General features: G+C 37.6%; 1 protein-coding gene across 1 annotated transcript; it reads right to left on the bottom strand.

The window, feature by feature from the left end:
* Window positions 1–36,573: 36,573 nt before the first annotated feature.
* NXPH2 (neurexophilin 2) lies at window positions 36,574–121,404 on the bottom strand. The gene is made up of 3 exons (XM_045849861.1): window positions 121,348–121,404; window positions 116,254–116,286; window positions 36,574–37,609 (listed from the first exon to the last, which is right to left on the bottom strand). Exons 1-3 carry the CDS (start codon window positions 121,402–121,404, stop codon window positions 36,866–36,868), a joined length of 834 nt encoding a protein of 277 aa, XP_045705817.1. The 3' UTR covers window positions 36,574–36,865.
* Window positions 121,405–144,179: the final 22,775 nt, after the last annotated feature.

Below are 144,179 nucleotides of genomic sequence, written 5' to 3'. Positions count from 1 at the left end.
ATATAACCTATCAAAACTTCTAGGATGCAGCTAAAAGAGTAATAAGAGGAAAGGTTATATTATTACAGGCTTATCTTAAGAAACAAGAAAAATCTCAAGTAAACAACCTAACATTACATCTTAAAGAACTAGAAAAAGAAGAATAAAAGCAGTCCAAAGTCAACAGAAGCATGGAAATAATAAAAATTGGAGCAGAATTGAGTGAAACAGAGAACAAAAAGACTACACAAAAATTAATGCAACAAAGGTTCTCTGGTTCTATGAAAAGATTAATAAAATTTACAAACTCCTGGCTATACCCACTAAAGAAAAAAGAGAAAAGACTCAAATAAGCAAAATTAGAAATAAAAGAGAAGTTGCCATAGATACTACAGAAATACAAAGGATCATACTAGAACACTATGAAAGACTATATGCACCAAATTTAATGACTGAGAAGAAAAAGATAACTTCCTAAAAACATATAACCTTGCTAGAATGAATCATGAAAAATTTGAATATCTAAATAGACCAATCAACAGTGAGGAAATTGAAACAGCCATCTAAAACCTCCCCCAAAATAAAAGTCCAAAACCAGATGACTTCACTAGTGAGTTCTACCAAACACTCAAAGAAGATTTGCTACCTATTCTCAAACTCTTCCAAAAAATTGAAGAAGAGGCAATACTTCCTAACAGCTTTTATGAGGCCAACATAACCCTGATACCAAAACCTGACCAGGATAACACACATATACACAATAAAACTACAGATCAATTTCTCTGATGAATACAGATGCAAAAATCCTAGAAGAAATACTAGCAAATTGAATACCATACATCAAAAAGTACAACATCATGATCAAGGGGGGTTCATTCCAGGAGCATAAGCATAGTTCAACATATACAAATTGATCAATGTAATACACCATATTAATAAAACAAAAGATGAAAATCATATGGTCTTATCAATAGATATAGAAAAATCACTTGATAAGATACAATATACATTTATGACTAAAACATACAATATGATGGATATAGAAGGAAAGTACCTCAGCATAATAAAGGACATACATATATAACAAACTCTAAGCCAGTATTACACTCAATGGTGAAAAACTGAGTTTTTCCTCTAAGAGCAAGAAAAGACAAGGATCCCCACTCATACTACTTTTATTCAATATAGTATATATTTTTTAAAGATTTTATCCATTTTTGACAGAGGGAAAGGGAGAGTGAAGGAGAGAGAGAGAAACATCAGTGTGTAGTTGCCTCTTGTACACCCCCTACTGCAGACCCAGCCCACATCCAGGCATGTGCCCTGACCGGGAATTGAACCAGTGACCCCTTGGTTCATAGGCAGGCACTCAGTCCACTGAGCCATACCAGCCAGGGCATTATTCAACATGGTATTGGAAGTCCTAGCCAGAGTAATCAGGTAAGAGAAAGAAATAAAAGGAATCTAGATTGGGAAGGAAGAAGTAAAAGTGTCACTTTTTGCAGATGCCATGATTCTTTACATAGAAAACCTTAAAGACTCAACCAAAAGACAAAATTTGTATGATACAAAATCAGTGTGCAAAAATCCACTGCTTTCATATATACTAACAATGATATTTCAGAAAAAGTATTGAAAATAATTCCTTTTGCAATTGTGATGAAAAGAATAATGTATCTATGAATAAAGTTAACAAATGATGTGAAGGAACTATATACTGAAAACTACAAAGCATTATTAAAAGTGATTGGAAAAGGGACAATAAAATGTAAAGATATTCTGTGTTCATGGATTGGAAGGATTAACATTGTTAAAATGTCCATATTAACCAAAGCAATATACAGATTTAATGCAATCCCCATCAAAATCACAATGACATTTTTTAAAGAAATAGAAGAAAAATATCATTTGATTTACACGGAACCACAAAAGACCCTGAATAGTCAAATCAATCCTGAGAAAAAAAGAATGAAGCTGGAGGTATCATAGTATCTGATTTCAAATTATACTATAGAACTATCATGATCAAAACAGCATGATATTCACAGAAAAGCAGACACACAGACCAAAGGAACAGAAGTGAGAGCCCAGAAATAAAACTACATGTATATGGGTAAATAATTTTTGACAAAGAAGCCAAAAACATACAATGGAAAAAAGAAAGCCTCTTTAATAATCGGTGCTGTGAAAATAGGAAAGCCACAAAAAAAAATAAAACTAGAGTATAGTTTGTTCCCATGTGCAAAAAATAATTCAAAATGTATCAAAGACCAAATATAAGATCTGAAACAATAAATTAAATAGAACAAAACAGAGATACTAAGCTAATGGACCTTGATCTTAGAGAAAATTTTATAAATTTGATCCCAAAGGCAAGGGAAGAAGAGGCAAGAATAAATGAGTGGGACTATATCAAACTAAAGAGCTTCTATACACCAAAAGAAACTGCCAACAAAACAAAAAGGCAACCAACAAAATGGGAGGAGATATTTGAAAACAACATTTCTGACAAGGAGTTAATATTCCAAATATATAAAGAACTCATACAACTCAACACCAAACAAAAAACAGTTAAAAAATGGGCAGAGGACCTAAAAGACATTTATATGTCTTCCCAAGAAGACATACAAATGGTCAATAAATATATGAAGAGATGCTGAACTTTGCTAGCCATTAGGGAAATGCAGATTAAAACTACAATGAGATATCACTTCATACCTGTTACAATGGCTGTTATCAACAAGATAGGTAATAACAAGTGTTGGAGAGGCTGTGGAGAAAGAGTAATCCTCATTTACTATTTGTGAGAATGTACAGCCACTATGGAAAATACTATGATTCCTCAAAAAACTAAGAATAGTGTGCCATATAACCCAGCAATCCCTCTTCTGGGTATCTACTGAAAAATTTCAAAACATTTATTTGAAAAGATATATGCACCTTTATATTTATTGCAGCATTAGTCTCAGTGGCCAAGACATGGAAACAACCAAAGTGTTCTACAATGAAGGATTGTATAAAGAAGATGTGGCATATGGAATACCATACCACTCAGCCATAAAAAAGATGAAATACAGCCATTTATGGCAATATGGATGGACCTTGAGAACATCATACTAAATGAAATAAGTCAGTTGGAAAAAGCTAAGAACCATATGATTTCACACATATGTAGGATACAAAACTGAAACTCATAGACAGAAAATAGTATGGTGGTTACCAGAGGGAAGCAGTTAGGGGGTAATAAATGGTAAAGGAGACCAAATATATGGTGATGGAAGATGATTTGACTGTGGGCAGTTGGCACACAAGGCAATACAAATCATGTATCATAGAAATGTACACTTGAAACCTATATAATCTTATTAACCAATGTAATCCAAATAAATTTTTTAAAATTAAAAAAATTGTTGAACAGAAATTGAGAAGTCAAATAATAGGTACAGAAAAAAATGAAATTTTATTCATATTTCTACTACAATGATGAATCTACTATTCATTCAATCTTTCATTCATCTAATAATTATTGAGTGCATACCACCTGCCAGGCAAACAGCAAGGGACCAGCTGGAAAAGTTAATCACATTGGAGCTTCATGCCTGCAAGTGGGGAAGAGCGGTAAAGAGAAAAAATAAAAATGACAGTAAAATTCTATAGATTGTGGATGATGATGTGTATTGCAGACAGAAAAAAAGAAGAGCCTGAAAGGAGGATATAGTGAGAGTGGGGATAGGTACTTAAAATAGGGTGGTTAGAGGAGGCATTACTTGATACACAGACATTTGAGCTGGGACCTCATGGAGGTAAGGAAGGTTGCCATGTGGCTTTCTTGAAAAGAAGCTGTCCACAGCAGGAGCAAGAGGGCAAATGCCCTAAGGAAGCAACATGCCTGTTATGCTTGCAGAGTAGATGGAGGTGAGCATACCTGCAGTGTCATGAGCAATGGAGTGGAGTGCAACTGAAGGAAAAAATATGAAAGAAGAAATAGGGGAGGCAGCCAAGAGGGGTGATTGTAGGGATTGGCTTTTTCTCTGAATGAGAGGTAGATCTTAGAAAATTATGAAAAAAGGAGTAGTATGATTTGAATTATATTTTAAATGATCACATTGCTAGCTACTGAAGAATAAATTGTAAGAGGCCTGGGTAGGTGGAGGTGAACCAGTTAAGAGGTAATAATCCAGATCAGAGGCACTGTGGTTTAGAATAGGGTGATACAGTTGAAGTGACAGCTTCAACAGGACTTGCATTTGGATTGCATGTGAAATATAACACAAAGGACAGGCTAGTATGGCTCCAAGGTTTTGGGGCTGAGCAACTGGAAACATGATGGAGCCTGTGGGGAGAAAGAAACTCTAAGTAGAAGATTAGGAGACTGAGTTTAGACCTGTTAAGGTTATAAGCAAATTCTAGCCAAAATGGAGGCATAAGTAGATACACTTTACTCCTGTGCACAACCAAAAGGAAGAAAACAAACAAACAAAAACAACCAGAACTGCCAGGAAATTGAACTGTATGGGAAGTCTGCCAACCAAGAAGTTAAAGAAGAAACATTCATCCAGACTGGTAGGAGGAGTGGAGATGGGCAGCCAGGGAGGAGAGGAGTGCAGCAGGTGACAGCTGGTGGACTAGGTGGTCCCACATTCATATGTGGATAAACTGAGAGGAACCACTGGGGAGCAAGATAGAGTGTGTAATACAGGGTTCCTGTGTGGGGAAATAAAGCCTCAAAAGCTCTTTTGTAAAAACCTGTAGGGGATGCAGCAGCGGGAGAAACTCCCAGTCTTGTAGGAGAGTCCACTGGAGGAACCCACAGAGTCCTAGAATGTACACAAACCTACTCACCCAGAAATCAGCACCAAAAGGGCCCAATTTTCTTGTGGGTAGTGGGGGAAGTGACAAAGTGAGGCAAGAGCCCAACAAGGAGCATTGTTCCCTCTTAGATCCCTGCCCCACATACAGCACCACAATACAGTGATGTGGGTTGTCCCACCCTGGTGAATACCTAAGGCTCTGTCCCTTAAAACATAACAGGTGTGACAAGACAAAGAAATAGGGCCCAAGTGAAAGAACAGATCAAAGCTTCAAAAAGAAAACTAAGTAATGAAGAGATAGCCAACCTATCAAATTCAGAGTTCAGAACATTGGTAATCAAGATGCTCACAGAAACGGTTGAGTATAGCTGCAAAATAGAGGAAAAAGTGAAGGCTATGCAAAGTGAAATTAACAAAAATATACAGGGAACCAGTACTGAAGGGATGGAAACTGGGATTCAGATGAACAACTTGGAACAGAAAGAAGAAATATACATTCAACCAGAATAGAATGAAGAACAAGATTTGAAAAAAATGAGGAGAGGCTTAAGAGTCTCTGGGACAACTTTAAACATTACAACACGTGATTCATAGGGGTGCCAGAAGGAGAGGAGAAAGAACAAGAAATTGAAAGCTTATTTGAAAAAATAATGAAAGAAAACTTCCCCAGTCTGGCAAAGAACACACTTATAAGTTCAGGAAGCTCAGAGAGTCACAAAGAAGTTGAACCTAAAGAGGAACACACCAAGACACATGATAATTCCATTAGCCAAGATTAAGGAGGAGAGAATCTTAAAAGCAGCAAGAGAAAAGGAGACAGTTGCCTACAAAGGAGTTCCCATAAGGCTATCAGCTGATTTCTCAGAAGAAACCTTATAGGCAAGAAGGGGCTGTAAAGAAGTATTCCAAGTCATGGAAGGCAAGGATCTACATCCAAGATTACTTTATTCAGCAAAGCTATCATTTAGAATGGAAGGGCAGATAAAGTACTTCCCAGATAAAGTCAAGTTCAAAGAGTTCATCATCCATCACCAAGCCCTTTTTATATGAAATGTTGAAAGGACTTATCTAAGAAAAAGATGATCAAAACTATGAACAGTAAAATTACAACAAACTCACAACTATCAACAATTGAACCTAAAATAAAAACAAAAAGAAATTAAGCAACCAGCGAGGACAGGAAAAGAATCACAGAAACGGAGATCATAGAAAAATACTTATCAGCAGAAAGGGTTAGTGGGGAAAATGGGGGAAGTTACAGGGAATAAGAAGCATAATTGGCTGGTACAAAATAGACAGGTATGGGAAATGGAGAAGCCAAAGAACATAATATGTACAACCCATGGATATGAACTGAGAATGGGGGAAAATGCTGGAGGGATGGGGGTTGCAGGGCAGAGGGAAATAAAAGGGAGAAGAGAAATGGGACAACTGGAATAGCATAATCAATACATTATACAAAAATTTTTTTAAAAAGACTAAAATTGCCTTTGGCATCCATGTGGAGATGGTGAATAGACAATAGAATATATGGGTCTGGAGTTCAGGTGAGAGGCTTCTTGTGTTTTAGCCTTGGATGTTGTTCTAGATATTTGGGGTGGCCACGGGCCTCAGAAGGGTAAAATGCTGCTGAATGTGATGGGCTCAAAGGCTTTCAGTCTTAAAAACTATAGAATGATACTTGGCTCTAGGGTCCTAGAGGAAAAGGCTTTCTTTATTTTAATGAATAGAATATTGAAAAATAACATAAAAATGATTTTACCTAATTAAAAATGTCTCTATAAATATGGTTTCAATATTTAGCATTTCTTTTTTTAATGAAGGAAATGTGAGATTGTACAAACATGGTTCTGGTGAGTAAGGTTTAGAAAAGCTTACTTTACTTAATGCTTAATAAGCTCATTTCTCCCTTATTTACAAGTCCAGGTTATTTGTTCATTCTTATTGAGTTCTTGTAATGGTCCCTCACACTGACTAACATACCTCAAAGGGGACTATTTTCTCCCTGTGCTGGTTAGTCTCCATCTGCTGCTGCCCCCTTTCCCCAATCCATCCTCCACCCTTCTTTGCCCTTTGTGTCATGGGAATCTGATCTCCACAGTCATACCATCTGGTCTCCATTGCTCTTTGGCTTATTGTTTAGGTTGGTTAGTGGAAGGCACCAGTAGGTTATAAGAAGATCTGCAGTAGTTACAAAAACTCACTGGGCTTGTAACACTGTTTCCTTCCCATCCCCTTCAGGCCTAACTGCAGTAGGGATTTGCAACTGATGTCTTCTCTGGGTGCCTCAACATCCTTGAGTATTTCCTCTACTCCCGCAATGCCTTTGAAAGTAGTCTGATAATTAAATTTACTTTAAAATACTTTTTCAGGTTTGTTTTCTGTTTCCTGCTGGGATACTGACTGATAGATAAATCACCTAAACTTTTATAGAACCATTTTGAAAGGTGAACTTCAATAATTCTGTAATTATGGCTCCTGAATAGATGTTCCTAGAGTGTAGTCCTCACTCATTTTCAATTGAATTAAACAAATGTTATTGAACACATCAGAGATTAGGAACTGTGCTAAGTGCTAGGAAAGAACAGTGAATAAGAAGAATAAAGAAAAGGTCATGGTCTGAGCAAGCTGACAGTCTAGTCAAAAGGACACCACTTGCTTATACATAGTACATACCCATTATTTATCATTGCATCCACATTGTGTCTTGTCCTTGTATTATGTACCTAAGGTTGTACTTCAAGGTAACATCTATTAAGAAGCACATGATCCCTAGACACAGTTATTCTGCCATAGACCCTGTTATTACCACCTCATAAGAAAATTAAGTAAAAATAATATTCAATAATTGGTAGTTTTATTAAGCCATGATTGAATTAAGATACTAAAATGCATCATGGAACCCTCCATGTGAATACTCAGACAGGAAGTGCATAATAGTCAGCTGGGAAGGTTTGGGGATGAAAGAGTTAAAATTTCTAATGGGGTAACAGCAGGATGTGTTTTAAAATGTTTTCTCCTTTACTCATTTCTTACACACTTATATCATTTGTGAGTGAGTTAATTGTATCTTACCTGCTTTCCTTCCATCTCTCACTACAGTGGACAGAAAAATCACCATTCTTTTATTTGCAGCTGATAGGATTTTGTTATATTGTTAGAAAAGACCTGAACAAACAACTCCTTCCTGATTTTTGCCATAAACAAAGGTAACAGCTATTCCTTAACTATCTGGTTGGTCAAAAAGTTTTTTTTTTTTCATTTTGGTTGCATTTTGACCTTTTACAATGTGACTGGTAAGGAGTGCAGTAGAGACATGAGAGGGCTGGCTGGGCATCCACAGGCAGCAGCTGAAGCACCAGAGGAATGTGTAAGCAGCCAGTTGGATCCCCCTGAGAAGTGGGGGTCTAAACCCTAAGCTGGGATTTCTCAGCCTAGAGCACCAGAGCCCAAAAAGTACTCAGATGACATCCACTGTGAAAAGTGGCAGGGTTGCTTCTGCCAGAGACTGATGACTGTAGATGCAAAGAGTCATTTATAGGGGCAATGCATAAATTTTCACTTGTAGCCACTTACCCTAGGCTCTGAGGGTCAAGGCTGAAAGGACTAGAGATGCTTGAGGAGAGAATAGGGTCAGAGGCACTGGGGAGAGAACTGAAAGAGTAGCTGCCGGGATCCTGGTGCTGAGTCATCCACCACACTGCAGTAGCCATCCTGCTCAGGTAGTCCACTTCCCTCTGAGCAGCAGCAGCCTGAGAGCAAACAATAGCCTGAACCCAGGAAGAACCCTGCCCCAACCAGTGGTGTTTAATCCCAACTGCTGAGTGCAGAATTACTAGGTTAACAACTGAGGGAGTCAGCCACAGACAGTACCTTCCTGAAAGTCTCAAACAGGTACCTGAGGCCAGGCTGGGGTACCATCTGACATCACCAGAAGTGGACCCAGAGAGAAAAAATAGGTAGCATCCAAATACTAGATGCTACCAAGATGAAATCCACTGTGGTCTTCTCCATGATTTGTGACATTTCCTTTCCTGCATAGGTTTTTAACATTCATTTCTTGTCCTTCATGTTTGTGCAGATTTTATACTGTAGTGTATTTCAATTCACATATTTTGCCCCTCCTTCTCTTACTCCATTTTACCTTATTCTTTCCTCTTATTATTCTTGTTTTAAATTTTGTCTTCTCTCTTGCTATAACTTGTTTCCATTCTGTACTCTTACTATTTCTCCTTCATCCACCCTCTCAAAATCAACTTTCTTGTCAATGGTCATCTCACATTCTTTTTCTTGCTCTAAAAACACTTGCATCTTCTCTCCACACTTAGCAATCTTTGTTCGTTGGTTGTGGATAGTGTAGCTGTTGCCTTTTTTCAATTTTATCTCTAGACATTCACTAATTTTTTTACTTCAAATCATAAATTTTGCTGTTCCCCTCTCTTATACTTTTAAGTCTCAAATTTTAATTTTGCCCCATCTTAGCCTGTTTATTTCTTTTTTTACCTCTTTTCACCCTGCTGTTTTTTCTTTTCTTTTTTTTTCTTTTTCTTCCCATCTCAAATTTTAACTTTTTCCTGTCTTAGCTTGGTTTTCATTCCTCACTCTTAGTATTCCCTCTCCCTCTATTATCTCAAAATCACTTCCCTTTCCCCTAGATGTCTCTTAAACTTTTCTTTTTCCCTCTCCCCTCCCTCCCTCCCTCCCTTCCTCCCTCTCTTTCTTTCTTTCTTTCTTTCTTTCTTTCTTTCTTTCTTTCTTTCTTTCTTTCCTTTTCTTTCCATTCCACCTATATTAATTTTAGCCCATTTGTTTTTGATAGAGCTGTGGTGGAGCTTTATCTCCACTTTAGTTCCTATTTTTATTATTATTTATTTACTTCTTTACCCTTTTTCTTTCTCTCCCACTTTACTTTATTTTTTTAATTTATGTTTAAACCTAATACTATATGCTTCTCTTCCTACTCTATTCTACCTTATTCATTCCCCTTTTTTACTTATGATGGCAATTTTACTTCTTCTCTTTGCATTGCTGTGATTCCTTACTCTTATTAGTGCTCTTCCTTCTACCCTCCCAAAATCATTTTCTTTCAGTAGGTCATTTCATATTATTATAATAGTCTTAATCTCTTTACACCCTTAATAATATGGTTCATTTGGTTTAGATAGTGGGATTGGGGGGGGGAGTTATTACTGCATGTGTGGGTTTGTTTTCTGGGCTTCATGGTTTTGTTCTAGAAACACCTACATGACAGCATACAAGACATGGTGGGTGGAGTGACCTTCAGTCAACCAGCTGGAGGGAAGGACCCACCAAAGAATGACCCAGCAATAATCAAAACTCAACTACATCCAGTGAGCCAACATAAACAGCATAAAGGTTATCCCCAAAGCATCAAGTTCAGGAGATCAAGGAGTCTGCACCACTGAATCACACGGGTCTCCTACCACAGAGGTTCACACCACAAAGGCAGGGAGTCAAAACAGAACAATTTAAGAAGCAGAAGTAAAAAGATGAGTCTCCCCAAAAATGGGAAGACAGAGAAATAACTCTAAACTGGAAGGAAAGGAGGAATCCTCAGAAAGAGTGCTAAATAGAAGAGAGGCAAGTAAGCTATCAGATATTGAGTTTAAAACAATTGTTATAAAGAAGATTAATGAACTCAGTGAGAATTACAAAAAACTACAGGGAAGCTACAAGGAACTTACTGAGAACTACCTCAGCATGAAAAAGGACATAGAAACTATCAACAAGTCAGGACGAAATGAAAAATACAATTTCTGAATTGAAGAGCACAGTAGAAGGAATCAGAAGCAGGCTAGATGAAGCAGAGGACCGAATCAGTAAGCTGGGGGACAAAGTAGAACAAAACTTCCAGAAAGAGTAAGAAAAGGAAAAAAAAGACTCAAAAAGAACAAAGAGGGGTTCAGGGAACTGTAGGACAACATATAATATAATATTATCCATATAATAGGGATAGCAGAAGGAGAAGAAAAGGAACAAGGAATAGAAAACCTATTCGGAAAATGTAATTATGGAAAAGTTCCCTAAATGGTGAGAGAAAATGTCACATAAGTCCAGAAAGCACAGAGGGTCCCAATCAAGATGAACCCAAAGAGGATCACTCCAAGACACATCATAATTAAAATGGCAAAACTCCAAGACAGAGAGAATCTTAAAGGAAGCAAGAGAGAAATTGGAAATAGCATACAAAGGAGCTCTGACAAGGCTAGCAGCTGACTTCTCAAGAGAAATACTACAAGCCAGAGGGGAATGACAAGAAATATTTCAATTAATAAAAATCAAAGGACTGCAACCAAGATTACTCTACCCACAAAGGTTCTCATTTAAAACAGAAGGTGAAATACAGAGTACCCCAGACTAAAGACAGCTAAAAGAATATACCTCAACCAAACCAGCACTGCTAGATATGCTAAAGGGTCTGCTTTAGGAAGATGGTGAAACAGAGTGAAAGAGACAGGAACACGAGTACAAAGGAGGAAAATGGTAATAAATAAGTACTTATCAATAATAAACTTCAATGTAAATGGATTAAAGGCTCCAATCAAAAGACACAGGATACCTGGATGGATAAGAAGACATGACCCTAAAAATATGCTGCCTACAACAGACTCACCTCTGAACAAAAGACCTACACAGGCTGAAAGTGAAGGTATGGAAAAAATATTACAAGCAAATAGACAAGAAAAAATATGGGTAGCAATACTTATATCAAACAAAATATACTTCAAAACAGAAACCATAAAAAGACACACAGAAAGACACTTCATAATACTCAAGGGAAGAATCTATCACAAAGACAAAAACATTATAAACACGTATGCACTCAACATAGGAGCACCCAAATATATAAGGAAAACCTTGGAGGACTTCAAGAAAGATATAGACAGTGACACAGTTATAGTGGGGGATTTTAACACCCCACTCTGAACAATGGATAGATCTTCCAAACAAAATATTAACAAGGATATTGTGGCAATGAACAATTCACTAGATCAAATGGACTTAACTGATATACACAGAACTTTTCATTCCAAAGAAGCAAAATATACACTCTTTTCAAATCCACATGGAATATTTTCAAAGATAGACCACATGATAAGACACAAAACAAGCCTCAAAAAATTCAAGAAAATTGAAATCATATCAAGCTTTTTCTCCAACTACAAGGGCCTGAAACTAGAAATCAACATCAAGGGCGAAGCTCAAACGCTTTCAGATTCATGGAGTCTGAGTAGCATGCTATTAAACAATGAATGCGATAATAATGAGGTCAGCATCACTAGCCATCAGAGAGATGCAAATTAAAACCACAATGAGTTACCACATGGCACCAGTCAGAATGGCCATCATAAACAAATCAACAACCAAGAAGTGCTGGCAAGGATGTGGAGGAAAATGGAACCCTAGTGCACTGTTGGTGGAAATGCAGACTGGTGCAGCCACTGTGGAAAACAGTATGGATTTACTTCAAAAACTAAAAATGGACCTGACTTTCAACCTGACAGTTCCACTGCTGGGATTATACCCTAGGAGTCCTGATACACCAATTCAAAAGAACCTGTGCCTCAATTGTTCATGGCAGCAATTTTTACAATATCCAAGTGCTGGAAACAGCCTAAGTATGCATCAGTAAATGAGTGGATCAAAAACTGTGGTACATTTACACAATGGAATAGTATGCAGCAGAAAGAAAGAAGAAACTCCTACCTTTCACGACAGAGTGGATGGAACTGGAGAGCATTATGCTAAGTGAAATAAGCCAGGTGGTGAAAGACAACTACCATATGATCTCACTTATAAGTGGAGCCTTAATCAACAAAACAAACATGCAAGCAAAATAGAACCAGAGAGGTGGAAATAAAGAACAAACTGACCAGAGGGGTGGGAAGAGAGAGATAATGGGGAAAGAAGGGGAAGGATTGAATCAAGGAACCTGCTCAGTGGACAAAGACAAAAGCAGGGAGGATTGAATATGGGAGGTGGGGGTGGTTAGGGCAACAGAGAGTAATGGGGGAAAATGTGGCCACTGTAACTGAACAACAATACAAAATTTTAAAAAATAAAATTAAAATATACAGCTTCTGAATAGTTAAATCAGGAAGTGAACTGATGGTTAAGAGAGAATGTTTTAGCTAGAAAACTTTAAGAAAAATACTATATTTTTTTATAGTGCAACAAATAATATAAAGATTTAAATGAGAATATTAAACAGAAAAATAGAGATTATATTTTATTAGAATTATAACCTTTGTAAAATTGCCTAGTGCACTTGAATTTGTAACATTAGACTAGATAAACTTGAAGATGGTACATGGTGAATGGTGTCAGACAGGTTCCCTCACCAAGATGTCTGGGCAACTAAGATCAGCAGTGTTCCTATAGCCTTGAGACAGGGTCTAGTAAACCATATTCCCATAGTCTTGAGTGGGCCCACATGCACAGAATCACACTTTGTTATACAATGTTTTGGCACCCTGCTGGCTTTGTGTACACTTGTTATATAAGGGACTTGGGGCTTCCTGGTGTGGGACATGCAGTTTTCAGCATGTGTGGATCACCCCACCTGTGAATAAAGGCATGTGAGGCCTTCCCATGGCTCTCTGTATTTTCTTCCATCTGCTCAGATCCCAAGTGAACCTCCCTGGCCTTGAAAGACTGAAAGACAGACAGTATCTAATTTTTAGTGATACATTTCAATTATCATTCAGACTGAATCATTTAAATAAAAGCCTAATTGGGGGACTCTATATATCTCTGAACTTTACAACAAACAAAAGTTTCAGGATCATGTAAAACAAAATCCATCACATATCTGATAAAGGATTAATATCCAGAATACACAGAGAACTCCTAAAACACAAAAAAGCAAAATAAATAAACATTCTAATTAAAAAACAGGCAAAGGACTTGAATAGACATTTCTTCAAAGAGATACAGATGGACATTAAGCACCTGAAAAGATCTTCAACACCATACTCATTAGGGAAATGCAGTCAAAACCACAGTGAGATTCCACTTCACACCCATGAAGATGACTATTATTATTTTTTTAGGCAAGTACTGGAGAGCATATGGAGAAATTGGAATTCTTATGCTCATCTGATGGGAATGTGAAATGGTGTAGCCACTAACAGAGATAGTATGGAAATTCCTCAAAGAATTGAAGAGAGGATTACCACATGACGCAGCAATTCCACTTCCTGAACTGAAAAGAATTGAAAACAGCGACAGGACACATGTTCACAATAGCCAACAGCTGGGAACAACTGAGTGTCTGTCTACAGGTGGATGGATAAACAACATGGAACTTATACATATACACAGTGAAATATCACCCAGCCTTAAACAGGAAGGAAACTGAAACATGCTATAATATGAATGAATCTGTAAAACATTATGCTAAGTGAAAAAAGCCAGTAAGAAAAGACAAATGCTGTTTGATTAATCACAGATACATGACAGACCTAGAGTAGCTGGAGACAGAGGGTAGAGTGCCAGTTGCCAGGAGCTGGAGGTGGGGTAGGGTGTTGATACCCAGTGAGTACAGAGTTTCAGTCTTGCAAGATGAAGAGAGTTCTGGAGACAGATGGTAGTGACAGTGGCACAACAATGAGAATATATTTAATGTCATCAAACCATACACCTGGTTAAAATGGTAAATTTTACTACAATTTAAAAAATAAATGATAACCAATGATAATTAGAGTGACAATTATAACACATTGTCCAAACTGGGACACTTTGGGGAGTGGGGATAAATTTGATGGTCCTGGGGAGACTGGGTGTCCCCAAAACATTCTGCTCCTACCTCAGAGAAAAACATCCATTGGCCCCAGTAGAAAACTTGCTCTGGCTGATGTTTGGCAGAGTAACTGTGGCAGAAATCTCATAATTAACAGGGCCAAGAAATAATAATCTCTGTTACAAAAACTCAAACTTTTAAAATTTGGCTGGTAGACTTTTGAAATAAAATTTTGGATACATTTCAGATTCACAGTTTAATCTCAGAAGTCCATTCTTCTCTGGGACACTCACCTTTGGTTTGTTTCCCAGCTCAGCCGTCCATATATGCCTGTGGGACACACCTTTACCTCCCTGCCTCACCCTCTTCCATCTCAAAGCCATCCATCCTTTAAGGGAGGTCCCCCCAAATATCCTCTTATCTGTTCAGCCTCCCCTGATCCACCAGGTGGAAATTCTCTACTTCCAAACTTTGATGGTGCTTTACTTGATATGAGGCTAACATGAGAGAAAACTTACACTATTGAATGAATGCTATTGACTTCTGTTCAGCTGCCAAGCCTAAAAACTAACCATAACTAAAATCATCCACCAGCACAAGGAAAATTATCTTCTACCTCCCCTTGTAAGCTCCGTGTTTGGTGCCTTGGTTTTTCTAGGAGTTTGTGGGAGGCTTGATGCAGAGGGATAAAGAAAAAATGTGATTTGATTCTTGACCATTGTGAAAACTGGAGTTCCTCTGAGTCTCTTTCATGTACAGAGAGTGGTCATTCTCACCCTTGCTGCTCTCAGACTCTGTCACACTGGGGTCCTCAGGCCCAAGGTTTGGTCCCTATGCTGCTAAGATCCTAAACAACAGGTGCTGGCTGCAAATTTTCCCTGGTGGCTCTAGTCCTGGGAGGGTGATTCCCCACTGACATGGTTTTCTTAGAAGGCCTGGACGCCCCAGGTCTGGGCCAGGTCACCCTCATCACACAAATAACGTAGCTTTAAAAAGTCCTACAGGTCACCTGTCTCAAGTATTTCACATCCCTCCCCCAAGTTAATATCACCTGTTTTTCTGTACTCTCACATACATTGTGAGTGGGCTATATGCTGGAAAAGTCTGTTTCTTTGAGGTTTTTTGTTTGTTTCTTTGTTCGGTAGTTCATTTTGCAAACATTCAGCTCACCTCATGCTTAGTGTACACAAGAATTCCTCTCTTACAGCTGTGAGCCCCTGGATTGCCAACTTATTGGTAAAGAAACACGGGCTCACCTGATTTACAGGAGAATGGAAGCCTTAGGTGGCTTCATGAGACCAAAGGGCAACATCAGGGCAGATGATGGGACATCTCAGGCTTGTGACCCAAAGGGTATACTTTGACCAGTTCCAACACACTAGGGTGGTTATAATCAAACACACAGAAAATAAGTGTTGGCAAATATCAGGGGCTTATTGGTGGTCTGGCTGGAGGCTATGTGACAAGGAGACAATATTTATGATGATTTCTCTCAGCTTCCATGTAAAGGATAGAAGTAGCGATTCTTGAGTCCAAACTGAGCTGGATCTCTTTTGCCAAAAAATGTTGCCCTAGTTTTCCTTTGGTCTCCCTAGTCTCCTAAGTTTATTGACACATTGCAAACACGTGTTAACAAATTAATCACAAATTTAATAAAGTTTAAATAGGTTTCCTTGAATAAGATGGCCCTGGTTTTAGTTTGGGCTTTATGACTTAACATTACATGAAAATATAATATATAATAATTAGCAACTGCCTGTTTTGTGGATTCTAGGTAAAAATGGAAGCCATTGAAAAAAGTCTTGCCCTGGTTGATTCAGAAAGCGCAATCATGTGACATAGGTCTCATCTAGAAGAACATTAATGTTAATTTCTCAAAATCTATACACTAAGCATCATAGATGCTGTTTGATAAACAAATAGAATAGAGAAAATGTACCAAGGAAAGCAAGATGTGTGAATTCTCTAAAATTTGGTTTGTCATCCTCATACTGATGGTTGGGTGGGTCGTGTAAAAGCTCAGGCCAGGGCCTTCTGAGCTGCTGCTTGAGGAAGTAAAGCTGTCAGGATGGGCTTCAGACAGAATCAATTTTCTTTACAAAAGACCATTTAATACCGTTTATTCATTATAAAACACATTAAGAACAACAATCAAAATTATCTTTCTGTAACCAGGTTACAAAAAATGATTGAACTGGCCCCGTATACCCTGGCCTTCTGCCCATGCTTCTGTGAGATGGTTTTAACAACTATTTTCTATCACTTGGAGGAAACATGAGGGGAGGCTGACTGGTACTGGGAGCCTGGAGTGAGGAGGAGAGTCAGGGAAGGTTGCTGGCCCTCTTTAAGCTTTATTCTACCAGCTCTGGACAAAATGGAAGTCTCTGGGGCCCCTAGCAGCAGGGCTCTGGGCCCTCACACCACTGCTCTCTCTCCTCGGTCCTGGGGTAGCCTGGAACTCTCCATGAGGTCTCCTGACCTTGCCTCCTTTTCATTTCCCTCAGGGAAATGAAGAACATCCTTCTGGGTGGGAAGAAATAAAGCCTCCAAGTCCAATCACGTGTTTGTGAGAATGTTAACTCTAGCTGCACCTCTTCCCGGTCTTTGTTAAACAACAGCTTCTATTGTTGGCAGAAGGGCCTGGCCTTTCTGAGAGCTGATAAAATGTTGCCCCCGAGCACTTGGGAAGGAAAGTTGGCTACAGCATAGCTCCCACCTCCCCCCACCTACCCACTTGAAGGTCGGATGCATCTTTTGAGAGGGCAAGTTGGCAAATGGAGTTTGAGGGGACTAGCCAACTATGAACCTGCCCTACAAGCTTCCCTAGGTTTCTGCATTGCCCTGCAGCCCTGGGACCTGGGCTGAGCCTCTGAGAACCCAGTCTTTACTTTGCCCTGGGCTGGGGCCTGAGGGGTTCTGGGGAAAAGGCTCTGAAGGTCCAAAGGAGCTGGGTCATGGGTTTCTTTTGTAGACAAGGCTCAGCTCTGTCCTTGGTCCATTCTGTCTGAGATGCTGGTGTCTAGGGGAGACTCAGTTCATGGACAGAAGGCAGGGCCTCAGGAGTGGGGTTATTTGGAGTCCCAGATGTTTCTCAGAGGAGTTTCCAAACCTAAAAGCCTGGGTGTGGTCCAGGAAGGTGTTCATAGAATTTGTCCACCTCTGTGGTCTCAAAAGGATGGTGTGTATCCTTCTGGCTGCCTGGCCCTCTCCCTCAGGCTGCAGGAGTCTGGACCTCATACTGCTGGCTCCATAGGCATTCATAGCGGTGTCTCCTAGCCACAGAGCAGGAGACCCAAGGGCTTGTTGACTCCACAGCACAAGTGTTTCTGGGTCTCTGGCAGTAACACAAGCCCAAATGTGCCCATTTATCCCATCAAGAATGGTGGGGGCAGGGGGTCCAGGTGTGCAGAGCAGTATGTGGTCTCACGTGGACCAAGGTGTCCCATATCTGATTTGAAGGACTGCTGTGTATGTTGAGGAAAAATGGACAGGAGGAATTTGGGGGCCAGAAGTCAGGTACAGGAGTAGGAGAAGTGGTCTTTCTTCTGGAAGCAGGATCAGGCCATGACTCTTCCCCTGACTCGCCAGCACTCAGGCTGCAGCTAGGAGGCAGCCCCAGAGCAAGCCAGTTTCCCCATTCTTGAGTCCTGCCATGCTGGTCCTGGGGATGCTGGAGCCTCCAGCAGAGGGTTCTTACTTGACTTTTGGCCTGTGCCTGGACCAGGGCCCTCCAAAGGCTCCACTTGGGGTGGGATGTACCCACTTCCCCCAGGAGATGGACAGAGAAGGGAAGGGGGCTAATCTCTCAGGAAGGGTCCTGTGTAGGTGGTCATCAAACTCTGCCTGGCTACCCATCTGCTTTTGGCATTAGAAAGCAGATCCCGAGGTTGGGGTCCTGGCAGGTTTCATTTACCTGATGATCTTTTGGAAACTGGAGGCCACGGGCAGGAGGGGTCTGATTCTTGTGGCCTGCAAACGCTGTGCTTGGTGAGGGGGCGCCAGTCGAAGGGTGTGCCTTCTGTGCATGACTTCACCAGGCTTGCACGTGGTGATCAAAACTGAGTAGGCTACAGGGGCCAAAAGAAAGCATCATTCTGGACCCTGAACATAGCAGGCTGTGGTCAGGATAGCCAGCCTAAGTGGGCCCTCTTTGACAGGCAGGCAGCCTGTGTGGTTTCTGAGTGTCCAGCATTCCCCCTTCCCACATAAGTCAGCACTCCCAAGACTCACCTTCCTGGGGCCATGGGGGAAACTTGCCAATTTTTGGCCATCTACCCTCAAGCGACTTGGGTCAGCTGGGCGAACAGAAGAGTTGAGATGTGGGTTCGCCAAGTTCACGGCTCTCCTTGCTTGTGTCAGAGATGGGAAATGGGAGTAGCCCTGGCTGTCCTGGGCCCTGCAGGGAAAGGAGGGAGGTGTAGTGTGGGGGTCCACCGAGGTATCAGAGGGGCCCCTCCAGACAGCCTTCACTTCCAGGTGCAACATTCCGCCATACCCCCAAGAAGCCTACGGCTGGCCCCAGGGAGGCTGCAAGAACATGGCCCTGACCTAGCAACACTGAGGGGCAGCTCAACTGTAGAACTGAGTAACTGCCCTCTGAGTGCCCAGGACCAGAGTGAATAGGGTGCTCTGCCCCAGTGGAGTCCCTGACCTCCAGCCTCCAGGCCCTAATACCTTACAGCAGGGCTTCACCTCTCTTCCCACTGCCACAGTCTCCCCACCCCCAACCCAGACAGTACTTGTTCTGCTAGAGGGACCTGTCACTCTCTCCCAGGGAGGCTGGTTTGGGGAGTGGGGTATACACTAGGCACAGAGCACCATTGCTCCTCCACCAACGCTCAGGAGGGGCATCTACCCCGTTATACGGGATAGACACTCACATACCTGAGAACTCACTATGGAGATGGTGGGGGATGGAGGTTTCATGGATTTCAGGGGGTCCCACCAAGATTACCTGTGGCCACTTCCCAGCATGTTCTGCTCCCTGTGCACAGCAGGTGTTTGGCACCTGAATCTTTGAGCAATCCCATGTAGCAGGGACTCCTGGCCCCTGGGACAGTTTGCAGCATGGCTCAAGGGAGGGGAGATGGTGGTGGGAAGTGGCAACTCGGCAGGAGGTGAGGAAAGGCTAGTGAACCCTCTTCCCAGGGAGCCAAAGGCCAGAAAAAGACTAAGGGGGATTCGGGAAGAGAGGACACTGACTAGCAGTGTCGGAGACCACTTGGGCAAGGGGGAGGGAAGCACAGGAATGGGCACTGACAGGGCAGGGGATGCAGGGGACCCAAAGGACCTGTGGAGACTGCTGGACTTCTGGCCTGCCAGGAAAGAAGAGGGCTTGCTGACCACAGATGGGGACTTGGTTTGGTGAGGTGGGGTGGCAGGGGCAGGGACAAGCCTAGGCCCAGAAGTGGTATCCTGTGGAGGGCAGGGGGAGAGGGTAACAAGTAAGAGTGAAGAGGCAAAGGAAAGAGAAGTGGGAAAGTGTGGTCTTGGACTAGGAGCAAAAGAGACACGTTTCTTCTTCATTGCTGCCAATGCAGAGAATGAGACTCTGACCCAAACGTGGGGTTCTAGAATCTCAGGTGTCTGCCTCTGTTCCCTCAGGGTGTGTCTTTGTGACCTGAGAGTAGAGAATTGTAGGCAGAGTGACCTGGAGGGCCCTCCTGCCGCACAAGTGTGTGCAGTGTAGGGATCAGTAAACCGAGGTTTTGATGGAGACTGTCAAAGGCACTGCTTGGGTCAGAACCAGAGCATGTCCTTCCTACAGCCTGAGTCACCTGGGCTGAGGCTGCATCCAGGCCCACTTGCTGCCCAGGAGGCTGTCTGAGAGCCAGGCTGGCAGGTGCTCTGGAGTGGTCCTCACTTCCTTGGCACATCCACCCTTTCCCAGTAGCCCCTCCATAGGGAGGTCAAGGGACTCAGCTGGTCCCTGAACTTTGGTGCCTGGAAGATGCCTGGGCTGAGGAATCTCCTGGAATGAACAGGAACAACTTTCTGGAGTATTGCTCTAGAAGCAAAAGCCCAGAGAGCTGAGTCCTCCCAGGACTATATGCTAGGACACAGTGAGCCAGGTACAGACCCTAAGCCTGTCCCTATCCTCCCCAATTCCCTGCCCTGGCCCAGGAGAAGGACCAGTAACTACAGTCAGGGGAGAAATCCATCTGTGTGGTCACTTGTCACTCAAGCAGAAACATACCCCATTCTCTGGATCTCCGGAAGGACTTTGATACTTCTGAGGACAATGGTGGAAATTTCCTAGCACTGGACCCCAGCCTCAGGAAACCTGACATGGAAAGGAGCAAACCCACACCCTCCCACATGGGACTGAATGAATTTTCCTAGGACTCCATGAGCCCAACAATTGGGGCTAAGGGATCTGGGGGACTGGAGTCTTAATGGACTCACCTCACAAATCCAGTGACCCTTTGTCTAGGTTCTGCTCTGTCCCCAAGCAAATGCCCTAGAAATTCTGCACCCCATCAAGTCACCAAGGGCTGCTGTCCTGTCACAGCTCCTCCCTCATGTTTGTTTCTTCTGATGTGGCCACCTACATTGGCCCCAGTGCTCTATCCCAGCCCCTCTCGGGGCCTGGAGGCCCCATCTGTTACTCCACCAGTTCTTCACTGTCCTGCCTTCCCCCTGCATGTCATCATTACAATCGCTCCTTTGCAGACACCTCAGTGAGGGAGCTGTGGGGAGGGATGGCAGAGCTCCAGGCACTACATGGCCACTAGAAAGCCAGAGGGGCCCAGTGCTGCCCCTGCCCAAGTGGAGGGTGGGATGTTGTGCTCAGCTCCCCAGAGAGTCCAATGGTTCAGCCTGGGGTGGGAACTATGGGCTGACCCCTGCACACCTGGTGGCAGTGGGAAACCATGAGAGACTTCATCAAGTCAGTCCTGGGGTTCAGGAAAGAGACAGTTAGGTTCTACATCAGGAAACATGGAATGATCCCTGGGCTTGGAGGGGGGAGCAAGCAGGTCAGTATCCAAGCAGAGAGGACTGTGGATGGGTTAGCATAGCCCATGGAGCTGATGACCAAGGCCCTGGCAGACTAGGGTTTCTCAGTGGTGTTGGATATTGATTGGAGTGGACCAAAGCAGCCTCTGAGGCCTGTGTCTGACCCTGCCCAACACCCTACAAAGCCGTACCTGCCACATTTGTGTGCTCCTGGGGAAAGAGGATGAGACTCCTGATTTAACCAAGACTTAAGTGTCCTCAAAACAAAAATCAAACCCTGAAAAATATGAAGAAGCCTTAGGCCCATCACACCTGAGTTTAAGAACTGAGGTAGATAGTGCCTTCGGCAGTGAATAAAGACATCAGCTCAGCCACAGGCACTGGCTGCCAGGTGACAAAGGAAGATATCCAAACAGATAATAATATGATGCCCCTGTATCCTCCTCCCAGAATGAGGATTGTCACTGTGCTGCTGGAATCTCCTTTCTTCTGCCACCAGCCAGGACTCAGGGGAATTTGCTCATGGAACATTGTCCCACCATGTATCAACTACCAGGAAGAGTGGGGGACACACTGCACTACAGACAGCCATATTCTTCCTGGGGGGCTGCTGTGGGGGCAGGTAGCTATGCTGAGGCTGATTACATGCCACAAACCTCAGGCCGGGTACTTCCCTCTCACAGCAGAGCAGCTGGCACCTCAGGGTGACCAGCACTGGGCAAGTCCTGCCAATGTCACTTGCTGAATCTCACCCCACTACCATCACCATAGGTTGGAGCCACTGCAGCCACCTCTTGTGGGGTTCACTGAGGTGATCTCTTCAGTTCCTAGTGGGTTAGCCTCTAGTCTTGCTCCTCTGTTCCTCTACTGAAGACCTTTCAGAGCCTCTGCATGTTCACTCATCAAGGTCCACACTCCTCAGCAGGCAGGTGAGGCTCTTGACCTGGCTGCTGCTTCTGCAGCAGCCTCACTCCTGGAGAAAAAAAATTTTAAAAAGGTAATTTTTCCATAAAATAAGACACATTTTTTATTTTCACCAATAACTTTATTTATTTGGATATTTTGAATGTGTCAACTATCTCCCACGTGGTATAACATGATTGTTCCTAATTGATGTCTCAGTTTGATCACTATCAAGTTCAACTGGTCTGCCCAACCATGGAGCATTGTCAAGTGAGAAATCTCCAACACAAAACTTCACAAGCCACTTTTGACATGTTTGATTAGTCACAGCGCCTTTTCCATATATGACACAAATCTTTTTTTGCATTTCAATTGCATTTTTACTTGAAATAATAAAACATAACATGATGAAAATGTTGCGTACTGCTTCCATCTTCAATATTAAAATGGCTTCACAAAAATTCACCAATTTTAATAAGTTATTTTTAAACGCAGGTTGATATGACAGCTGTCACAACACAATTTAACAAAATTGTTTCAAATGAAGTTCAAGACGACTATGCTCTACTAGAGTCATCTTAAGGAAAAAACAAACAAACAAACTTTTTGACCAACTCAATAAAGTATTTATTTTGGTAAATGTCCTTAATAAATGAGAATGCTTTGTTGAACAATTTATGTATTTTTGTTGTCAGACCTTTTGGAAGTAGTTTGTTTTGTGGCATACATCAGAAAATAGCCTCGCTAAAAGCTGGGCCATTGGTAGGAGCTTTATGGAAGTTTGTTTGGGGAAGAATAGCTGTCATGTTTTCTCTTTCTTAGAATGATTTTCAGGTTTAAACTATTATAGCTATGCTTTATGGAATAAAATGTTGAGGCTCCCATAGCTCACTCCTTTATATGCTGTAATGAATTAAAAATAACCTCTGTTAACTATTGTTAACTTGCCCTTGAGAGACTTGTTTCTAAAGGATTTTCTTTCTTGTCATCCTTTTATGTAATTGCACCAAATTCTATTGCATAGATGTACCTCAGTTGTTTTTAACCAGTGTCCTATCTGAAAACTTTAGTTGCTTTAAATATTTCCATATTAATAATGATGCTCCAGTGAATATTCTTGGCATTCAAACTCTGTGCTCATCTAGGACTAGCTCCTTAGTACTGCAATAGTGGGGTCAATGAATAAGCAAAACTGAAAGGCTTTTAAAGATATTGCCTTTGAGGAAGGGAGACTATGAAAAAAGTTTGCTTTCTGGCATACATTTTTTCTTGATATAAAAAATGACCCTTCATAACCATGCAAAATTGGTTTTGACCTCCTGGTACCTTGAGCTCACATGATCCAATGATTTGTGTTGAAGGAGACAGATTTTTATTAACAGGGCTCCAAACTTGGAGGTCTTGAGAGCATTCCTGCTCTGAGCCCTTCTCTCCCATGAGACCTAGAACTTACCTTGCTCCCCAAAAGGCTACAGACCAAAACCATGCCCAGAAGTTCCTCATATCCTTATCTGTCCTTAAGCCGGTCATGCAAACAGATCTCCATTTTCTTCAGAATGTGCCCCTGTCAGTTTCAGAGTCACCATCTTGCAGCATCTCTCTCCTTCAGCATCTGGTGTTCGCTGCTCTCAGTCTCCATATAGCAGTCCCAGAACAGTGTACCGTGTTACACTGGATCATGGTGTCCCAGATGTTGGGGCTCAGGGAGACACATGTCTCACTGTGGGACCCTGACTCCCTGAGTTGGCTTCTATCCACCCACGATCTAAGCCCCTGGTGGGCCTGGCATTTCCTGAGCCCATGAGCGAGTGAGAGACAGAGTGAGAGTGAGGCTTTCTGCCATTAAGTCCCGCTTCCTTTAAAAACACCCAAAACAAATAACCCTGCCTCCCTCTACCAAGCCAAGGCAGTTTCAGAATATGCCAGTCAAAGGTACCATTCTTCAGAAAAGCAGTAGTCTGCAGCTCAGCATTCCTGGTCACCAGTTCTAAGCATCTCTCACATCTTTGTGTGCTCTGGCCTGAGTACTTCTTCCAGCATCTGTTTCTCTACTCTGGAGCTGCCTTACTTCAGCCACTAGCTCAACTTCCTATCTGCAGGCAGGTTCCCTGCAGCTTGGCCAGCTCTGCCACTGTCTTCTATAGGTAGACCTCCAGACAGACCTCCCAATCTTATGGCAGACCTTCTGATCTTGTGGCAGACTTCTCTGCAGAGCTCCATGCAGAGCTCATGGCAGACTTTCAGACCTCCAGGCAGACCTCCTTCCTTGTTTCTTGGCCTGTTCCAATTTTAAACGCTTGGCTCAGAGATTATGGAATGGCCAAACTCCGCCTCTTCCTATGGTGTGTTAGTGTCTGCCATTTTTGCCGGTTCCCTGGTGTCTTGGACCCTCTTTTGACTACCATCTTTAGTGAGGGCAAGGGTTCCTAGCCATGCACATGCATCCAGAGTGGGCATCCACCCTTGCAGTTCACACAGTCTCCTTGTGAACTCCCCCTCACCCCCAGGCTATGTCACAAGTCACTCTGCCAGTGCACATTCTCAGTCACATACACTGTAGCTTCTGCAGTTCCTCCTTTCAGGAAGGCACAATCTATTTATGTGCCTTTGTTATGCAATGTGCCTTTGTTATGCAATGTGCCCTAAATGCTGTACTTTCTGATTTTTGGGTCCCCTCTCCACCTTGTGTCTTTTTAAGGACTTAGGGGTTCCCCTATTTTCAGGGGACCCATGCTCTCTACCCCATTATACTTTTACAAACATTGTCTAATTTTAGGTGAAAAATAGTGTATCAATTTATGTTAATTTGGTTAATGACATAACCATAATGAGAATGAAAACTGTGTTCACATATTAGCCATTTATCTTCCTAACCTTTATCCCACCCTCTCTTGAACCAACTTTCTTCCTTCCTCCCTCCCTTTCTCCTTCCCTCCTTCCTTCCTTCCTTCCTTCCTTCCTTCCTTCCTTCCTTCCTTCCTTCCTTCCTTCCTTCCTTCCTATTGCATGTTTATGCTCATGGCAGACACTGTAAATGGCTTTCATAATGTCCATTCTCTTTTTCTTTTTTAGTGAAACAATTTCAATTTTATTCAGGGCCATCATCTGCTAAATTGAATTACAACAATATTAACATCATGACTGTATTTCTCAGCTTATCTTGCAGCTGGGGTTGGCCATATGTAGCAGCAGTTCTAGCTAATGAGACATACACAGAAGCCTCTGGAACAGACTTTGGGGAAAACACTTTAAAATGGGGTAGATAAGCCAGCTTGTCTGTTTTGGTTCTTGCCCTGTTCCTTCCTCTTGCTCCTGCCTTATTTAAGACTGCATTGTCGCAGGCACTTTTGCTGTGAGGTGAGGAGATGAAAGCCACATGCAGGAGGAGTCTGGTCCCTGTGGCAAAATTACATCGTACAGCCCCAGACAGTTTACCTATAGATTTATTTTACTGGAAAACAATAAAACCTCTATGTCTTCAGCTGTTATAAGTTGGTGCTTAGTAGGTGCAGCTGATACAATGTTCTCTGTTCATATTTAATTGTGAAGACCATATTTTGATTATTGATCTAAAAGAGGTCTTTAGATTTAAAAGGTACAAACACCCTACTTAACAACTACTGCCAAATATGTTTCAGTTTCTCATTTCTTTACTTTTTATCTTTTTTGTGTGGTCAGTTTCCATATTTAAAAATTCAAATATTAAATTTATCAGTCTTCTGTTTTATGGTTTCTGCCTTAGTGTCATAGTTGGAAAACCATCTCTGGTATAATAATTATTCATTTACATTTTTACTTAAAATATGGTTTCTTTTTTAATGTTAATAAACTAGGATAGCATATCTGCTATTTTCCTCTTCCAGTTCATGACAGACATTGCTAATTAATTGCGACACTCCTTCTTAGTGAGCAGCCAAATATACTACAAGTGCTTTTTCAGCACCATCTTCTGGACCTCCACTACCAACCAATATAGTTTCATGTAGCATAAAAGTCATTTGCCATCCCTGATTTATAGTATTTTGTATTTTAAAAAATTTGATTCCTATAAGCCTCCTTAAATAATTTCTTGGACAAGGTAGAATATAAGTAAATAAATAGATAGACTAATTTATTGGTACCTTTAATAATATTGGCCAAGCACCACTGAAGTAATACAACCTGCTATTACTATTTCACATACTAGAAAAGAAGCTGAAAAGAGACTTAAAATATTGTGTAGCTTTAAATCTAAAAAGAAGCCAATACAATTCAAATTATGATAGCCTTCAAATGAAAAAAAATCAATAATCTATCTAATGGAATCAACAACAAATACTTAGATAGACATGTTTTATTTTGACATCTTCCTTCCACAATATAGGCTCATGTTCAGTTATTCTAAGTGTTTGTGGAGGAGTCTGGGTCCCTGGGGTATTCAGAACCAGGCCATTTGAAAGGGAGGACTTATGGGGAGATGAGCATCTCTGCACAATAGCTCAGAAATTGGAAGTAGTAATCAACAAATTAGAAACAGCAAGTACAAATCTTTAGGGAGCAAAAAGTTCTTCACCAGATTTGAGGAAATAAAAGTAATTGGAACATCATCAGTGGTCCCTAAATTATTGAGAGCATGGCATTTGGGAATCATGGAGATTTTTCTTTGACTTTAAACTTGGCCCATCCATTCCCTCTAGTCTCCCTCTTGTAACCTGCCCGCTTCTTACTTAACATACAGCAGGCTGATATCTATTGTGATTTCTTCTCTTGCTTTCTCCTTAGAAAGCAAACAAAGGGGCACTGCAGTTATAGATGCACATAAAATTTAAAGGAAATATTTTTTAAAATATGCATTCTATAGTTACTTTTAAGGTTTAATGTATGTGATTGGGTCCTGAAAGGAAGTGCCTAGACAACATCTAAAAGCTTCCCTCTAGCTGGTGTCTGACACTGAAGATGAGTGGCTGGCTGCTCTGATGTTATTGATGGTGATACCACAACATAAAGTAGGAAGAAATAAATGGGACTTGGCTTCATTGGTTTAATCTCTAGAAGAAGCATGGAGCTAAGAAGAAAGGTTGTGGGAGGGGATCAATAGTTGACGAATGAAAAGAGCCTCAGTCAGTTGGAAAGGGCATTTATTTTCCTGTGACGTAGCAGAATAAATCATTATAGTATCCCACAACTCAGGGTTGTCTTTTGCAAAATAACAGACTCTGTTTTTCTTTACCTAAAATCTTTGAGTGCTATAGTACAATTTTTTTTCTACACTGTGTGTAATCTGGAAAATAGAAACACAACTATCTAAATTGATGCTAGAAGAAAATCACATCTATCATCATTGCCAGTCTTGACTGAGTATTTAGGTAACCTATGAATTATGTGGAACAATGCTAGGTACCAGGGAATCTATATAATAAAATGTGATTTTTCTTCCTATCAAGTATTTTCCCTTCAATAAAGTAGCTTATTGCCTACAAGCAACATATGTTCTCTCTGTTCTTTTCTATTGAGAAATTTATCTCAAATCATTATGTTTTTCTCACTAATTCTTTGTATAATTCAAATTTATCTTCACATTAGGAGGCCTCTTGGTTGCATGTAAGATAAATCGATTTGAACTATTTTTGGAGTGATTCTACATCTGCCCTTCCCACTCTCCATCCATTCACTGCTGTTTCGGCTAGTGGCTGGTGTCTGCCACTATATTGCTCTATGCTCTGGGAGGCTGAGCTCTGTGGACTCATTGTCTTGGATCATCTTATTGATTGACTTGTGCTTGGGTATGGCAATGGGAGGTGCCATCAGATGTGAATGAGGGCAAGGGAAGAGAAGTCTGGGTATTCAGAGGAAAACCTCTGCTCTTTTCTGAACATCAGCTATGTTCCCTTGCCTACAGCTCCCATAAGCTCAGCAGCCCTTTCTGCACTGCTCCAGCTCTTACTGGCTCTCCATATATTATTCCTTCCTTTATTTCTTAAGCCACAAGTAGTAGTGGCTTCCACTGTTGCTCATCTCTGGGTACCTCACGGTGTTCAGCTTTTATTGTAGCAACATACAACCCCAAAGTTTCAGTAGCCTAAAACAACAGACTTTTTTTTTGCACTTGTTATATAAGGGCTAGGTGTCAGCTGTAGCTCAAATCCCAAGTGTATTCTCATTCCTGATTCCAGGCTGAAAGAATATGATATTTTCATGACAGAATGCAGAAATTCAAGGGAGTCCAATCTAAATCCCACAATTACATGTAAACCATCTGCTTAGATAAGACAAAGGTCAAGTCTGTTCATGTCCAAGTGGCCAAAGCATGTAACACGGCCAAGCCTTAAGTCAAACAGGTGAGGACATGTACTTCTCCCAAAGGATTCTCAGACTCTCTGGGTGACCTTTAATACTGCTAGACCTCAGACTGATACTGTTACCTATATAAACCAAACAAAACATTTATTACAATGATAGATAGAGCAGTCTCACTGAATCCAAAGGCAGGGATTGCAGCCAGCCTCCAGAATGAACCAGATCGAGAGACTTGAGTATTTTCAGGACTTTCTATTTAAAATTTTTTTTATTGTTTACACTATTGCAATTGTCCCCATCTTTACCACCTTTGCCTACACTCCTTTCTGTTTGTGTACCTGTTTCTCTTTCTGGAGACAGCTTCATTTTCTTCTTTTTACTTACATGTCAGTAAACATTGTGGTCAACAGTCCCTAAGTATAATATTCCATGAGGAATTGTTATTTGAGCCAACTCTAAATTCTCCAAGAAATCTACAAACTGGCCCAGCGTGCAAGAGATTCTCATTCCCAGTGCTATTGAAAGAATCTGATGGGCAAGGTCATGTTGTACAAAACAGCTGCTGGGATCCAGCAAAGTCATGGCACTGATTATGCCAAAGTAAAATTAACAGGAGAACAAAGGGTTGGCAAGACCACCTGCTAGGTGTCCATTACATCTAGACATTATTTTTTTGTCATTGTTTTTTCTACATGATCATATTTTGTTAAATGGCATTTACTAGATAAATAAAATTACTTTGTTTAGTGAAATATCTATTCTCTACTTAAAAGAAAAACAGGTTTTATAATACAAAGTTGTCTCTTGTTTTTTTGGTAAGTCTTATATTTTTTAATGCAAGATAGTAACTCTGAATTTTTACCTTCCCCAAAAATACAGAAAGAAAGATTACATCTTAAGTAGACATCTCTCTGAAGACACCTGAGAAGTCCAACATCCTTTATAGTGGTATATATGACTTTGAGCCTAGTAATAAGGACATTTTCACTGATACCAGGTAATTTTGGAGGGGGAAATTCATAGAAAAACAATGAAGTGCAATGAAAACAATGAAATTTTAAAGGAAAACAATGAAGCAATCATGTACAATGACTTTCATATGTCTGCACTGTATAAAATTATTGTTAGCAAAAAATAATAAAAAGAGTATTGTATTTTAAAGTTTTCATCATCCCTTACTACTTAGAATCAATGTAATATTTATTTTCACCTCAATACCACTATGAACCAGGTATTATAATTCTATTTTGCAGATGAGAAAACCTAAGATCAAGGTCAGACAAATATTAAAGGGTAGATTCAAGACATAAATCCAGGTTGGACTAACTCCAAAGTATAGATGTTGCTGATTTATAAAGTATCCAGGATGGTATCAGATCCATAGTAGACATCAATTAAAATTAGCTTCCTTTCCCTGTGAAGACTTTCTTACCTCTATAATATTATGATTTGAATCATTCTTTCAATATGTAAGTGGAGTGGGAATATGACAATGATAGTTTCCATTTGGTACACTAGATGCCACAGGGGTTCTGAGAGTGAGAGTGAGTTAGCTTCCCAAACTCGATGGAGAGCAGATTCTGAGCCAGATCCTTTCAATTAAGATATATAATTTCTGCTTTGGCCCACCAAATTCTGCAAAATTATTTGCTTTTCAGGGATTAGAATAATTCTGCTAATCTCTATTTGTCATAGAGCATGTGACAAAAGGAGAGAAGGCAGAAGGTGAACCATTGCTCAGGTAATCCCGTGGGTATTCTAGGTTTTGAGTTCCTATTGAGCCACATACTGTTTCTCACATGATTTACTTAGAAAATGTTCTTAGTGTCTTTTAATTCCATTCAAACTTTTTAAATATATAAGATATAAAGATATATTTACTAAATTACCATATGGTGCATAATTGCAACTACATGAAATGTATGTGTGTATATATATATTTATGAATGTATACACACATTCATATATGTGGATAAAGATGGAAAGAAAAATATAAGAATACATATGTTTAATTTATTAGTGATGGTGTTATGGGTAGTATTTTTAATTTTTGACATTATAAAGTAACTTATTTAATTTAAAAAGGAAACAATAATCAACTAGTGCATCATAATGTTTCAACTAACCAGAATACATGTGAATGTAAGTATCCTGGAAAACTAAGGAAGAAGTTTTCAATCATTTAAAACACTTCAAAATATATTAATTTATCTGTACCAGGATACAAAGGAAGATTTTACTCTAGTTTTTCTCTGGAAAGGGACACAGAGTGGCTATGGAATAGTGGTGGGTGGGAGGGCTACCACATTGGTACTTGTGGAATTATGATGCCACTTAAGTGCATTACTAACAAAAAAAAAATAAAGATAGAAAAGGAAACATGTTTCTCACCTGTGTTTGCAGGTGAAGTAGAATTAATATAATTCTTAATTTGCTGTTTTGTTGTCTTTTAAGAATTCTCCACCTCTATTTTATGTGGTTTATTTCTAAAGCAAATGTTTTTAAGTAAATGACTCTCTATGATACCTTCTAATGCAAGTTACCATCATGTACATATTATTTAATGGCAATAGCTTTATCTAGGTATCATGGGACATTCAAAAAAGTATAAAACGTGATCTCTAGCTTTGATGAACTTACTTTTTTATGATAGAATGCATGAAACACTACAAAAAGTGAGGCAAGCTAAAAGTTGTATATACAAAATTATTACTGCAATGGCCTGAATTAACTGAAAGAAATAATTCAAATAGATGGGCGAACGTAGAGAGGGAAGACTTGATGCAATGTTTGTGTTAGTTAGGTCATACTGAGGTGCAGAAACAAATCCATCCCAGTAATTCAGTGACTGAAAGAATATGTTTATTTCTCATATAGCAGTCCAGAGTGGGCTTTGCTTAGCAGAGTGGCTCTCTTTCATGGTCAGAAAGACACTAGAATGGGCTTTGCCTCCTTCACTGTGCAGCATCTCAGGTCCCTCAGGGCATCACTCAGAGACCACGAAAGGGGAAGAGCACAGAGAGCATGAGGGCACTTTTATAAGAGTCTATAAATATGGGTCTCTATATATGAGTTCTGATAGCGTACATATCCTCTCTCCTGTTTCATTACTGAAGCTCAGTAACAAGGCCACATCTCACCACATGAGATAGGGTATGCAACCTAGTTAGCTGGCCACATAATTGACCTTTCCATTGCAATGGAAGAAGGAAGATCTATTCTAGTAGATAGATGACAGTTTCTATCACAAATAGGGAACATCAGTGATTTGGAAGAACAAAGAAGGGAAAGAATGGCTTGACCCAGCAGGAAGAACAGTAAGAATCACCAAGCTGTTAAACCTCATCAAGCCTCTTTTATCTGATAAACAAAACTTATTCTAGATAATTTCTAAAATGTTTTCCAGTATTTAAGGTTCTGTGGTTCTATGAGCTCACATTCAATTGGCATTGGATTCAGATGGGGCAGTATGTTTGTGTTGAAAATGGTGCAAGATAACCCATTATGTGGGTAGAGTGGAGTCTTAAAGAGTCACTGTATTGCACTGGAGATTTTTTAGAAATCAGGTGGCAGATATTGAACAAGTACCTCCTACATAGCAGACACTTTGCTAGGTGCTGTGGAGGGCACAAAGAAATTAATCTATTTTTTTTGAGAATAGATTATGCACTACCTATGGGGAAGCTGAGTTGGATGAAGAACAGAGAGAAGACTGGAAATGAAGGATGGGATGTGTTTCCATGGCTAGAGACTTCACAGTATTGGGTAGGAGATGCAGGTGAAAATGAAATTACTTTTTAAAAAAATTTCTTTGTTTTTTTAACTACTTTATTGTTGTTCAATTACAGTTGTCTGCATTTCCTCCCTACCACTGCCCCCCAACCCTAGTGAATCCCACCTCCCTCCCTTGCTTCCACCCTCCCCCTTGGTTTTGTCCATATGTCCTTTATACTAGTTCCTGAAAACCCTTCCCCCCACTGTCCCCTTGAAATTACTCATGAATATCATCTATACAATTTGTATAAAGAACAAACCTCTTAACACGAGTTTGTTTCTCTGTGATTTGTCTCTTGCAATTGAAGATACTAAATTTCTATTCATTGAAAGTTCTGATTAATTAACTGGGTGTTAACTAGAGTTTTATTGCAAATAAAAATGCATAACTCTGCCTTCAATTTTATAGACCAATTAATTAATTTAAGATTCTTTATGAAGTAGAATTAGACCTTTGGGGAATTAAGACATTTCACACAATTTACCTTTTTCTATGAAAATACATTATTAGGTGTTTTAATCACTTGAAAATTCTGCCAAATGTAGGATTCAACTGTTAATTTTTAGTCATTCATATCTCTAATACCCAGGACTCTTATCTTGAATATAATGGGTCTATCCTGACTTTATTTTTTAGTTTTAGATTTTAAGAATTTTGTGTTTTTAGAGAAATTACAGTCCTGAAGATTTTGGAAAGAGAGCATTTCCAGTCACTTTCATCTTTAGTTTTGGCTTCTGGAGTATGTCTTGATTTGAACTCACTGCAGTTATTTTTGTTTTGTCTTGAATATCTGCTTTAATTTGGCTATTTTATATGACATAATACCTGGGACTAGGAGTCAGGAGACCTGCATTTCATTTGGGTGTGTCACTTATTGCTGGGCATGTCCTTTACTCTGATGGGGCCACAGTTTTATTTGTCTGTCAAAGGAAGGGGTTGAACTAAAAGACACTGCAGGCTGCACTCTCATTGCAATATTACTCTTCCATACAGGTTGATCACTTTTCTTTATGTGGTTCACAATCTTTTAGTTTAAGTTTGTTTTTAAAAGGGTCCATTCCTTTAACTTTTATTTTAGAGTGTTGTCAGAAGTCCACATAACTTAGTGTGGTTTGTATGATGTAGATTCTTAATTTCTACAGCACTTTCACTAAATCAGACTTTCTAGGGTAGTGTTTCTCAGTTTTTAATGTTTATACAAGTCACACAGGGATTTTATTAAAATGCAAATTACAATACAGTGTGTTCTGGGGTAGAACCTGAGATTCTACATTTCTAACAAGCTTACATTACAGGTCATATTGGTGATCTGAGTACCACATTTTGAATAGCCATAATGGCAGCCCCAACCCAGCAGAACCATCTCTTGAGTGGGGACAGATTTAGCCCAATGTGGCATGTTTAAAATGGAGCAATCATGCTTAAAATGTAGCATGCAGGCATCTGGGTCATATGAAGTAAAGAAGAAAAATAAAGACTGTTATAAAATAAAGACTGTAATGTAATATGTGTCAGGTGCTCTTAGGAATGTCTGCATCAGAGAACCACACTCATTGCTGTTGTTATTCTAGATCATGAGAATATGTTGAAATTCCAAGTACAACAAAGTAAGAGGAAAGTTGTTTCTTTTATACAGCTGCTTTGCCACATGCTGTCCACAGGATCTTTCTCTTATTTCTCTTCTCTAGATTTGACAGTGTCTGTGGCTGGTGTGATCACATTGTACTTAGTCATAGTAATATGGTCTCTTTTCTCATTTGTGTGGTGATTGGTAAAAAGACTGTTTCTGCTGAGGGGTGAAAAGGTCCTCAAATGAGTTTTCTGTTTAGTAAATAGCAGGCCTTGAGGGACTCTGAAAAGATGCCTGGCATCTCCCTGAAGATTACATTTCTGCCTCTGTTGCTTTTATTGTTGTTTTAAGTTTCAAAAAGATTTTATTGAGGTATATTGACATATGACATTATATTCATATCAAGTATTTAATACATTAATTTAATTTTCATTTTAAAGGATCTGTTCTTTATAATTTGAACAATTGGTGATTTAGTGTAAGATTGCCTTACATGAATATCCTTTGCCTTCATGGCAGTACTCAAAGGCAATAATGGCTTTGTAGAAATGTGTACATTTGCATGTTTAAACGGAATCTGATTTATATTGTGCCAAGCACCATTACTGACAATTATGTAGGCTTTGAAATGGAGTTGTGACAAAAATTATATGTGGCATATGTTCTACTCCCATTTAAAAGTATGCTTAGGGAAACTTTCCTCTTTTTTAAAGCCTTGCTAAAATCTAAAACTCATGTAAACTGATTTAGTGTTTTTTCTTTGCATCGATATAATGATTTTATCACTCAACTTTTGAATATCAGATGGCTTTAAATCTCATTTCATGTTATAATAATAATAATCATAAAGGCAACTCACACTATGGAGTTCTTACTACATGTCAGGCTGTGTGCCAAGTGCTTTATATAAATTATCCTTTTACTCTACTTTATAATCTCCATAGCTGAGCTGCTCTGTTTAATACGTACATATGGAGAATCTTAATGCTCAGTTGGTATTGCATACACACACATACATACACAATAAACACTTGTGAGGAAAAAAAACCCCCAGAACAATCTTTTAAAAAGTACCCTGAAGTCATGTGACAGATTTAGTAAATTATTTTTATTTACAAAGAAATGTGTACACATACTTTCTCTGTACACAGAAAATTCTAAGTATATATACATTTATGGTTCCCACATATTTTACAACAAACTGTATTTTAATTTTGCTTGTAGATGAAAATAAAAAAATCTCAAAATATTTCACTCCAACCACAAAATTGCAAAAGCCTCTGAGGAACTCAGAGCAAAAACTTCAAGCATGTACTACCACACACTAAGCCTAGTACAATTTTTACAAAAGACAAAAATCAAACACTGAGTGGACAGCAGGAAAAGGAAAGGGATGGAGATGCAAAACAGAGAATAGAGCTGTTGGCTTTTTCAGTGATGTGGCATTTTTGTTAGTTGAGACTGGTTTTCCTCTAGTCTTCAATTTAATGTTTTACTTTAACTTATATTTTACACATAAGAAAGGGGGGAATATTAACATACAAAAGTTAACATGTAAAAAATGTTACCATTCTATGAGTATTAACAAGTTCTAGAAACCCTTTTACTGGTCACTCAGACTCATTCTGTGCTTGCTGTGAGATCGCCCAGTTCTACAAATCAGGATGACTGCCCACCCCCTTAGGGAATGTGGGAAGACATGACTGCGAAGAAATATTAATTTGTAAATAATTTCAAAAGCCTGGTGAGTCAGGTATCTTGGTTATTAGCACTTAATGGTAATTGCTAGTGTTCAAATATATTCTTTATTTCCACATTGAATTTGACTCTTCACTCAAATAATTAACAATGCAAGGAGAACTTAACCTGGAAGGCTAGACATAATGAATCCATAATTCTGGAATTTCTTCCCTCCACTTCAAATTTTTCTCCCCCCTCTTAGCCTAGGAAACAATAATTTCTCTCCATTTTGGAGTTGTTCCACACATGTATATAAAAATCGTCCTCCCAAATAAATAGAATGAGGGTATAGGTTATGGGGAGAATATAGAGTTATGACACTTTGACAATCCCTCACAGCACTGAATTTGGCAAAAGAATCTAAAAACATCATGCTCTTAATTATTGTTGAATTTGTTTATATCCAGATTTGCTTTCCCAATACACCAATATTACTCCTCAGATGAGACTTATAAGGGCGGTGACCAACATAGGGCTTAGTGTTTAAATCATATCTGCTGAACTTGAACTCAGATAATGATGTGTTTAGTTCTACTGTGGCACTGAAACTTCACACACAAGTTTTGAAACAAATTTTACCCCTTCATCTCTCATATCAGTAACAGCACAAATGTGGGGAGAACGATAGCAATAAAAAAGAACTTGAAATGAAATTCATCAAAGAGAATTTTTTCAGTTACTTTACTGAATCTGCTATTTTTAGGGTAAGCTTCCAAAACATATTTCAAGGCAGGCTCATTTCAAGAGCAGTGTTTATCACATGCATAATTCAATTCTTCCTTGTTACAAGTTGCTTCCACTGATGCTTCTTTTAGAGAAACAACATTCTGAGAACTTAGCCATCCTACATGAAAGTGGTAGCTTCATAAACAGTTTGATTCTTTACATTAAGGTACTTATGATCAAAACAAACACACTTTACATTTAGAGGTTTCTTTTACTTTTCTTTTTTTAAATTCATAAACCTATTAAGGAACTAGGGTTCACTGCCAGAAACAAAAGGGACCCTTTACCATGAACAGTTGGGCTTTGCTGTTGGTCATTCTATTTAAATATACATTGGTCCCTCATTTCTATCACTGTGGAAAGATTCAGCCAGAAGATAAGTAAGGAGTCTCACTATGGTAGTTATAGTCAGGACAGACCTTTTGCACAAGTTTATAATCAACACTGTAAAAGGCAATGTAAATGCAAATGACTTTGAAGGGCTTGGAGCACAACCAAGACACATGACTTTGAGTCTGCTCCTGGTAGCAGATCTTCGATGGGTCAAAGTTGCACAAGGCAGTCTTCTTCGCCCGATCTGTTTTTTCATACTCAATGCGACAATTGAAAGATTTGGATTCCTTGGTTTCCAAGGAAGACTGTGGGGAAACTTCAAATTCCACCACTTTGGAGGGGGGTACCAAACTTACTGAAACATTGCCCAGGCCTGTGGAATTATGTCGGAAATAAACACTAAAGGTTCCATTTCCATGGTCGACAATTTTCCCTGTGATCAGGAGGTTGAGTTTAACAGTTTTAATGTTGGAATGAAAGTCACCCCATCCAAACATTTTCTTAAATTTTCCCGTTTTTACTATGGGCCTCCGCTTAGTTCTTGCCAATGGCTCCTGAACCTCCGTGATGTTGGCAAGCCAGTCCCAGAAGTCTTCCATGCTTTCCGCATAGGCCACGTGTCCAGGCTTTGGGACTGGAGACTGTTTAACAAACAGGCGCAGAGGATTGATGATCCTTGAGTGAACCACATTCCCAACCAGTGTCCCTGGAGCATCTTTGTCTTCCCAATCCAGCCCCTCTGTGGCATGTGCCACCTTTTTACTGTCACAAAATAACTGTGTGAAAAGAACAAAGAAATCAATTTTAGGTTAGTCTTTGAGCATACGTATACTATAAAGCCAAAACACAAGAGAAATTCTTGCAATAAAATTTTTATTCTTGATAAATAGCATTTTACGCAGCTGGCTCAGCAGTGGAATGAGAAGAGCATTTAATTCAAGCAGTGTGAATCTGAAGGTACAAAATTTAAAATGATGAGATTAAGAAGGAAGTGTTTCATTTTAATGGGTTGATGTAATTTTAGTCTTTGTTTCCTAATCTTTATAATTCTATCTTTCCAGATGGGGTAAGAAGTATATTTTGGCCTCTTATTTGATAAAAACATTAAAGTTGTGATATACTCTCTTTTAGGTAGAAGACAAATCCAGAATGCTGAAAGTTTGTTTCATGGATCTACCATCTGAATATAAAATACTAATGTCTTAAATGTATTTAGAAATATTAAGGATATTATTATATTCAAGTGCTTATGTTATATAATTTCATAGCTTTTGATATAATTCCATTTCAAATTCTGTAACAAAAAAGAGCATGACTAATAATAGAAAGTTCTACACAAGTTTTAGTTGAAATAATATAATTTCAAATTTAGTTACCTTTATAGAAACAAATAGATTAGAAATGCATAATTTGAATTAATAGCCTGTATATAATGCAATGAATTTTATTACAAATGAATTCTACTTTGAAAGATAGAATTGCTAAGAAAGAGTTATGTGCATGTGGTTTATAGATTCCACGGTATTTTGTTTTAAATCATACCCACTAAAACATAGTACTTTATGTGCATTTGATTTTTCTTTTTATTTTTTATAGTAGTGTAAAAGTCCTCATCATTTCTAAAAATCATTTAGTTAAGTCAATATGGATTCTGAGACACAGACTTGTACTATATGAAACTGTTGCCTGGACTGAATATTTATAAATGAGTTATAAAGTCTGGAAAATAGAAGTTTCTAGTGGAAACAAGATAGCCTCTTATCTTTAATGGAACAAACCATGCTGGTAATGATTCTTGGGAAAACTGTCAGCGTGATGGAAAGGATGAGGAAGAAGTGAAGCCGTGTTTATGTACTGTTTCCACAGCTCCTTCAAACTTGGCAAAGCACCTAGTGAACTAGTGTCAGATTATTACAAAAATTATTGCTTTCAATCCAATTTTGAAAAAAATAAGACATAGCCTGAATTATATTTATTGTATTCAACTACATGGTAGAGTTTAATAACACAAGGGTATCTTTTTTATGTTCATAAAAGCTTAGTAGTTCAAATTCTAATAGAGCTTAGAAAAAAAGTATATTCACTTATACCTTGTCCCCAAGATCCTTAAGAGTAGGAATCCAAGGACTTAAATGTATGTGTGAGTTTTCTTGTAATTTGCATTGGGAGAAGGAGTTTGGCCCCTTTGATTAATTTCCTGAAGACTTTTCTTCCTCATGTACAGTATTTTCTATGGTTTTGTTCTCTTCACTTAAATTACTGAGGTTAGGCAAAAGGGCAAATTGATATGATGTACATTCTTACTATTTTGAGAACTTAAATCCATACTACCTCTTCTTAGGGACTTACACATCCTGAGTTGATACTTTTTTCTCTCTCCAGGTGTGAAAGGCTAGCATATTCACTAGGAAATGAGGGATCTGTCTCAAAACATTTGGGTATTTTTGATAAGTGTAACCAGCTTTCTGATTTTGAATGGTGTTTGTTACGACGTGCACAAACCCCATTCAAATCAATTGGTAATAAATAGCCTGTTCAGTTAGTGCTGGCTCCAGTTATGACTTGTGTCTCCTGAGAACTGATACAGCCTGGTCCAAATGATGTGTCCTGGCCTATCTCCAGTGAGAGATCCAAGGGCACACAGGCAGATAATGCCCTTGATGATCAAGGTCCACTTTCTCTTTTCTGTGATTATGATTCTTATTGCACAGAGTCTATTATCTATTTTTCACCTGTTTCCAGTATTCCATGAGCTCTGCCTTGCTTGCTCAATGGTGACACACATACCTCCTACTTGCTGAGAATTATTTGTATACAAGAGCTTTTCCTTGACCTCCTGGTCTCTACAACCCTATTTGGCACAACTTCCTAACCTCTTCCCTCACTCCTGCCTTCATTTCTCTTTCATAGGGTAAATCCTTTCTGACATTAAAATAAAAATCCTCACTCACAGATACTTTAATTGATTTTAGAGAGAGAAGAAATGGGGGGAGAGAGAGAAAAAAGAGAGAAAGAGATGGGGAGAGAGAGAGAAAAATATCACAGTGAGAGAGAAACATCAATCAGTTGCCTCCCATACATGACTGGACTGGGGATCAAACTCTCAACCTAAGCATGTACTCTGACCAGGAATCGAACCTGTGACCTTTAGGTGCATGGGATGGCACTCCAACTAATGGAGCCACACTGGCCAGGGTGCTTTTTGCCATTTTCTCCTTTTAGCTTGTTTAAACAACAACAACAGCAATAACAACAGCAACAACAACAGCAGCAGCAGCAACAACAACAACACACTCATGTCTTACCTTTATATAGATTCTGCGAATTAAATATTTTTTCATTCACAAGTATAACAAAAATTCTTGCTATAAGGAGCAACATGCTCTTTTTTTTTCTTAAAATGTTTGTTTTAGTTTACACATTTTCCTGCATTTTTTTTTTGCCTGGATCGTTTTTTTTTTTAATTTTCTTTATTTATTTAGAAAATTGCCGGATTTTCTCCTTACTTTTCTGTTATTGAAAAATCTATAAACATTGAACCCATCATTCAAGAACAAGTCAATTTCCAATCATGAATTTTACTGGTATTGGTGCATTTTGGAAAACATGACAAATCCCATTAGGAGACAGGCATTATGAGATTCTACTATTATCTCTAGGACTTTGGTGGTGGTTCTGAAATTATTTTATAATAACAAAAACAACAGCCACTTACTGAAACTTTTTAAAAAATTTGATGATTTTTTTGTACTAACTGGTGTTGTAACAACTTGACCCAAACATATGTTACTTATCCAAAGAAATATGAGTGTAAAAAAAATCTAAGTTTATCAAACAGCTAAATTACATGTGATTATTTCCTTTTAGAAGAGCTCCTTAACTCTTCAGAAGAGTCCCCATATAAGAATTTAAAGTGAAATTTGATCTCTAAAAAATAAATTCTAACACAATACTTTTTAGGTTCAAACCTGCTGAAAAAGCCCTTGATTTTAAGATTTGCCAAATAAAAATAATGAAATTTAATTGATTGCACACATCTATAATTGTGTTCTGTTCAGTGAAAACACTCACTGACAGTTTCTTAGATGAGAAGTATATGTATATATTTTTTTATTGGCCCAAGACATTTCTCACTTGCGTCAACAACAAACATTAAATAAGTTGAGAAAAAACTGTACATAACTTCGTCTATTCATAATTTTAAAATACATGGACAGTCCTCACAAATGTTGATTTCCATATCTAGAGCCAAATATGAGAAAACTATCAGATAATGATGTATAATAAAAAGCATAAATATATTCCTAGTTGTCTTTAAAAGCTGACTATTGCACCTACTCTACCAACTTCCTCTGCCATTGGTATAACTTGTTCAGCCTTCCCCCTGGAATATTTTCTGAAAATGTGTGCATCACTATTGAGAGGTTAACCTCTCCTTTGGTTGTATGTGCTAAGACCCAAAGGCTCATGCTTACTGGGGTTGGATGAGTCACAATCTGCCCCCCTACACACCCACACACTCCCAGTATATAAGTGGCATAGTAGAAAAAGCATATGACTCAAGTGCTTGAGAACTAATCACCCCTCACTTAAGTGTTTGACATGAACCCTAGTATTTTTCACAAATATGTAATTTGCTGATTGATTGTAAGTACTAACCAAAACTGAGTGGGAATACTAAACCCAATCTCTGGCAAAAGGCATCCAATGATTGATGGTCCTCACATGGTCCAATGGATAGTCCCATGTCTCCTGTTTAAAAATTGTATTTTTTTTTCAATTTTTTTCTTCAGGGTCTTAAAATTATCCATGACCTTCCACTTATTTTGTATCTTTTTCAATTTATTTCTTTAATGTCCTATAATTTTTCAAGTACAGGTCTTTTACATCCTTGGTTAGCCTTATTCCTAGGTATTGTATTCTTTTTGTAGCAATTGTGGATTGGATTGTTTTCTGAATTTCCCTTTCTGTTAGTTCATTTTTGGCATACAAAAATGCCACTGATTCTAAGATATTAATATTGTATCCTGCTACATTGCTGAATTCATTTATGAGTTCTAATAGTTTTTGGGTGGAATCTTTGAGATTCTATCTGCAAATAATGATGGTTTTATTCTTCCTTTTTAGTTTGGATTCCTTTTATTTCTTCTTCTTGTCTCATTGCTATGACTAGGATTTCCAGTACTATGTTGGATAAGAGAGGTGAAAGCAGACATCATTGTTCCTGATCATAAGGGGAATGTCTGTAGTTTTTGCCCATTGCATATGATGCTGGCAGTGGGTGTGTCATATATGATCACATATGTTCCCTGTAATCCCATTTTGCTGAGAGTTTTTTTTTTATCACAAATAGGTGTTGGATTTTATCAAACACATTCTCTGCATCTATTGATATGATTATGTGTTTTATATTTTTCAATTTGTTTATATGGGGAGTTGCAGTTATTGATTTGCAAATGTTGTACCAACCTTGCATTTCCAGAATAAATCCTACTTGATCATGTTTTATGATCTTTTTAATGCATTGCTATATTCAGTGTGCTAATATTTTTTTTGAGGATTTTAGTATCTATGTTCATCAAGGATTTTGGCCTATAATTTTTTTCTTTGTAGTGTCTTTGTTTGCTTTTGAAATTAGGATAATGCTGGCCTCATGAGTTTGGGAGCCTTCTCTCTACCCAAAGCAATCTATAGATTCAATGCAATTGCTATCAAAGTTCCAATGATATATTTCACAGAACTCTAACAAATATTTTGAAAATGTATGTGGAATCACAAAAGACCTCATATAGCACAGCCATCCTGAGAAAGAAGAACACAGCTGTAGGACTCACACTACCTAATATCAAACTATACCAAAAAGCCATAGTAATTAAAACAGTATGGTAGTGGTATAAAACACACACACATAGATCAATTGAATAGAATACAGAGCCCCCAAATTAACTCATATCTGTATAGTCAATTAATATTTGACAGAGGAAGCCCATACCTCTGTCAATGGGCTAAAGATAATTTATTCAATAAATAATGTTGGGAAAATTGGACAGATATGGGAAGAAAAATGAAACCAGACCACCTTCTTACATCACACACAAGAATAAATTCAAAACAGATCAAAGACTTAAATGTTAGACCCAAAAGCATAAAAATCCTGGAAGAAAACATAGGCAGTGAAATCGGGGACCTTGCTGTAGCAATTTTTTACTGGATATATATCTCCCCTGGCAAGGGAAACAAAAGAGAAAATAAACAGCTGAGTTTTTCTCCAAGAAAGGAAATGAACAAAATAAAAATTCAACCCACAGATCATATTTGCTAATACATCTGATGAGAGGTTAATATCCAAAATTTATAAAGAACTTACAAAACTTAACACCAAAAAAGCAAACCACCCAATTAAAAAATGGGCAAAGGACCTGAATAGACACTTCTTCAAAGAGGACATACAGATGATCAATAGACATTTACAAAAATAATCAACATCACTAATCATCAGAGAAATGCAAATTAAAACCACAAGGAAATATCACCTCACATGTGTCAGAATGGCTATCATCAATAAATTAACAAACAACAAATACTGGCGAGGATGTGGAGAAAGGCGAACGCTTTTATACTGTTGTTGGTAATGCAGACTGATGCAGCCACTGTGAAAAACAGTACGGGGATACCTCAAAAACTTAAAAATGGATCCACCTTTTGACTCTGTGATCCCACTTCTGAGAGTATATCTGAAGTAACCCAAAGCACTAATTTGAAAGAACATAAGCACCCTCACATTCATTGCAGTCTTATTTACAATCACCAAGATATGGAAGCAGCCCATGTGTCCATCAGTAGATGAGTAGATAAAACAACTAAGGGATATTTACACAATGGAATACTACTCAGCCATAAAAAGAAGAAAATTTTACCCTCTGCAACAGTATGGATGGACCTGGAGAGCATTATGCTAAGTGAAATAAGCCAGTCAGAAAAAGATAAATACCATGTGATTTCAATAATATGTGGAATCTAATATACAAACTGAACTAACAAGGAAAATGGGGACTCACAGATGGGCAGCAGGATGACAGCTGGGTGGTGGGGAGGTTAGGGGGTAGAGGGATTGATCAAAAAGGAAAAAAGACTCATAGAAAACAGTGTGGTGATTGCTGTGGGGAGGGGGGTATAATGGGACTAAATGGTAATGGAAGAAATACATAAAGATTAAATAAAAAAAAGAAAAAGTGTTATGAATCCTCAGGCCTCCAGGAAACTGATCATAGTTAATCAAAAAATTGATTCAGTGCCATGTGATACATTTACAACGGAGTAGAAATCAACCTTCTCAACCTCAGGACATCTATTAAATGTTTCCTCATATTTCCAGTCTCATTGGCATCTGACTTGTACCCAGATCACAGGCTCAGGAGAGCTCTCTTGGCCAACAAAAAGTGTTTGTGAATTTTTTATTCCAACCTACCAAATTAGTCAGCAAAGGAAGCTGAAAGTATTCCATGTCTGGCAGGTGCCCTTATTCTTTATCAGACAATTTCTATGCTATAACCTGATGTCCTGGGAGAGGGCTGTAGGTGGTAACATCCTGTTACATGTTTTCTATGAAACACATGCCTGTATCCCACTGGTTAGTTGTGTACCTGCTAAAGCTGTCTATGCTAATATCAGTATCACTGATATCTTTGTCCCATCATATTACAAAAATAATAAAAAAATATTTAACCATAAAATATTTAAGCACAAAATGGAGTTTTAAAAAAGGAGGAAAAGAGGTATTGCTGTGCTTTATCTGTTTGAACATTCCCTGATTTCAACACATTTATCAAAGCTTAAGTAATTTATGTCTTGGCAGGGTGTATCAATTTTACAAAGCACACACATTAGCTAGATACAATGATATCATATTAGCTTTTTCTGCATCTACAGAGGAGCTCAAAAAGATTAATAAAAGCTCAAGCTTTCATCAATTAAATGAAGAAGGTGGGAGAAAGGGAGTAGAGGAAGAAGACTGTATTTCACTTCAGTTCTTTTGTTTTACAGGGAGAAAAGAGGAAAGGTTCAAATCATTCATCATAACAAGCTAGAGTTGAATTTCACTGATAATTAAATGCACTTTTTCCCCAAGAGGCAGAGAAGCTGCAATAAATTCTATAGTGGCATATGTGAGAACAGTCATGAATTATAATAATTTATAAACTAAAATGCATGTTCCTCTGCAAATCCTATACTAGAATGTCTTTTTTCAACCATATCTGTTATATATTTTTCTTTTCTTTTTAAAAAATATTTTATTGATTATGCTATCATAGTTGTCCCAAATTTTGCCTTTATCTCCCTCTACTCAGCCTCACACTTCCTCAGGCAGTCCACGCACCATTGTCCGTGTCCATGGATCATGAATATATGTTCTTTGGCTACTCAAATTCTATACTGTACATCTCCATGACTATTTTGTAACTACGAGTTTGACTTCTTAATCCCTTCACCTTTTTCACACATCCCCTAACCCTCTCCCATTTGGCAACCATCAAAATGTTCTCTGTATCTATGATTTTGGTTCTGTTCTGTTTACTTATTTTGTTTTTTACAATCAGCTGTTGATAGATATACATTTATTGCCATTTTATCATTTATAGTTTTCTTCTTCTTCTTCACCCTGTGGAGGTCGTGGTAAAAAAAAAATTACAGCTTAGGTCAAGTGTATCTAAGTGATACATTCATTACTAGTATGTGTTGAAATGAGAAAAAAATTTTAAAACACTTCAAATTTGCATTTATTATATATATAATAAAATACATGTTTTTTATTTTTAGTTACAAGCTAAAAATTATTAAACAAATAAATATAAAAACAATAAACATTTTTTCTTTTCATATAATGGTCATGTATATTGCTAAAAATACAACCAAAAATGTTTTAACTTTAATTAAGCAGAATCTTCATAGTTGCCTTTGCAAACATTTGTAACCATCATCACAAACAATATTGCTAATGCTCAAGGCAATACTTTTCACAAAACTTGCAAAAATGTTTTGGTAACTCAAGTAGCATTCACTGAAGTTCTTCAACATCTCTTGTATTATTGAATTGATATATTTTTCCAGGCACTTTCAATGCCAAATGAAAGAAAAAAACACCACAACACTGACTTCAAAGTTCATAGGGGGGAAAAAACTACACAAATACTGATTTTGGAGTTTGCAGTATCTGTCAGATACAATTTATTGTTGAGTATCACACACCCTTTCAAAATGTATTATAACCAAACTGACGGCTTAAATGTTATGGTTTAACATTAGTCACTTACAAACGCAGAGCTAGTCATGACCCTGAACATATGCACCCATTATATATAACAATATTTAAGAAAAGAGTTTGTATCTCTCAGATTAGCTGCGACCTCTGCAGGGTTAAAGAAGACCCTTTAACATTTCATATAATACTAGTTTGGTGGTGATGATCTCCTTTAGCTTTTTCTTATCTGGGAAGCTCTTTATCTGTCTTTTGATTCTAAATGATAGCTTTGCTGGGTCAAGTAATCTTCACTATATGTCCTTCCTTTCATTACTCTAAATATTTTGTGCCAATCCCTTCTAGCCTGCAAAATTTCTTTTGTGAAATCAGCTGACAGTTTTATGGGAGCTCTCTTGTAGGTAACTAGCTGCTTTTCTCTTGTGGCTTTTAAGATTCTCTTTTTGTCTTTAACGTTTGGCATTTTAATTATGATGTGTCTTGGTGTGGGTTTCTATGGATTCATTTTCTTTGGGACTTTCTGCACTTCATAGACTTGTATGTCTATTTCCTTCACCAAGTTAGGGAAGCTTTTTGTCATTAATTTTTTCAAATAAGGCTTCCAATTTCTTGCTCTCTCTATTCTCCTCTGGCACCACCATGATGTGAATGTTGGTATGCTTGAAGTTGTCCCAGAGGCTCCTTACACTATCACCACTTTTTTGGATTCTTTTTTCTTCTTGCTGTTCTGGTTGGTTGTTTTTTACTTCATTATATTCAAAATTGCTAATTTGATTCTTGGTTTTATCTGCTGTACTGTTAATTCCCTGTAAATTGCTTTTTATTTCAATTAGTAATTTTTTTTACTGATAGGATCTATTTTTTGTGCTTCTGAGGTTCTCACTAAGTTCCTTGAGCAAAGTTATAACCAGTGTTTTGAACTCTGCATCTAGTAGATTGCTAGTCTCCATTTTGTTTAGCTCTTCTTCTTGAGTTTTATTCTGTTCTTTCATTTGGACCATGTTTCTTTGCTTCCACATTTTGGCAACCTTCCTGTGATTGTTTCTATGTATTAGGTAGAACTGGTATGTTTCACAGACTTTGTACAGTGGCCTACTGTACTAGTTGTCCTGTAGGGTCCAGTGTCACAGCTTCTCCTATTACCCAAGCTGGGTATTCAATGTGTATCCACTTTGTGGGATGTATACACCCTCTTGTAGTGCTGAGCCTTTATTGCTGTTGGCACATCCAAGGTCAGCCACCACCTGTGTTCTCTCTGGAGTCACACATCATAAGCTACAAAGCGATTGATAGCTTTGTACTACTACTACTTGTGCTGGGCTTGGAGGTGCCCAGGTGAGGCTATGAACCAAGGCTAGCTGCTGCTAGTGCCAGGCCTGGGGCAACTTACCATGAGTACAGGGCTCACTGAAGCCAGACGCTGCTTATTTGAGAGAATGTAAGGAAATCAGATGCAAGGGCCAAGACAAGTCATTCACATGGAAAAGCCATTGAAAACAGCTTGGGTGGACTAAAAGTTGTATGGGGTAGGGCATCAGGTGGCAGGGTAATACCAGGGTGAGACAGTGTGAACCATGTTGATGGAGTCTCAAATAAGGTGCCTGCCTGCCAGCTCTGTGGCTCTGTGGGGGAAGTGCTCAGAAAAGGAAAGGTGGCCTTTGCTAGCACTACTCTCTGAAAGAAACCTGACCCGCCTGCTCTCATCCTGATGCTGAACAATTTAGTTCCTCCCTGTATGTCTTTGATGCCTTTCTTATTTAAAATAGATTTTATTGATTATGCAATTATAGTTGTTCCATTTTTCCCACTTTACTTCCCTCTACCCTGCACACCCCATCCCAACCCACATTCCCCTGCTTTAATCCATGTCCATGGGTCATACATATAAGTTATTTGGCTTCTGCATTTCGTATACTATTCTTAACCTCCCCATTTATTTTCTACCTACCATCTATGCTACCTATTCTCTGTACATTTTCCCCTTCTCTCCCCCTCCCACTGCCCCACTGATAACCCTCTATGTGATCTCCATTTCTGTGATTCTGTTCCTGTTCTAGTTGTTTGCTTAGTTTGTTTTTGTTTTCATTTTTTTTAGGTTCAGTTGTTAATAACTGTGAGTTTGTTATCATTTTACTGTTCACATTTTTTATCTTCTTTTTCTTAGATAAGCCCCTTTAACATTTCATATAATAAGGGCTTGATAATGATGAACTCCTTTAACTTGATCTTACCTGGGAAGCACTTTATCTGCCCTTCTATTCTAAATGAAAGCTTTGCTGGATAGAGCAATCTTGGATGTAGGTCCTTGCCTTTCATGACTTGGAATACTTCTTTCCAGCCCCTTCTTGCCTGTAAGGTCTCTTTTGAGAAATCAGCTGATAATGTTATGGGAATAACATTATTAAGAACTATAACAACTGTAATGTTATGGGAAGTTTTAGCTCTTACAGAAAAGCTATGTAGTACAAAGGGTTACTGTATACCCTAAGCCCAGTTTCCTTGATATACTGTTGTTAACAGAAGTCCATACTTTACTTAAATTTCTTTAATTTTTCCTTATTATCCTTTACCTGCTCCGGAATCTCATCTGGGATCTCACATTACATGTGGTCCTCATGAATCCTAAGGCTTGTCTTGGCTGCAGTAGTTTCTTATTCTCCCCTTTTTGATGACCTTGAAAGTGTTAAGGAGTGCTAGTTACAGATCTTGTAGCATGCCCTTCAATTTGAGTTGGTCTGATGTTTTTCTCTTGATTTGAATGGAGTTACAGGTTTTGGGAGGAAGAACACAAAAGTGTCATTTTTATCACTTCTTCTCAATGGAATGCTAGCAATATGACATCACTGTTGATAATCGTGTTAAAACTTCTGGTTTAGGTAGAGAAGATTCTTTTTTAAAAATTTTGTTTCCAGATATACTACTAAGCTGTACTTTTTTTGTTATCGTAAGCTTAGTTTAATGTACATTTTATTCAGTGGCATTTATTTTATTTTATTTATTTTTTTTCCTTTTTAAAAATTGTTTAATTGTTGTTCAAGCACAGTTGTTCCCATTTTCCTGCCACCACTTTCCCTTGCCAAACCCACTGCCACCTCCCACCCTCCATCCTTCCCCACTTTGGCTTTGTCCATGGGTCCTTTATACATGTTCCTTGATGACCCTTCCCTTTCTTTCCCCTAATAACTCCCTCTAACCTTCCCCATGGTTACTGTCAGTTTGTTCTTTATTTTAGTGCCTCTGGTTATATTTTGCTTGCTTCTCTGTTTTGTTGATTAGATTGCACTACAGGTGAGGTCATATGGTATTTTTCTTTCATCATCTGGCTTATTTCACTTTTCATAATGCTCTCCAGTTCCCTCCATGGTGTTGTGAAGTCTTAGGAGCACCTTCTTTCTTTCTGCTGCATAGTATTCCATTATGTAAATAGAATACCACAGTTTTTTTATCCACTCATTTACTGATGGGCACTTAGGTTGCTTCCAGCTCTTGGCTATTGTAAATTGTGCTGCTATGAACATTGGGGTGCATAGGTTCTTTTGAATTGGTGTTTCAGTGTTCTTAGGCCATAATCCCAGTTTGGAATTGCAGGATCAAAAGGCAATTTGATTTTTAGTTTTTTGAGGAAATTCCATACTGTTTTCCACAGTGGCTGCACCAGTCTACATTTCCACCAGCAATATACTAGGGTTCCCTTTTCTCTACAACCTCAGACAGAACTTATTGTTTGTTGATTTGTTTATGATCATCATTCTAACTGGTGTGAAGTGGTATCTCATTGTGGTTTTAATCTGCATTTCTCTGATGGCTAGTGATGTGGAGCATCCTCTCATATATCTCTGGGCCCTCAGTATGTCCTTTCAGAAATGTCTGTTCAGGTCCTTTGCCCATTTTTCACTTGGATTATTTGTCTTCCTGGAGTGGAGTCATGTGAGTTCTTTATGTATTTTTCATTTTTGTCTGAGAATGTTTTCTGAATTGACACAGGCTCTATTCTTGTCAAGTCTCTTGTGTTAATTCTTTTCTAGAAGCTAGTATGTCTAAATCTCACTATGCTTGGGAATCATGGAACTTCCATGAATATTTTTTCATTGAAGTTTCAGTACTTTCACCACAATTTCAGAGGGTAAAAAACAAATACACTGGAAGAGGGCAATATGTAGCTTCCAGCCAGGAACTATATATCAATTTTTTTTAAATGTCCATACAGTTAATCTATAGACATTTGTAGTTGTCTGCAGTGTGATTTTGATTTCCCTCCATTAGAATGACTTTCTAAGAATTTATACATCATTATATATTTTTAAATAAAACAGCATTCTGAATATTAGTTTAAAATATGAATAAGGGATGATTTTTTATTGTAGTGTTCACATATTTTAGTAATTTGCTTTTAAACTAGAAGAAGATGAGACAAAGAAAAAGTCCTTTCAACAGAAAATCTTCAACCCTTGAAATGTTTATTGATTTATATTTAGCTGTTTCATTTGAAAAATGTAAATAATGAAGGTCATAATTGTGAGAAAAACTTACTTTAAATAATTTCTTTAAAATATAGTTTAGGATGGTTCAGGTTCTGTGACTCTTGTTCAGATCCTGGTACATGTTTGTGGTCATTGAGTGTTATTGTTTTTTCAAGTCATCAAGCACATTTTGCTTTGTGATATGGGTCCAGGCATCAGGGATTTCACTTCTATATGCAAATGTATTCTGATAAATTTTTTCTAGGTTTGATCTGAAGTGACAGACAAACCATTTCCAGTATGGCTGGGTGGCTGTGTCTGGTATGATGCTCCATGTGGCATGTTCCTTTCCTGCCTCTCGATAGTTCTTATATGGGATTTTATGATTGTCGCTCAAAACAAGTAAACAATCACTTGCAACCAAACTAGTACAAGTATCAATGCAAAAATGATTTGTTTCAAACCAGTGACATCCTCTGACAACTTGAAGACAGTGGAAGGGAACACTGTGATATCCATCATGTGAAGGGATTATGTTTGTACAAAATGCTTTACAGAGGGGACACTGTTTCCAGCAGCCACAGAGTTGTTCAGAGACCAATTTCTGGACTTCAGGAACCATTTCTTCTACAGGCTTAGTCAAACACTCTTTTTCTACTTTGTTCATTGCAGGATCCAAAGCTTCACTCATGGCTTCTTTGAGAAATTCAAAATCTTTTATCTCCTGGTGTTCCCATGAAAAGACTTGATAAGCATTGAACATCAGTGGCATTTATCTTAGTATTAGTTATTAAAAGTCAGGAACCCCTCAATGATTTCAATTTATAACTCTTTACCATATCACTGAATGATCTCAAATAACTTCTTTTTATTTGTTATTTAGAAAATCACACACTACCTATAATTTTTTTCTGGCAATATTACATGTGATAAATGTGTCACCATCAATATTACTATTACTGTTATTTTATTTTTATTTAATATTAATATAAAAGTAATAAATAAATAAGTGAGTAGAGCAATGAATCTGCATCTAATTTTGTATTAAATTTGAACATTCCTCCAACCTTTTCTTTTCACTATTTTACTGTTGACAAAACTAGGCACAGAGAGGGCATGTGTCTTGTGCAGGATGATGGGGCTGTGACACTCAGATTTCCATTCCAGTGTTCATTCCAGTAAATCAATTCCCTAATGTTTTCTGACTGTATTAGATCCAAATGTCCCTTGTCTCAGTTTTGGAGCCAGTCCATTGTACTTAATTCTGCATATCCTGTGAGTCAATATTAACCTTAGATAGGCCTTTCTTTGAAGGTCAACCTATTTACTAAGGGGAATGGAGCTAATGAAAAAAAAAATCTCACAAATGAGTGTTCTACAGTCACAGCACTCTGGGTACTGCAGGACCATGAATGCTACTTGGCTTCCCTTGGGATCTGGGATAGTGAGAACTTTGACATAATTATGATAAAGCCCTTTACTATACCTTCATTTTTGTGGTAGCTTTGTGTTTTCCCTGTGGTTGTATGGGGGCTGGGTCCTAAACTGTGGGGGAGAGGGTAGAGGAGATTGGGAAGACGAGAGCTTTCTTTACAGCCAGTGGTTAATAGAAAAGAAATTAACAGCACTTAAAGCTTTGAGTTTCTGAGGTACAAATTTCATTCAGTATAAACAATACCATTGCCAGTCCAGGTAGGTCCATCCTATACCAGTCCTAATAGGTGCCATTTTTCTTACTGGAACAAATGCCAGTGGAACAGATATCACCACTAGCTTTCCTGTCCACTCTTTAGTGTTTAACAATTTTTTTTTATTGTTCAATTATAGTTAAACATTTTCCCCCCACTCTTTCTTTCCCTACCCACCTCTACCTCCCACCTCACAAATTTCATTCCTCCCTCCAATCCCTTTGGCTTTGTCCGTGGATCCTTTATACATGTTCCTCGACAACCCTTCACCTTCTTTCCTTTATTATCACCCTCCTTCCTCCCCTCTGGTTACTCTCAGTTTGTTCTTTTTTTTTTCTTTAAAGATTTTATTTATTTATTTTCAGAGAGAGGAGAAGTGAAGGAGAAAGAGAGGGAGAGAAAAATCAGTGTGTGGTCACATCTCATGTGTCCCCTACTAGCTACCTGGCCCACAACCTAGGAATGTGCCCTGACTGGGAATCGAATCAGAAGTCTTTGGTTCACAGCCCACACTCAATCCACTGAGCTACACCAGCCAGGGCTGTTTTTTTTTCCCATGTCTCTGGTCTTTTTTGCTTACTTGTTTGTTTTGTTGATTAGATTCCACTCATAGGTGAGATTACATGGTATATGTCTTTTACCTCCTGGCTTATTTCACTTAGTGTAATGCTCTTCAGTTTAATCCATGCTGTAGAGAAGGGTAGGAGTTCCTTTCTTTCTGCTGTGTAGTAGTCCATTGTGTAAATTTACCATGCTTTTTTTTTTTTATCCACTCATTTACTGATGGGCACTTAGGCTGTTTCCAGCACTTGACTATTGTAAATTGCACTGCTATGAACATTGAGGTGCATAAGTTCTTTGAATTAGTGTTTCAGGATTCTTAGGGTATAGTCCCAGTAGTGTAAATGCCTGGTGAAAAGGCAGCTCCACTTTTATTTTTTTGAGGAAATTGCACACTGTTTTCCACAGTGGCTGCACCAGTCTGCATTCCCCCGAACAGCGTTCGAGGGTTCCCTTTTCTTCACAACCTCACCAGCACTTGTTGTTTCTTGATTTGTTTACCATGGCCATTCTGCCCAGTGTGAAGTGATATCTTACTGTAGTTTTAATTTGCATCTCTTTGATGGCTAGTGATGCTGAACATCCTTTCATATGCCTCTGGGCCCTCTGTATGTCCTCCTTGGAGAAGTGTCTGTTCAGGTCCTTTGATTATTTTTTAATTGAGTTGTTTGTCTTCTTGGTGTGGAATCATATGAGTTCTTGATATATTTTGGAGATCAAACCCTTGTCCAAGGAATCATTTGCAAATATATTTTCCCATACAGTTGGTTCCCTGTTCATTTTGCTGATATTTTCTTCAGCTGTGCAGAAGCTTTGTATTTTGATGAAGTCCCATTTGTTTATTTCCTTTATGTCCCTTGCTCTAGGGGACATATCAGTGAAAATATTGCTTCATAACATATCTGAAATATTCCTGCCCATGTTCTCCTCTAGGACTCTTATGGTACCATGACTTATATTTAAGTCTTTTATCCACTTTGAGTTTATTTTTGTGTATGTTGTAAGTTGGTGGTCGAGTTTCATTTTTTTGCACGTAACTTTCCAGGTCTCCCAACACCATTTGTTGAAGAGGCTACTTTTATGCTTCTTCTCTCCTTGTCAAATATCAATTGTCCACAGAGTCATGGGTTATTTCTGGGCTCTCTATCCTGTTCCATTGATCAATGTGTCTGTTCTTATGCCAGTACCAGACTGTTTTGATTGCAATGGCCTTGTAATATAGTTTGATATCAGGTATTGTGATCCCTTCTACTTTATTCTTCTTTCTCAAAATTTCTATGGATAATTTGGAATTGTTTATGGTTCTATATATATTTTGAAGTGTTTTTTTCCTATATCTGTGAAATATGTAATTGGTATTTTAATAGGGATTGAATTGAATCTATAAATTGCTTTGGGCAGTATGGACATTTTGATGATGTTAAGTCTTCCAATTCATGGACATGGTATATGCTTCCATTTACTTGTATCTTCCTTAAATTCTTCTTTCAGTGTTGTGTAATTTTCTGAGTACACGTCTTTTACCTCCTTGGTTAGGTTTATTCCTAGGTACTTTATTTTTCTTGCTGCCATAACAAGTGGGATTTTTTTCCTGGATTTCTGTTTCTGATATTTCATTGTTGGTGTACAAAAATGCCTTTGATTTCTGAATATTGACTTTGTATCCCACTGTTTAGCCAAATTCCCTCATTAGGTTGAGATATTTTTTGGTGGAGTCTATTGGGTTTTCTACCATATCATACTACAATGTTATTTCTGTATACTACCATGTCATCTGCAAACTGAGGAAACAGTTTTACTTCTTCCTTTTGAATTTAGATGCTTTTTATTTCTTTTTCTTGTCTGGTCGCTATGACTAGAACTGCCAATACTATGTTGAATAGAAGTGGTGAAAGTGGACATGCTAAGAGAGAATACTCTCAAACTCTTTTATGAAGCCAGCATCATCCTAATCCCCAAACCAGATAAAGACACAACAAAGAAAGAAAACTATAGGCCAGTTATCACTGATGAACATAGATGCTACAATCCTCAACAAAATATTGGGAAATCCAATCCAGGAATACATTAAAAAGATCATACATCATGATCAAGTGGGATTCATCCCAGGGATGCAAGGATGGCACGATGAATAAACATAATACATCATATAAACAAAAGGAAAGACACAAATTACATGATCATATCAAGAGATGTCGAAGAAGCTTTTGATAAGGTACAGCACCCATTTATGATAAAAACACTCAGCAAGGTGAGAGTGGAGGGAGCATTCCTCAACATGATAAAGGCCATATATGGGAAACTTACAGCCAATATTATACTCAATGCCAGAAAACTAAAAGCTTTCCCACTAAGATCAGGAACAAGACTAATGTTTAATAATTCTAACTGACATGTTTACTTAACACTTATTGGCTTTTCACTCTCACGGCACCTGGGGAGTAGGAGAGGCTTCAGCTTCCTCAGTCAGCTCTGCACTTCAAGCTCACTGCCACTAAATATAGCTTTCCTGGTTTTAACACATCTCATTTAAGAAAGTGGGAGACTTAGTCCTGGCCGGTGTGGATCAATTGGTTGCAGCATCACCCTGTGAACCAAAAGGCTTCAGGTTCAATTCTCAGTCAGGGTACATGCTTAGGTTGCAGTTTGGTCCCAGCTGGGAAATGCACGAGAGGCAACAGATTGATGGTTCTCTCTCACATTGATATATCTCCCCCTCTCTCTCCCTCCCTCCCTTCCTCTTTCTCTAAATCAGTGAGCATGTCCTTGGGTGAGGATTAAAACACAGAAGAAAGTAGGAGCCCTAAAACAGTCCCACAAAAATGTGATTTTAATTTACAAAAGTAAGTTTATTGCTTCACTGACTTTAGCCTATATCTGCAATCATATTAATGTTACTGTACTCTCATAATCACATTTTCAAATTGTTCAACTGGGAGAAAAAGTAGAAGTCTGTATTCTAGAAAAGAACCTGCTGGCACAACTTCCAGTGGCCGAATTTACCCAATCAGAGAAACTGTGCCAAAAATAAAGGAATGAATCAAAGAAGCAGGGGCAATGAACTCATAACAGGTGCAAACAGAAGCAGGAGAGAACAAAGGGTGAAAAGAGTAGGGAATTGATTTACTGGAAGGAACACCGGAATGGAAATCTGACTGTTACGGTCCCATCATTCTGCACAAGTGACGTACTCTCGCTGTGCCTAGTTTTCTCAACAGTAAAATAGTAAAAAAAGAAAAAAAGGTGCAAGAATGTTCAGGCTTAACACAAAAACTGATGTAGATTCGTTGCTCTACTCATTCATTTTTGTTATTTATTTATACTTTTTTTCTAAGGAATTACATTGTATTATTTTTTTACATTACCTTTTAGTTCCCTTATACTCACCTCCCCCAACAATTGACACATTGTGTCCATGTCCACAAGTCCTTTTTCCTTTTTGCTCAAACCCCCTACCCTCTTATCTCCTTCCCCCTGCTTTCATCCTGCTCTTCATCTATAAGTCTATCCCCATTTTCCCTGCTCAGATTGTTCATTAGATTCCACATATGAGTGAAATCATATGGTAAATTTCTTTCTCTGACTGGCTTATTTCACTTAGCATAATGTTCTCCAGGTCCATCCATACTGTTGCAAAGGGTAAAATTTTCTTCTTTTTTTATGGCCAAGTAGAATTCCAATGGGTAAATGTTCCACAGTTGTTTTATTCACTTACCTATTGATAGACACTTGGGCTGCATCCATATCTTGGTGATTGTAAATAACACTACAATGAGCATAGGAGTGTTTATGTTTTTTCCAATAAAAGTGTTTTGGGTTACTTCAGATATATTCTCAGAAGTGGGAGCACTGGGTCAAAAAGCAGATCCATTTTTGATTTTTTGAGGTATCTCCATACTGCTTTCTGCAGTGCTTATACAAGTCTGCATTCCCACCAACAGTGCAAAAGGGTTTCCCTTTCTCCACATACTTGCAAGCACTTGTTTGTTGATTTATTGATAATAGTCATTCTGACAGATGTGAGATGGCATTCCATTGTGGTTTTAATTTGCATTTCTCTGATGATTAGGATATTGAGCTTCTTTTCATGTCTACTGGCCATCTGTATGTCCTCTTTGGAGAAGTGTCTATTTAAGTCCTTTGTCCACTTTCTAATTAGGTTGTTTGTTTGATGTTGAGTTTTGTAAGTAGTTCGTAAATTTTGGATATTAATCGCTTATCAGATGTATTGGCCAATATGACTCCCATTCTGCAGGTTCTCTTTTTTTATTTTGTTGATAATTTCCTTTGCTGTGCAAAAAATGTTTGGTTTATTTTTTCTTTTGTTGCCGTTACCAGGGGAGATATATCCAATAAAAAATTGCTATGAACAATGTCCAAGATTTTGCTGTCTATGTTTTCTTCTAGGATTTTTATAATTTTGGGTCTAACATTTAAGTCTTTGATCCCTTTTGAATTTATTTCTGTATGTGGTGTAAGAAGGTGGTCTAGTTTCATTTTTCTTAACATATCTGTCCAATTTTCCTACCACCATTTATTGAATAAACTATCTTTAGTCCATTATATGTGTTTGTTTCCTCTCTTGAATATTGGCTATAAAGGTGTGAGTTTATTTCTGGGCTCTCTATTCTGTTCAATTGATCTATACATTTTTTATGCCACTACCATGAATCTTCAATTCAATATGCTTCAATTTCAATAGCTGTTTTGATTACTATGGCCTTACAGTATAGTTTGGTATTATATTTTGGTAGCATGATTCCTCCAAATCTGTTCTACTTTCTCTGGATTGCTGTTACTTTGTGGGGCCTTTTGTGGTTCCCCATAAATTTTTGAAATATTTGTTCTAATTCTGTTAAATACATCATTAGAATCTTGATACAAATTGCATTGAATCTATAGATTGCTTTGGGTGATATGGACATTTTAACGATGTTAATTCTTCCTATGCATGATCACAGTATGTGCTTCCACTTATTTGGATCTTCTTCAATTTATTTCTTCAGTGTCTTATAAATTCCCAACTACAGGTCTTATACATCATTGGTTAGATTTATCTCTAGGTATTGTATTCTTTTTGGAGCTATTATGAATGGGATTGTATTCTTGATTTCCTTTTCTGTTAGCTCACTATTGGCATATAAAGATGCAACTTATATCTGGATATTAATTTTGTATCCTGTTACTTTGCTGAATTCATTTATTGGTTCTAGTAGATTCTTAGTGGAATCTTGGTGCTCTGTATATACAGAATCATGCCATCTGTGAATGAAAAGTTTTACTACTTCCTTTCCAATTTGGATACCTTTTATTTCTTCTTGTCTGATTGCTATGGCTAGGACATTCAATACTATGTTGAGTAAGAGAAGTGAAAGCAGACATCCCTTTCTTATTTCAGATCTTCAGGGGAAAATGTATTGTTTTTGACCATTGAATATGATGTTGGCCTTGAGTTTGTCATACATGGCCTATATTATGTTTTGGTATGTTCCCTCTATTCCCCTTTTGTTAAGCGTTTTGATCATAAATGGGTGCTGGGTTTTATCAAAGGCTTTTTCTGCATCTATTTATATGATCACGTGGTGCTTTTTTAAATATATTTTATTGATTATGCTATTACAGTTGTCCCATTTCCCCCCTTCACTCTCCTCCACCTGTACACCCTCTCTCACCCACTTCTCCCCCTTTAGTTCATGTCTATGTGTCATGATTATAAGTTCTTCAGCTTCTACATTTCTTATACTATTCTTACCCTCCCCCTGTCTATTTCCTACCTACAATCTATGTTACTTATTCTCTGTACCTTTCCCCTCTCTCCTCCTCCCACTGCCCTGTTGCTAACCCTCCATGTGATCTCCATTTCTGTGGTTCTGTTCCTGTTTTAGTTGTTTGCTTAGTTTCCTTTGGTTCTGCTTTAGGTGTGGTTGTTAATAATTGTGAGTTTGCTGTCCTTTTACTATACATGGTTTTTTTTTAATATTCTTTTCTTAGACAAGTCCCTTTAACATTTCATACAATAAGGGCTTGATAATGATGAACTCCTTTAACTTGACCTTATCTGAGAAGCACTTTATCTGCCCTTCCATTCTAAATGAAAGCTTTGCTGGATAGAGCAATCTGGGATATAGGTCCTTGCCTTTCATGACTTGGAATACTTCTTTCCAGCCCCTTCTTGCCTGTAAAGTCTCTTTTGAGAAATCAGCTGACAGTCTGATGGGAACTCCTTTGTAGGTTACTGTCCCCTTATCTCTTGCTGCTTCTAGGATTCTCTCCTTCATTTTTACCTTGGATAATGTAATGATGATGTGCCTTTGTGTGTTCCTTCTTGGGTCCAACTTCTTTGGGACACTCTGAGCTTCCTGGACTTCCTGGAAGTCTATTTCCTTTGCCAGATTGGGGAAGTTCTCCTTTATTATTTGTTCAAATAACTTTTCCACTTGTTGTTCTTCCTCTTCTCCTTCTGGTACCCCTATAATTCGGATGTTGGAGTGTTTAAAGATGTCCTGGAGGTTCCTAAGCTTCTACTCATTTTTTTGAATTCTTATTTCTCCATTCTTTCCTGTTTGGTTCTTTTTTTCTTCCTTCTGGTCCACTCTATTGTTTTGAGTCCCAGTTTCCTTCCCATCACTATTGGTTCTCTGTGCATTTTCCTTCATTTCTTTTATGGTAACCTACATTTTTTTTCATCTAATTTGTGACCAAAATCAACCAATTCTGTGAGCTTCCTGATTACCAGTGTTTTGAACTGTGCATCTGATAGGTTAGCTATCTCTTGTTCACTCAAAAGGATTAGTTCTGGGACACTGATTTGTTCTTCTGTTTGAGCCATTTTTTGGGGGGAGGGGGAGGTCTGGTCGCTCCTGTTACGGTGAGGGGCAGAGCCTTATGTGTGCACCAGGGCTGGGCACTCCAGTCGCTAGATTGTGATGTTTTATGTGAGGGTGGGGTCGAGAGGGAACAATGGCGGTAGTTTCCTTCTCCGTGGGACCTCAGTCCCTTCCCTGGGATCCTTGGTTGCGCGCTCTGCCCTCCTCCACAATCGCCACCTCACTAGGTCTGCCAGCTGCCGCTTGCGTATTCAGGGTCCACCCGCTGCGATCTTGCGCGTCCCAGATGCCTTACGCACTCCCGGTTGCCTTCTGTGCCCAATTCTCCCTGTTCTCCGTGCCTCGACCTGCACGCGGCTGCTTGTCTCTGCCCCTCCTACCGGTCTGGATAAACGGGTCTATTTCAACTTCTTGGCTGTCTGACTTCCATTCAGATAAATTTTCTATCAGTTCTGGGTGTTATTCTGCCTCTAAATTGTTGTTCCAATCTTGGTTGTGAGTGGAGGTAGGTGCATCCACCTATGCCTCCATCTTGCCAGAAGTCTCGATCATGTGGTTTTTATTCTTCATGTTTTATATGATGTATCACATTTAATGTTTTGCAAGTGTTGTACCAACCTTGCATTCCTGGAGTAAATCCCACTTGATCATGCTGTATGATCTTTTGATGCATCTCATTTGGTATGTGAATATTTTGTTGAGGGTTTTAACATCTCTGTTCATCAGGGATATTGGCCTGCAATTTTCTTTCTTTGCAGTGTCTTTATCTGGTTTTGAAGTTAGAATAATGCTGGTCTCATAAAATGAGTTTGGGAGCCTTCCTTCCTCTTGAATTTCAAGAAATAGCTTGAGAAGCGGAGGTGTTAGTTCTTGGAATATTTGTTAAAATTCCCCTGTGAAACCAGCTGGTCCAGAGCTTTTGTTTGTTTGGGTTTTTGTTTTTGTTTTTGTTTTTGTTTTTGTTTTAGGTACTGCTTCAACTTCATTATGTGTGATCTTCCTATTCACATTCTTCTTAATTTACTTTTGGAAGATTGTATGTTTCTAGGATTTTATCCATTTCTTTCAGGTTGTCCAGTTTGTTGGCATATAGTTGTTCATAATATTTTCTTACGATCCTTTGTATTTCTTTGGTGTCAATTGTTACTTCTCCTGTTTCATTTCTGATTTTATTTATTTTGTCCTTTCTCTTTTTCTAGATGAGTCTGGTTAAAGGTTTGTCAATGTTATCTTTTCAAAGTATGAGCTCTTAGATTTATTGATCTTTTGTATTGTTTTTGTTTTTAGACTTTATTTCTGGTCTGCTCTTTATTATTTCTTTTCTTTTATTTACTTGGGGTTTGTTTGTTGTTCTTTTGCAAGTTTATTTAAATGTGAAGTTAGATTGTTTATTTGAGTTTTTTCTTTTCTTTTCATTTTTGATAGGACTGTAATACTATGAATTTCCCTCTTAGTATTGCTTTCCCAGTGTCCCACAGATTTTGGATTGTTGTGTTTTCATTTTCATTTGTTTCAAGGTATGTTTTGATTTCTTCCTTGATCTCATCATTGACCCATTCATTATTTAATAACATTATTTAGCTTCTATGTCTTTGCATGTTTTCCAGTGTTCTTTTTGTGCTTGATTTCTAGTTTCATAGCATTATGGTCAAAGAAAATGCTTATATGATTTCAAACTTCTTAAATTTATTGAGAGTTATTTTATGTCCTCACATGTAGCCTATTCTAGGAAATGTTCCATGTGCACTTGAAAAGTATGTATATTCTGCTGTTTTGAGGTAAAATGCTGTGAAGATACCAACTAAATTAATCTGGTCTAGAGTGTTATTTAAGGTTTCTGTCTCCTTGTTGATTTTCTGCCTAGGAGATCTATCCACTGAGGTCAATGATGTGTTAAAATCCCTGACTGTGACTGTATTTCTGTAGATCTCTCCCTTTATGTCTATCAAGATTTGTTTTACATATTCAGGTGCTCCTGTGTTGGGTGTGTAAATGTTTACTAGGTTTATATCCTCTTGTTGGATTGTTCCCTTTATCATGATGTAGTGTCCTTTTTGTTTCACTATAACCATTGTTTCTAAATGTATTTTGTTGGATATAAGTACAGCTACCCCAGCTTTTTCTCTTTTACATTTATATAAAATATCTTTTTCCATCCCTTTGCTTTTACTGTGTGTATCTTTCTATCTGAGACAGGTCTCTTGGAGACAGCATATATATGGGTCTTATTTTCTTACACATTACCTACCTTATGTCTTTTTGTTGGTGCATTTACGCCATTTACATTTATGATGATTATGATAGATATGTATGTAGTGCCATTTTAGTGTTAGAATGTTTTCCTCTTTTTTTTCTTTCTATTCTTTTTCTCCTCCCCCTCCTCCTCCTCTTCCCCCTTCTCCTTCTCTTCCTTAAAGCTAGACCTTTAACATTTGTTGCAGTACTGGTTTGGTGTTAGCAAACTCTTTTAGCTTTTTCTGGTCTGGAAAGCTCCTTATTTTTCCTTTGATGATAAATGATAGCCTTGCTGGGTTAAGTAGTCTTGGTTGTAGGTTCTTGCTTTTCATCACCTTGAACATTTCATGCCCCAACCTTCTGGCCTGAAATGTTTCTGATGAGTAATCAGATGACAGTCTATTTTGTGTTCCCTTGTAGGTAACTACCTGGTTTTGTCTTGTGGCTTTTAGGGTTCTCTCTTTGTCTTTAAGCCATGTCATTTTAATTATGATGTGCCTTGGTGTAGGTCTCTTTGGTTCCAACTTGTTTGGGAAACTCTGAGCTTCCTGGATTTGTATGTTTTTTTCCTTAACCAGATTGGGGAAGTTTTTGGTTATTATATCTTCATATAGGTTCTCAATCCCTTGCTTGCTTTTTCTGCTTCTGGTATCACTGTGATGCAGATGTTGCTATGCTATATGTTGTCCAAAATGTTTCTTAAGTTTTCATTTTTTGTATTTTTTTTTGATGCTCTACCTGGGTGTTTTTTTTTTTTCCTATCCTGTCTTCAAAATCACTGATGTGATCCTCTGCTTCATCTATCCTACTGTTTATTCCTTCCAGTGTATTATTGATTTCAGATATCACATTCTTTATTTCTGACTGGTCCTTTTTTATGGTTTCTGCATCTTTTTTTCATGCTGTTGAGTATCCTTATAATCATTACTTTGAACTTTCTATCTGATAAATTGCTTGCCTCCATTTCATCCAGTCGTTCTTTTGGAGAATTCTGTTTTTCTTTCACTTAGTACCATGTTTTTGTCTTCCCATTTTGGATGCTTTGTATTTTCTGCCTTAGTTGCTAAACTAATCAGTCATTAAACTGATCAGATGTTAAACTAATCAAGGTGTAATCAGCAGCCTACCTTGAGCTCCACAGGGTGTGTGAGAGTAATACCTGTGGGGTAGGGCTCTAGCTTCCTCTCTCAGGCTGATGTCACTTGAAGGGAAGTGCTTTGCCTGAGAAACATGGCCTCTGCAGTATGGAGAATGACTCAACTCAGGGATCCTGACAACTGTTCCTTCAGTTTTCTGCCTAGAGCCACAAACTCCAGGCTCTCCTTAAGAGTCTCTAGTCCACTCTGTCCTTCCTCTGACAGAATCCATGGTAAGTGGTTGCAAACAAAATTTTGTACATTGGCCCTTTAAAAGTCTCTCTGAGTCTCCAGCCGTCTCTCCCTGACAGACAGAAACCCTGCTGCTTTTCACAGCTGGATGTTATCTGGGCTCCTTTCTGGCTCTACTGCTGTAGGTTTGGGAGCCCAGCTTGGGGTTTAGATTTACATTTCTCAGGGGGAACCCCTCGGCCACTACAATGTCTTTCTGGATCTTCAGCTGCCTCTTGTGAGAACCCAGCCAGCCCTTTTGCATCTCTATACTCCCTGCCAGTCATGTTGTAGTGAAGTGGTTTCTTCTGTCTGTCCTTGGTTTTAAGGCTTCTCTCCAATTAGTGTTCAGTTGGTTATTTAGGATGATTGCTCTACAGTTTAGCTGTAATTTCAGATTGATCCTAGGAGGTTAGTATTGCTTCCATGTACTCGTCTGCCATCTTGGATCTCTTCACTCAATCATTTTGAATGCTATGGCCACATAGTACACATGCTCACTCTGTTGTGTCTACCACCCCCACTGACTAGTACAGTGAAGTCATCATTGTTCACACATGTGCGGACATTCTCCTTGGCTGCCTAGTAACATTGATGTCATGCAAACCATTCTTGTTATATTAACAATGGCTGGACTTTTTCTAGACAGACCTTCATATATATAAAACTTTTTTTTTCACTATAACAGTAAGCAGGGAGCCTTAGTCCTAAACAGCAGAAGCAACAGTGTGGGGACTGAACACAGTTGAATAATTAATATCTCTATTCTGATAAGAGAAATAAAATCCAAGATTTACTAGTTGATAATAAATGAATTCATTACAAGAAAATGAATCGATCTTGGTGTTTATATTCATTTTTCTCCTTCCAAATTGTTTATCAATTTGTTTATAATTACTAATGGGAGTGTGAAACATTATACGACAATAGTTATATTTCTCCTAGAGAAAGGCTTTTTTTTCTTTTCTTTTTTTCAGCTTTATTGAGATTAATGGACAAATAAAATTGTGATATACAGGGTGGGGCAAAAACAAATGTACAGTTGCGAGTATGCAAAACACAGAGTGTATTCTTGTATATGATTTATTACTTACTGTATTATTTTCCATATGAACAACTGTAAACCTACTTTTGCCACACCCTGTATTTGCAGTGCACAATGTGATGATCTTATATACATTCACATTGTGAAAGGATTGCCACCATCAGGTTAATTAACACATCTCTCACCTCACATAGTTCTTTTTTTACTTTTTCTGAGAACTGTTTAGGAAGGGTTCTTAGAAAATTTCAGTTACACAAACTGTTACCAACTATACTCCATGCTATACAGTAAATCCTCAGCACTTACTTATTTTATAACTGAAAGTGCATGTCCACTTCTTTAACTTGGCTCCAAAGTTCAGTTAGAACTTAATCCTGACCTGGGGGTTCAGTGGTCAGAGGTGACCACCTTAGCAGGCATCTGCCACCCTTAAATTTCCTAAGAGCTGTTGAAAATTTAAAATATCTAATCTTGGGTTCTGGGACAGTTAGACCTTTGTCATAATTATGGTATAACCTTTTTCTTTAATTCTATATAATTAATGCAATATATATATTAATGCTCTAGGTAGTAAACTAAGTATGCTCTGAATAAATAACAATATTCTGGCCCTGACCAGTGTGACTGACTTGGTTGGGCATCCTCCCACAAAGCTCAATGTCACCAGTTCAATTCCCTGTCAGGGTATGTGCCTGCATTGCAGGTTCAGTCCCTAGTCAGGGGGCAAAAGCAACTGATTGATGTTTCTCTCTCTCATCAGTGGTTCTTCCTCTTCCTCACTTCTCCTCTCTCTAAAAATAAATACAATCTTTAAAAAATATGAAGTAATATAGATTTGTCTTTATAGGTATGTTAAAATATGCTGATAGACAACAACTGGTAATGATGGTGATTTTTGTAAGAACTGATGAATTTTGTAAATGAAAGGTAAAACAAAACAACATAAAATTTTTGTGTAATCATAGCATTGAAGAGGCAGCTATACTTCAAGAGGATATTTTCAGTATTTACAGTGATTATAACATATTTACAGCCTATCAGGTTCATCATGAAACACTTGCCGTAATACATACTGTAAAGAATGCATAGATGGAATAGATCACCTATCATTAACAAGGAAAGCAATGCCCTTAATTATTTTACAATATATCAAAATATATTGTCTTCTATTCATCAAAAAAAATCACTTTCCAGTATCAGGTTAAAGGGACTGAATGCTCCAAACTTGCAGGTTTGTACTAGGCTGGGAGAGCAGGCTTTTCCCTGACAGCAGGGCTGGCATATGCTAGAAGAGATCAATTGATACAGATTTGTACAAATATTTTTTTAAAGGCAGTTGGCTTGCCCCTCTAGGATATCTTGGAAGCATTTATTAATGTTCTTTCAGAGTGGCAATCATTGCTAGGTGCCAGTTTGGAAGAATAACTGGGCTGTTTAACAGATCTGTTTACAATGTTGTTCATCATGGAATCTATATAACTAGCCATTAATTATTTCACTGGGAGTATTAGTTTAAGCCAAGAACCTCTAAAGTGACCTCTGCTATACAATCTAGAGGTGGATTGCAGATCTCATTATAGCTGAAGAATTAGAGAACCAATAATGAAAAGTGGTCTAAAGCCTAATTTTTTGCACATATATAGCTTATATAATTGGATTGACTTAACAATTTTGTCTTGTACCCTGTAGTTAAAACTCAAATGACAACCTGCTCAGCAGGAAAACAAAACAAAACAAAGCAAAACAAAACAAAACACAAAACACTGCCATGATCAAACTCAGCATCCTATTAAGTTGTTTGCTTGTAAACAAATCTTGGAATGCATTTTCTCTGGGTAGAAATTTTATAGAATATCATCTATGTGGACAAAACAGGAACATACATTTACTGGACAACATACAACATTGTATTGATGATTAGTGGTATGGCTTGCCCTAGACTCATATTTCTGGGGCTCCATTACAGAACTGTCACAGCAAATTAAAAGAAGAATGGCCTTAAAGAATGACAGACTCAAACATATGTCAATGTATTAATTGTACCTATTAATATTTTGTGGCATAATGTGGCATTGTTTCAAAACTCATTTTGCAAGTTGAAAAACAAATGATTGCTTAGGAAAATAAAGCTAAACAGCGGACATCCTTTCTGCTGAGAGTAGCAAATTTATTTACTTTCCAGATATCTTTTAATAGCTACTCTTTACAATATTCTAAATTGATACAGGAAACATAAATGTGAAGACAGAAGTCTTAGCAGTGAGAGCCAAAAGCTAGATTGCAGTGCATGGCAGTGGTTTTATTGCTAAGGTTAAATGGGGCAATTCTTATTTTATCTTGATGACAGTAATCTGGAAAATCAATGACACAACCTCTGCAAAAATAGTACTTGCACACACACACACACACACACACACACACACCTTGACACACAGAAATATCATGTGTATAAACACATGTGCATGCACATACCATAATTTCTGTAAAGATTTAAGGGGAATGGTGTGAAAGAAACCTCAAATTTTGTTTTGTGTTAGTGAACTGAATAAAAGTGGCTGTTTGACAATTATGAATAGGCTAGACACAAATATTAAAGGTGCCTTGTAGTAGGGGACTGCTATACTATCACAATATCATAAATGTTATGATATGGCCATTCTTTCCAAGTAAAACAGGGTCAGACTGCAGTCTCATTTAATGCAAGTTTTGAAAGCCAAACAAAGTATTCTTTTGATAATGAAATAGATAGTAATAGTCCCTTTTTGATAAGTGGCACTGTTTTCACCCATGTGTCTTTATGAACACCACTCAACTTTTCAATAAGTAAGAAGAGTTTCACATGATAGAACACATCAATACTTCAGAAATATAATGGCCTACGAGAGACAATGGAAGCCTGTGTCTTGGCATCTAAAACTTGACATTTAAAAAAGAAAAGTTGCAACAGAGGGAAAAGGAGTAAAATGAGGGTTTATAGATGCCAGATGTTTTTTTCTATTTGAGTTTAGGCAGAATCTCAGTGCAGAATGAGGAAGCACAATGTGGGGGAGGCACCAGGGCAGCAGGGTAGGGGACATGGTTTAGAAGAAGTACACATGTGTATAGCTTTGTATTTTACCATCAAATCCATTTGATAGCTCAATTTTCAGGTACGACTAATCTAGCAATTACCATATACTGCCTGCGATGGTTATTTTTAGGTATCAACTTAGCTCTGTTTTACAAATAGGTGTTGTTGAAAAGATATTGTAGATGTGGTTAACATCTACAATCAGTTGAAATGTTTTTTTGTTCAAAATGACAGTCATCTATTGGTTACATTCTTAAACCAAGCATGCCATTTATTAATTTAAAATAATTTTTCAAACTGTTTTGGATACGTACTATATTTCACTTAAATGTAAACAGTTATAATCTACTAGGGTTTTTTACAGGATCCTACATAGATGTGCTGCTTTACTATGATCCAACATGAATGTTTTGTAACAATAGTGATGGTTTCCATACTATAAAATACCTATATAATAAAAAGTACAAATACATACTGTTTGTGTATATGGAACTGATAATTGTGCTAAAATTATTTTTGTAATAATCATTCCTGACATGTTTAATGAGAATTACAGCATATTCATAAATAATTTCAGTTGATCCTTACACCTACTTTGAGAGTGGGTAGGGCAGGAAATAGCCTTAGATAGCTTAAGAGGTTTGTCCAAGGTCCAAGTTTTGAGAAGCAGCAATAAATCTAGAAGTCAGGTCTTTTGTATCAAGTCCCTGCTCTTTCCATACTAACAGTCTAATGGACATGATATAAAAAAAATCTTCAATCAATACAATATAAATAACATAACACATTTGCCTTATAAATAAATTTTTCTCATTCCAAAATGAAAAGCTTATTCTAGAAAATGAATCTAAGAAAACTGAGGAAAATTCAAGGGATAACAACTGTTCATATTTTAATATTTATTCTATTTTCTTCCTATGTAGTATAAATAACATATTGTACATATTATCTTTAGTTATTTATAAAGAAAATATATAATATTCAGTTGCATAATAGCTTAAATAATTTATAAAAAATCTTGCTACTACTGAATAAAATCTAGATTCAAATCAGGGTCTGTTTCCTGTAACTCCCTAAGCACCTCCCTAAATCTTGAAAGGACACTCAACTATTTCATCATTTGGACTTTGTCACCAAAATCCAAATCAAAAGGATCTTGGATCCCTTCTGGTAGTAGCAAGACCCCTGTGCTCTGGATAGGCTGGGGAAGTAGCCCCACCTTCGTAGCCCAAGGAGGTCTGGGTAGCCTTGGTCTTTGCCTCTAGAGCTCTGTCTTCAGAGTCATTATTTATTTTGTCTCTCTGTGCTTTCCCTTCCCCTCCAGGCTGGCAACATTTCTGGTATAAAATTCTAAACCCTGTCAATATCCTGTGTGATTCCCAAGGGTCCAGGCCATCAACAAGAGTACCCTCCACACATCTTTTCTAGATAATGGCATCTCTATTTTTGGCTTATGTTGAGATAGTTGATTGGATCCATGTGTCATACACCTGGATATCTTTAGCAAAAGTTGTCTCCTTTTGCAAAAGAAAGTTGTCTTTCTTTTGCTAAACACAAAAAGTTGTCTTTCTTTAGCAAAAGAAAACTCCTTTGGTGGTTTTCCTCCAGATAAGCAGTTTGACTCTAAGTAAAGGAGATTACTTTTAAACTTGTGGGTGGGACTTGTCCATTCAGTTAAAGGGTTTTAAAAGCAAAATTGAAGTTTCCCTAATGAAGAAATTCTGCCTCAAGACTATAGCAATGACTCCTGCTGGATAGTTTCCTGAGTCAGCCTGGGGATGTCACCCTTGCCAGTCCCCACATTTGTAGGAGGTAATTTCTTGAAACACAGCTCTTTGCCTATCTATCTACCTATCTATCTATCATCTACCTACCTACTTACCCACTTAGCTATCCCTTGGGTCTGTATCTCTTGAGAACTCTGATAACACTCCTTTTGATTTAATAATTATGTTCACGTGGGAATATTTTATTTTCATGACTCAATTATGCCCCTTGCTTTCTTAGATTATCCATAGAACCTAGAATAGGGATACTTGATAATGACTTAATCACAGGTTAAGATTTAGATTGTCACATTATTTATTATTATTATTTCTTTTTTTATTTGACTCTTCCTTTTGTAAACTCCTTGGTGGCAGCTACTGTGTCTTGCTTCCCTGTATGTCTCCAGCACTTGTCACAGTGCTTGGTTCACAATCAGTACCCAACAGAAACTGCACACATTAAATATGACTGGCACTGTGTCACATCCTAGACCTTTCATAACTTTTTACTTCCTTAGGCTTTACTCTTAGACCACTTTGAGAAATGTTTTACATCTTAAATAAAATGTTGTTGACAAAGAAGTCAATTGGGAAAAATAGTGAGATAAGGAATGAGAAGTTACACTTTAGGAGAATGGAACTGAATAATATACTAACAATTTGATAGGAGAATAATAAAACCTCAATGAAAACATATAAAAATAATATTAAAAAGATGGTATAATTAGTAAGAGAATTAATTTACAGAGTGTTACAAACATGATTAAATTCTATTTTTCTCAAGGGGTAATCATTCCTATGACTTTATCTACTATGTGTAAGCTGATATTAACTCACAACCCTGCACCTTTACCCTAGACTTTATTTGGAGTTCAAGGTCTATACATCCAGCTTTCTAACAGACAATTTCACTTAAATTGAACCATGAGAGTACACAATACCAGTTTTGTACTTTGTAAAACATAGTATGATTCCTCCATGGTAGTATAAGTAGCAGTTAAAAATGAGAACAAATTTTTTTAAAAACTGGGTGGCTGAGAAGGAAGGCTGTTTGTTCTAAGTTAACTGACTGAAACACTTCCTCATACAATCTCCACTGCACTTCTGTTTGTACAACCCCATGAAATTGCTGACAACTGTCACTGCTAGCTATACACACTGGGATCTCTCTTTCAGTCATCTGATTCTTGGCTAACATGGGTTCTGGCTTCCTTCTTGGTGTCTGAAATCATTTGCAAACAAGTTCAAAATCGGTCTCTTCTGTCTCTCCAGCAATCTCCTAGTAGCATTCCCTCTGTGCTCTTCCCACCCCCATACTTCTCTTCACACCTGGTACAGAAGTCCTAGGAAAGGTCAAACAGGACTGTCCTGTGATTAGGAGATGATTCAGAACCACAGGCAGTGAGTGGCCAGGCTCTGTCTTACAAGCATTTTCTATTAAGCCACACACATTAGGCACCTGGCCCAGTGAATTTTCCAAGACCTGGTTGTGAGACTTTAAATCACTTCCTGTTACCTAGAGCAGTGTTTTCACACTGAGCAACAAAACCTTTTTCTCCTTAAAATAAGCTTTTGTAGAACCTCAATATCTATCTCTAAAAGAGATAACAATGTCATTTATTAATGCACAGTTACATATGAGTTCAAATGTGTAACAGTGCTTATAGTCTATATGAATGAGAGCAATAAGAATCTTAAACATGAAACTTCAAATTAGAAGTAATAAATGATTGTTACAGTCACATCAGCCTCCAAATAGCTCTTGGAAGCATCTCCTCCATAAAGCATAAAGATGCTGTCAAAGAAGCATCTCCTCTTTGACAATCTGATGGACTTGGCCACTCCCCACATTTTGAACTCCAATCATTGTACTATAATAACACTGACCTGGTTAGTCTCCCTTCATGAGCCTAAATTCCATAAAGATAGGAATATTTTCTTATTCTCTGCTATATTTCCAAGCCCAGCACAATGTTTAAAATTAAGTAAACATGTTTAGTAAACATATGTTGCTGAAAAAGTGTGGCCCTCTCCATAAGTTCTAATATCATTTCAGTATTAACTGAGCAACCTGATTAAATTTTCTCCTGAGATTTTAAGTATTGTAAAGTCATCCCTGGCCTATACCCAAATCATTATAAAATATTTTAAAAATCATTGGGGATCAAATTCATGAGGTTTAAGTGACTAGTTTTTGCAGGGAGCCTGGAGAAAGAGTCATGCTTAGAAAGGAATAATCAATTCCTGATGGGGTCTGGGCCAGCCTGGTCCTTGGGGACTCATGCAGACTCCCAGCCTCTAAGGTCCAGAAGAGAAGGGCTTGGGGGCTTGGTTGAGATCAGATCCAGGAAGAATCTGTAGAAGGGATGCTGTGGCTTATCTTATTTAAACAGGGAATGGGAGAGAAAGATTACTGTGAAGAGTATTCTCAGGTGTCCAGGGAAGAATGATCATATTATCCACTGAATTACCAAAAAGAGAGTGCGCTTTTCCCAGGGTTTCCATGTCAAAGTGAAGGACTAAGAAAGGAGTTATTCAGTAAGTTACAGTGTTGTGGGGAGAGCTGAGTTTTTCAGACTGAAAATGTGGACCTCTAAATCACAAGTGAATGCTCCATTTCATACTGAACTGTACTTGGCTTTTGTAGACATGTTTAACAATCTATTAAATAAGCCACAATACACAGTAACCAATGGAAACATCCTCAGTGTGTTACTGGGGCAAAGGAGCAATCAGTGATTCACTAGGTCTTTATGTACAAATAAGTGTTAAGAATGAATCAACCTGTTAATTAACTGGTTTACTTTGGTGCTTATTGAGCAACAGTCCCTCACTCAGGACTTGCAGGGAATGGATGGTGCTTTAAGTGGTGGCAAAGGGAAGAAGCAGTCAGAAAGCAAAGTCATCCAGAGACTGAGAAACTTGAAATAAAGACTTATCCTCAATAATGTCCATCCCTCATGCAATAATAGGGTCATTAGTGCTTATTTCCTTTCTGATTTGCCTCCTAGAAACATACTCTCCTCTTTTATCACCTAATCTTTCCTGTCTAGTGTCTCCATCAACCAGTAACTCAGCTTAGAACCTTGAGTAATTCTTGAGCCCCCCACCTTGTTTCCACCCTCCCAAATCTAATTTATCACTAATTCCTATATTCTATCACCAAATCTATTTTAAATACACTTCTTCATCTCCATTGTGTCCCCCATCAACAATGTAGTCTCTCTCCTAGACACCTTCAGAACCTCTTGTATATACCCTTGGTTTTTCAGTTGCTCTCCACACAGCATCCAGAGTGGCCATTATAGAACCACACACGTCCCTCCACTGGTTCAGTTTGTCAGTGCTTTCCCTTGCACTGAAAATCAAATTCAGACTCCTCAAGTGGTAAACAAGTTTCTTCTGGACATGGCTCCTCTGCATTTCCAATGTGTATTCTACTTACTCCTATGCAGCACTTTCTGTGACTTATTTATTTATTTATTTATCCTCAGTATATGCTTATTTTAGAGAGAGGGTAAGGGAGGAAGAGTGAGAGGGAGAGAAACATTGATTGGTTGCCTTGTACATGCCCCAACCAGAGACTGAGTCCACAACCTAGGCATGTGCTCTGACCAAGAATCAAATTTGTGACCTTTTGATTTATGGAACATGAATATGAGAGAGAAACATTGATTGGTTGTCTCCTGTACCTGCCCTGAGTAAGAATAGAACCCTATGTATTTTCCCTGAAGGGTGATCAAACCTGCAAGCTTTTGGTGCACAAGACAATGCTCCAACCAGCTAAACCACTCTGTCAGGGCACTCATGGTTCTTATAAGACACGTTAACACTCTGCCTCATTTTGCTTCTTCCTACTAGACTACAAGTTACTTTGAATCTTCCATAATGCCTATTCCACACATATTTTAGGTGTACCTCTGTGTTTCAGCATGGGGTTGGGCAATAAGGTGCAGTGGTGAATAAAACAGTCACAGCTCCCACTTTATGGAGTATAATGTGGAGTGGAGTGGACTGACACAATTTGTAAATGAACTCATTTACAAAATAAATACAAACTGTGGGGAGTGCAGAGAGGAAAACCAATAGGAGATGCACCAGACAATAGGGTGGGTCACTTTAGACTGTTTGGCATAAGGAGCTGGCATTTAAGCTCCTGTGAAGAGAATTAGCCAGAGCTCATGATAGAGGTGATGCAGGAGTGCTGCGGGCAAAGAGGCAGGTGTGAAAGTCCCCATGGACAGATAGAGCTCAATGAATTTCAAGAATTATGTGAAGGTAGTTAGCAGGAAGGGAAAGGGCACAAGGTGACACTGGAGAAGTAGAAAGGGGTAGGATCGTTTGGGTAATAAGATGAGCGTCTCACTTGTAGCAAGTGTTCAATAAATATTTGTTATGTTTTCATAAGGTGAATTACACCAACTGCAGAAGTATACAAGTTAAGCAATTGAGGCCCTGAAAATTAAGAAAAATATCTAGAACTGAGATCTCCACATTCCCAGGTGAATGCTTTTTCTAGTATCTCTATAGACTGTTAATCACAAATGAAAATATGGAAGCAGAGTTGAAATGTGATCACTCAGCATCAGAAGGTGACAGTGCCAGTTTCTGTCATGCACAGGTTGTCATGTATTAATTGACAGTCTTTTATCAGAATATGTGACAGCTATGGATAATTTTCCTGGCTTTACCTTTATTCTAAAAGCAAATACTGCTCTCATCTAGATGCTCCCTCTTCCCCAGACTCCTTTTGGTCTAATTACCCGCTATGTTCTTGAAACCAGGGAAGCTTTTCTTCCCTATTGTGACAGTTGTATCTCTCTAATCTATTCACTCCTGGAACTCAAGCAACTTGGTAGGAAGTTGAATTACTCTACTGGAGAGACCACGTATAGAGGCTCTGAAATTATAAGGAATGGAGAAGGAACCCAGGTGAGTCCAAATTTCTGGACTTTTCAAGGCCCCTGGTGTGTGAATAAAGCCTCTTGGACCTTTCAGACCATTTGAGCTGCCAGGTGAGAACCTGAAAGTGATCCCAGCACATGCCACTTGGAGCAGGAGAATCACTCAGCTAAGCCCTGGCCAAATTTTGGATCCACATTATGAAATGCAATAAAATAGCTTTCATATGGAAAGTTTTTTAAAAATAATTTTTCCCTTTATTATTATTTTAAAAATATGAAGTAGAGAATATATTTATGAACAATTTCCTTACTTATTCTTTTAGCTGGATATTAAATAAGTATTCCTCCGTGATTTGTGATATTCTTTGTAGATATAGCAAAAATAACTTTTCTTGGGTTTCTACTTATTACAAAGGTAAAACATGTTATTACTTATTCAGATAAGAAAATCATCAAAATCATGCATAGTTCCACCACTCAGAGACTTACAATTTCATAAATGTTTGCATAAAATTCCATTTTATGGATGATTCTTTTATTCAAGCATTTCCTTACTGTTGGATGTTTAACCTTATTATACTGATGGACTTAAATTTTAAAAATTTTAACTTTTTATTATAGAAATTTTAACATAAGCACAAAAAAGAAAGTATAATGTAATGAATTTCCATGTATCCATCATGCACCTTCAACAATGATATTACATTCTGTCAACTCCTTATGATAATTCTTAAAGTTAAAGTGATAAAACTTCTTAATCAACTCTGAGTTAAATTTTGTGTACAGTGATAAATAGCAGTATAGCAGTAAGTTTCATTCTGTGCATGTGGCTTTCCAATTTTATAAGTACCATTTATTGAAGAGACTTTATTTTCTCCACTGTATGTTTTTGGCCTTTGTCAAAAATTATCTGTCCATATACCTGTGGGTTTATTTTTGGGCTCTTAATTCCATTTCATTGTTCTGTTTTTCTGCCAACACCATGCTGTTTTGAGAATTGTCACTGTATAGTATAATTTGAAGTCAGGGAGTATGATATCTCCACCTTTGTTTTTTTCCCTCAGGATTGCTGTGGTTCTGCACAAATATGATGACTTTTCATTCTAGGGTATTTTGTGGTTCTGCACAAATACAATGACTTTTCATTCTGTTTCTCTAAAAAATGTTATTGGGATTTTGATGGAGATTGCATTAAATGTATATACTGATTTGGGTAATAATGGCCATTAACTTAATTTAAATTATTTAAAACTTTTATGATAGAACATTATTATGGGAAGTGAGTACAAGATAATATACTTTGTATGCTTTAGGGTGGAGCCTCCAAATTGAAGATTAGGGCTAACACAAGTTTTTACATGGCCCTGACACTTAGTTCTCATGGCTTCAGGTTCACAGGTTCACCAATACTTCTTGTTCAGTCTTGAGGGTAGTTTTTCATGCAGTCATTACTTGAAACAGGGAGAGCATGTGTAACTCTGTGAGTCAATAGAGTAGTAGTCACAATGTGCAGGTGATAAAGAGATAATCAAAACACTGTCCTGTAGATGAGATTATCTGTGTCTAGACTAATCTGTAGTCTTAGCCTGGATTGTTCAGCCCTGAGTCTTTCTGATTTATAGATCCCATGCAAAACCCTAGTGTCTGCCTAAACTGTTTCTAGGATTTCACAGTTCTTGTTGAGGCATGTTCTTCTTTTTCTACACTATAAAATTTTTATTTTTATATTCAGAATTAGCCAGCTGCACTCAGTTTAGATGATCCAGTTTTGTTGGCAACATCCAAAGTATCGAATATAGGCCTTCTCTCCATCACACCTGATCAGGGTGTTGACCTTGGACACATCAATGTCATAGAGCTCCTTGGCACAGCCTTTTTGACATGATGCTTGTTGGCCTTGATATCCACAACGATTACAACTGTCTTTTTTTTTTTCACAGCTAACTCAGTAGTCAGGGGGAACTTGATGATGACATAGTGGTCAAGCTTATTTCTCCTGGGGATGCTTTTCCAAGGATACTTAGGCTGCATTTGGAGCCACAGTGTCTTTGGCTGACAGAAGGTAGGTGACATACAGATCTTTTCTGTGGCTGTGGACACCTTTCAGCACCACTTTCTTTGCCTTCAAATCCTTTGCTTTGGCTTCAGCTTTGGGAGTGGCAGGTGCTTCTGCCTTCACTTTTGGCACTGTATTAGAGAAAAGCAAGGCAGGTCCTTGAAAAGTCCTGACCTAATCCCTGGGATCCCCTGAACAATCATCTGACTCCAAACTGCTGCTGTAACTTCTACAAAATTCTAAGGTTGAGTTCATGCCACCAAGGAGCCAATGCTAGCTCCTCATCAGCCACTGGAGAGCTTTGGTCAACTTAATATATTTAAATGATATTCTAGATATTTGTAAGAGAAGCTGTAATAAATACCCTCCGGTGCTACATTACCATCTCTCTGTTTTGCTTCACCTAAGAATCTCCAAATGTCTTCAGTCTTAACAGGGCACTATTTTGTCCTGAAGGAAATTCTTAAAGGTTAATTCTGAATGAACACCCAAGAGAAGAAAATAATAGAGCATGCACTGTTGTGCTAGGCCAACAGAAAACAGGTGAAATCCTTGTTGGTTTTTATTTATTTAAAATAAAATATATATCACTTTTATACCTAGTTTATTTGACATTTAGATATATCTCACTTATCTTGAAATGACCTATTAAAAAGTAGGTGCCTCAGAATACTGGGAGATTTGTAATATTTATAAAAAAATTCATCAGTAGCAGAGGATATCAGAGGAAAAAACACTTAGAAGAGGTCTGGTTTCTTAAGTTAGTTGTCAAAACCTCAAAAAAGCCTTTTTCAAATAAAATTTTTTTTTCTTGTTATACAGTACATGTAACTGGATATTCTATTTTTGAAATAAGTTTCAAACCAGGAATTAATGATTAGTATCATTTAATATCTTGCCTGACTCTTCCAAATTCTATCCTCTTTTAGTGTCTTTGTTTGATTTGCTTTTGTGATTTGCCTCATGAATGTCCTTATGCTTCTCATGCTTTGTCTCTCAACACAGCTAAAACACTTAGGAGTGGCCATCTGTTCTGGCCACCATAGTCAATTAAAAGATGGCTAAAAAATAGAGATGCTGATCACCACTTTTGCACCAACTATGTACCTGTAGAAGAGAATTCAGTGTTATATAAGTATAGGAGTTTATTAGTAGCCTTTGATCAGGTTAAAAATGTAAGGACTATGTCTGTGAATATTTTAGGTAAAGACCAACTCAGGTGCTCTGGTACCATCTAAATCATCATTAGGAATTACTTTATGAGACAATTGATGAGAATCAGAAACAGGATATTCAAAACTCACAAGCCCTACCACCTAGCTTTAGTATGTATACCTCTGAAGGATCTTCTATTTTGGATGTTATTGAGACAGGCTAAGCTCTTCTTAAATGGATGTAATGCTCTTCAGTTATGTTTAAGCCTCTCCTAGACAAGTTGAAAGTTTCTCTTCAGGAACACCAAAGAGCTCTGCTCTGTGCCTGTGTCAGTCGATAGCAGCCCATAGCAGGAACCTGGAAAACAAAAAATATCTGCTCTGCATCTAGGTGAAGGACCCAGCCCTGTATAAGCCAGACCCTGGCAGCAATTTGGGGAGCCATACTGTCTTCAGTGTGTCCTCCCTTGGTGCATCAAGCTCCCTCCCATTCTTCTTTCCCTCTGCCTTGTTTTTGGTAAACCTCTTCTTTTAAATCTGTTTTGCCTCCTCTCTTGATTTCTACTTTGTGGGGGCAGCAAGAACCCCTCTGCCTGGTGATAGCATGTGGTTACCATATAAATTTATTGACTCTTAATTGTGGCCAATTCTTGATGTCTTTTTAATCAAAATTTTGATTTTCTCTAAACAGTGAATATGGGAACTGTTTTGGTATATCTGAAGGGCTGTCCAACCTAAGCCAGCTGATTTGTAGTGATTTTTCCCTAGGTCTAAATGTGGAGACAAGAGGTAGGCTGACTACAAGTTGGTAAAAGGAAGGGATTTCTAATCGTAACGACTGCCCATCAATAGAACAGCCTGCTCCTATGATAGTGCTATGGGTTGAATTGTGTCATCCCCACAAAAATATGTTGAAGTCATAATCAACTCCCCCCAACACCTGGGACCTGTGAATGTGACCTTATTTGGAACAGGATCTTTGCAGATATAACCAAGTTAATATGAGGTCATCAGGGTGGGCCCTAATTGAATATGACTAGGGTCTTCATAAGAAGAGAAGAAATGCACACAGATAAGACACCATGTGAAGAAAGAGACACAGTGACACAATATCTGAACTGGACTTATGCTGCCACCAGCCAAAGAACTCTTGGAACTAGCAGAAGCTGAGAGGCAAGGAAACATCCTCCCTTAGAGGTTTCTCAGGGAGCATGCTCTTCCTGACACCTTGATTTTATACTTGTAACCCATATTAAAATGTTTTCTAATATATTTTATTGATTATGTTATTACAGTTGTCCCATTTTTTCTCTCCTTTATTCCCCTCTGCCCTGTACCCCTCTCTGGCCAGCATTCCCCTACCTTAGTTCATGTCCATGGGTCATACATATATGTTCTTTGGCTTCTCCATTTCCCATACTATTCTTAACCTCCCCCTGTCTATTTTGTACCTACCATTTATGCTTCTTATTTCCTGTAGCTTTTCTCCAATTCTTCCCCCTTCCCCTCCCCTCTGATAACCCTCCATGTGATCTTCATTTCTGTGAATCTCTTCCTGTTCGACTTATTTGCTTAGTTCATTTTTTTTAGGGTTGGTTGTTGATAGTTGTGAGTTTGTTGTCATTTTACAGTTAATAGTTTTAACCTTCTTTTTCTTAGATAAGTCCCTTTAACATTTCATATAATAAGGGTTTGTTAATGATGAACTCCTTTAACTTGATCTTATCTGGGCAGCACTTTACCTGCCCTTCCATTCTAAATGATAGCTTTGTTGGATAGAATAATCTTAGATGTAGGTCTTTGCCTTTCCTGACTTTGAATAGCTCTTCCTAATCCCTTCCTACCTACAAGGTTTCTTTTGAGAAATCAGCTGAGAGCCTTATAGGCACTCCTTTGTAGGAAACTGTCTCCTTTTCTCTTGCTGCTTTTAAGATTCTCTCCTTATCTTTAATCTTGGCTAATGTAATTATGATGTGTTTTGGTGTGTACTTCTTTGGGTACAACTTATTTGGGACTCTCTGAGCTTCCTGGAATTCCTGGAAATCTATTTCCTTTGCCAGATTGGGGAAGTTCTCCTTCATTATGTTTTCAAATAAATTTTCAATTTCTTCTTCTTCCTTTTCTCCTTCTGGCACCCCTATGATTAGGATGTTGGAATGTTTAAAGTTGTCCCGGAGGTTCCTAAGCCTCTCCTCATTTTTTTTCAATTCTTGTTTCTTCATTCTGTTCTGGTTGAATACTTATTTCTTCCTTCTGGTCCAAACCACCAATTTGAGTCTTTGTTTCCTTCCTGTCACTGTTGGTTCCCTGTACATTTTCATTTATTTCACTTTCTACACCATTCACTTTTTTCTGTACTTTGAGCCATCCTCAACCATTTCTGTGAGCACCCTGATTACCAGTGTTTTGAATTGTGCATCTGTTAAGTTGGCTATCTCTTCGTTACTTAGTTATGTTTTTCTGGAGATTTGATCTATTCTTTCATTTTGGCCCTATATTTTTTTGTCTTGACTCACCTGTTATGTAGTAAGGGGTGGAGCCTTAGGTATTTGCCAGGGTGGGGCAACCCAGTGCCTGCATTGTGGCACTGTATGTGGGGGAGTGGTCCAGGAGGGAACAATGCCATGCCACTTGCTCAGCTCTCTGCTGACTTTCAGTCCCTTTCTCTGCTACCCACAAGCAAACTGGGCCCTTCTGGTGCCAATTCCTGGGTGGGAGAGTTTGTGTACATTCCAAGACCCTGTGGGTCTCTCCAACAAACTCTCTTGTGAGGCTGGGAGTTCCTCTTGCCACTGCAACTCCCACAAGTTTTTACAGCCAGAGGTTTTGAAGCTTTATTTCCCCATGCTGTAACCCTGGGTTGCATGGTCTATCTTGCTCCCTAGTTGTTCCTCCTGGTTTATCTGCATGCAAATATGGGACCACCTGCTCCACCAGCCACTGCCTTACCATGAGTCCTCTCCACCCTGGCTGCATGTCTCTACCCCTCCTGGCAGTCTGGATGAATGTTTCTTCTTTAACTCCTTGGTTGTCAGGCTTCCATAGAGTTTGATTTTCTGGCATTTCTGGTTGTTTTTTGTTTTTAAATTTGTTGTCCTTCTTTTGGTTGTGCAAGGAGGCAAAGTATATCTCCCTATGCCTCAATATTAGCCAGAAGTCTCCCTCCCATACAAAAATTAACAATCTTATAATATGATTTGGAAAGTGATACTGTTCATGTTAGCAACATAAAGTTTAACATATATAGAATTGACCTTAACAACAAATGTATAGGACTTCTATGAATGAATTTACATATATCTACCAAGAGAAACAAAGGAAATATACACTAAATGGAGACATACCATGTGCTTGACTGAGAAAAATGGATAGTGTGAAGATATCACTTCTGTCCAAATAAATGTATGTATTTCATGTAATTTTATCTAAAAATCCTAATGGGATTTTTTTGAAGAATACAAAAAAGTCATTTTAAAGTCCAGTTGGAAATACAATAATAAATACTAAACCTCTTCATATTTGAAACCTGACTAATGAAATTAAAATGCTATCATGCACTGATAAACTATTTGGAATAAATATGGTAAAAATAGAAAGCTCCATATCTTTATCATATAGAGAGATTTTACATATGAAGTAGCCTTTTCAACAAATAGTGCTGAAATATCTGTATATACAGGTAGAAAAAAATGGAACTCTTACACCATACATGATAATTGGATCTAATGGATCTTAGACGTAAGTATACAAGTTAAAACTATAAGACTTCTAGAAAAAAAAAGTAAATAATCTTCAAGACCTTGGTATACAAAGGTTTCTTTGATTGGATATCAAAAATGGAAACCATAAAAGAATAAAATTGTATGTCATCAGAATTAACAATGTCTGGTCTTTGAAAGATTCTGTAAGAAAATGTAAGACAAGTCACAGATTGTGAAAACACATTCACAATACATTTATCTTACAAAGGGTTTGTATCCAGAGCATAGTAAAGCAGTCATTCAACTCAATAATAAGACATACAATCCAATTTTTGAAAATCAGAAAAACAGTTAAGCAAAAGAAGATGTATTTTACAAAAGATATGCAAATGGCCAATTTACTCATTATAAAATGTTCCATCACATTAGTCATATCCTGAACATTAAAATAAAATCTGCCTGAGACAGCACTACATACCCACTACAGTGGTTAAAATGAAAAAGGATGATGTACCAAATGGCAGCAGAGATGTGGATTAACTAAAACTTTTATACATTTCTGGTGGGAAAGTAAAAAGTAAAGGGCCATTTTGGAAACCAGTCTGTCAGTTTCATATTAAGTTATAGATAGACCTACACTAAGACCCAGCAATTTTACTCCTCAGTATTTATCCATAAGAAATAAGAATATATGTCCAAAGACTCTTACACAAATATTTATAGTAGCTTTATTCATAACAGCTCCAAGCTAAAAATAATATGAGTGTTCAAATAATGGAAAACCAAATATGGATAATTAAATAATGGACAACCAAATAGAAAATAAAAACAATAAAACTATTAAGTAATAACGCAGTTCTCTATAGAGCCATTTAAGTGAATAATTTCATACAATGGAATACTACTCAGCATGAAAGGGAACAAACTACTGACTGAGAAAATAAGAGTAAGAGTAAAAAATAAGAGTAAATATATAAGAGTAAAAAAAATAAGAGTAAAAAAATAAGAGTAAATATATACTATATGAGTCTATTGAGATGAAATTTTAGAACAGGCAAAACTAATCTATAGGCAGATCAATGGTTTCCTTTGACCAAGGGTTGTTTTTGTCAACAAAGGGACTTCAGAGAAGTTTTCAAGGCAATGGAAAAGTTATATACCTTGCTTGTGGTGGTGGCTACACATGCATACACTGGTCAAAACTCTTGAAACTGTATTCTTCAAATAATTTAATTCTATTATATGCATATTATATCTCCTAAAAGTTGCTTAAAATTTTTAAAAAAATATGATGCACGCAATTTAGGTATCAGCATGTTAATTATAGCATTCATAATGACCAAAAAATATAGTATATCCATTTAATGAAAGCATTAAATGTATCTTATATGGGGATTCATTAAATAATGTAAATAAAAGACATTTAGTAATATGTTAAGTGAGGAAAAGTGATACATTTTTGTAAAAAAACAGTTTGTATAAATGTTAAAAATTATTGGTGGGACATATGCCACAACATTAACTGGCTGTCTCAAGATAATGGGTCCTTAGTTGAATAGTTTCTTCTTTGCACTTACCTCTATTTCATTTTCTACATTAAGCCTACATTACTTTGATAATTTAAAAATGCATATATTGAAGAAAAGTAAAAATAATAAACTGATGAAGTAATTCTCTTTAGAGAAAATATAAATGGAATACTTCATACAATAAAAAGTCCAACCTTATTACTAACCAAACAAGTACAAATTAAAGAACATATATTTTTGTGGCTGACATATTAGGAAACATAAAATGCATAAAAATAATTTTTTTTCAGAAAGAGAGTATCTACTTCTGAAAAGGACATTTCTTCCACTTTATTATGGCAATATAAATTATTAGAGCATTTCTGGAAAGCAATTTATAATATGCACAAAAAGCCTTAAATTATCGATTCCCTTTGATATAATTTCAACTCTGAAGTACTAGACCTTAAATTTTTTTCAAAATACCAACAGTGATGTATGTACAATGACGTTCATTACAGTGTTATTTATACCATAATAAACTGCAAACAACTAAAATCCCTAAACATCTGAGAAAATTGTTAAATGATTTTGACACATTTACTTAAAAGCTTATTAACTATGATTTAGTAATAATATGGGTTTTAATAACATGGAGAATGCTTAGTTTTCTAATAGTGGGTTACAATAGCTATGAAATTATATATAAGGTATTATTTCAAATGTGCTATATTAAAAATGAATTTTTAAAAAGAAAAATATCCTAAATAACTCATGAACTAACAGCAGAAAGTTCACTGATCATTTGTCTATTTTTAATGCATTTCTATATTTCAAAAATAGTTAACAGTAAGCGGGAATAATTGAATAACTACTCCCAAATAAAATTCTTGAACTAAAATATGACTGTACCACTGTTAATGCATTCAGGCAATTTATATCAAAGTAGAATCACTTAATCTTCTAGTGTCTGGTGAAAAGAATTTTAGGAATCAAACTACTTCAATTCCTGGGCAGTACACAATAAGGTAATTAACACACTTTTATATGATGCGTAGCATAATATCTGGGACATGATTGTTAATGACTATGCAGTACAATAAACAGAAATGAAAAAAATATTGAAAATGTATATGATGGGTATATATATAAACATATATGATACAAAGAAATCTCCCAAATTAATCAACAATTAGTAACAAAATTTCATCTATAAGTAGAGAAAATTGAAATGGATGAGAACCCATTTTGCAGTTGTTAATAAAGTACACATTTAACTTTGTAGACAAAAGTGTCTTCTTAAATGCATGGGGCTGCCCTATAGCCCTGGGAGAAAAGAGCAGTGGAAGGTGCTTTCCCTTATCCAATCGTGGCCCAGGGTGGAGCTTCAAAACAGAGAAAGTAATGAAGCAATACATCCTGGGTTACAGTGGATACCTTGTGAATAGCCCATGAAAAAGAATCATCATCAGTAGAGAGGGCAAGACAGCCCCCTCTTTTTTAGAACAGCATCAAGCTCCTGGGATGAGAGGTGGCCTTAGAATCTCAGATGGGGTGAAAGTGACAATAGATATTACTGTGCCCACATTTTGAGAAGCAGAGATGCTTTTCTTCAGGGAACAGACTGAGTCAGAACTTTGAGTGAGCAAGTATCCTACCAGATCCCAGCCAACCTCTTGCTGGAGTGCAAGACACCAGTTTTGTAAATATGTTCATTTATTTTTTGTTAATAGCTACTTTGAATCTAAAATATATTAAGATATAAATTGAGGCTAGTGTGCTAATATATTGTAGGTCTTCTCAATGCACAGTCTATGTAATAATGCAACACTGTTTCATTTATGTGTTGGATATGTCTTTGTACTAGCCTGTGCCATTTCAGAATATCACTGAATTCTGTTTTCTCTATTTCCCAGTAAGCCATGTAAGGCAAATGGTAATAACCTCATTTGGAGGATGAGCAATCAGGGCACAAACAGTTTAAGCAACTAATCCAAGTTTCCCAAGCAAGTGAGCCTTGGAAAATAAACAGGGCCTAGCTCCTTTTATTGCCCCTACAGGGATGTTTCTAATAGTCCATTTTAATCCAGCATCAAACCATTCTTAAGATTATCTATGGCTTTCTTTTAATTGAGTAGGTGGTATAACAACCAAGCCCTTAGCAAAATACATATTTAGCACTATAAACATTTTAAAAGTAAACCTTAACAATTTTACCTACTAACATCTGGTTTCTAACATTTCTATTTTGTTAAAACAGTTTATGATATTGCTAACAATTACTGCTAGGTATCAAGTCATATAAATATTTAATGATGCCATTCATTTCTGAAAGGGAAAAGAGAACCTTGATATTAGGTTCAAATGGATGAGGAATTTATTTTCCTATATTTTGCACTGATACTTAATACTTAAAAAATTTTCAATTGATTTTAGAGAGAGAGCAAGGAAGTGGGGAGGGCAGAGAGAGAGAGAGGGAGAGAGAGACGGGAAGAGAGAAATTTGTTGTTCCACTTATTTATACATTCGTTGGTTGATTCTTGTACGTGCCCTGACTTGAGATCAAAACCAGACTTTAGTGTATCTGGGAGACACGTTAACCAACTGAGCTACCTGGCCAGGGCTTGCACTGATATTTCATTTGAGGTTCTTGGATTGAAGCCTCAGCTTTATGATTGTTTAAAATTTGACATTGCTCATGTTAAAAAAGAAACAACAGGCCCAAAATAGTCACTTATTCTAAGCTCTACATCAGCAAGCCAAGGCTCAATTTCAGTTTCAGCCTCTCCAAAGGAATGTGGCCTTTACCCAGTCAATGTGGAATTATCTGCTCAGCACTAGTGAGGTAATCTGCCTGACATACCCTTAATCTTCCCCAAAAGAAGATGACCTTGCCTGAAACAATCCACTCTTTGCTGTAAACTTCTTTATTCTGCCCTCTTCTGTCTATAAAAGCCTCCATTTTGTATGGCTCCTTGGAGCTCCTTTCTATTTGCTAAGAAGGTATGCTGTTCAATTCATGAATCTTTAAATAAAGCCAATCAGATCTTCAAATTTACTCAGTGGAATTTTTTTTATCATTCTTCTGGCATTTCTGTTCACCTTTAAATATGGACTTTTCCCTGCCTTGTGCAGCACATAAAAACTGGAACATTCAACTCTATCAGTCCAGCACCTGCTGACCATCCATCTGTTGGACATCTCAGTTAATGTCCTCCCTCCTGCTTGCTTCTTGAATACCTGGGAGATTTCATTTACATTGCAAAAACCAGTTCATTAAAATACTAATTTTAAACGGTGATTATCTGTTGGTTCATGTCAATGGTTGAACCACAGTGGCGCTGATATCTTTTAACTGCAAGGGAATTTCACATCTGTTCTTATTCCCTGGAGCCTCACTCAAGAGTTACCTTGCACTGGAAAGGAGGTAATTTGAGAGAGATGTAGAGAACTGTATTTTAGGAAGGGCAACAAAGACAGGCAGGAAGAATTGTAAATATGGTAAATAGGCTCAATTGTAAAACTATTCACGATAATATCTTCTGCGGGGGAGCAAGAGCAATCAAATAGAAAGTATGGCAGTTGGGAGGAATTGAATGGGACAACAGCTAATCTAATTCTGGAGAATTTGCAATCTGATGACTCAAGTCAGTGGGAAATGGGTGGGCAGGCTATTCCTTGTTTTAGAATAAAGGTCAATGATATCCTTAGTCTGGAAGAATATCAACCAGCCTAGGGAATGCCTGGCAGCGGCAGAACTGAGTACGACTCTCAGATTTAAGGTGTAAATGTATGACGAAGGGAAAAATTACCGGCAAACTAAGGAAAGTAGAAAGAGTTTTAAAAAGTGGGATAGGAGTAAAAATATGGATACAAAAGAGGAAGATAGCAAGAGAAAATAAAAACAAGTCCTGGAGAGGAGCCACAGTATTTTTTGAGCTCCAACTAACTCTATGAGTCACTAAAGGAGGGAGGTTTAAGGAAGAGCACTCATTGATAGCTTATTTTGTGTTTGATGGCTACGGTTTTAGGGTTAGATGGAGGGGTATTATCTGCATAGTACAGATGAGGAAATTAAGGCTTGGACATATCAGAATATGGGTTTGAGACCCTGGTTGTATAACTTTAAATTCTATGTCTTTCCCATTATGTGATGCTGCTTTTCAATATTTCAGAGAGTACACAGATGACTGACATGAATCCACACCTCAAAGAGCTCATGGTCTACAGTATGCATCGTACAGTAGTGTCATCCATATGCTATGGAAACTCTCCTTCAACTGGGGGCGTAGGCCCACTTACAGAATCTGTCTTAGGGCATTTGAGGAGATTTACCAGATAACATTCCATTTCTATGTGAGTGCCGTACACAGGCATACAAAGCTAGTTATTGTAGGGAGCAAGTCCTGCAGGCTGCCCAGGAGAGGACAGGAGAGGTGGAGGGGCATGGTTGTTACTCTGGTTTAGGGTAAACCATGGTTTAGGGTTAGTGTGGAGGAATGTTGGGAGAATCCTCTCCAATATCGAGGCTACTTTAACATTTGCTAGAGACTGTTTATCTATTAATATAGTCCAGATTCAGGTCCTGACTTGAGTAAAATTAAAGGCCATCAAAGTTGGCCTATGATGTTATATTACCTCATGGCTCTCACCCATAGCTCCTGGTGAATGATAGAAGACTTAAATTTTTTCTTGAGTTACCTTCCTACTCCACCCCACTCCACTCTCAAATAACCTAAAGAAAGCTTAGTAACAATGAGGCTGGAGGAGCAGACGACTTCTTTGATTGAGAATATTAAGTGCTTCAAATACCAAGTAAAATGCTCTTGCTTCTGTCTGCATGTGAAAAGTAAGATTCCAGGTATTAGGAACAAAGCAAGTGAAAGATATTTAAGCCTTTAAGCAGACAACTAATAGCTTTAACAATAGCCAACCAAAGGGAAGATAGGGAAATTTAGGAGGGCAAAGGAAACTCTCTTCTGTTCTGAATATAGAAGGAGACAAAGTGATGTGAGCTCAATTAAACTTAATGAAAACTAAACCAAGGAATGTTCTATTGACAAACTAATCTGGAAATTATTTAAGAAAAAAATGTTAGCTCTTCTTTATATATGCTGGAGGATGGGCTGTGTTCTCTCCCCTGTGTTAAATGACAACTATTTAAACCAGAAACTTAAAGTCTGTTTTACATTTATATCTCCAGGACTCAGAGACTGGGTTGTTAATAGTTTAGCTAATTGAGTAAAACCTAATGCTTCAAATCTTGAAGTAGGAAAATAAAAATTCAAGATTTCTTATAGATAAGGGATGCATAATATTTAATGCTTCAGAGATCATTAGTAAAAGAAAATATTACAACCATACATACCCTCTGAGAGTCTAACTAATGAGCATCGCCCAGCTGCTGTTGAAAAATCAGCAGTAGCATCAGTACCAATTTCAAGACAAAGCACAGCTGACAGATGTTTGAAGGGATAAATCAGGCTTTACAAGGATTAAAATAATGAGTCCCCAGTGCCTTTCAAAGGTAGAGGTGCCACAGTAAATTACTTCCAGTCACTTGAGTCAACTAAAAGATGTGTCCTGGGGGTCTTTACCTAGCAGCCCAGTAGGTATATAAAACCTAGCTTAGGTTCTAACCACACCTCTGTTTTAGTGGGGTCTCAAGGATTCTACTTCAGTTATGATGTTTGGAACATGATGTGATTAAATGTGAACTGGGCCAATAGAGTGAAACACAAATGACAGTGATTGCTTATATTCATTGGAAACGATACTTAGCATGATGATAGTTATTTAAAAAAAAGGAGGGCAACAACCTCTTAATTGAGAAACATGTACTAATTAGGAATCTATTATGTGTCTATTACTATTTATCATTTATCAAGGTGGGTCAGGGGGACTTAAAATATATATATATATATATTTATACTTATAAAACATATTCACATTATATATATATATTAGACTTTATATATAAATATATATATATTTAATATATATATTATATATATATATAAAGTCTAATATATATATATATATTAGACTTTATTCCAAGCTTATGGAACTCTTGGGGGCTACAGACCTCTAACACTGCCCTGGATATGACTTTATTAACTTACTTATTAAATTGCATTGTAATGGTTTGAATGCATCCCACCTACATTCCCCTTGCCCATATCTGATGTAAAGCTATTGAGGTCAAAACCTGGATCTGTGTCACCTTGTGTCCCTCAGAGTCTTAGATAATGCCTATGATACAGCAAGTTTGATAAAGGCCTGGCATCCTCCTATGTGTCATAGTGTGGTTCATTTTATGGTCAACCTGACTGGGCAAGGGAAGCTTAGATATTTGGTCAAACATTATTCTGGGTGTTTCTGTGACAGTGTTTTTGGATGAGGTTAGCATTTGTCAGTAGACTAAGTATGTTGTTGAACAAGGCTAGCATTTAAATCTTAGACTGAGTAAAGCAGATTTCACTCCCTCATGTGAAGGGGCCTCATCCAATCAGTTGAAAGCCTGAATGGAACAAAAAGGCTGACTTTCCCCTTAGTAAGTGACAGTTCTTCTTGCCTACACCCTTTGAACTGAAACGTCAGCTTTTTTCCTGCTTTTGAACTTGAACTGAGATTGGGTCTTGAGCCTGCTGACTCACCCAGCGGATCTTGGGCCTTGCCAGCATCCATAATCATGTGGACCAGTTCTTTATAATAAATGGTCCTGACTAAAAAAAAAAGTCTTCCATTAATTAAAATGTAAAATACAAGTAGCTATGTAAGAAATTACATGTCAGGCAATGACTGACAAACAACCCAGCCTCTCTAAGGCTGTGGCTCATTACTCTGCGTTTGTATCAGAATCAGAGCTTCTTAAAGTATGATCCACAAACTGTCACTAGTCCAAGATAAATGCTTCTGTATTTAGAAACTTTTATAGCAATCTGAGGCTGCAGCAACATCTAGACAACAATGGCAATGACTGGTCATTTACACAGATGATTTGAGAAACACTGACATAGAAAGCTGGTACCACCTCAGATCAAATATAACAGAATGAGGGAGATGTGGAGCCTGAGCATTTCCTGGGTACTATGCTCTTCAGGGCATTCTAATGTGGCAATAGCAAACAAATCTAACAACTAATTCAGCACAGGTACTAACCAGTCAGAATGGAAGCTGGTTAGCACCCACCAATCAGAACAGATGCAGACTGTAAATAGTACTACAATTATCAATACCCACTGAAGATCAGCCTTTCATGTTAGAGGGTCCAGATGTGATAAATCACTTCATGAAGAAGTTTGAGTTAATTTGGATAAGTGCAGCCACATGTGAAGGCAAGGTATTTTTTCTGTTCACATTAATGCACTTTAAAGGGACTCTAAATTGGAAATTTATAGGTACACACTGACCATGAAGTAAAGTAAAACACTATAAAGAATGGAGCAAAGATATACTGGGGCTCAAATTATATTCCTCAAAATGTGACAACTATCTAAAATTAAAGACTACTTATAATGCAGCTACTGTGTCTGGTCTCAGTATAATGCAGCTTTTGTGTAGGAAAACAAAGGAATACCTATGTTACTGGATTTCTGGGCTCTGAGAGCTATGACTATACCAACTGGATTTTATTCAACATGGTAGGTAGGACCCAGAACCACATTTTTCAAAGTAAGCACTATTAAGCATTATCAACCTTATATATTTCTTTTAAGATTTGTCTTTTTAAATTCATAGCAAATTCATTCAACAAATCTTCATGTAGTAGAGATGCGAAATAATCCTCCTTCATAAATATTAGTGTTAATAATATTAGTAAAACTTGTTTCTTTGTTTTACTCCCTGACTTGAGATATGGCATTCTCATATTGAAAGAGAATAAGAATACATATATAATGTATGTATTATATATATATATATATATAATTCTAGTTAGATTTCAGACAGTTTGAGACAATACTAATTCTTTTAAAGAAAAAAATGTATTTTTTCAAGTTAAGATGAAGCAATGACATTTAGAACTGCCCTTATTTTGGCAGTCAAAAATCGCAAAGAGTATCTTCTGCTTATTCCTTCTTAGTAGGTTTTCCTCAATTACTGATTTCCCTTATAATTATAGAAGTTATTATTATCTAATTGAAGTCTTCACAATATCCTGAATTTGTACCATCAATGCCAAGAGAGCCTATGTCATCTTTAAATTCTTTATTAAAATTCATGTTGGTATGAGCTGCAATTTGTCTTCTTATAACGTTATTCAATGGTATATGTTCTCTATGTCTCTCTCTCTCTCTCGTCCTAGACAATCCTCCACATAATAAATCTTCTGCTAGTGGAGGGTATTCATATAATTGAATCAACCACTTTTTCCACTAAATGCCTGTACTTGCTTCAATCATAAGCCACCTTTCAGTTCCCATAACTATTCTGGTAACTGCACTCTCATTACAGTCCTGTTTCACAGTATACTTACTGCTGACTGCTGTCTGCTAGTGGGCTCTTCTCTAGAACCCACCAACTTCTCCTGAGTTGTATGTGAGACAGCTGTCTGTCCCCATCCTGTTTCTGCCAGTTATATTGGCCATTTTCATTATATAATTTAATAAAATATTACATAAGTTGATGAAATGAGTGAAATAGGGCATTATTTATATGAAAATTAAATGGAATGGTTAGAGAAATTTGTTGCAGATAAGTCATAAATATTGTTGTTGAAATAAATAAGAGCAAAGATATTGTAAAAGAAAAAAGCTAAAAATTCTATAAAGATTTGGATTGGTTGGAAGATACTTGATGTAGTTGCTCCATTAAAAAAAAAAGAAGCTAGAAATCTTAGATGAGTCATTAAAGTTAGGGTTTATTTAAATAAGAAATTAAAAACTCAACTCAGGGGACTCATAATCTGAGGAAATAGTATTTTAAGTACTGTTATAACCAATCAGAACATACACCTAGCCAATGAGAATGGAGGCAGTCACAACCACAGGTAAGGCAATATCGGTATATTCTGACAGAAAGTCAGCTCCACCCTCAAAGAAAAAGGCTTCTCACAAAAAAATTAGTGAACAAATGAACATTCATAATTCAAGTTAAAGAAGTGTAGTGTACTTTTGATATTTTTATACTAAATCACTCCTAAAGAGATTCTACCTCCTAATGGGCTGGAGATGTGATCTGAAAAATAGTCATCTAAACCCAGAGGGCATTTGCTTGACATCTATCTGGGTATATTGCCTGCAAATGCTTTATGCTATCATTTTTCTTGTATTAAATACTATAGTCTATTAATATCATCTAGGGTTCCATATGCATTCTGGGAAGCTTATGCACATTGGGACAGCTTTCACCATATTGGTGGCTCACAACTTCAGTTTCTTTCAACTAAAATTTTTCCATATCTGATAACCATACATCCTTTATCCTCAGGTGGTGGTGTTCTTTTTGTATCCAAGTTCCAGACCTTAAAAATATCCCTTTTAACTTTCTTCCTTGTAGATTTGGCCTATCATTCTGGCCTGCTGAGACCCTTTTGAATGCTGTCAGGCAACATATCCCCCCTATCTCTCTGAGCCTCATGTCATCGGCTAATTTGATAAGACTTGTGTCTGCCTTTTTAAAATCTGACCTTGTCAGAAGACTCCCTGGGCAGCCAAACTGATTACTGTACGTACTTTCTCCATTTCTTCTTCACTGGAATGATTTGTGATTGCAGTCACAACTCTGGCTATCCCAAGATGCCCAGCTGTCTTCTGGCAGAGCCTCATGCATGGTGCTGTGCCTGTCTTGTCCACAATTGCATTTAGCCTAACACACAGGACATTTAATAAGTGTATTTAAATTGGAGAATTTCATTCTTTTTCCGGCACAGGATGACAAGAAAAAACAAACTAAATAAAACAGCTGCTCTTTTCCCTGGTCATACTCATACACACAAACAACTGTGCAACTATCACCAGAACCATGAATCCAAACTTGGGATAAGAATGAACACCGAAGAATTGAGATGTTTTAGAAAGTATCTCAATGTACAATTGAAGCAGCACTATTCCTTACACCAGAATTTGAATATTGCAAAAGACCATATTGATTGCCTAAATCTAAAAATAATTTTATTAATGGAGGCAGATGTAATACAATTTAATATGCAAATTAATGCTGCATTTACTAAAAAAATATTAAATTACCCCTTTAATAATTTGACTGGAAATTACTAACAAAATATGAGACAATTTTTCCCTCTTCACAAACTTATTAAAAATTCTTGAAAGACAATAAATGTCTTTTAGTTATGAATATTCTACACAGCAGTCTAGAAATTAGCCCAAAATAAGGTGAAGTGTAGTGCTTATTATTCTTTGAATGTTGCTCTAAATAAAGGAGACAAGCTGTAGAAAAGTTAACTATTGTGAACAGGAAAACATGCAGTGAAGTAGTGGGACTCCTACCTTTCCTTGGTTCAAAAGCTGGAGAACATTTATCAAATCAAGACTGAAAACAGGTCTGGCTGAAGTAACAAAAAACTGATTCATTCTCTACATGTTGGCAAAATATACTCTCTGCTCACAAACCTAGGCTGCGTCCACACACACAAACCAATTTGAAACAAAAATAAGTGAGTGTTTAAGTTTAGAACAATTATGACAGCAAAAGTTGTGCTCTCTGGCATTCTACCAAAACAAAAGCTGCAGAAAGCAGAACCCCTGATATTCTCCTGGTCCCATGTATATTCTAGCAGCAGGGACTGCCAGTGGAGCTAATCCCAATTGCTGATGAAGCTATTTAGACCCCACAGGACTGACTTGGAGTCACTGGGGGCTGCTGGGATGTGGGCTGGCAGTTCCAGTTATGGTGGATGTGGTCGCACAGTGGTCCCGCCTACCCTCTCAGGGCTATAGGAGCTGCTGTGGGGCCCAGCATTGCTGAGGAGAGAGGGAGGGCTCTCAGAAACTCATAGGCTCAAACTGCATTTTATCTCTTACTCCTAACCTTATAAGCAGTATTTGCAGCTCCTCTTTCTTAAAAATATTTTTAAATTGTGTTGAAATATAAATAACAAAATTTACTATTTCAATAATTTTTAAGTGTACTATTCAACAGCGTTAAGTAAGTTCATGTTGTGAAAACATCACTACCCTCTTTTTCCAAAACTCTTTCATTACCCCAGATGAAAACTCTATAACCATTAAGCAGTAACTCCCCATTCACCCCAAGGCCCCGGTAACCTACTTTCTGGCTCTATGAATTTTATACACAGAGTGGGGCAAAAGTAGTCTACAGTTGTATGTGAAACACAGCCTTTATTCTTGTATTATTATTTGTTAATTTTTATATTATTTCCCATATAAACAATTGTAAACCTGCTTTTGCCCCACCCTATATTTTATAAATCAAATAAATAAATAGTTAATAGAAGTAGGCAAGATGTTTTATTTAAGTGTGGTCATACAATATTCATCCATTTGTTACTGGCCTATTTTACTTAGCATAATGTTGTCAAGATTTATTCCCTTTTATGGCTGAATGACATTCAACTGTATATATGTACCATATTTGGTTTATCCATTCATCTATTGATGGACAGTGGGGTTATTTACACCTTCATGTGTTGTGAATATATTCTTCATGAATATTAGTGCACAAGCATGTTTGAATGCCTGTTTTCAATTCTTTTCCATTTTCTTTTTTTCCCATAACTAGAAGTGGAATTGCTGGATCATATGTTTACCTTTCTGAGAAACCACCAAACTTTTCCACAGCAAATGCATCATTTCTACATTCCCACCAGCAATATACAAGAGTTCCAAATATGCAGCTTATCTTAACACGAAAGCAGTGTGGTTAGTCCTACCGAGGGTTACTGTGAAGTTACCTACATCATAACTCCAGCAGATTCTGAGATAAATTTCACTGTAATCAATTACAGTTTACCAGCCCCAGACCTACAGTTCCTCGCTGGAGTTCCCCTTACTAAGACCTCTTTTACTATGTGTCAAGCTGATTACTTTCACTAACATGTAGCTTCATTCATTCACTCACTCTCTGTCTTCCTCTTGGTTAAAGCTGTCTAATCTACCTCTGACTCTAACTCATCTAAATCACCAGGCCTGACATGAAGCAAGCAGCATGTCCATAGCTACAGTTCCAAATACCTACTGGGAGAGTTCCAGAGAGAGAGAGAGGGACTCTATCTCCCAAAAGGATCAGGGGCTGTACCTGGGTTGGGCGGAGGCTAGCCACAGCTGTGACCATGACAGACTTTTGGCTTTTTGGAGAGGTAGTGTGCACAGAAAACCAGACAGAGACTTGGTACTGCAGTGGGTGTGTCACAATGAGACTTATTAACAGGTGAGCTGAAGCATTCTGGGCAGGGATTCCATGCACAGTTGCCCTGCCAGCAAAAGGGCAAGTTTGAAAGTGTGGTTTGCTCCCACTCAATACAGCTGGGCAGAGAGATGAGAAAGTTGCACAGTAAGGGGATTTCTGGGCGGAAGCTTGGGGAATCTAGCAGGCTTGGGGCTGTGCAGAGCAGAGAGTTTGGAATGTGTCTGCTGTGAAGGCAGTGTGTTGGGGACTGGACAGGCAAGAGTTGAGTACCTGAGATTGTTTACAGATAGGCAAAGCCCTCTTCCTTGGCAGAGTTCAAACCTCTGGGAAGCGAAGGATGTGCCCAGCCCCCACCTCCTACAGAATTGCAAGCCCTGCATCTGCAACCAATGGGGAAGCTCTGCAAAACAGGCAGGACAGGCTCAGGATTACTATGTGTTAAGCTGATTACACACCCTGCAGGGTACATATGTGCAGGAGAAAGACAGGAAGAGAAACTCCAAAAGGGTCCATTTTGTACTTCTCTCAGGGAGAAAAATACACTGGTTCCTGTGCCCTACTCCACTGAGGCCAGCAAGGCAATTACAATCTGTAATTGGTGCAGCAAAGGGGAATCAGGGCCCTGTCCATCCTTGGCTCATAGACAGAGCTGCCATCAGCACTAAGCAGGAAAGAGCTGACTCTTTTCCATAGATTGGCCACTCTCTTGAAATGGACAGCTAGTTCATCAGAAACTATACATTATTGGAAATAAGCTGGGATAGATAAAGATGGGTAGTGCAGGGACGTAGGGAACACCCCACAATTTTCCCAGAAGACCTCCCAGGGGAGACCCAAGCATACCACTCTCCCAATCTCAATAGAAATCCCCTCTAAAGGCAGATGAAGGTGATAAATGCAGTCCTGCCAGAAGTTGGATGACCTATCCATGGAGCTGATATAAAGCCATAGGCAGATCCAAAAGGAGAAGACAGAAGGAAAACATCAAACTCTGCTGAGATGAATTCCACCATGTTCTTTTTCAAAATTTACATTATTTTTTCCTTTTGCATAACCTTTTAACATTTCCTCTTTCTTCAATTGTATTCCAACTAATTCACTATTTTTTGTCTTTTATTTTAAACATATTTTTAAATATTTTTATATTTTTAGTCTTATTTTTATTTCAGATCTCACATTATACCTTTCCCTTACCCTACTCCATTTTTTTCTTCTTTCTGTCCTTTCTTATTTTCATTTTAAATTTTATTTTCCCCTTTATATGCCTTGTTCCCAAACCTTACTTTTACCATTTCTCTTCCCTCTATCCTCTCAAAATCATTTTATTTCCTTTAGACAGCTCACATTTTTTCCTTTTCTTATACTATTTTATTTTCTTTCCACCTTTGTTAATCAGTGCTTGTTTGGTGTGGATATTGCAGTTGTTGGTGTTTTCTTCAATTTTATTTCTATTTGTTCATTTTTTAAAATTTTAAATCTCATGGGTTACTCTCATCCTGTCTTACTACATTTTGTCTTCATCCTTTCCTTGCTTATTTGAGTTTGGAATTTTATTTTCTCCTTTCCTTAGCCTAGATTCTGTTCCCTAGTCTTATTATTTCTATTCCTTTATCATCTCAAAATCATTTTTTTTACTGTAGATATCTTATATTCTCTTTTCTCTTTCTTATAATATTCTTATTCTCTTTCTACCTTTATTAATCTTTGCTCATCTGTCCTTGTTATTGACCCTGTTGAAGTTTTTCTTCAATTTTGTTATTGGTTCACTATTTTTAAATTTTATTTCATACCTCATATTACACTCTTCCCTTTCTTATCCCATTTTGCTATTATCCTTCCTTTTGTTTATTTATGTTTTAAATTTTATTTTCTCCCTTTATTCACCTTATTTCTATTTCCCATTCTTATTATTTCTTCTCCTTCTTCCCTCTCAAAATCATTTTTCTCTCCTTTAGTCTTCTCATATTCTTTTTTTCTATCTTATAATATTCATAATCTCTTTCCACCTTTATTAATCTTTGCTCATTTGCTATTGGTATTGCTGATGTGATGGTGGTGGGGTATTTTGCAGACATGGGTTTGGTTTTCTGGGTAGTTTTGCTTTGTTCTGCCACTACCTGTACAACAGCATACAGGACATGGAAGGGGCTGTAACTCAGTCAGTCAGCCAAAGGGGAGAATGCACCAATGAATGAGTCATCAAAATCAAAGCCTAAGTACAACAAGAGAGCCCACATGAACTAAGCAAAGGGCTTCCTTAGAGCATAGAGCTCATGAGATCAATGAGACTGCACACTTAGTCCCACAGAACTCCCCCAGAAGACCACCCAATGAAAACAAGGGCAAAAAGAGTCACCTAAAATAGAAAGACAAAGAAACAAACCTTAATTAAAAGGAAAGAAGGAATCCCCAGGCAAAGAGCTAGATGAAAGTGAGGCAAGCAATCTATCAGACATAGAGTTAAAAATAATGATTATAAGAATGCTCAAGGAACTTAATGGGAACTACAAGGAACTTTATGGGAGCTACAAAGGACATAGTGGAAACTATAGTGGCATGAAAAAGGACATAGAAACTATGAATAAGAACTAGGAGGACATAAAGAATACACTAGAAGGGATTAAAAGAAGCCTAGATGAAACAGAAAACCAATTATCAAAGTGGAAGATAAGGTAGAGAAAAACACCCAATCAGAGCAACAAAATGAAAAAAGATTCAAAAAGATCAAGGATAGTTTCAGGGATTTTCAGGATAACATGATATGTAACAACATTCGAATCATAGGATTACCAGAGGAAAAGAAAAGAAGCAAGGTATAGAAAATCTGTTCAAAAAAGTAACGACAGAAAACTTTCCTAACCTGGTGAGGGGAAAAATCCGTGCAAGTTCAGGAAGCACAGAGGGTCCCAATCACAGTGAACACAAAGAGGTTCACTCCAAGATGCATCATAATTAAAAGGACAAAATTTAAAGACACAGTGAGAATCTTAAAGGCAATAAGAGAGAAACAGCTAGTAATACACAATGGAGCTCTGATAAGGCTATCAGCTGATTTCACAAGAGAAACACTACAAGCCAGAATGGACTAGCATAAAATATTTCAAGTAATGAAAAGCAAGGACCTGCAACCCAGACTACTCTATCCAGCAAGGCTCTCATTTAAATGGAAGGTGAAATAAAGAGCTTCGCAGACAAAAGAAAGGCTAAAAGAGGACATCTTCTCCAAGTCAAAACTGTAAGAATGCAAAAGGAACTGCTTTAAGAAGAAGAAATATATATAGAGAGAGGAACGCAGTTCAAAGGAAAAAAAGGGAAATGAACAAATATCTACCAATAAATAACCTTAAATGTAAATGGATTAAGTGCTCCAATCAAAAGGCATAGAGTAACTGAGTGAGTAAGAAAACACAATCCACTCTATCACAGGTGGCAAAAACAAGGCCTGAGGGCCAAATCCATCCCTCTGTCTTGTTTTATCTGGCCTGGCACCTTGTTTCTACCTGGCTGCAGTGCCAAGCTCCTTGCCTCTAGCTAAGCAGTAGTTACACTTATACAGTCCTAAAATTACATTTGGCCCTTTGAAGGCAACTGCAAGGCTGATGTGGCCCCCGGTGAAAATGCGTTTGACACCCTTGCATCATATGCTGTCTACAAGAGACCCACTTCAGAACAAAAGATCAACAGACTGAAAGTGAAGGGATGAGAAAACTATTCCAAGCAAATCAACATGAAAAAAAAAAAAACCGGGATAGCAATACTTATATCAGACAAAATAAACTTCAAAACAAAGGCCATAACAAGAGACAAAGAAGGTTACTACATAATACTTAAGAAAGAGTTCCAACAAGAGGATATAACCCTTGTGAACATAAATGCACCCAACAAAGGAGCACCTAAAGACATAAGGAAAATCTTGGAAGACTTTAAGAAGATCGACAGCAATACAGTCATCATAAGGGATTTTAACATCCTACTGTCAACGATAGATTGATCTTCCAAACAAAGAATTCCAAGCAGACAATATTCTGTTTGTTGTCCTCAACAACGAATATTGTAGCATTGAACAAAACCTTAGATCAAATTGACTTAATTCATATTTATAGAACATTTCAGCCCAAAGAAGCAAAGTATACATTCTTTTCAATACACATGGATCATTTTCAAAGATAGATCACATGGTAGGACACAAAATAAGCCTCAACAAATTCAAGAAAATTGAAATCATGTCAAGCATTTTCTTGGATCACAATGGCTTGAAACTAAAATCAATCTAAAGGAAAAAAACATTCAAGGACATGGAGACTGAATAACATGCTATTAAAAAATGAATGGGTTAACAATGAGATCAAGGAAGAAATTAAAAAAGTATCTGGAAACAAATGAAAATGAACACACAACAACCCAAAACCTATGGAATACAGCAAAGGCAATCCTGAGAGGGAAGTTCATAGCAATACAAGTCTACCTAAATGAGATAAATCTCTCAAGTGAACAGCCTAATGCTACATCTAAAAGAACTACAAGAATAACAACAGACAAAGCCTACAGCCAGTGGAAGGAAGGAAATAATCAAAATCAAAGCAGAATTAAATGACATAGATACTAAAAAAACAATTCAGAGAATCAATGAGCCCAGCAACTAGTTCTTTGAAAAGATGAACAAAATAGACAAACCTTTAATGATACTCATCAGGAAAAAAAGAAAGATGACTCAAAAAAATCAGAAATGAAAGAAGAAAAGTAACAACTGATAACACAGAAACACAAAAGATTGTAAGAAATTACTATGAACTACTAGAAACCTAGGCGAATTGGACAAATATCTGGAAACATATAATCTCCTCAAACTGAATCAAGAAGTAGAAAGCCTTAACAGATAAACGACAACTAGTGAAATTGAAGTAGTACTCAAAAAACTCCCAGCACACAAAAGCCCTGGATTGAATGGCTTCATGGGAGAAATTTACCAAGCATTCAAAGAAGAACTAACACTTACCTTCTCAAACTATTCCAAAAAATTCAAGAAGAAGGAAGACTCCCAAACTCTTTTTACAAGGCCAGTATTATACTAATTCCAAAACCAGGTAAAGATACAAAAAATAAAGAAAATTATGGGCCAATATCTCTGATAAACATAGATGATAAACTCTTCAAAAAACATTGGCAGTCTGGACCCAGCAATACATTAAGCAGATCATATACCATGATCAAGTGGGATTTATCCCAGGGATGCAAGGATGGTATAACATTCACAAACCAATAAACATAATACAACACATAAACAAAATGAAAAACAAAAATAACATGATCATATTAATAGATGTTAAAAAAGCATTTGACAAAATTCAGCACTCATTTATGATAAAATCACTTCAGCAAAGTGGGAATAGAAAGCGCACTCCTCAACATAATAAAGGTTATACACCAAAAACCTACCACGAACATCATACTCAATGGGCAAAACCAAACATGTTTCCTTTATTTTCAGAAGCAAGGAAAGGATGCCCGCTTTCACCAGGGTACTATTCAACATGTGCTGGGAGTTCTAGTTACAGTGATTAGATTGAAAAGAAAAGAAAAGAAAAGAAAAGAAAAGAACATTCAAATTGGTAAGGAGGAAGTAAAAGTCTCATTATTCACAGATGACAACATAGTGTACCTACAAACCCCTGTAGTCTCCACCAAAAAACTACTTGACCTAATAAGTGAATTCAGCAAGGTAGCAGGATACAAAGCCAATATTCAGAAATCAATGGAATTCCTATACAACAACAATAAAGTATCAGAAAGAGAAACTAAGAAAAAATCCCATTTACTATAGCAAAAAGAAAATAAAATACCTAGGAATAAATTTAACCAAGGGTATAAAAGACCTGTACTCAGAAAACTATAGAACACTGAAGAAAGAAACTGAGATAGATACAAATAAGTGGAAGCATATACTGTGTTCATGAATTGGAAGAATTAACATCATTAAAATGTCCATACTACCTAAAGCAATCTATAGATTTAACTCAATTCCTATCAAAGTATCAATGGCATATTTCACAGATCTAGAACAAATATTCCAAAAAGACCCCAAATAGCCTCAGCAATCTTGAGAAGGAAGAACAAAGTTAGAGTGATCACAATATCTGATATTAAACTATACTACGAGGCCACTGTAATCAAGACAGTCTGGTACTGCCATAAGAAAAGACACAGGGATCAATGGAACAGAGTAGAGAGCCCAGAAATAAACCCATGTGTCTATGGTAAATTGATTTTCAACAAAGGGGGTAAGAGCATAAAATGGGGTAAAAATAGTCTCTTCAATAAATGATGTTGGCAGAACTGGACTGGTACCTGCATAAAAATGAAACTAGACCACCAATTTACATCACATACCAGAATAAACTCACAATGGATAAAAGACTTAATATAAGTCATGAGATCATAAAAGTCTTAGCAGAAGACATAGGCAGTAAAATTTCAGACATGCCACATAGCAATATTTCTGCTGATATATCTCCTAGGGCAAGGGAAATGAAGGGGAAAAAGAATAAATGGGACTGCATCAAATTAAAAAGCTTCTGCACAGCTAAAGAAACCATCATCAAAATGAAAAGGGAACCGACTGTATGGGAGAACATATCTGCCAATGATATATCAGACAAGGGTTTAATTTCCAAAATACATAAAGGACTCATAGGACACAACACCAGGAAGAAAAACAATCCAATTAAAAAATGTGCAGCCCTGGCTGGTGTGACTCAGTGGATTGAGTGCTGGCCTGAAAATCAAAGGGTCAAAAGAGTTTCTTTTGCCCATTTGATTTTGCCCTCACTGTTCAATTCCCAGTGAAGGCACATGCCTGGGTTGCAGGCCATGTCCCCAATAGGGGGTGTTTCTCTCCCTCTCTTCCTGCTTCCCCTCTTTCTAAAAGTAAATAAAATAAATAAATAAATCTAAATAAAATCTTTAAAAGAAATGGGCAAAGGGCCTGAATAGACACTTCTCCAATGAGGGCAAACAGATGGCCCATAGACGTATGAAAAAATGCTCAACATCACTAGCCACCAGAGAGATGCAAGTTAAAATCACAGTGAGATATCACTTCACTTTGGTCAGAATGGCCATCATAAACAAATTAATAAATGACAAGTGCTGGAGAAGTTGTGGAGAAAAGGGAGCCCTAGTACTGTTGTTGGGAATGCAGACTGGTGCAGCCACTATGGAAAACAGTATGGAATTTCCTCAGAAATTGAAAATGGAACTGCTTTATGACCCAGCAATTCCACTGCTGGGAATATACTCTAAGAATCCTGAAACACTAACTCAAAAGAACTCACGCACCCTAACATTCATAGCAGCATTGTTTACAACAGCCAAGTGTTAGAATCAGCCCAAGTGCCAATCAGCAGATGAGTGGATTAAAAAACTGTGATACATTTACACAACAGAATACTACACAGCAGAAAGAAAGAAGTCCTACCTTTTGCAACAGCATGGATGGAACTGGGGACTGTTATGCTAAGTGATATAGGCCATTTGGTGAAAAACAAATACTATATGACCTTATAAGTGGAATCTAATGAACAAAATAAACGAACAAGAAAAATAGGACAGAGACATGGAAACATGGCACAGACTGATAGCTGAAAGAGATGGGAGGGATGAGAATGGTGGAAGGAAGGGGAAGGACCTAGTCAAAAAACATGTATGAATGACTCATGGACATGGACAATGGAGAGGAAATTGACGGGGGAGTGAGATTGGGCTGGGAGGAGGAAGAGAAAGGGAAAAAGGAAATTGGGACAACTGTAATAGAAAAAAATATTAAAACTTTAAATAAATAAATGAATATGTTCTATTGTTTATTACCTATGCAAAACAAACAAATGAACAAACCATCACAGGCCCTACCCTTATCAAAGTTGGTATCTCCCAACCCCCATTCCTCAGTCTTTGCCTGACCTCCCTTGGGCTACTCAGCATTTCTTATCCCTGCTCCTTAGCTAAGATTCATCTTACTGCCATTTTCCTAGAGCTAGTTCCTCACTTATTAAAATGAGGTAAGATGCTCCTTTTCACTGATATTGTACAATGCTGCCCTATGACTGGGCATAACTGTACTTAAAAATCTTATCCAGAGAAAGGAGGCCGACTAATTAATGGACACTTCAGTAGTAATTTCCTTCACCCTTTTTCTAGCACTTACACTTACCTTTTCAGTCACCCATCCATCCACCTCCATCCTACTTGAGGCCATAGATATCTCATCACAACAGCTTCCAAACCTGCCCAAACGTATCTATTTCCCTCTAAACTGCACATCAGAAGAATCCATCTTGTCAGCTATAATCACAGGATAGCTCTTCCAGCACAAGTTGTTTTAGTGAAACCCTTCAATTGTCTGTAGTCCCTCCTTAATATGATCCAAAGACCTGATTTGAGCAGTTCAGGCCTCCAATGATGGCCCAAGTCACCTTTTCCACACTATCTCCCACTGTTCCTAGAAGCTCCTGCCTGTCCAGGCTGTGCATGGCCTTCTGCATCTGGCTTATGACTTGGCCTTTGGGTTCCCATTCACCAAGGCCCTTTGCCTAACGAGCCTCAATATTTTGTTCAAGGATAGAGTTTCCCTGATGACTCTAGCTAGAAGTGAAATGTATATCCTCTTCTGGTCTCATGTGGTTTGTAACACTTGGTTTATGTTTTAGCTTGATTTGAGAAGCATTTAGTGAGCTTGTGGTGTCACTAGAAGAGGGCAGATGGCTGGTTGCTAATGATCTCAATTAGGTTGCCTTGAGGCATCACTAATGTCAGTCTCCAGTCCATAGGTTGGTAGGTGGGGAGCCTGGCTTTGAACAGTATATGCTTGGCAGAATTGTTTCTTAGGAATTGATACATTTCACATGAGCTCATAGAACTAATGTATGTGTGCATGCATTTGTGTGCACACACACATTGCAGAATGTCATTACATTACTTAATTTACAATGACAGCTATAACCTACATGGATATAAGCATGCATGTCACATGAGTAGAAGAGTATTTCCCCAGTGGATAGACTTAAACTAGAAGCCAATTTATAATCAGAATATTAAGTGAGTGTAGAATCAAAACAAGTTGGTGGCTTGATGAGCCAAACTGGGGATTTCTGTCACAGGATCTGAGCTACTCATCTTCTTTGGATAATGGGCACTGGACTTTAGAGTTCCCTCCTCTTTAGGCAGACAACCTTTTATCAATTCAGCTTTACTCTATGAAGCCTAAGATTAATTCACCACAATTTTACACCTCCCTCCCCACCACCACCAACATACTTCTTGAGACATTCAGGAAGCTTTGAATATAGTTTTACTTTACCTCAAATCTACAGAAGCATCATGTCTTTGGTTTATCCTCAGGCCTCCCTACCCAGTTCAATCCACTGCAGATGTGTCTAAGTGTATCTTCCAACTTTAACTCCAAGAGGCAAAGCTTTTCCCCCTTTCTCTATGTTCTTAGCAGTTAGTTTACTGTTCTGTTATGCACTAATTACTCTGTGCCACTGAGCACAAACTCCACTACTCTATAAGTACTTGGGCTCAGCCCTTATTTCCATGTGTGAACAAAAATTTCCTTGAGAACTAGGCCAATGTCTTGTATGTCTGTCTACAGCCTACATGGCCTACCAACACAGCAGGTATTCCACAATACTACTGAAAAAGGAAGAACCATCCTCATAAGTATTCTGTGATAAATTCCCTCTAATTCTTCCTTTTCTTGGATAAGTCTACCATTAATGATTGCCTTGAGACAATTTTAAATGTTGGTTGTTCATGAAAATGCTCTGAATGAAAAAAATAATTACCTAAATGCTTCCAGGCCTTAAATAGGTGATTGGTGAGAAATAGTCCTTGAGGGCTTCCTGCTTGGAAAAAAATGGGTTGGGAGGCTGTTAGGGATCTCCTTTCACCTGCCAGGGAGCTCTGACTCAGACCTGGGGCTGGGCCCTTGAATGCTGCCCATATGATTGGGGTCCTCCTTTAACTGGAGGCCTCAGAGTTACAGGGGAGCATGACAAATATTCCCAACTGTGTTGCTGACCCAAACAAGTCTAAAGAGGAACCCTTATACACTGCAAGTTAATGGTTTATTTTCTTCCTCAGCCATTTTTAGAAGTCTCCAGAGGAAGTTTACAAAATAAAAAACGAGTGAACTTCTCTCACAGCTTTGAGCACAGTGCTGGGTTATCCGGTGTGCCCAGTATTTCCTGATTTCAATGAGGGAAACAAAATAAAAAGGAAAGGAAACCTAAGAATAGAAAACCCTTTCTCCCTTTCTAAAGACTGGCTTTAACTGCACTTAAAGTCAATTATAGAAACCTTTTTTAAAAATACTGCAAAACTGGTGCAAGCAAAATCTGCATTTGTCCAGGATCCCAAGATAAATCCTATCGCGATGTGTGTTTCGTGATGGAGTGTGGGCCCAGACAATAGGACTGAGAAAGAACAGTAAGCACAGGGGATCCTTCCAGCCTTTTGTTTCACACAGACTCCAATGTAGCTGCCAGGGGAATCCAATGTGTTTCTTATCGAACCTTTCTGTTTTCAGTATGAATTACCAAACAATCCCCCAGATACTGATTTTTATCTCCATTCGTGCTGCTTGGGGTGCACACTGACTCTTTCTTTATCAGCTCATGCAAAACAAATGTTGAACACTATTTTCGATTTTTTAATTGAAAATCTTCTTTGGATTTCTTTTGGTTAATGAAAATAGGTACTAATGTAGGTCTTCTGTAAAAGCAAAGTGACATAAAATGAACTTTGAAAAAGCAGGGATTATCTTGTGCTATAAAGCTCTAATAAAGGAGGGAGCTTTTCATATACTGATAAGAAAAAAATCTACAGAGTACATTATTAAAGAACACAGTGTAAAAGCATGTGCATAATCACACACCTGCCTTTTATTCAGCAGAGACACCCCTACGTCTATACCCCACATGCAACTCACCTGAAGAACTTTTAGCAATACTGATGGCATGGCACCTTAGGTAAACCTACACAATTTACAAACATGAAAAGGCAATAGAAGATTAACAGAAACATAAGGAAAGTACAATGGATCCAAATGATGCTAAAATTTGTAAATATTATGCTTAGAGAACAAAGGACATTGCACTTACAAAACTAAAAAGAATTTTTGGCAATTAAAATATGATGGCAAAATTAAAATATTCAGTGGAACACCACTTGTTATGATAGAGTTAAAAACCAAGTTATTGATTGGGAAACTGAAGCAAAGAAATTTTGAAGAACCAAAAACAACAAACAAAGTAGACACAGGAAAAAAAGAGAAAGTTTAAAAGTATGGATAATAAACTTAAGAGTTTTAGTAGTTGACTAAAATGGTTGCAAGAGAAGAAGATATAAAAGAGGGGGATAACAAAAGAAATAATGGAATAAAAATATTCCAGACTGAAGACGTAAAAGATCCATTCATGTTGAAAATCTCACCAAGGCTAGGTGAGGAAGATGGAGAAAGATCCACTCTTAGACATGCTCTGTTGTAGGTTCTGGCAAAACATTATGAAAAATTTGCAGAGAGAAAAAAAAGTGAGGTCATTTATAAAGGAAGGATATTTGGATTAACTGCAGATTTTCCAGCAGCTACACTGGATACTAAAACTCAAAAGAACAAAGATTGTCAAAAAACTCTCTGGGATAATGACTATGAATTTAGAAGTCCATATTTAAACTATTGTTTCAAGTAACAGTGTCAGTAATACAAATTCACACAAAGTTTACCACTCTCACAAATTCTCCAAAAACATTACCCTTAGCATATCAAACATAAAAGAAATAATTTAAAAAGGAATATGCCATAAGAGTAGCAGCTAAACTGACTTAAGAAAACTCAAAATTGATGAAAAGAAAATCACTGGACCTTCATGCTTAGAGCATCATTCTTAGAGAAGCTGGAGATCAGTGTTAACATATTTCTTTGACTCTGAATCCGATAGCATAATTTGGTTCTGTAGTAAATATTTATAAGAGCATAACTGTAGGAGGTCATTCTGCGTGGCATGGGCCCAGCTCCCACTCGGAGATGCATATGACCCATGCCCACGGATAGGTTTTCCCATGGGGAATCAGGCCTGCAATGTACCTAGGCCGCTATGAGTCTTGCTTTTTGCTAAAACTCCCTCACCCCGAAGTGAGGACATTTACTGCAAAGTATCTTCCTTAAAACCATGCTAAAAACTTTCCAAGGATGAGTGTAACAGGTTCAACCACTTTTGCCTTTTCATTTGCAAATATCCCTCTTCTGTGATGTGATTAGCAACATTGACTCCTTTGTTTTCTGTAAAAGGTAACCACCTAAAGCAAACCTGTGCATAGTAAATGAGGACCATCATGTAATGGGCATAGAAACCCAATAAAGGCCTGTCATGGTGGAGGCCATGGCTTTTGCTCCCCCTGAGAGAAGAGCCATGCTGTCCCTTTTTCTCCACTGGACTCGGTGGGCCATGTGAATGTCTCATTTCAACCATAATGACTCGGGCAATGTGGGCCGGTGTCTGCATCACATAACCTCATTGATGCCTCTTAGATCTGGGTTAAAAACTTTGCATAACCTTTAGACTAAACATGGAATACATAAGCATAGTAACAGAATAGCAGATGTAGGGAGACATGGTATTAGCTCATTAGATTGTATAGTTTCCATATCAGAAAGCCAGTAACTACTCTCTAAAGTCAAAACAGAAGCACAAATACAGACAGACATGAGAGCACAAAAGAGAAAAATGTAATTTAAATTGTAATGGTGACCCCAGAAGAACTATATCACAAAAACTTTTATGTATTTATTCCTGGGGAGAAATACTGGAAATATCTTAAGAGATAGCTTGACTTTTCATTTTGGACCCTTCTCAATGATTTGACTTTTAAAAAATATATTAAGATAGACCTTATGGATGAAGAATTACTTAAATGAATTGAAGTAGAGGCATATAAAGGAATGCTGTTTAGCCTTTGTAAGAATGAGATTTGTCAATACATATTTTTGTGGAAGGTTGTCCCCAATCATATTTTTAATGTAAAGAAAGTGCAGAGGAATTTGCAAAATAATATCATGTCATTCTCATTAAGGTAAAAAACCATATATATGTGTATATATATAATATATGCAAATCCTCTGCATTTTCTTTACATTATATGTATATAATATCTATGTGCATATGTATGTATAAGTGCACATAAAAATACCAAAGAAGAGAAACTATAAACTGAGGGTAGAGGGGAAAGAAAGGAGTTTTTTACTATCCACTTTCAAAATATCTGAATTGTTTTAATGTTAGAAATAGTAATACATAATATGCAAATATTACTTTTAAAGTAAATACTTTTGAACTACAAAGATAATGTGTTGTAACATGTCAAAAATGTAAATTTATAAATATAGTGTTATTACTTCTTTACTTGCTTCATTTAAAATTTTGAATGCTTAAGTGTATTATTCAAATTCAAAGTAGTTCTTTGTTTTGATAGTCAAATAATGACAATATTATTTATTAAGTAAACTCTCTTTCTCGATTGATTCTATTTCATTGTTCTATTTGCTTTTTCTTGTGCAAATAGCATTTTTTATTACATGAGCTTTAATATAAATTGAATATCTGGTGCTACCTGTACCATCTCATCATTCTTTCTTCTTTTTATATGCTTGAGAATTCTTGCATTTATTTTTCCATATGAACTTTCAAATTATCCAGTCCAGGAAAAAAAGAAAAAGTAGTCTATTGAATTTGGGGGGATTACATGAAACATGTATTCTTACTATGATCAAAAATTCTAAATAAAAAAGGCAGAATGGTTAGATCACCTGAGGTCATTTCCACCTAGGAAGGACAATGCAAAGCAAGTCTCTTATTGACTATATGAAGAAGACAGCAATGCGTGTCAGGAAACCACATCTCCACACAAAACAAAACAAAATAAAACCCTTACTAACAGAACATAAGTATGCCTGCAAACTGCCTCAGAGGCAGACCGTAACAAAACATAAGCATTTATGAACTGCTGTGTTCACAGACCTATGGTTATAAACTGAACAAACTTCAGTTATGGGCATTTCTTAGACAGCTTTGTATGGGCGGAGAGGGACAAGCCACAGGGTCAAGAGTGGCGCTGCCTGCTCAAGATCATGGATGTGAAGATGTAATTCCCAGTCATGGCTCTTTTCACAGATAATTAATCCTATTTATATAACTGCAACACTGACGACCCAGGTCATTGAGTCACTGTCGCTACAAAGGAAAACAAAATGCTCTGCCAGTGAGGGGCCTTCAGCTCTTGGGAGAAAGTATAATTGTACAACATAATCAGGGCCAGGCATGGGTTGCCTGGCACAGTGGGAAGGTTAGAAGCACTAGCACTGTGGCAAGAAATGTGGCTCAGAACCTGAACTCTTATTGTCTGGTCATGAGATCTTGGGTTCTCTTAACTTCAGTTACTTTATCTGTAAAATGTAGATAAAAATACTGATGTGAGCATTAAACAATACAGAAAGCACCTCCAACAACACTTGACACATGGCAGGCTCTCAGTAGATGCTAGATATTAATGACAATCAGAAGTGTGCAACAGACAGAAATAGGGCAGAAAAGGTAGTATTTTAGTGTGTGGAGTAGAAAAGAGTATTTAAATGTAAAAGTGAATGATATATGGCAGACATTATTAAATACTTTTTAATTGTGATATTAAAGGTTGCCAGAGGAAGGCTGAGCAGAGGGTTTGGAGGTACACAGGAAATCCAATTAGAAAGAGCCTCCAGTGCTAGTATACTGGGTCAAGGAATCATGATTATGTTAAAGCAGTTTTTCTTTTAAAAATTGATTAAAAAATAAGATTTATGTTTTACGAAGACCCTCTTTGCAAGTGTGGAGAAGATGGACTAGAAAATTTGGAGGTAGCATTTTGTGGTAATACTACAGGCAGGGAGGTCATTTTATTTCAAAGGAAGCATTACACCATTTTTTTAAGCTATAATGGGAGATATATGATGTATGCAGAATAAAACTAATAAAAAAGAGTATTTTGAATAGCTAGAGAGGTGGCACAAATTCTAGGTATTAAGGAATCCCTTGTTAGGTTCAGTCTTACCGTCTTATCTTTCTACTCTTTCCTGCAAATGTAAGACTAACAATGGCTTCAACTTCCCCAGGCTGAGTAAGCTTGTCAGTAAGTAGATAACACCTGTAAATTTGCAGGATTTAGATGCAGCAGGTAGATATGAAAGTGCACTGTGCTTTGAACATTCTGTCTTTATTGAGTGTGCAGACTCAACATTCATTGGATGAAGCATGGCTATTTTTGCTTCAAAATCCGCTGCTTGATTTAGCAGAGAGAGCACAGGATGCAGAGAAAGACAGACAAGGGTGATTCTAGCTGCTGACTTACACTATGGATAAGTAAATTTCTGTCAGAAACTCAGTCTCATCTGTTAGTGCATCACTCATTTATATACTAGTGGAAGCAGATGACACATCAATAAACAAATATATTCCAAAGACAATATGTGTGGTAAAGAAGACAGCAGCACAAGGAGAGTAACAAAGAACTGCTTTTTTATTTGAGATGGTCAATGAAGGCATCCATGATAAAATCTCATTTGAGCACACACTTTCAGGAAGTGAGGAAGTAAGTTTTAAAGATATTTGAGAAAAGGAGAATTATAGGCCTAGAAAATGTCAAGTACAAAGGCCCTGATGCTGAACATCAGGGAGGTAATGTGTGGTCAACGTAGAAAACTGGTGGAGATGAGAGCAGAAGTTGATAAAGGCTAGGCCAATGTGGATTCACAGGCAGCATGCAGACTCACCCAGTAAGCACATGAGGCATCCAGGCCAGCATCTCCTCTGAGTGATAAGAGAGATGGGTGCCGAGAGCCAACCCAGCCCTGCTGTCTGACACAGTCACAGTGGGAGCCGCACGTCCGCACAGCAGACACAGCGGGGGAAAGTACTTGGCACTCCTCTGCTTAATCATGGTATTACTACCTGTGCTTAGGGTCTATGTGACTTACCATAGGACTGAGACAAATGGCAACTCCACAGAAGAAATCCAGTTCTTTGGAAGTAAGCAAGAAAATGACAGCTCATTGGAGAGTGACTCCCCACCAGAATGTCCTCCTAAGTGGGTTAGAGAGTTCAAAGAATGGGAATGGAAAAGACTCCTAGGATTACTCCCTACAAAAGCCTCTATACCCACCCTTATTACACAATTCCTTAAAACCAGGGCTCTGGGAGCTAGACATAAATTCAAAAAACACATTTGGTCAGCATAGTACCAGTATCCATGGTCTGTACCCCCTCTAAGTCCTAGGCCCACTGACCCCCCTTTACCCTATGCCACAATCTATCATAAAGGGACATAATGGGTAAATATAAATGGATATTGGAACTCCCTTTCTATGAAATGCTTAAGTGATCAGGACCCCCATGGTGTTTATTGCCTAAAAAGTCAGACATCAAAGATGGAAACAAATAATAAAAATACATCAACACCAAGGTAGATGGCAGACAGCTGAATGGACTGAGCAAAACAAAGATTATTACTTGCACAAGATGACAGGGTTCTGGCGCTGAAGTGAGAAGTGAGAAACAGATACTAACCACATTGACCATGAAAGTCTTCTGCATGGCCTTTGCCAGTGAGCTAAAACAGTCCTATGCCCAGCTATGTGCCCAGCTTGCAACTTTAGAATATATAGATTAAAATTAAATTAAGCTTTAAGAAATTAAGGTGTTATATAATGTGGTAAAATGTGTTACTGATTAATTGCAAAGGTTAGGAGCTAAAAGCTTGCACAATAATATGCAATAGACAGCTGCTTCCTATTTTCTGCAGAATAATGATAAAGCAAATATGCCTTAAAAACCTCATTTTTAAATTGCTTTTACATATGCCACATGTACACACTCAACTGTATAAAAATAAAAAAACTCAAGAGCCCAAGTAGAGATGCCTGGCTGTTGAGCTTGAAACTGCACCTCTCGTGTCATTCCTTCACCGACGCCATCCATCCATTGGGAATCCCTGGACCTGCTGGGGCTGGACTCTGGCAAATGAGAAGCCATTATGAACAGAGCAAAGGATCCATCTGCCTTGACTTGTGTGAGGATCATGAGGGCTGCAGTGTAGAGTAGATGGCAAGGGGAATTGGAAGGAGAGATCATTTCAGTAGTGAAGAGATTCTGTAATGGGCCATTGAGCAATGAAGAAGGCCTAGACTAGACTAGAGATGGAAGTGTTGTGGAGTGCTCATATTCTGGATAGACTGTGGTGCTGGCAGGGTTTGATGATGGATGGCCAAGATGTGGTCTTTGGCTTAAGGAATTTTGGCTGGACTTGTGAAAATAAAGCAAAGTAAGTAAAATGCCTAAAATTTGGTAGCTGCTCAAACACATGAGTTCCTTCCACAGTCCTTTGAGGTTCATTAGCTTCTGCAGCGCCAGGCTTCCCCAGCGTCTCAGCATAAGTGGAGCATAGTCAAGAGTGGTATGGGTGAAAAAAGACAAAAAATATAGTATGAAATCCCACATCGATCAGATCTGAGTTTAGATTTTTCACCAGAAGTTCTCCCTTTATCAATTAGATGCCTAAATCATAAATGACATGGGGAAGAGAGAATAAAATAAAATAAGGCTATTATCTATTGCCTTCTATATCTTTGATTACGTAGTTTTCAGGGTGAACAAAAACGAAAAGGTTAAGCACTACATTATTTTGTATCTATCAATAGGACAAGCGGAGGCAAGAATTGCTTGAGATGACGTACAATCTTTCTTAGAACAGCACTGATGAAATTCATCATAGGTTTTCACATTGAAGCACAGCCAAGCAACATAAACAGTGTTTCTCAAGGCTCAAAGCTTTAATCCAAGTAGATTTAACTAAACCTTGAAAAGTAACAATCATCAATGGCAGAAGATTTAGTTCCAGAAGGAAGCAATGAAAAAAGAAGTTCACTGTACATGATAAATACTGACAAATGGGTGGGAAAACCATGCTTAAATATATTTAGCAGAATATTTAGCTTTTGAGAAGAAACCAAGTCATTTGGTTCAAATCTGTCCCTGAAATCTAGTTTTCAATGATTAACTGTAAGGCCACCCTTCTCTATGTGAGTGCTAAACCAACTTTTTGGGTGCAGCCTTGATTTTTCTTAGTACTCTGTCTTCCTAGATGTATCTCCATGGAAAACATTGAGCCTGGCATGCTCCTAGAATAAAGCATCCAAAGGTCCCTTAGGTCTTAAAAATAAACTAAGATTTAATCTGCCTCCTGCCAGGTCCTTGGCACTCAGTTTAATTCTCACAGTACTGCTCTACATTGACTATCATTATTTTCAATTTTCATAGGTGACACTTGAGACTAAGAAGCCTCACAACTGCTATGACCTAAAACTGAAGTATTACTGAGCTGAGACAGATTCTCAACTCCTCATCTTGAGCTTTACTGTCCTTCCTTCCAGTACATTCTCTATCATTAGCCTATATTTACACTCTCTAAGCCCCTATATATGATTCATCATTATTCAAAAACCATTCACTTCATGGTTTCCCAATATTTATCAGGAACAACTTTAGTTAGACAGAAAATTTTATCAGCTTTAGGGAGTATTGCATTATACTTAGCCTGACTGTTTTCCACTAGTCACAGCCATACTTCAGAGTTTGCAGTATGTGACAGGCTAGAGCAAAAAATGAACTCATGTCAAACCTAACTTCACCAAACCACTGCAGTTGAATGGGCTGATATGTGTGTGTGAGTGTGTGTATTTACAAACAGTGTATATGACATTCTATATGGCTCTGTGGGGCAGAGCTCAGCAGATCATTGCTCACTGTTGGAAACCCCTTCCTTTAATCCTAGTCCTTTTCCCCCTTGTATTATTTATTATTATTTCTACCTTTAAGAGGAGCATAGCCTTACCGGGGGAAACGCTGAGTAGCACATAATACATGACTCCTTCAATGCTAATGTAATTTAGTGAACTGGCCGAACTCCACCACTGATAACTGTTTGCGTGCATGTATGTGTGTTTATGGTCCAAATTAGCTTGTGGCTCAAAAAGAAGAATATTATAATTAATTAAGTGAATGGCAACAGAGTATTTAATATGAAACAGGTATCATGTTACATGTTCTCTTTGGAACTAGGCTCTCATAACAACAGGATTATGCATGGTTCAATATCAAACTATGATGGAAGAGGCTACACCAACAAGAGGACAGCAGTTGCTGTGATTACCACTGATGTTATTACTGAGTCTTTCCTTTTTCTGGTGTTCTAAATTATGGAAAACACATTGATTTTGTGTTAACAAATGGGAGTAGTGAAGGGCTAAAAACATAGCATGAGTAAAATACAATTTGTATTTGCTTCAAAAAGGTAGCCTGAAACATAAACATGGATTATGCCTATTCAAAGGAGTTGAGAGGCTAGCTAATTACTAGGTTATTTTATCTGACTGCTTTAAACCTCTACAAGTTTTTAAATGAGCAGATATTTGAAATCATGAACTACAAATATTTACTAAGTGGCTGATTTTTAAACGTTTCATCTGATGCTTTCTTTGTGTTTAATGGAATCTGCATCCCCAAATAGAAAAGACAAATTCATATACCTACCTATCTTCTGAACTCAGATTTCACCATATTTTACTTAATCTAGGATAGATATGGGGTCCTTTGGGGAGTAAAAAAAAAGGCAATGAATCCTCAAAGTTATGATATCTTATATAAGTACCTGACTTGGTAAATGTTTGTTGACTTAGAGGCAAAATTCATTTGTATATGCTAAATTGTGACTGTTTTAGGTAAAGTTCATGAATGCAAACTCTTTTTCACAGTTTTAATTTAACTTAAAGTTGGGGCAAAAGGATGTTAGTTATGTTTATGTTATGCATTATCTGGCACTGTAGATGCACTGCTTTCTATTCTTGAGTTTATTCCACACTAGTCCCACCAACCTATGTATATAGTTGTTCTTTGTATTTCAAAACAGTCTCTGACAATGAATTGTATTTTCTAGCTTCAATGATCAGGGGCTTTCTCTGACAGCACCTCTGTGCTTTTTATTTTTCTTCACTAAAAACCCATTTACTGTGTGTAAAGAATTTTCAAATGCACAGGTAAGAAGTATTATTATTATTCTAGTATGCTTCTAGCTTTTACTGTTATTCACATTATCTCCATTTGTAGTCTCCTCTCATGAATGTATGAGCTTGTCTCAGCTGTGCTACAATTCCCTCACTGTATTTTGATACTGTAAGTGTTTGCATATTGACTTTTTCTTCTTAGCACCATTCATAACATCTCCCAACACATGGCCACCATAGAGTTTAATTAACCTAATGTTGATATATTTCCCTGTAGACTATTAACCAAGATACAGAAATTGTGTTATTAAATTGGACTATTATTATATTGCTATGTTCTCTTTAGGATTTCTAGAGATTAAATATATTAAATCTATAGCGAACTAAATTGCTTAATTTGTATCAATTTTTTAAAAAGGAGCACATACACATACATACACAGACACACCACACACCTCTAACACAGCACCAAAATCCAAATTTTATTGGTTGTGTATATATTTTCATATTATTTAACCTAAATAAATTATAAACTTCGGCTCACCTACTATATTTAGTTCTAATTTTTGTGTAACCTGCTAAGATTTCTGGAAGACAGAGAGAAATGTTAATATAGGAAGTTAAGTGAGTGAAAATATACAATAGTAGTTGGAGGCTCAAAGTTCTAGAGCCAGGCTGCCTGGGTTCCAAACCTGGCTCCTATACTTTCTGGGTATGTGACCTGGGGTAAGTTTCTTAATATCTCCGTGACAGACTGTATGTGTTTCCCCCAATTCATATGTTGAAGCTTCACCTCCAATGTGGCTGCACTTGGAGATAGGGCCTTTACACACTGGAATACTACTCAGCAGTAAAAAAGAAAATTTTACCCTTTGCGACAGTATGGATGGACCTGGAGAACATTATGCTAAGTGGAATGAGCCAGAGAAAGACAAATACCATATGATTTTACTCACATGTTGAATCTAATGAACAAACTGAACTAACAAGCAAAACAGAGACAGGCTCAAAGATGGAGAACAGGATGACAGCTGGGGTGGGGGAGGTTATCATGTGGAGGGATGGAACAAAAAAGAAGAAAAGACTCATGGACATGGACAACAGTGTGGTGGTTGCTGGGGGGCAGGTATAAGGGGATCAATTGTAATGGGAAAAATACAATAAAGATTAAGTAAATAAAAAGAGAGGTAATTAAGGTTAATTGAGGTCATAAGGGCGGACCCTAATCCAATAGGACTGTAATGTCCTCATAAGAGGCAGAGACATCAAGCTACTCTCAGTGGGCACTGAAGTAAGGCCATGTGAGGACATAATGAGAAGGTGGACATCTGTAAAGCCAGAAAGAAAGGTCTTACCAGAAACCAACCCTCTGGTACTTTGATCTTGGACTTTCAGCCCCAGAACTGTAAGAAAAATAGTTTTCTGTTGTTGTCACTCAGCCTGTAGTATTTTGTGTAGCAGCTCTAGCAGAGACCAATACAATCTCTAAAATAGATTTCAGTTTTCTGGTATAAAAAATAACACATATCTGATAAGGAAAATTAGATTAAAAAGTCATTTCTATTACTCAGCATACACCTGGCATATAGAAAGATTTTAATAAAAATTATTTATTATTAATTTTAATAAGAGGGTATTTAATCTGCCAGAAACCAAACAGATGGCTTTAACCTGAAATACATTCTTTCTTAAGACATAAATAATGCTTTTAAACAAAGAGTGAATAAAAACTTCCAATATGAAAATATTGCCAGAACAAGAATGTAGATGAATTTATTCTCTAATAAAAATGTTTGCCATTATTTAGATAACAAGTTGTGCATAATAAAGTCAAAACTATAAATTAAAATTGAAAATAAGAGTAAAAAATGAGATATGGCTTTAAAAAACATTTTAATGGTTTCTTTCATTTTGCAGTCTCAATGTTTGGAATCATGTAGACACAAAGTTTTGCCACAGGATTTAAGCCACTTTCTGGTAGTTTTAAAGGTATCTTATGAATCTAATTAATTTTCTAGAATTAAGTAGATCAGAATTTCCTTCTATTTCTTTTTATATATATTAGCCTGATTTTTCAACAAGATTGGCTGCTTTTCAAGAAAGCCACAGATTACTGGGTATGGATGGACCCATTCTTCTCCTAAGGTTCAGACTCTCTTTAGGTTCTGCCAAATATTTCATCAGAGAACAGGTTATACGTGTTGTTCTTAAAAAGCAAATACGTTACTTACTCTTAAAAAATGGCTTGATACCAAATTCTTCTTAGAGTTCTATTCTTTTCTAGATGTATACAGAGTTCTAATTATTTGGGGGGACAAATTGGATTTACTCATTCCTGAAAAGAAGCGATATTTCTTCTTTTATAAAATGAAAGTGATACTCAATCAGGTCTAGTATTATATTATTATTATTTTTAATTGAAAGCAGTTTTCAGTACATACTTGCATATTTGTAGCCCACTCTGAAAGTTCAAGGTGATCTACTTGACATTTGTCTTTGACAGTTTCAGATGTTTTTTTTAAATTTTATTTAAATCATTGTTCAAGTACAGTTTTCTGTCTTTTACTCCCATCCAAGCCCACTCACCCATCCCTCCCTCCCATTTCCATCCCCCCCCCCCAGTTTTTGTCTATGTGTCCTTTATATTTGTTCCTGTAAGCCCTTCCCCTTTTTCCCTGAAATTCCCTCCCTCTCCCCTCTGGTCATTGTTAGCTTCTTCTCTATTTCAGTGTCTTTGGTTATATTTTGCTTGTTTGTTTATTTTGTTGTTTAGGTTCCTGTTAAAAGTGAGATCATATGGTATTTGTCTTTCACCTCCAAAATATATAAAGATGTTCCCTTTTTATTCTCCTTGTACTCTATGAGAGAAATATGAATAATCACTTCTGAATTACTGTTTGAGGGGTGATTTGCTCAACTCCATTGGGGGAAGTTCAAAAGATGCTTTAAGTATTCAATGTAAAGCTTTTAATTTGCATTCCTCTTCTTGTCCCAATCTGTACTTCCTCATTTCTCCCAGCCCAGTAAAAAACACCATTACTTTCTGAAGGCAGAAACCTGGTAGTAATCTTTCATGCCTTCAGTTGTCTGTAGTCACATTCAGTTTTTCAAGCCTTGTCCATTTTGCCTTCAAACCCTATTCTGTACCCATCCATCAGTTTCTATCTTTCAGACCACTACCCTTCAAACCAATGTTCACCTGAATTGCTCAGTTAACATCACAATCACTGCATCTTGTGGTTTTCTTTGGGTATCTTAACCAACAGAAATTTATTTTCTCACATTTCTGAAGGCTGGAATCTGAGGTGAACCAATCAGTAGGGTTAGTTTCTTCTGAGGCATCTCTCCTTGCTAGCAGACAGCTGCTTTCTCACTGTGTCCTTACATGGTTGTCCCTTTGTTTTTATTATCTCTGCCCTAATTTCTCCTTATAAGGACACCAGTCACATTGAAAAGGCCTACACATTTGACCTAATTTTGCCTTAATTACCTCTTGAAAAGCTCTGTCTCCAAATACAGTCACATTTTGAGGCACTGAAGGATAGGACTTCAATGTATGAATTTTAGAGGGGGGGCATAATTCAGTCCATAACACTTCTGATGCCAGGTAATAAAAGACTAGGCATCACCTTTTGTTCACTTTTGAGGCCCTGGGCTGCTATGTAAGATATATTTCTACTCTGAGGCACCGTATTATGAAGAAAACTATTGGACAGGCCATCTGTAGACACTCAGGTTCATGGCCCCAGCTGAGCCCAGCCTCTGAGTCATGCTGGCACAAAAAACAGGCATGGCAGTAAAGTCCTAATAACTCCAGCTGATTTCAGTCCTGACCCATCTGAGTTGCCCAGACATTCTGAGTCTTTCCAGATGATGCCCCATACTTCATGGAGCAGAGATAAGACATCCCACCTGCAGCCAATCCAAATTCCTGCCCCACAGGACCCATGAGCACAATAAATTGGTTGTTTTATGTCACTATAGGCGCCATGCTTTGTTACACAGCAACAGATAACTGACACACCATCTCGGGGTTTTCACATTTGCTCTTTTCTCCCCCTGGAATGCTCTTCCCTCTGCTCTTTATCATTATCCCTTGAGTCTTACCATAAACATCACCTCCTGGGAGAGATCTCTTCTGACTGCCAATGCAAAGTGTTCCCTTTCATTTGTGTTAGGGTTCCCCATCCTTCTCAAAGCTTCCATAAATATTTAACAGTACTTATTTACTTATTTTTATTATTATTCCCTACCTCCTCTGTGTTATTACTTGCTTTTTAAGAGAAGAAACCACTTTTCATTTGTTCATCCTGCATAGGATATGTCCATTTTGCTCATAGTAGCAGATTGTGAAATCCTTGGTACAGTATTGCTCTGTTCTTTTGTAAAAAATAATCATTGAAAGTAAACTGATTGAATTTAAAAAGAGGCTTGGTTAAATTTAAGCAGTAAACTTTTACTGAGTACCTGCTCTTGCTAGCTCAAATCTAGGAGCTGATGGAGTGTAACAGGATGCAGCCAGAGTGGGGGGGCCCAAATGGGGATTTGTAATTGGGGTCTAGAACTCAGGGTGTCCAGAAAATATTAGAAAAAATATATATATAGGATGTCCTTGTCCCTACAAGTCTGAGCTGGGGGATGGGATGCATGGAGCAGGGCCACTGAGAGTTGTCTTGAATAGCAACAGTTTTGCAGATAACCTCTAGAACGGTCATTTAACATATCTATAACTTTTAATTGGTTTCATAGATATGTTAAATAGCTGTGGCCATGCTTTGAGCCAGGGGGATGCGAGTATCTTCAACCCATGATGCAAATGGGAGGCAACTCTTCTTGGTTACAGCACCTGTGTGAGAGCTTGGAGATGACTGGCTTCACCCCATGGGACCATGCCTACCCAGACTTACTATGGCAGCCCAGTAAAGCCAAAAGAACACAGGAATACTGACAGGTGTAACTGATTGTAGGAGGAGTCAGAAATGGGGCTGCAGAGGAAGATTGGTGCTGGGATTTAAACCCAGATGTGGCAGCCATGCTGGGGGCTTTTTGGGACCACATGTAGTGTGTGTGGCCTTTTTGCCACCTGGCTTAGGAAGCAGGGCAGACTTTGCCTGGAAAAAAAAGAGTGAAAGGACTCTTGCTGGTGAGCCATGAAAAGATGCCACATGGTTTTGGATTAACTGGAGATCTCAGCAGCAACATAGCGGATGGTGCCAGAACCAAGGGGCTGCCTGAACCACGAACTTCTACTTCTTTTCCTGAAATACGGTATCCCTGGACTAGGTAAAGGGAAGAAAGAATGACTGTGCATTTGTGGGTATTCTAAAGGACTTCAGTATTTAATAAAAACATTAAGTCACTACTCTAAGTCTGTATAACTCTTAGAATAAATAATTCCTTTCCTTTTCACCAATCTCTGGCATTGAGAGACATCTTTCCCTGGTGGTGGGCAAGGTGAACCTAGTAGTGGGGGTGTCACAAGTGGGCACAGGTAACCAGGTTCTTAGTGATTGGGACAAAGAATTGAACCAAACACACAGAGTTCATAGTAGAGAACATGTGAGCAGGCCAACTCCAAGCAGAGATTGACCTCATGGGCTGGAGGGACTTTATTCTTATAGAGCGGATCCTTTCTGGCTAGTTTTGGTGGGCTTTTACTGAGTATATACAAGTAATTGCATTACTTTAAAGCTACTGTGCATGTGGTTTCCCATGATCCTCTCCGATTGGCCACCAGGGAAGAGGGTCCCACAATGCTATGGAATTAATCCCCGTTTCTCCTGGGGTCCCCCTGTACTAGGTTCACCTTTCCTTTCACCAGAGAATTATAGCTCTCCATGCTAGAGATTGGTGAAAAGGAAAGAAATTATTTATTTACGTTATACAGACTAAAAGTAATGACTTAATGTCTTTGTTAAAATCCCAAAGTCCCTTGAAACACCCACAAACACACACAGTCCTTCCTTTCCCCCTTTGCCCAGTCTGGGGTACCGTATCTCAGGAGAAGAAATAGAAGTCTGTGACTTAGGCAGCTCTCGGTTTTCCCTAGTAATTTGTGCTCAGCTGGCAGGCCTTCCTTAGTTCCCAGCACCATTGGTTGTGTTGCCAGGATCTCCAGCTAAAGCCGCGTGGTGATTCTTCTCATGGCTGCAGGGGAGGGGGGGAAGGGATCCCCCTTTCTGGGAGAGCGACGGTGGTGGTGGCTGCAGCAGCTGCAGCAGCAGCAGCAGCAACAGCAGCAGCAGCAGCAGCAACAGCAGCAGCAGCACCGAGAGGGCTAGCGTGGAGCTCATTGTGTCCTGGCCAGAGCAGGTGGCTGCAAGGTTAGCTGAGCCTGAGCTGTGAGAGCACAGGTGCAGCTTGCGGAGGCCTGGCAGTGGCTGCGGCAGCCAGGCAGTGACCTGGTGCTCCCGAGTCACTTACTGGTGGCCCCTTCTCTTGGGCCTCACCTGCAGAGCTGGCTGGGGCTCGGAGCCAGGCAGTAGAGGAGCTGCGGGTGGCTGCATCGCGGACGGTGTCTGCAGGAGTCCCCACTCTACTAAAGCCGTATGGTTCTCTCCTCAATGGCCACCGTCCTCCCTGCACTGCCACAGCTGCATGGTTCTCTCCTCAATGGCCACCCAGTCTGGGTCTTAAATCCCCGCACCAATCTTCCTCTGCAGCCCCATTTCCGACTCCTCGCACACTTGGCTTCACATGCTAGAACTCATATCCTTCCAGCTTTACTGGGCTGCCATCATGAGTCTGGGCAGGCGTGACCCCATGTCATGGAGCCAATCTTCTCTGAGCGCTGTAACTCCGGGGACCTGCCCCCTAGTCACATCTGGGTGGGGAAGTTACTTCCATTCCCCTGGCTCAGAGCTGGTCATAGCTATTTAGCGTATCTATGCAACCAGTTAAAGGTTATAGATATGTTAAATGACCACACCAGAGGGTAGCTGCAAGGCTGTTGCTATGCAAAACAGCTCTCAATGGCCCTGCTCTATTTGTCCCTTCCTCCAAGCCACACCTGAGGGGTGGGGGTGAGGACATCTTAAAATCACCTGGACACCTTGAGTTCTGAACTCCATTATAAATCCTTCTTTTGGGCACCCTTTGGCTGCACCCTCCTACAGGGGTGCAAGGGTGGGTCCATTTGGTAATAGTATATCGTTTTCCCCCCAAGTCCAGGTCTGTTCTGTAACAAGAGCAATGATAACCAAGAAAACCCAAATGTTAAATAGTCCTCTAGAAGAGAGAACAGTGGCAACTCAATCTTTTTCTACTTTTAGACATAGTCTCTGGGAACTTAAGGTTGGAATCAAAGTGATGAAATGACTGGGCTAAAAATGCTCATCACTGTCTGAACTTGGTTGGTGAGGTTGTTTCCAAGTTCTCTCATAAATACTAGGGCAAGCCTTAAAAAGTCTATGGACACTGCAGATTAAAGATTTAAGAACACTTGTGGTATATCTGTTAGAAACCAGGGAGGTCAATCCATGAAGAGGTCTGGAGGCTTTGGGCCCAAGGACTGGACTAGAGACTCAGGTCTCCAAATCAGTATTCTGACCAATAGGGAACAGAGCCATCAAACCATCGATGGGAGGAGGTGGTAGCACAGCCTTGACAAGTCTAGCTTCCCAATTCCTAAGCCACTTCTTTTTGAAATAGTACTTCCCCCCCCAAATTTTAGTTATTTCTTTCAGTTCTCATGAGTTATACATCTCCTCAACCCATAATCTGTATGTTTGCACCTCTTCCAAAATCTGAAAATTATGTGTGTGTAGGCTGTACAAGTGGGCAGGCGTGGATAGATATGTGGATTAAGAGGAAACAGAAATACGAAAAATGTGACAAATGTGGCAAAGTAGATTAAGGAACTGGCTGATTGTTCTCAGTAATTTCTATTGAAATCCAGAGTATGTCAACTTGAAAATAAGAAACCATGGACACTGCTTTGCAAGTCTGCCAATCTCATAACCACTCTGTGAGTAGGTATATAGTCATCTTGGTCAATCAAAAATGTTCTTAGAATATATTATAGGAAAATTTGGCCCCATGAAAATCATAAAGAGGAGGAGAAGTTTGGGAAGATCCTCAGGTGACCTGTCGTATAGACAGCACTGGAAGAGACCTTTAAAAAGCACTTGCATCGTTAGGTAAGGAGAAAAAGTAGAAACACTGACTGAGTTAAACCATGAAGGTCAAGACTCTTTTCAGGAGAAGGTCTCCTGTAAAATTCAGTCCATGTCAGACTTGAGGCTGTGGGTATCATTCTAAAAGACAGGAGATCCTTAGGCTCTCTCAGGTATGCTGACCCAGCCTTCTGATACCTGTACCTCAAAGTTTCACTATCTGGGTCCTGCCCTTCTGCTGCCTTGTCATTTTGGCTTTATGAGTCTGTGCTGTGGTCACTTTGACATCTTTTCTCAGCCTAGGGTCTTTCAAATGTTCCTTCTGCTGGTATTGTTATTCTAGCTGTGGCCTTGAGCATTTATTTGAAGTCCTAACAACTGGCTCTTCTCAATTCTGAATAATATGGCTCTTCCTGGTTTCATTGCTTATTCTTTTTATTCCACTTTTAGAGTTTTGCACACTGCTATTGATTAAACACATTGTAGTACATTTGATTTACAGACAAAGCCTCTAGGTTAAATAAAAAAATTCTGAGGTAAATCACAAAATTTGGTATTGTTCAAAATAAACTTCTAAGCAATTGACTACATTTGCCCCTTTTCATGCAGTTTCTGTGACTGCTTGCTCTTAGGTTGATTCTTGTCTTGGTCAACATGCAAATAATTTACACAACTTTTTTTTCTTTCTGAAAAAAAATTGAGAAAAGTGAATTTATTGAAGTAAATTGTATTTCATGTTCTAAGATTCTTTTTCATTCCATATATCTACATTACTTATAATGAAGTGATTTGGGGAAGTTCTCTTAAAGATAATTTTTCTATTGACTGAAAAATTTCTATGAAATTCTTTAGCATGAATAGTCCTGTGATAAGTATATTTAAGGAAATCAAGATAAACAGAAGACCATTTTTGATAACTAGGCATAACTTAGAGAGAAAGAATAAAAAGTTACCACAATTTAGAAAGAACATCTGACTTAAATGAATATTAAATTTACATTTTTTATTTTTCAATTATAGTTGACATTAAATATTAATTTCAGGTATAAAACATAGTGATTAAACATTTATGTACCTTACAAAGTGAACCTGCAATATGTCTAGAACCCATCTGGCACCATACATAGGAGCATTATTTAAAATAGCCAAGAACTTCTAACTTTAAACAGGGGTTGAATAAATATCTAGGTATTTTATTTCTGTTTAAATCAAGAAGTAAACCACTTATTAAATCTGCAGATGACTCAAAACTGAGACATTATTATTATTTTAATGTTTATTAATTGATTTGTGAGAGAAATGAACAGGGATGGGGAGAAGGGAGAGAGAGAGAGAAAAAAAAAAACCCTTTCATTTGTTGCTCCACCAATTCATGCATTCATTAGTTGTTTCCTACATGTATCCTGATGAGGGATCAAACCACAATCTTGCCATATTGAGACAATATTATAACCAATTGAGCTACCCAGCCCGGGAAAACTGGGTGGCATTTTTAGTGTCAGATTAAAGGACTAAGAATGAAAAAGATCTTGAAAGGCAAGAAGGAAAGTGTTGAAACTAATAGAGATAAATGTGAAGTTCTCAAATTTGAAAAAAAATTCTGCAGAAACTGTTATTTCCATATAAAAAAGTCTGTTTAATTGTCCTCTAGCTACAATTAAGACAACAAGGGAATGTGACAATTGAGCAAGCTCTCACAACCTTTGGCTGCATTATAACAGCAGAACATACAGGACCATCAAAGGAGATTACTGTTCCCACATGGCTCAGATGACACCTTGACATTCATACTTGGTTCTAAAAGGGGCATTGCATAATGAGTTGTCCCCAGAAGATGGTGACCAGAATCTAGAAATGTCCTAAACATAAAGTCAGAAATAGTGGAAGGACTTGCAGTTGTATATCAAGAAGAGAAAGACTTAAAAGGATAAGAATAGGAATGCTGTTTCTAAATGTCCAAAGAAACGTCAAGTAGAAGAATGAGACATTTTGGGTTTTTGTAAAGATTAAGTCTAGAATGCATGGAAATTACTAAGAAGCAGGACTCAGATTGAAGATATTCAATTCAACAAAAGCTTAATGACCTATAATGTTCTGAGCATTGACAATAAAAAGATAATTGGGGTTCAATTTCTGCTCCGCAGGTTATATTTTAGAAGGGGAATAAAAGTTCTGAGCATTCAGTTTCAACATGTGTGAGTTGTTTCATCCCCACTAACAGGCAATCCAATACTCTGGCACCAGCTGGGTGTCCTATGATTTAATACAATTTTGATACTATCTACCCAGATATATATCCACAGGTTAAGGGGTCAGTCCTAAAACACTGTACTGACCATGACTGCAGGTGCCAGTCATAAATCCAGGCCCTCTCCTGTGCTTTTGGTGTGGTGACGAGGATTTCACCAAGTAAGAAGGCAGTCAAGAATAAAATCTTGGTGAAGTCAGTAATTTAAAATCAGGAAGGAAAGGGAGTTGTCAGGTAAAAACTTTGTTTCAACATAGACATGGTACCATTCTGGAAAATCTATGATAATGGATGCCAGAACTTGGAGATGTTGGTTTATGACTTAAAAACTCATTAGTCCCCAGTGATTTTGTGAATATGAAAATAGCTGAAGCTTGAGGGTGATTTTGCAGGAAGATTTATGTCCTACTATGGTGTCCTCATTTCTCCCTTTCCCATGTTTCCAATTCCCTCACATTTTTGTATATGTTCAGAGTCAATCTGCCTCTGGTATGTCTCAAGCTCTCTAACATACTCTTTCATGTCAAAAGCAGCATATTTGGGTTAGTGCTCACTCCAGCCCTTGAAATTCTTGGTGTCCTAATCATTATCTGTAAAATACTTACATGATTTTCAGACAACTGATAAGTAGCTCACTTCTTAGAGTCATTACAAGTGTGTCATCCTTTGAAAGATATTGCCAGACTAAGTTGTGGTTAATAACTCAGTAATCCACACACAAGAGTAGCTCTATTGTCTTTGAGCAGAACATCTTCATTCTCATATGCAGACACAGTCTAGTATAGTGGAAAGGAGCGGAGTCTGGATTAGGTTTTGGGTTCCAAATGTGACTTTATTACTTTTTAAGACTTATTTTCTTTATCTGTAAAATGGGAATGATATATAAGCAATGTGACTCTTCTTGTAATTAAATAAAATAATGAAGAAAAACACTTGGAATAATATATTACACTTCATGGACTTATCCCAAATGGTAATTACTACTTCAAATTTTATTTTGGAAAACATATTTTCTCATCCCTTCAATGTATGCAAAAATCTTAAATCTAGTCTTTAAAGATATATCTTTCACCTAGGCCCACCAGGATAAAAGACTAAGGAAAAAAGCATTGTGTTACTCACAGTACTGTCATGGTACTGATAAATGCGTCTTTTGCCCAATACAGATTTCCTCCATAACTTCTGTGTTCATTATAGAAGCACCTCTGTTCTAGTTTCCATTTTCAATTTTGTTCTTATAACAAAGGAAATCAGAGCTCCCAAGTTCAATGCAATGCAGTTCAACTCTGATCTAACTACACTGAAACAAAGAGTCACAACAGAGGGGACTGTCTGAATTTGCTCCCCTAGCTTTGCAGTATAGCACGGCTTTCAGGAAATATATTATCACTTATGCCACATCTACTGCAGCATCAAAGGGGGAAGAATCAGATGGATTGGGAATTTTGTCTCTCATCAGTTTCTTTGGGGATGGGAAGACCTATAACAACATCCTCGGAGACCTCATGTCCTCATAACTCACAGATTCACTAGACAGTACAATGAAGTTAGTAAACCCTGAAAGACATCTTGGCACTAATAATTAACGAACTCCTGGGAAACAGTATCTACTTTTTCTAAAAGTAGAAACTTGTTAAAACAATGGATTATAGTCCACATTGGATGCAGGATGGTGAATAAAATTGTAATAATTGTTTCCATGAGCAATGTTTTATTGCCTCAGGGGCAGAAACTTATAGCACTGTATCAATGATTAAAATAGCAATGATAATAATCACAACTACAATAATAATAATGATGATGATGATGATGTGCTTTCATGTTAGCCTGCTGTACTAGGAGGCACTGTAGAGGGAAGGAGGGCTACAGACGTCCTGTAAATGATAACAAATTTTATACACAGACATACATTCAGAAGAAGAAGGAATGATTATTGGTTATGATGATCAGAAAAGGCTTCAGCAATGAAATGTGGTGAGGAACTATCTGGAAATAGAATATGGAATGAGCAAATATATGGAGGGCACAAAGAAGGAGAAAGGGAATAGCAAGGGAGGAAATGACAAGAAGTCCCAAGTGTCTGCCACGCAGGGTCTCCACAGTGGGATCGTGCTTGGCAAGACCAGGGGACTATGGAGGAGGCATGTTACAGAGGACTTGGATGCCAGGTTGAGGAAGTGGGATTGTGCTCTGCAGTTTAGTTGATGGAAAGCCATGTGCTCTCTGGTAGGAAAATGACATGATCAAAGGTGCAGTACAAGATGAACCTAGCAGAAGTGATTCTGCCTCAGGTCCTTTTACGGAGTGAGGCAGGATCTGTATGTATGTATAAAATAACAAAATAAACCAAAATATATATTATATTGGCACTGTACAAAATACATAGAAATGAGAAGAGAAATAAAAGAAACAGGTAGAACAGATAGGAAGCTTATGGGAAGATGCAGTTCTTGATCCTAGAATTATTTGTACATATAGACTTTGAGATGTTTGTAATAGCTGTGGTAATTTTGCCCTTGTCCACCTGTATTTGTTCATTATCTTCTTGTGTGAAATGGTGCCATTTTTCAGTGGTGTTCTATACCTACAGAAAAGAATCGTACAAACTGGCCCATGCTGAGCTCAGGCTCACTCTCAGGTTTTCATGTTAGAGCCCTGGTAGTACGAATGACCTGGCCACATAGAGATCACAACTGCAGCACTGAAAAGGGTGAGGCAAGTCGGGAATCCAGGAGATTTCAGCAACCGTGTCCTGGATACCTTAGGGACAAGAAGGTCCGAGAACTATAAAAGTCTTAGACAAAGTTTGTCTTTAAAAAACAAGTGAAGAGCATGATGTAAAGTATTATTTTTCAACTTTCTGGCTGGAGGTGCTCTGTTTTTTGTTTCCTCTCTTAATATGTCACAAAGATGTCCAATTGGTCAGGAACTTTGCTTGTTTGCTTGCTCACCTTTTCAGAAGATTATCAAAGTGTGACAGTGTGTTTTAGTCATCCTGAAATGAATCTGCTAATTAAATTAATTTTATCTTGGGTATATTACATAGTCCAATTAAGTTCCTAAGCCAGTCACATCAGAATAAATCAACCATATTGTTACATAATTCCTTTTAATAAACAGAGTTATAATTATATGAAGGCAATTCTGAGGATACCATATGCTACAAAGCAGGGAACCTAATTTATTTCCTTGATTTGGAGAGACAAACTCACTCATGTGTAATAACTTTTATCATCTAAATTTTAATACTTATTACATTATAAAGTTTAAAGTCCTTTGCTTGCTTTATAGATCACAGTAAGAATTTGTTCACAATGGGGCTTGAGGGGGAAAGGGAGACTGCATAATAGATCTGCCATGATGTACAAGAAGTCATGCTGAAAATTCTGCTAAAGTAGTATTGGAAACAGGCACTTATTCCCCTGTTCTTTTAGACAGCCAATACTAGTAAAGATGTGAGTGGGGGGTTGGGTGGGAAGTAATACACCTTGAAATAGATCCTTAAAGAGGAGAGCCATGTTGGGACAATCCCCTTACTTCCCACCTTCCCCTCCACATTTTCCTGGCAAGTAATATGTGCTGTATCAACTTCTGGAGAAAATGACTTATTTTAAAATATAACAGATCAGAAATCAACAGATCTGAGAGAGACAATGAAAACACCTTTGTTTGAAAATTTGGCCTGATTCTCTGTGAATGTTGCTGACATTTCAACTTTATTGTGGGTGGGAACAGGAGAAGCTGGCAAGGGGAATTGGTTCATAGGGTGTGTTGTTCAGAAACAGTGATCATCTCTGGCCAACACAGCATTGGCAGAATTGTGGATGCCCTTGGCTCAAGAGCTGGATGATCTGCACAACTTTGCACACACTCATTCATTCATTCAGCCACTGACACAGTGAGGAGCACTGGAGAGTTCAGAGAAGGTCATAGAGGAATGTTTGGCCAGAGTCCTAGCAGTTACTTTGTTTACCTTCTCTTTGAAGCAACTTTTTCAGAATGCTAGAAAAATAGGAAATCACCCCCCCCACACATAATTTTGTTTTCATATTTCTAATATAACAAAGTTCTAAAATTGTATGATCCAAATCCCAGTAATTTCTGGAAGAGATAAACAACCTGATTTCTCAACTGGGGACAGCACCTCTTGTCATTTAATTAATTTCCCTGTCTCCAGAAGTAAGACCACTTATGCCTTACTTTGACTGCTAAAATGAGGTAACTTAGACACAGATGTCCTAATTTAACTAGAAAAAATCTAGATTAAGGCAACAAAAGTAGCAAAACTCGACTTAAAAGCAAGGTATTGAGTGTATTGTATATTTTTCCATAGTGGTTACATTTAATCCCCTCTGAATTGCTGCTAGAAATAACCAGATACCAAATACATTTATTTCTATTTCCTTCCTGCTCTTATATAATTAACTAGATGCAGGACAGAGGCAGAGGATCCCTAAAGCATAGAAAGCCCTTTACTGCACTCGGTTTGAGCATTAATGGGGAGAATGTTACTGTGGTAAAATGTACTGCTTATTATTCATGTCACCTTCCACAGAAACTAGCATATTGCTCAGTATTTAGTGAGTTTGCAAAGTCAATCCTATGCCATCATTCACCCATAGTTCTAGCCAACTATCAGCATTTCAGATGAAAGAGATCAACACAATATTTGGCTCAAATTGAACAGTTGCTTATCAAGGTATTAATCCCAGGAACAATGAGTCTTGGGCTTGGAATTCAGATTTTTAAATTTATTCTCAACAATGTCAGATGAGAGATACCTCAAAAGTAACACTTGACTTTGTCTTTAGCCACTTAGTTGACTAAAGAGGGGCTGGAGCCCTGAAGGATACAGATTTTTCCTGGAACCTACGTAAATTAGAACATTGGACAATTCTAGGATGAAGTAAGGGCTTTTAAATAGAGTGAACTGAATAAAACAGTGGTTGCTTTTAATAATTAAAAGACAAATTTGGGTCTTATAGGAAAGTATCAGCATGTACTTTTGACAGGAATTTTCTTATTAATATTTTTGCTGAATATTCATATCAAAAAACTCTGGGATAATTATAGAATCAGAGAAGATGAGATTAAAGGTTTCTTCCTACAGTCCTCAGATACCACAAGTACAACTAACAACAGTGGATCCCATGATACATGAATGTGACATCCACTGAAAGATTATACAACACCAGCAGGACACATGGGAAAACAACGCAAACCTCCCACTTGGGTGAAACTCTATCTAGTGCTAGCAAGAAGTCATCTGCCTTTCCTGTGGGGCCAGAGCAAGTCAAAGTTACTCTATGAACTCCAATAAAAATAAATAATGACCTAATTTAAATCCAGATTCAAGTTTTGCAATGTCAGCAGGTGTTTTTGAAGCTCAAGTTCCAAAGACATCCAGAAGGCCTAGAGACTGAATTTGAACATAATGGATTACATCAAAATACAGATATGGTAATAATGAAAAAATAATAAATATTGCTTGGTCTGGAATATGACAAACACAAACAGCAATGATATTTTTCATGCATTTTCATTTCTAAATCCATTAGTATAATTTAGTCAGATCTGTTCCATTTGGCAAATATTTGTAACTCACATTTCAGAAAAACTGGCTAAAAGAAAGCATTCACAAATGTATTTCAATAGATTTATATGGCAGTGTCAAAGTAATTGTTTCAGGGGGTAAAATGGCAATGAATAAGTACTTATCAATAATAACCTTAAATGTAAATGGATTAAATACTCCAATCAAAAGACATAGGATAGCTGAATGATAAGAAAATGTAACCTGCACATATGCTGCTTACAAGAGACTCTCCGCAGAACAAAAGACCTGCACAGACTGAAAGTGAAGGATTGGGAAAAAATATTCCAAGCAAATGGATAGGAAAAAAAACCCAGGGTTGCAATACTTATATCCAACAAAATAGACTTTAAAACAAAGGCCATATAAAGAAACATAGAAGGACATTTCATATCCTCAAGGGGAGAATTCATCAATATTTACAACATAAATATTGTAAATATATATGCATCCAAAATAGGATCACCCAAATATATAAGAAAAATCTTGGAGGACTTCAAGAAAGATACAGACAGCAACACAATTATAGTAGGGGATTTTAACACCCCACTGTCAACAATGGATAAATCTCCCAAACAGAATATCAACAAAGATATTTCATCATTGAACAATGCCCTAGATCAAATGACTTAACTGATATATATAGAACCTTTCATCCCAAAGAAGCACAATACACATTCTTTTCAAATGCAAAAGGAATGTTTTCAAAGATGGACCACAAAAGAAGACACAAAACAAGCCTCAACAAACTCAATAACACTAAAGTCATATCAAGCATTTTCTCAGACCACATGGTCTTGCATGTAGAAACCAACCTCAAGGGAAAGACTCAAAAAGAGTCAAACACATGGAAACTGAAGAGCATGCTATTAAACAATGAATGAGTTAATAATGAGATTAAGTAAGAAATAAAAAATTTCTGGAAACAAGTGAAAATGAACATACAACAGTCCAAAACCTATGGGACACAGAGAAGGCAGTCCTGAGAAGGAAGTTCATAGTGATACAGGTCTACTAAAAAAGAGAAACATTTCAAATAAACAACAACAAGAACTGGAGGAGCAATAACAAATAAAGCCCAGAGAGAGTAGAAGGAAGGAAATAAATAAGATCAGAACAGAATTAAATGACATAGAGACTAAAAAAACAATTCAAAGGATCAATAAGCCCAGGAACTGGCTCTTTGAAAAGATAAACAAAGTCAACAAACCTTTAACCCAACTCATCAATAAAAAAAGGGAGAGGACCCAAATAAATCAAATCAGAAATGAAAGAGGAGAGATTACAACTGATACTATAGAAATACAAAGGATTGTAAGAAATTACTACAAACAAATATATGCCAAGAAATTTGAAAACCTGGGTGAAATGAACAAATTTCTAGAAAAATAAAATCTTCCAAAACTAAATCAAGAAGTAGGAAGCCTAAAGAGACTGAGAACAGATGGTGAAATTAAAGCAGTAATAAAAAAAACTCCTGGTACACAAAAGCCCTGGACAAGATGGTTTCATAGGAGCATTTTACAACACCTTTAAAGAAGAGCTAATCCCTATTATTCACAGACAATTCAGAAAAGTCCAGGAAGAGGGAAGACTACCAAACTCTTTTTAAGGGGCTAGTATCATCCCAATCCCAAAATCAGATAAAGACACAACAGACAGAAAACTACAGGACAATATCACTGATGAACATAGACACTAAAATCCTTAACAAAATATTGGCAAACCGCATCCAGAAATTCATTAAAAAGATCATACACCATGATCAAGAGGGATTCATCCCAGGGATACAAGGATAGTACAATATTCATAAATCAATAATGTAATCATCACATAAACAAAAGGAAAGACAAAAATCACATGACCATATCAATAGATGCAGAAAAAGTATTTGATAAAGTACAGCACCCATTTATGATAAAAAACACTCAGCAAAGTGGGAGTAGAAGGAGTATTTCTCAACATAATAAAGGCCATATACAAGAAACCTACAGTCCACCTCATACTCAATGGGCAAAAGTTAAAATTTTCCTACTGTGATCAGGAACAAGACAAGGATGTCTGCTTTCATCACTTCTATTCAACATAGTGTTGGAAGTTCTGGCCACAGAGATCAGACAAGAGAAAGAAATAAAAGGCCTCCAAATTGGAAAGGAGGAAGTAAAACTGTCATTGTTTGCAGATGACATGATAATGTACACAGAAAACCCCATAGACTCCACCAAAAAGCTACTCAACCTAATAAGTGAAGTTGGCAAAGCTGTGAGATACAAAGTCAATATTCAGAAATCAAAGACATTTTTATACACCAACAATGCAATATCAGAAACATAAACCAGGAAAAAAATCCCATTTGTTATAGCAGCAAGAAAAATAAAGTACTTAGGAATAAACCTAACCAAGGAGGTAAAAGACTTGTACTCAGAAAACTACACAACACTGAAGAACGAAATTAAGGAAGACACAAAAGAATGGAAGCATATACCATGTTTATGGATTGGAAGAATTAGCATCATCAAAATGTCCATACTACCTATAGGTATTTATAGATTCAACGCAATCCTATTAAAATACCAATGACATATTTCACACATATACAACAAACCTTTCGAAAATTTATATGGAACAATAAATGATTCCGAAAAGCTGCAGAGATTTTGAGAAAGATAAACAAAGTAAGAGGGATCATAATATCTGATATTAAATTATATTACATGACCACTGTAATCAAAACAGTCTGGTACTGGCATAAGAATACACACATAGATCAATGGAACAGAATATACAGCCCAGAAATAAACCCATGTTTCTGTGGGCAATTAATATTTGACAAAGCAGGAAGAAGTACAAAATGGAGTAAAAATAGCCTCTTCAACAAATGGTGTTGGGAGATCTGGACAGCTACATGGCAAAAAATGAAACTTGATCACCAACTTAAACAATAAACAAAAATAAACTCAAGAGGGATAAAAGACTTAAATATAAGTCATGGCACCATAAAAGTTCTAGAGGAGAACACAGGCAGGAAAATTTCAAATATTCCACGCAGCAATATTTCCACCAATATGTCCCCTAGAGCAAGGGACATAAAGGAAAGAATAAACAAATGGGACTTAGTCAAAATAAAAAGCTGCACGGCAAAAGAAAACATCAGCAAAATGAAAAAGAAACCAACAGCATGGGAAAATATATTTGTAAATGATTCCTTGGACAAGGGTTTGATCTTCAAAACATATAAAGAACTTACATAATCCCACTCCAGGAAGACAACCAACTCAATTAAAAAATGGGCAAAAGACCTGAACAGACACTTCTCCAAGGAGGACATACAGAGAGCCTAGTGACATTTGATAGGATGCTTAGCATCATTAACCATCAGAGAGATGCAAATTAAAACTACAATGAGATACCAGTTCACACTGGTCAAAATGGCCATCATAAACAAATCAACAAACAACAAGTGCTGACAAGTTTGTGGAAGAAAGAGAACCCCCGTACACTTGGCGGGAATGCAGACTTGTGGAAAACAGTATGGAATTTCCTCAGAAAACTAAAAATGGAACTGCCTTTTGACCTGAAAATTCCACTGCTGAGTTTATGCCCTAAGAATCCTGAAACAATAATTCAAAAGAACCTGTGCACTGCAGTGTTCATAGCAGCACAATTTACAATAGCCAAGTGTTGGAAGGAACCTAAGTGCCTAAGAGTAAATGAGTGGATCAGAAAACTATGGTACATTTACACAATGGAATATTACTCAGCAGAAAAAAGAAGGAGCTCCTACCATTTGAAACAGCATGGATGGAACTGGAGAGCATTATGCTAAATGAAATAAGTCAGGCAGTGAAAGACAAATACCATATGATCTCACCCATAAGTGGAACCTAATCAACAAAATAAAAAAGCAAGTAAAATATAACCAGACATGGAAATAAAGAACAAACTGACAGTAACCAGAGGGGAGAGGGGAGGCCAATAACAGGGGAAAGAAGGGGAACAGTCATCAAGGAACATGCATAAAGGACCCATAGACAAAGCCAAAAGGGCATAGAATTAAAGGTGGGAATTGGGGGTGGCTTGGATGAAGGAAATGGTGGCGGAACAACTGAACAGCAATAAATACATACATACATACATACATACATACATACAGAAAAATAAATGAAAAATAGTAGTTGCTTTGATTGCTTGTTTCAAAGGCAGTTAATCTGCATCGATTAAATGAGATTTGCCAAAGCAAGGAGGAATAAATTTACATACTCTATGACGTATCTCTTTAAAGTCATGGTCATCTGTGCAGAATCTCCTCCTAGCTGAAAGAGACTAAAACTAATGTCTGTCAGTTGATGATTGGATAAACAAAATGTGATATATCAACATAATGGAATATTATTTAGTCATAAATATTGATGCAGTACTAATATCTGCTATGACATGTATCCTTGAAAACATTATGCTAAGTGAAAGAAGCCAGTCACAAAAAAACACATATTACATGATTCCATTTGTATAAAATGTCCAGAATAGGCAAACCTGTATAAGAGGTAAACTAGGGTTGTCCAGAGTTGGAAGAAAGGGGAGATGGAGAATGACTATTAATGATTATGGCCTTTTCTTTGGGGTGATGAAGTATTCCAAAATTATTTAGCAGTGATGGTTGCACAACTCCGTTGAATATTGTGAAACCCACTGAGTTGTACACTATGGTCTATGAATTATATCTCAATGGAACAGTTATAAAAAATGACTGAAGCTCTCTTGTTATTTTATTTATTACCATGTCTTTAAATATTGTATTGTCTTTATTAGCATTATGAGTAAAGGAGTTACAAGGCTCTCTGAATGTTTTAGTGAGTATAAAGTTGTGAATTTGTTGTGACTATTAGTATGTATTTCCTTTAAAAAAAAGAATTTTGTCTCCATAAATAAAATAGGCACAAGTCTATTTCTCTAACTAGTGCTGATAATCTGTGAATTAATGATTGGCTTAATAATGGATCTCTTTTCTGTTAAAAGGAAGAAAAGTAAAAAACAAACAAATAAACAAACAAAAAACAAATACTATAAAACCAAACAAAAAAATGCTTTCTCAGAAGTTAGAAGAGAAAAAGTAATTTATTGTCATCTTTGGTACTGGTTCTATTATTTCACATTAATATTTAGAGGTTTGTATAAACTGGCTGTTGTACCAGAGTCCAAAACCACCTCTTAGACTAATCTTTTCTTTGATGAGTCCAATGTTTTGGCATTGGCTAGGTGTCCATCTGATCCTCCCTACAGTTATCAATACCCTTAATCTGCTGTCCCCTGCTGTCATCTTCCCTAGGTCTTCCTACGTTAGGTGTCTAGACCTCCTTCCTCTTCTTGAGCCTCTCTTGTGTTACAGACCAACTTGCTTTGCAGTCATGTGCTTCTCAGTCACTTTCTCTTGGGCACAGCTCTGTTCCTTAAGATCTGTGTGAAGGAAAGAGATCTTCCTGGCTCTAGCCTCACCATGTGAGGATCTGCAAGGAAAGCTCACTTCTTCCCTGGTTGGGGTGGGGGGTCTCCAAGTGCAGGTCACTGCTGCCAGAGGGTTCTTCTCATTCACATGCCCACATGCAGTGGGAAATCAAATGGTCATGTATTCCTAAAGAGTCCAGGACTCTCTGCCCTGAAACCTTTAGTGTACAAGTGTAGAAATACGCATCCAGCTGTCAGTTTTCCCTTCATGATTGGCAAAGTTATAGAAAAAGTTGCAGCTGCTGCAATGATGACAACAGGAGCCATATTCTCACCCACACATTTGCTCTCACTGTTCCAAACACTAACAGGGAACACTCTCAGACTACCCTGTTCATCATTTTGTTGCAGCTGTAGGCTGGGCTTGCTAGGCACCCAATTCATCTTATGCTAGAAAAGAGAAGAGGAGTGAAGAGTCATTCCCTAAAACAGGACCAAGGAGATCATAGGGTTTGAACTGGAAACTAATAAATTGTTTTTTAAAGTGTTGCATCACTGTACACTCTCACCAGTAGTGCATATAGTGTCAACCTACCTAATTTCTCCCAACATTTAGATGGATAGGGAATAGGATCTTTTTGCTAGTGATTATTAGCGAGGTTGAGTATGCTTTCAAATGTGCGTTGGCCATTGCAGTTTCCACTTTTGTGTACTGCATATGTATAAGCTCTGTCTTTTTTTTAATGGATTCTTTGTAATTTTTTTATGGATTTGAAGTCTTATATAAGGAAATTAATTATATAATCCTTTTTAATAAAAGAAAAACTCAGACAAATCTGAAAGTGCATCAAGAGTGAATGGATAGCCCTGGATGGCGTAGCTCAGTGGATTGAGCACAGGCTGTGAACCAAAGTGTCGCTGGTTCAATTCCCAGTCAGGGTACATGCCTGGGTTGCAGGCCATGACCCCCAGCAACCACACATTGATGTTTCTCTCTCTCTCTCTTTCTCCTTCCCTTCTCTCTCTAAAAATAAATAAATAAAATCTTTAAAAAAAAGAGTGAATGGATAAATAAATTGTGGTATATTTATATAGAGGTACACACTATAGCAGTAAAAATAAAATACATGTTCAAAATGGAAAAATCTTGGAGACATAACGTTTGGTTAAACAAACATCTGCTAATGAATGTTCATTGTGTGATATGATTATGTAGTTTTTAAAAAGAGAGTGGCCTAAATATAAATATATTATAGTAATAATATTAGAGTAATATAATAAGTTTATTATACTTGTACTTAAGTAATAAATTTATTTACTTGTACTTAAACATGTAGTATGCCAGCAAATGCTACTCTGAAACTTCAGGATAGCTATTACCTCTGGGGTGGGAAAGAGGATAACTCAGTTATGGGGGAGGGCTGGAAAGTACTTTAAATGTATTTATAATGTTTTATTTATTAAATTTGATATACATCATAATTATACAATGATTAAAGGATCATAACTCCATGTAGTAGTGATGGTTCAGGCATTCCACTCATGTGGGATATGACTGGTGGTCTAGTCCACAAAGAGATGGTCAAAGTCACTATCTACACACTCTGAAATTCTGCTCGTAGTGCTATGAGTCATGAGGATAAAAGGTGAGGAAGATGACAGACTACAACTGCCCTTTTTCTTTTTATGGTTATCTGAGTGGACTGAGTCAACACGGTGGGCCCATTCTACAAAGATGTAAGGAGATGCTGTACATTGAGCATGCAATAGTGGCCACTGAACCTTAGCTCAGTGTCATCGTTTATGCCCTCTACAGGTCACCATTGCAATGAGGCAGACCATTGCTCGATTAGGCCACCTTCTGGGCAATCGTGGTCCAATCCTTGGACCATGATAGCACAAATAACAAAAATATCTGTAAAAATATGGTACTAGCTAGAAAGATTTCATTCTGAAATGGATAGAAATGATCCAGAAATGGAAAATGCTAGTATTTGAGGTTTAAATATACACACACACACATGCACACACAATATACTGTGGAAAATGATTTACTATTAGAGGAAGAACAAATTGCCATATCTAAATAGTGGGAATAGAAAATCTTACTTCCTGACTATTAGATTTGCTTTTAGAAATCAAAGATGGAATGTTACTAAAAACCTAAGAATTTAGAGGAATCAATATACAAAGCAGAGCACTTAAAGTAAGACTAAGAATGGCATTTTTTTTAAAAAATTATGTGTTGTGATCAGCAAACTTAAGGACTACTCTGTGATTACATATTAAATTGGAATAAAAGTAGTTTTGCATTCTTACTTGCACTTCTACTTTTTTTTTTACCAAAAGGCTACAATTTACTATTTTTATTGGACTTGCAAATTTCTTATTGGACTTACTTCATCCAGTGCTTAATTTTCAGATTTGATTAGCAATTATTAATGATAGTACCTTATATATTCCTTTATGTTTATAAAATTACTTTCATCCACTTTTCCCATTATCAATGTATTTTTTAAATTATCTAATGATGAATACTGAATGTATAAAATATTCGAAGAACGCTTTCTTATTTAAAGTACAAAATTTAAGAAAATTTCAAGAATTAGAGGTTTCCCTACATTTTATCTTTTATCTGCCTCTTTATCCCCAGCAGAGTTGTTGGTTTAAAAAACAGAACACTAAGAATTCAAGGGTTTGAGGGCAATTGCTTGAATTGCAGACAGAAAAAAGGTGATGATTTAAAATCACAAACAGTTAAGAGTACAGTTTATAATGTCAGAATAAAATAATAAATTCACTGACATGAAATATTTCTCTTATGAAAACACCACAGCCTAAGTTATGTTCCTCATAAGGGATGAATTTAAATGAGCAAACGTTCTCCTACCAACTTAATTTAAGAGCAGTGCAAGTGGTTTCTGGTATCTAAATCAAATGAATATCAAGGAATGTGCTGCTTACATAAAAGACTTCCATTGTTTTTCATTTCAAAAGATACTTCCACAGAAGTTAGCCTGACACCAGAAGCCTAAGGTATGAGTGTACATTATCTGTGAATCTCAGGGAAGATAGGGGAATAGTAGGAATTCCACTGCTTAGGAAGCATTTCAGTTTAAACATATTTTCTCTTGGTCTTAAACAGAAAACACACAAGTAATACACATACACTGATATTCAGGGTGACGTGAGGCTCCTGCAGGAGGAAAATAAGAATGCAATCTTCTGTTGCATCCAAAATACATGCTTTCTCATTTTTTCTTTTCCATGGTGATGGCTGGAAAGATGTTTCTTTTTATAGTTCACCATTTACTATGTTCAAAAGAAGCATTTTGTGAATGTGAAAGCCCTTGAGTGTTCTGCTTTTACTCTCTTGTGGAGTAAATAAAACATCTTGAAACATATGCAAATAATTTAATTCTAAGCCTTAATGTAGAGTCCAAATACAGCCAGTGACATAAGCAAATGAAGAATGAAATAATTTCTCATTTTTAGATATAAAATAAGCTCACAAATAAGAAAAAAACTTGGCTAGATATTCTAGACATCACATACTTCATGAGCCTAGCCCAGCAAGTAGCAGAAGTGTGGGGCCTCATTCATCTGTCTGGTCATGCATTCATTCAGCCAAAATTTACTGAGAGCTGCTACAAAGTCACGAACTATATAGTTTTAGGGACACAAAGGTAAATAAGATACAGTCCTTACCTTTGAAGACCTTACAGACAAGTAGATGATGATAAATCCACTAGACAGTTAACTTTAAGAATTAAATTAAAAGAAAAAGGAGATGTAGGCACAGCCATAGCAACTTCAGGCAATTTTTAAAAATCTAAGTATATTATAGGCTGTAGTAAAGCAGAAGTATTGAGACCTCCTTACAAATTATAAGTAACAGTGGTGGTTTCTATTGCCATAGACTGTTTTGTGTCTTCTCACACAGTGAGGCAGCAGGACAGATCTTTTGACTGAAGGACCTGGCAAATCTGACTGAGAATATTTTGTGGCCAGACAAATGCATTTTCTGAGCTTGATAAAAATAATTAGAGAGGGAAAACATTTTTAGGTTGTTTAAGAAGCATACAGAAGAACCTAATCAAGAGTTAGTTGATTACGCAGAATTAAGTTAAATGCTGAGTTTATTTTATTAAATATTTTCTAACAATTGCTTTTGTACTTTAAAAAGTATAAAATAAAATAAACCACATCAGAAGTACTAGTTTTAACTCTTAGAACTGTGGTAAGTTTGAAAACATAGTAAGTGGTGAATAGGGTGTGACATAACCTTAGAGTGATATCGAAAAGCGTTCTAGTTCTAGGAAACATGCTGCAAAACCCATGGTCCAACTGAGCCTCTTGCTAGATAAGGCAAAAAGACCTCCTTACATACTTCTTTCTGCTAACATTGGACCTCTGCCACTGGCTATTTACAGATGACTTTACTCATTAGTTCAAAAATGGTTTCCCGTAGATAAATTAAAAACATGATAAAATTAGCATACATTTCAGTTTTTACAATGGTAGGCTCATTGATTTATGAGGTTCTTTCAATGCTGCCTTTAATATTATTCTTAGCTTTAAAATTTTTAATATACATTAAATTTATGCCCCTAAATCTATTTTATTGGCAGAGGCAAACCTGTTCCCTTTCTCATCTTATAAAATTTAATCCAAGAAAAATGTAACTCGTTTTACATCTTTCAAGGACACACAGTCTTTTGTTTTATTAAACTATTCTTTCAAAAGTGGCATTGATATACCACCACCACAGTCAGGGAAGGCAAAAGGGCTTTGTCCTGCACCAGATGTTAAATGGGGTAACACCAGGGTGGGCCTTGGCATCCTTCCTTTAAAATTTGTATCTTATTATTTCAACGTTGTTGTTATTGAACCTATTGACATGTAAAACAGGAAAGAAATGGGCACCATTTTATTATTCTCTCTACCTAGGCACAGATTATCTTTCCTCAATTATTCCTGTGTCTGGGTTCTTCATTTTACTCTGGTCTCAGCTCAAATGTTACTCCAGGTAGGCCTTTTCCTACCACTGTTTGTAAAACTTTGTCTCTCCATTCAATCCACACCCCCTCACCCTAACCTCTCTCTTCCTCACTACTCTGGATTTTTTCCTGCATAGCACCTCTTACAGTCTACATCTCCTGATGGTTTATTTTCTTGTTAACTTCTGTCTCTCTCATAGAACATATGCTTATGAGAGCAGGTATCTGTTAAATGAATCAGGATATCTTGGGACACAGAGGTATATGAAAAGAAATATATGATGTAAGTAGCATACATCACCAATTAGATATGTGCTCTCCCTGAGACCCAGCTATTTACAGAAACCCCGGGGGAGAAGAATAATATTTAGAAAAAATAATTTTAGGAGCAAGCTATCTACATGCTGCTCTTGGTTCTTTTTAACACATTTCAAAGTGAATTAGAATTTGGAGTATACTATAGTATAAATGGACTTATATTAAAATATCACTGTAATTGCATTGAATTGTAAATGCATTGAACTGCTTTTTATTATTATGAATTTAATATTTTAGCTAGATTTTATGAACAATAATCATACAAATTTTATGTCCATATTGGCTATGAAATCATACAAATTTTATTTATTTATATAACAATCATATAATTTTATTTCCATATTGCAAACAATTATTTTATTTTATCACCTTGAAATACCCTAAATAATACATTATTTCAGAATCTGGAACATGGGAATCTGGAACTTCTCTCTGAGAAGTTGATATGTTCCCTCCTGAACCAAGACATAATTTAATCACATTTCCTTCCTTTTTCTTTTTTTGATATAATCTTCATTGTATTTCTCTTCCATTACCATTAGTCCCTTATAGTTCCGTCTCCAGCAATCCCCACAACGTTGTCCATGCCTATTGGTCCTTTTCACTTTTAGCTCAATCCTCCACCCTGTCAACTCTCTCCCTGCAGCCACTAGCTGTCAGCCTACTCTCCCTCTCTGAGTCTCTGTTTTGCTCGTTAGTTCAGTTTGCTCATTAGATTCCATATATGAGTGAAATCATATGGTATTTGTCTTTCCCTGATTGGCTAATTTGACTTAGCATAATGTTCCCCAGTCCATCCATACTGTTGCAAAGGGTAAAATTTTCTTAGCTTCCATGTCTTGGTGATTGTAAATAACACTGAAATGAACATAGGAGTGCTTGTGTTCTTTCAAATTACTGTTTTGACTTTCTTCTGATATATTCCAGGAAGTGGAATCTCTGGGTCAATAGGCATTTTAAATTTTTGAAGTGAAGTATCTCCCTACTGCTTTCCACCATGGCTGCAATAGTCTGCATTCTAACCAGCAGTACACAAGGGTTCCCCTTTCTCCACATTCTTACCAGCACATGTTAGTTGATTTATTGATGATAGCCATTCTGACAGGTGTGAAATGATATTTTATTGTGGTTTTAATTTGCACTTCTTTGATGACTGGTAACATTGATCATTATTTCATCCTTCTAATTTTGAGAAGTGTCTATTCAGGTTCTTTGCCCATTTTTTAATTGGGTTGTTTGCTTTTTTGGTGTTGAGTTTTGTAAGTACTTTATAAATTTTGGATATTAACCCCTTATCAGATATATCAGTGAATATGTTCTTCAATTCTGTGGGTTGTCTTTTTATTTTGCTGGTGATTTCCTTTGCTGTGCAAAAACTCATTTGTTTATCTTTTTCTTTTGTTTCCCTTGCCTGGGGAGATATATCTGATAAAAAATTGCCACAAGCAATGTCTGAGATTTTGCTGCCTATGTTTTCTTCTAGGGTTTTTATGGTTTCAGGTCTATCATTTAATTTTTTGATCCATTTTTAATTTATTCTTGTATGTGGTATAAGAAGGTGGTCTAGTTTAATTTTTCTGCGTGGATCTGTCCAATTATCCCAACACCATTTACTGAATCAACTATATTTACCCTATCGTATGTGCTTACTTCCTCTGTTGAGTATTAATTGACTATAAAGGTGTGGCTTCATTTCTTGGCTTTGCATTATAAGTCATTGACCTCTGTGTCTGTTTTTATAACAGTATCATGCTGCTTTAATTACTGTGGCTTTGTAGTCTAGTCTGATATTAGGTAGTATGATTCCTTTAGCTTTGTTCTTCTTTCTCATGATCGCTGTTGCTATGTGGGGACTTTTGTAGTTCCCTATAAATTTTTGAAATCTTTATTCTAATTCTGAGAAATACATCATTGGAATCTTGATAGGAATTGTGTTGAATCTATAGATTGTTTGGAGTGATATGGACATGTTGATGATGTTGATTCTTCTTATCCATGAACATGCATGGTATGTGCTTCCACTTATTTGGATCTTCTTCAGTGTCTTATAGATTTCCAACTGCAGGTGTTTTACATCCTTGGTTAGGTTTATTCCTAGGTATTGTATTCTTTTTGGAGCAATTGTGAATGGGATTGTATTCTTAATTTCCCTGTTAGTTCCTTATTGGTATATAAAAATGCAACTGATTTCTGGATATTAATTTTGTATCCTGCTATTTTGCTGAGTTTATTAGTTCTAGTAGTTTCTTGGTGGAATATTTGGGGTTCTCTAAGTACAGTATAATGTCATCTGCAAATAATGACAGTTTTACTTCTTTTTTTTCCAATTTGGATGCCTTTTATTCCTTCTTCTTGCTTGATTGCTTTGGCTAAGACTTCCAGTTTTAATTTGAACAAGAGACATCCCTGTCTTGTTTTCAATCTTAAGGGGAATCCTTGTAGTTTTTATCCCTTAAGTATGATGCTGGCAGTGGGTTTGTCATATATGGCCTTTATTATGTTTAGGCATATTCCCACTAATTACACTTTGTTGCGAGTTTTGATCATAAATGGGTGTTGGATTTTA

Source organism: Phyllostomus hastatus, unplaced genomic scaffold, assembly GCF_019186645.2.
Source record: "Phyllostomus hastatus isolate PE091 unplaced genomic scaffold, TTU_PhHast_1.1 phas_contig_1, whole genome shotgun sequence".
NCBI lineage: Eukaryota > Metazoa > Chordata > Mammalia > Chiroptera > Phyllostomidae > Phyllostomus > Phyllostomus hastatus.
Note: the sequence above shows the minus strand (reverse complement) of the source record. Positions and strands in the feature narration are given on the sequence as shown.

Bases quoted from the DNA above. Each gene is read 5' to 3' on its own strand.
- NXPH2 (XM_045849861.1), bottom strand. From the start codon at position 121,404: ATGCAGCCACCCGCAGCTCCTCTACTGCCTGGCTCCGAGCCCCAGCCA. The intron at 116,287-121,347 runs GTGAGGCCCAAG...TGGGGCTGAAAG, and splicing joins AGCCCCAGCCAGCTCTGCAG to TCCAAGATCAAAGTACCAGA. The intron at 37,610-116,253 runs GTAAGACCTTTC...CTTTTCACACAG, and splicing joins TACCAGAGGGTTGGTTTCTG to TTATTTTGTGACAGTAAAAA.